This window comes from Tamandua tetradactyla, chromosome 10 (assembly GCF_023851605.1).
Source record: "Tamandua tetradactyla isolate mTamTet1 chromosome 10, mTamTet1.pri, whole genome shotgun sequence".
Lineage (NCBI taxonomy): Eukaryota > Metazoa > Chordata > Mammalia > Pilosa > Myrmecophagidae > Tamandua > Tamandua tetradactyla.
This window is the reverse complement of record NC_135336.1, coordinates 59,372,721-59,516,899: the sequence shown is the minus strand read 5'-3', so window position 1 is coordinate 59,516,899 and position 144,179 is coordinate 59,372,721. Positions and strand designations below refer to the sequence as shown.

The 144,179-nt window shown below is 36.3% G+C and overlaps 1 protein-coding gene and 1 long non-coding RNA gene across 3 annotated transcripts in view; one reads left to right on the top strand and one right to left on the bottom strand.

Annotated features, from left to right (window-relative positions):
• Nucleotides 1-42,395: 42,395 nt before the first annotated feature.
• On the bottom strand, nucleotides 42,396-109,271 carry LOC143647947 (uncharacterized). 2 transcript variants are annotated; one of them, XR_013158269.1, is made up of 4 exons: nucleotides 109,161-109,271; nucleotides 69,323-69,545; nucleotides 68,809-68,928; nucleotides 42,396-42,495 (listed from the first exon to the last, which is right to left on the bottom strand). It is a non-coding gene; the product is annotated as an uncharacterized LOC143647947 (long non-coding RNA). The 2 variants fall into 2 exon arrangements; XR_013158268.1 differs by lacking the exon at nucleotides 42,396-42,495 and having other exon boundaries at nucleotides 68,737-68,928.
• A 16,996-nt stretch (nucleotides 109,272-126,267) lies between these two features.
• CHMP2B (charged multivesicular body protein 2B) overlaps nucleotides 126,268-144,179 on the top strand; it is a 20,508-nt gene continuing 2,596 nt past the window's right edge. The window contains exons 1-4 of the mRNA XM_077118697.1: nucleotides 126,268-126,556; nucleotides 136,565-136,656; nucleotides 139,569-139,763; nucleotides 141,354-141,456. Of these exons, the coding sequence (XP_076974812.1) occupies nucleotides 126,523-126,556; nucleotides 136,565-136,656; nucleotides 139,569-139,763; nucleotides 141,354-141,456 (424 nt within the window). The 5' untranslated portion in view covers nucleotides 126,268-126,522. The remainder of the gene's footprint in view (nucleotides 126,557-136,564; nucleotides 136,657-139,568; nucleotides 139,764-141,353; nucleotides 141,457-144,179) is intronic.

The following is a 144,179-nucleotide window of genomic DNA, read 5'->3' as shown; positions in this document are numbered from 1 at the left end:
TGTTCAATGCAGCTTCTCGATCAAATTGCACAAAAGAAAGAGATGGTGTCATATGTAAGAAGCTAAGAGACAACAGAGAAGTATGTTCTGAGAAGGGTTCTGAAAAGCCCTGGGAAACGTGAACAGAACAGTCTTTTGGTTCTATTGCTGACTTGACTGAAATAGACTGTAATATAAGGCACTATTTTTTTTTACTATCCTGACAAGAACATTTACAAACCAATTTGACTCTTATTTCACTTTTATTTACCAACTTGAAACCGCATATCTTCTTCTCACCCCTTGATCTCCTATAGAATAATCTATTTAAAGATACTTCTCCTTAACCTCTCCTACCCCCCTTTTATGCTATGCTCCATTATTTTATGCAGAAATTTGCACCAAGGCAGAAATGCAACACCTGGAGAATTCACTTATTCCTCTATATGACAATCTCTTTTACTGAAAATGTGTCTCTGATTCTTTTTTCCAATATAATTTTGTCCTGATGAACCTTTGAATCTTTACTCCCAGACTTAGGAAATAAGATTGTCTGAGAGTGCAACATAGCTCTCTGAGTTGCTGAATTGAATCACTTTGCTCTTTAATGTCTCAGATTTAAAATCAGTAACTGGCAAAAGAAATGTTTGCCACTTATTTCCCTCACACAAAGAGCCATATGCGAAAGGACATAATGCTACACTTTCAACATTTTGGCAGCACAGCAAATATTGAGACATACAAACCATTAGAGAAAAAGGGAACTACATACTATAGAGGGAAAAAAGAAAGAGAAAATAAGAAAGGGAAGAAATCCCAATGTATGGGTTAACTAATTAGTTGAAGATACTGCAACAGCTCATTGGGCAATTTTGTAATCAGATGAGCCCAAGGGATGAATATGAACAAGTTTATACCAGTTCATTTTCTTTGAATGCAGCTGTATACAAAGCCCCAGGAGATTCTAAAGGCAATGAAACTACAGCGACCCTTTTGATTAATAACATATTCAATCCCTAAAATCTATGAACAGAAACACATACTCTTATGCCTTGAAGGGGTATCCATAGACACTATAGAGCCCCTTTCTGGAGAGAAAATGAAGCAGCTGAAATCCTCTTGTGAATGGCTATCTTAATTATGTTTCCCTTCTTAAAGATGGCCTTTTTAAAAGTTTTTTATTTCTTCTTTGTATCTAAGTTCATAGGGTTAAAATATGCTGTGATTGCCATAATTGTAATTTCTCCCCGAGTGATTTTATAGCTAACAAGGGAACATTAGCACCCAGTGATTCCTTGTGGAAATAGTCTATTTAAAGACACTTGCTTCTATAGAATCTTTTTCTTAATGCTCCATTCCATTATTTTATTAGGGACAAATTTGCACCAAGACAGAACTGAAGCTTCCAAAGAATGTACTTGCCCCTCTATTTCATTTTCCCTGGGAGTAATAAGCCTCTGCTGATAGCAGCCCAGATGGATGCAAGAGAAGCAAGTCTGATTAAAAACATGATGGGAATTTGGAGAGCTGCAGGACATACACAAACACCAAGGATTCTTGCTAAGGGTCTAATCCTACACTCATAATACGACTTCTTTCTTACGGCTGTCTATCTCTCAGTAATAACTGGGTTATTAGATACATATACTTAACCAGCCTTTGTGTAGCACGCAGGCATGGTTTGATTTAGCTGTTTAAACATTATTCTTTTATATTTTGGTTAGGCACAGAACATCTGACACCATCCAGCAATTCCTTTCCCTTCAGTTTAAGGAAATTTATTTTTTAAATGTCACAAGTAAATAAAGTAAGTAGCACTATTTTGCTTAGCAGTGTCTGACATACTCAATAGATGCAAATATCCTTCTCTTTCATCCTTTCTTTCTAAAGCCATTCCTTAGGAAGAGGGGAAAAACCTGTGGCAACTGAAATCACAAGTACTTTAAAAAAAATTAAACCAATTTTCCTTCCAATATTTTTGATAGATAAGGAATAAATGGAATCTAAATCAAAGTAAAATTCAGAGTTTAAAGCATATTATGCTCAGTGAATATAGTTCTTTGTGGCCTACATCGTCTTATTCTATAATGTTTCCATTGTATAAAAATAATAATTATAAATCATTATATATCAGGTGATACAGGCATTAAAACGGATTGTTTATTCACTTATCTTTGGGAGAATGAGTGCTAAAAGACAAAACAGGAACTTGAGATCAGTGGTGACTAAATAACTAATTAATAGATGGCTACAAAACAAATGTTTATGCAGAAGCAATCAAAGCAAACAAGCAAATGTAAAAGGACAAAGGAAGTAGCACGGTAATAGCTGAGAGGAAGAGTTTTGGCTTCCATAAATATTGTAGCTAGTAAAAAGCTTTGGACGGTTAGAAGCAGCTCAATGCCATATCTCTGATTCAAAGCATGGCTGGATTACTAGCTAAGTACTGAACACTTATAAGGAGTTTATTTATCATTGGTGGTACCAGCATACAATTTGATTATGTATAAAACCACATATATATCCTCTTGTAAGATAAGTTAGATGTGCAAACTAACAAGAATAAGTGTTATGCTTGGTGAATGTTTAAAAGTATCAAGGTGAGATAAAAAGTTCTATCAAGACTCAGAAGAAGAATAACCTATAAATGGCTGGAGGAACTGAAAGAATAATTGAGAAAGTAGCATATGAACAGTACATGAACTGCATCCTAAGAATAGACAGAGAAAGAAGCGAAACAGAAAAGAGCTTTCCAACAGAGGACAGATGTGTAAATCAGGTCAGTGATGTAGGAAAGCAACAGAATTGTTAAAGGATTGGGAACACTAAACTGAAAGGACACCTGTCAGACATAGCCTAGAAAGGAAAGTGGGAGCCAGAACATATACAAAGAGTTCTTTTTCTTTTTCTTTTCACTTTTTCCTTTTCTTCCCTCTCTTTTCCTTACCTTTTCTTTCTTTTCTCTTTCTTTATTTTCGTTTCCTTTCTTTCTTTTTTTTGGCAATTTAGAGTCATTCCAGTTACAATTACCATATAAAAAACTAACCCCAAATACGATGGTTTAAGATAATCATTTTATTAAGCTCATGGATGTTGTATATCAGGTATCTATACAGGACACAGAAGAAGTGGCTTATTTCTGTGCCACAATGTCTGGAGTTTCACATGAGAAGCCCTGAAGGCTGGGGCAACCCCACAACAGAGACTGTATCACCTGAACGCGTGTTCACTCACAGATCAGGCACCTGGACACAGATGACGCAGGAAAAGCCTGTGGCTTGGCTCCCTCACATGGTGACCACTGAGTTGGGCTTCTTACGTGTTCGTTCAAGACTCCAGACATGATTATTTCAGCAAATTGGAAGCTGCATCACCTTTTATGTCTCAGCATCATAAGGCACTTTATTGGTTAAAGCAGTTGCATACCTGCCCAGATAAGGAGATACAGGCAACATCTCTTGATACCAGGGTACCAAGAGTTTTGGGGGCACTATTCCTCACAGGAATGTATGCTCAAAAAGAAATCATTGAAAACATGTTACTCATAAGTATACGTTGATAACTGATATCAGGGTAAAGGACTTTTTGGAGTTGGAAGAGAATTGAAACTTAGCATAAGCTAGGGGTGTTATGAGACGCTCCCTAAACTAAGAAATGAGCACTGTACTAGATATTGTTAAAATAGAATTTCTAGTTGTTACGTCAACTCTGCAAAAGTTTTTTTTTCCCTCTTTTATAAATGAGAGAATAGAAATTAGTAGAAGGTAATATGACTTGCTCAAAGTCATAGAGCCATTAAATGGCTGAGACTTGGTTTCAAATGAAATCTGAGTTTTGCTGACGTGGTGCTTTTTTTTCCCTATTGAATAGGAGGAGGAAAAGAAGGATTCATTTTAGGATACTTCATGAGGTTAGAATTTATAGGTATATACAAACAATTAGATATGAGGGATCATGGAGAGAATAAATTGAATTTGAATCTTTGTTTTCAACATTCAATAATGAGGCAATACTGGTGATATTTTCTGCAAACTGAGAAGAGAGAAAGAACAGATTTGCATTGGTCAGCAGCCAGAGAATAAAGAAGCAGGAGTAGCGACAGGTTTGTAGAGATCAGTTCAAAATGAAAACGTGAGGTGTTGGTTTAAAACTTAATAAGGATTTGAAGACAGCAAGAGCAGTGGATTCAACCACATGCCTGGCCCTTCACGACAGCACAGAATGCCTGCCTGGGAAACCAGCTCTGAAAAGAAGAGTTCAGTTTGTGACATATTACCTTTAGCTGCTGGAGATATAGTGAAGGGGAATCTACAAAACACGATGGAAGATTGGTATGGCCCTTTATAGACCAGAAGGACAAGATAAGTACATTAGACAAATATAAATCATATTCAAGGACAAATGCATTTTAAGAATGGTGTGAAGACAACTGTGATAGTTTAAATATACTTAATGTATGATCATTTAGCATATTTCTTTGGATCCCAGAGTATAAATAGAAAGAAAAAGGCATCTATTTCAGAGAGCCAGTGATGACTCAGGGATGGAGAGGTCCTCTGGAACTGGCTTTACCGCTTGTGTGTGGCCGACAAAGCCATTACCTGGAACACAGAAAACTGAAATCCCATGCCTCTGCATCTGACAAGAAAAGTGGCCTTTAATAAAGTATTACACCCTTCTTGGTCTAATATATTAAATACATGGTAGTTTAGACCAGATATATTCATTTTACAAATATCTATTGAGTTCTTATTTTTTCTAGATATCAAACAAAGTCCCCTTTTTTATGGACCAGCCAGTCTGCTAGCATCTTATGACACTACTACATAATACTAAGATTTATTTTAATCACATAAAAGGAGTTAAGGGCATATCAGAACTAACACAGTTAGACCTAGATGAGACCTCCCCACCTCCCTCGTACTATCTGGGTTAACTTAGTCAAGACACTTAACCTTTCTGCTTTACATTTTTTATTTTTAAATTGAGGGGGGCAAGGGTAGTTCAGTGGCAGAATTCTCGCCTGCTGTGTGGGAGACCAGGGTTCTATTCCCGGTCCATGCACTTTTCCAAAAACAAACAAGCAAAACAAACAAACAAAAACCAATTAAACAAAAATTCAACAAACGGTGTTGCAATAACGGGATATTTACATGGAAAAATAATGAAATGTGACCGTGCCATACAGCATACAAAATAAATAAACAAACAAGCAAATAAACAAATAAATAAATTGAGAATAAAAGTGCTGACTGCCAAGGGATGTTTTGAGATCCTAGTACATTAACATATGTGATGCACCTAGCATACTGTCTGGCACAAATTACTTCTTACTAAATAAATCTCTGTGCTTTTTTTTACTCCCTAACTACCCCCAGCCCTGAATATGTATTTCAGATTCATATCCCTTTTCCCTAGTCTCTGGAGTGTTAGAGCATTCATCAAAATAAGATCATCAGGGCATTTTTTTAATACTGCTTAAAGAGTCTTCTATAAAAGAGTTTTTTATACATCCAAATTTAAATAGACTAAGTCTTCGACGTCTCTTTTAAACTTATAATGGATGTTTGGAATTTCTTTTCTTTCAGAGTCCATTCATCTTAGTTAACGTATTTTTGACTCGTGTCTCTTTGAGCAGGTAATACAAGTTAAAGAACTTCTCCATAGAAAAGCGTACAAACATAGAATAGAGAAAACAATTTCACTGTGGTCCAGAGGCCCTGGGTACCCAGAAGTCCACCCATGAACCCCAGAATACTTGCTAACTACAGAAGACTCACAGTTCAATTTGAAATTCATGAATTCTGAACGGTTGTGAAGCTTGATAAATCATCCTTTACCATTGCTAATACTGTGAGGGGAAAACCTTGAATCAATTTGGTTTCACAGGCCAAGTATGAATATTGATTTCAGTCCTGCCACGTAGCCTTTCTGTGTGCTGAGTGAAGAGACTATTCTGTCCACATCAAGGTGAGGCACATCTTCCCCAGTCATATATACAGAAAACAAGGCACAAGGGAGTGGCTGTATCAAACTGCATCATAGCCTCTTTCTGTATGTATACAAAAGATTAAGCAATATTGATGCTTCTGCATGTGGTGATGATTCTTTGTTTCCACAGACTTGAAGCTAGAAGTTATCTGAAGTTTCCAACTCTATCTCAAAGGGCAGATGACTTTGACTTTGACTCTTTAAATGTAAAAAGCACTAAACATTGAGATCTAAGACAATGATCATTTATTCTGAGTAAGTGCAAATATGTAAAAAGCCTTTACTCCTGTAAAGCATCTATGCAATGTTTATATTCTTTTTCCATTTGTGTTACGCATCTGTCCTATTCTTAGATTTTATTTCCTTTAATTTATGAAGTACATTTTGAAAGTTGGTTCATATTCAGATTGCCTAAAATAAACCATGACCAGTAAATACAATTCTCTGTCTATTTCAGTTACATCTTTAGCAGTAATTCCTGATGTATTTTCTTAAAATGTCTAAAAATAATCACAAAAATAAGGTGTTTTAAAGATGTGATTGTGTCATCATTTATTAATAATGATTAATCATCTGCAAAGATTTTGTATTTTAGATTTGTTATATTTGGAAACACTTGTTAAAAATAAGCGTCCTAGTTTTAGTTTTTGTGAGACTTTAAGGTCTTGATTCTTGGTATATAAAAATGAAATGTAAAAATTGTCTTCCACACCACCCTCCATGGGAATCACTTAAAAACTTTTTTAGAGATAGACCTTTACTTGAAAAGGAATCGATGTGTTGAAAGATCCACTTTTCTTAATGCTTATCTGCTACTTCATAAAGATTAACCTCAAATATTATATGACACTTGAAGTATTTTCGGTTTGCTTAAATGAAGATAATTGATTTGTCACATATATTCTATTTACGTATTAGAGCTTTGCATTGAAATAATAATAGCACACACTTATTGAAAGCATACTACATACCAGCTATTGGCTAAATATATGAAATGTATAAGCTTATTTAATCCTCAGAACAACACTATGAAGGAAATTATGTTGTCATTTTACAAATAAAGAGCATGAGGTTTACAGAAGCTAAAAGCATTTATTGCTAGAAGAAAGAAGATTTGAAGCAACATCCTCTTGACTCAAAATTTTGAGCTCTTCTCCATATCCACGGCAACCATCATGGCTTTAAATGACTTTCCTTGTTCTGCAACTTGTGAACTATTACATAGAGCTTAAAAACATTGATAGCTTATTGCATGAAGACAGGAGAGCATTGTAAAAACAAGTCAAGTGTGGGATATGGGACAAGACTGCTGGGATTTGATGTTTGATGCCACCCCTCTGAGTTCCAAGTTATTTAAATTCTCTGTCCTTCATACTCCACATCCGCAAAACCGTCATCCTCATAATGCTAATTTCATATGGGGAAGAAATGAAATTCATTCAACAACACATAGAAATCACTAAGAAAGGTTCTAACACACAATAAATATTCAATATGCATTAACTGTTAGTATGATAACTACTATAGGACAGGAATTTTTTATACATACCATCCTCCAAAATATCATTTTTCTGGGGATGAGCCTATAGCATTAAAAAATTTTCCATTCTATGAGAAACCCAGCTTAAGTCAACATAGTTGAAAGAAAGAAAGGAACAGAGGGAGAGGAAGGAAAGGATGGAGGGATGAAGGAAGGAAAGAGAAAAGAAAAGAAGAAGAATTAAAATCCTGGAAGCTGGACATTTACATCACCTCTATTCAAGAAATAATAATGCCTCCTTCACAGATTTACTGCCAACACCTTTTCCTTTATACTGGGCGGACCAAGCTGTTTACCATATGGGTGTTATTTTAGCCAATTCAATTGCCCAGGATTGGACTGAATGGCACCCACACACATGCAAATGTCCACACATTTTGCAACTTGAAAAATTGAATAATAGTTATTACTATTCCGGACGAAAGACAAATGCTCTACCTTTTCATTTAATATTTTAACATTAGCCAGCCAACTTCTTAAGACACTTGTCAAACATCCACAGTCTTTGACTTTCATTTTCCCAGATTTTTTTGTTCTGTTTTCAAGAAGCTTAAATATTTCATACACCCTGATGTGTTTTTCCCTCAAAATGAATGGTTTGATGATTTACATTAACATCGTTATTTGCATTATTGCAAAACTTTGTGGTTCAAATGTGCAGAGTGATCGAAAGTCAATTTCCTAAGGAATGAAATTCATGTTATTTAAATAGTATATGATGCATTGCTATCCTGTACCCTTCTGCAGAATAGGGACCCTGCTTTAATAATCTAGGTCTTCAGTACATGTTTATTAAGGAGAATTCTAAACTTACAGTAAATTAATAATAATTGAATGTAAAAAGACAATGGGAATAAGGTAATGGAAAAAGCATAGCTATTTCAAATGCATTAAATTTAATTTGAGAGGAGTACAAATGTCTTGAACTTATTTGCTAACATTTTATCTTGAATTTGTTAAAAGGGAAATTGTTTTTTCAAAAGACCATAGACACTTGGACTAGGAAAGGACTACACAAATCATATATTTGAAAGTCACTCTCTAAGCCAACAATTATCTTTTTTCATCTTCTCTATTTATTGTATACTCCGTATGGCAGAATGGAAAGAACTCTAGATGGAGCAATGGAGATCGTGTCTCTAATTGGGTTTCAGCTTTTCGGCCTTGTTTGTTCTTCTGTAAAATAAAATAATTGAACTTATGACCGCTGCATCTCTTCAAATCACTAGAATTTTGCCTTTCTATTTCTAGTAGTGAGAAACGCAGTATATTTTTTGATGGTCTTCTGGAAATCTCAAATTTCACGAATGTCCTTGGTACCCTGTGACACCTGTCCATTGGTTCAATTTCTGCCAGTGACCCAGAAACATTTGATTTACTCTTTCTCCAAAAGTTTTTTCCATAGCTGAAAGCTGCTATTATGTCTTTCTCTTTTCTTTTCTAAGGTATATAGGGGGAAAGAGATAACATCTATTTTAATGACAATATATGGGCTGCATTCAGTGAAATACTGAATTTTAGGTATCGAAGGTTTAAGCTCCAATATCTGTCAGGGCTATGTTTTGACCCAGGAAAACCATTTATTCATTTATTCAAGCATCTAATTTGCCACGCAATCCTCTGATTAATTACTCAGAAACTTACAACTGACCAATTGTCCTCTATGTATTCTCTTTATACCTCTTTATGACTTTAGATACATCTACAATGCTCCTAACATTCACAGGGGAACCAGACAACCTTAACTCAGCTCACCTTTCTTTTTGCTTCCTACCTTAGTTTTTGGCTAGGCATAGAATTGCCTATACCTTCTCAGTTAGAAGCTGCTGTATCTTGCTTTCATTTTCTGATTCAAGCTGCCACTTCTCTCTCAAAAGTCCTTTGCCCTCTTCATCAGACTAATTTAGATTCAAGCAATCACCAAACCATTGTCCTGCAGGAAACCTCGTTAGGCTTCCTCAATGCCCAGGGTGAATTCAGGGTCCCTTCTTATTATTCCCCCATAACATCCAATGTAAATATTGTTCCATTACATTTACCAAAGTGATTCACAACTACCACTTCCAGTAGATTCTTCTCCGTGAGAAATGCAAACTACTTGAAAGTAAGAACTGTTACACATCTCTATATCCTTCTTACCTAAAGTAATACTTGGTATATAGCAAGCAGCTAATAAGTATTTGATGAACACATGAATAAGTATTTATTAATTAGGGCAAATTGCAATATATAATAGATATTTGATTAATCTGTATAAGAAATACCATTGATCTGTGAAGATTCTGTAATAAGGGAGTCCAAACAATAAAAAAATAGGCACCTATTTGTATTGCCAGATAATTTGACACTTAACTTGAAGAAACATTGTGACACATGGCGGATGTTTATCACAATCATGTAGAATGTTCCATTTTCAAAGAGCATCACAAGTGATGCAACTTGAAAGTGGGAGGAAAGCTGCCTATCCTTGAAGCCCCCTCCTGAGTTCTGCTGTTGGCAGGGGGTGGAAAATGAGGAGAAACTGTATAGATGGCTGTGCACACTTGCCAGGGTAGCTGTGCTCTGACACTTTTTAATGCTGCCAAAGTGGAGGTGGTGCATGGAGCATGGTCTGCAAAACAGCAGATGAGGTTGGGTTGGTCCCCATGGAAACCAGATCTCCCATTGAGAAGTAAACATATTTGGTACTTTTGTAATCAGAAACCATCAAGGAATGAAAAACAATTTCTTTTTATTGTACTTGTATTGTCTTAAGCAGATAGATGCTCTAAACCAGACTCACTGCAGTAAACTTCTGATTCTACCACAGACTTGATCAAGCTGCTGGGATGATTTATGCCTCAGTTTAACCATTGATCTAATAGGGAAAAAAGTTGGTCACTTAGCCTAGACAGTTAGCATTCTAAAGAAGTCTGGGAAAATATCTATATTCTATCATTTCATTGAGCATGAAACTTGGTAAAATTACCAATGTAGCCAAAATGTGTATCTAGGTACATAATTGTTCACTCTCTAACTCCACCTCGAGCAGCCATATCAGCATCATAAGACTCATAATGAAAATAATGTTAAATGAAATTATATAAATAAGATCCTGGCCATTAGCCTATGTGACATCATTTCAATGACTCTTTCAAATGCTGTATTATACTTCCAAGTAAACAGGGATAGGTTGTCTTTAATCCTAATATCTTTATTAGGCAATCTTTAAGAATTGTTTGGGAAAATCTTCAATCTTGCAGTTTGTAATTCTCCCCCTGGACATTACATTTCCATCTGTACAAGTCAAATAATCCTGTAACTATTTTCGTTAGACTTGGGAATTTTGATTGGTGGAAAAAGGAGATCCATAGCAATAAATAGCTAATAGGTATAGAAGTCTACCCAGTATCCTGCCACAATAAGGAATTTCACTGTTTTAATGTGTAGAATAATCTGACTCCACCTATACATTTTGGTTTTTGGAGAACTAAAACTTTACATAAATGATTATGTATTTATGAGGCTAAAATACCAAATACCAAATGAAAGATAAGTTTATTAACTATATGTTCGGGTGTAAGTGATAAACATCTAGATATTTCTAAATAATGGAACATTTGGCATATCTTAAAGAATGGTGCTTGATCTCCCACTTTAATATATATCTTTTTACATTGTCTATTGTAAGCAAAAGAGTTACAACCCACATAAACATGTATTCTCCTTTTGTAATACATTTACATGTGAACAATCCAAAATTACTATGTCTAAAACTTAGTAGACTTTTCTTTTCTAATTCATTTTGGCACATTTACCAATCTTATGCAAAACTGTCATTTTTAATTCATTTATAGAATTTGTCATTTTTGTGTGACTAATAGTTCATAAACTTCAAGAATTCTTTAGGTTTGGTATTTTTTTAAAGGATTTATTCCACTAAGCTGTGCTGTTGTCATGACTGATGGTGAGAATACAGAAAAATTTCTAATATTTGTTGCCATTTTGTATTGTGTTCCAATATAACATAAAGTTTTATGTTTATTAGAAAAATATCTTAGAAAACTTAAAAAATAAAATAAGATATCTTGGAAAAGCACTTTTCATGTGTACATGTTGTTCTGGAATAGAGTACTTGAAATTTGACCTATGAAACCTGAGGCAAGGACAAAACTTCAGCTGCAGCAGCTTTTGACCTTGTCTCACTTCCAGGGATGAAGTTCATGGGTCAGGGATAGGAGGGATGTTTTCCAAGCCAGTTGCCCAAGTGTTTCACTATTACTTTCCTAGTCTATAACCCTGCTCTAGTACCTTACTGCCTGTGAAGGCACCAGACAATGCCCTTCTCTCTTACCTTACTTCCTAACCTTACTTTCTTTTGCATGCTCCATCCTTTTCTGGAAACTTGTCTCTTACTGGAAAGGGGTCTAATGAAATCGGAAGATAAATGTCAGTAACCTAGACTCCTAACATAGTAAGCTATAAAACCAGTCATCTAATTCAATGACTTTTCCAATTGAGGAATCTCCCCTACGGTAATTTTGAATAGCAGTTTCCCACCCTGTGCTTAAAGTGCTTCTTATCATGGGGAATTTGCTCCTTCCTTAACAGTCCATTTTATCTTTAGACAAATTTGGTTTTTAGAAAGGTCTTCTTTACCTGCTAAAGCAAAATTGTTCTTTTAACTTCAACCCATTAGTTCAAGCTTTGCTCTCAGAAGAAACACAATATAAGTCTGTATCTTCTCTTACTCTTCTTTTACATATTAGAATATCAAATATCTGTTTCTTTGTTTCAACGATGCAGGGATTAAATGGGTATTTTCTGCATTTGACTCCTTTCGTTAAAGAGAATAATATCCAAATTGAGGTCAGAACTGAAAGTGGTTTCCCAACCAAAAAGTTTTGTTGTCATGAGTCTCAAACTTTAACTCAATTAAGCACGGTCCTTGATTGAAACTGAGATCTGCCGCTTAATTACGCTGTGGTCACTGTCCACTCTCTGTTAGGGTATTCGCGAGGGTCCAATGAGGAGACAGAAACCACATCATTATTCTAAAAGAGATCAATTAGTAAAAAGAATTGTTAATAGGTATAAATTTGATGAAGATACAAAAGCAAAAATGGAGCACCTTGTCACGATGGAGGTAGCAACTGCAGGAAGCAGTTGCCACCCTCAGGCTATAAAAACAAATGAAAGTTTTGATCATTAACTCTTAGAAGTTTGGAGGAGGAGCCCTTGAGTTGGTAAAAATTCTTAATATAAGAGAAGGGCGAAGGGCCCTGGGGAGAATGAAACTCAGTCCTGGAAGTAGGGGCATTAGCCCACTGGTTTAGTTTTTTTAAGGAGACCTGAAGAGGCTGATTCTGTATTAGAAAAACTGTAAACTGGATTGGGCTATTGCTAGTGGAACAAACTATCACTGTAGGGTGAAATCGTGAAGCTAGAGTGGTAATTACAGCAGTAGGAAATAAGCAGGAAACAGCTAGTCCATTTCTTTTATTTCTCTAGCTTTGCAACCTTCCTTTAATATCTCACTCAAAGAGCCTGATAGAAAGCCAGTTGCCAAAACAGAAATGTGATTTGCAGGGTTTCAAGCCTAAGCCTCATGAAGAAGCTTTTGGATGTGGAATTAGAACCGCAAGACAATAGTTTAATAACACAATTATTTGCATATCTGTCTCTTTGGCTTACAGATTCCTTACTGAGGGCAAGAAATATGTCTGTATTCATCCTAATATCTGACATAAATGCTTGGTTACCATGCAATGATCATCTATGTTAAATATTATTCTGGTAGATGCAACAATTCTTCTAGTTTGCAGAGTTTTAATACTCCCCCATCCTCCTGCAAATAATGCAGAGTCTATTGTTTATGACTTCTAGCCTTTGGCTAACCCTTAAATTTGGTATATATTACCTAGTAAGTGTTGAACATGAAAAGTGTTTTACGATGGTATTTCTCTTACTGGGTAAAGGATGATAGAGCCCATATTTTCAAACTTCAACCTCTGTGTGAAATCAAAGAGGGAGTTGTTTATTTGGTTCAAAATTTATATATTTGGGTAGTACATTATCTAATTTAACTTCTATGATCAGTTTACTTGAACACCACAATTACATGGAATCTGAAGAGAGTGTGAGATCTTGTTGGTTTGTACAGGTTAGTGTGATGCCCCAATATTTCCCAGAGTAATTTAAGCAGAGAATAAAAAAGTATTTGCAAAGTATCCTGGGGGACTGAGGAGAAAGAAGGAAATATTAAACTTCCCCAGTTGGAGAAGTTGGGGAATTCCTGATATTCTTGCAAGCAGTGGGGACAACCAATTTACAGAGGCTGAGCCCTTATCTTGGGGCTTATCTCTATGAAGCTTATTCCTGCAAAGGGAAAGCTAAGGCTGCTGATAATTATGCCTAAAAGTCACCCCCAGAGAGCCTCTTTTGCTGCTCAGATGTGGCCTCTCTCTCTAAGCACTCCATGCTGCTTAGAGAGTGATCATACTGCCCTCTCTGCTACTTGAAACATGCCAGGCATAAATCTCCCTGACAACATGAGATCTGACTTTTAAGGTTGAGCCGGGACCTGGCAATATGGGATTGAGAAAGCATTCTTGACCAAAAGGCAGAAGAGAGAATTGAGATAAATTAAATTCTACTGGCTGAGAGATTTCAAAACAAAGTCAGGAAATTATCCTGGAGGTAATTCTTACGCATTATATACACAACTCTTTTTGGTTAATGGTGTATTGGAGTGGCTAGAGGGAGGTACCTGAAACTATTAAACTTTGTTTCAATAGTCTTGATTTTTTAAAACAACTATATAATTATATAGCTTTTGTGTAATTGTGAAAACCTTATGTATGATGCTCCTTCTATCCAGAGTATTGACATATGAGCAAAAAAAATAAATAAATAAGGTTAAAAATTCAAGATAATATGGAGCGATAAAGGGTAAAAATCGGGTAGATTAAATATTGTGGGTCAATGAAAAGGAGGGGTATGGGATGTATGAGTTCTTCTTTTTTTCCTTTTTATTTCTTTTTCTGGAATGATGCAAATGTTCCAAAAATGATCATGGTGATGAATACGTAACTATGTGATGACACTATGAGCCATTGATTGCATAGTATGGTGGACCATACAAGTGTGGCTATTTCTCAATAGAAATATTTTTTAAAATAGTGTTTCTCTAACTTTACTAGATGCAAGACTAGTTAAAATCCAGGTTCCTGGACCCTACTGCAGGGATTCTAACTCAGTAACCCTGAGGCAGGACCTCCTGCCATGTATTCTAACAAGCCTACAGGTGTGCTGATACTGCCTCTCCATGCCCTACTTTTATAAAAGGTCAGAATGTGGCAGTCTTTACAACTGTTTTACACTTTCATTCAATAAAAAGCTTATTGGGCACATAAAATACATATGAATCACCCTGTTAGGAATTGTAAATGATTAAGACATGGTCTTTCTTCTCAAGGAGTTTATGATTTAATAACTGAATATAATGCATACAAGCATGAAAAGGAATGAAAACAGTATAAATAAATTTCTTTGGGACACACAGAGGAACAAATGATGACTAGAAATAGTGACAGGTTTTTTTGTCTCAGATACTATAACTGACTTTAGGAAGCTGAATCATTTTTTCATCATTTTTATTTGTTCATAATGTGTAAATAACTATGAGGGTGTCCCATTATAGATCAGCATTATTTGGCTTCAAATATTCCCCTCAACTAAGTTATCTGAGAACCCACCATGCACCCTGATCTCTTCATTTATATTCTTCACAACAGAATAATAATAACCATTATATTAACAATAAACAATCTGAATGGGGCAATAAAATTTGGGATGAATTTGTGAAAGGAAATTGAAGGAGAGGCCTAAAAGCAAAGGAGATAAGTACTACTCTTTTATCAAGACCACAAAATGCCAGGATATTATCATCAGCGTGCTAGATATTTGCCACTGTTGTCTATAGATCACAGATAAGGTAGAAAAATAAATGTATCTTGGGGGATCCCAAGTCACAGAAAGGTTTAAACAAAAGCTCTTCTACCACAATAGGCTGATTAGACAAGAGTTATAACTCGTGGTCTCACGGGCGCAAACTGTTTTAAACATAACCAGGTTGTTGTTTCAGAAACAGGGTCCAGTGGAATGATGAGGGTCAAATAAGTCAAATAATTCCGTCTGTAGTTAAGGCTTGGGGAGAAATATCAGCTTAAATCCAATGCTATCAGCCAGAAATTTTGGAGCCTGTCTCCCTAGATTCAAATCTTGGATTCCTTCAATTTAACTGACCCATGGATGAGTAACTTAACTGCTCTCTGCTTCAGTTTCTTCACCTGTAAAATGGAAATTAATATGTTATCTATTTCACAGGATTGTCTCGAGGAGTAAATTAATTAATTCAGGGAAAATACTAAAAAAATATTTGGGGCATGGTAGACACTCAGTACATTTTAGTTGTTATGTTAATATTCTACAGATCTATTATTACCATCATGAAGATGTTATTTTGAAATTCAACTTTTTTTGGAATGCATTGATTTTATCTTTTTGGAAATTAGTTAAAAATTTTCAAAATATTAAAATATCATGACGTACTACTGAAAAATTACTTTTAGCCCTTGTTTTTTCTATATCTTGTGGAGAAAAGGAAAACAAATGGCTTTAAGAAGAGTTTGAGTATAGAAAATAATTTGCATAAGTAATTCCATAGGTTGAAGAAATTTATCAGAGTTTTAAATAGCATAGATAATATAGTATGAGCACTGTTTCTTATCTCAATTGGAGATATGTAATACATTAACAATTTGTAATTTGTAGGACAAATATTCAAGTGATTGTTTTATGCATTGCAAATGTATTGTACTTGTGATCTATAATACTTCAGTCTTATTATTTTTAAAATATCAAAGAACATTGAACAAAACTAATATATATGATAATATAGAATCTCTCCACCTGGTAACTTAATTGAAACATGCTTAAAATGGTGCCTGTTTTTCAGCACCACTAAATATTACAATTCTAAGTTAAGCTGACAAGTTATAATGATCTGGATTTGGTCTGTGTTATGATTGAATCATGTCCTCTATAAGGTCATGTTCAATTCCTAATGCCTGGTCCAGTGGATGTGAACTCATTTATAATAGCATCTCTGAATAGCTATTAGTTAAGGTGGGGCCAAGCTGAATCTGGGTGGGCCTTAATTCATTATGAATGGAGTCTTTAAAAGCAGAGGATATTTTCACATGCAGTAAGTAGTTGGAGACGTAAGGAAACAGATGGCCATGTGTCAGAGGTAGAGATTGAGTTATGGATAGCCAGCCAGCCACCAAGAGAACACTACAGACTGGAGAAAGTATGACTCTGTCAACAGCTTGATTTTAAATTTCTAGCCTCCAAAGCTGTAAGAGGATAAATTTATGTTGTTAAACCAACCATTCTGTGATACTTGTTATAGCAACCCCAGCAAACTAAGGCAGTCTGAAAGCAGAGAGAGTCAAAGTCGAACTCTCTCTTAAAAGGTGACTTTGCATATTTGATGGCTGTGTTGGTAAAACTATCTCCTTGACTTCTTCAAAAACAGTTAAATCACAAATACAGTGTCTCAGGACATCCTGGAATTATAGACTGATATTGTACTCCCTTTTTCAATACATAATTGGAAGGGGTCTTTGTTTGCCAGGACTGCTATTACAAATACCACACAATGGGTTAGTTTAAACAAAAGAAACGTATTGTCTCATGGTTTTATTGTCCCAGAGTCTGTAGAATTCTGGCAATCCTCCAACATAGGCTATCTATCTCTGTTTCTGCTCCTCTGATTTTCTGGCTTCTATTCCATGTCCAATGTCCTTTGCTTGATGAACTTCAGTCACTTTGATTAAGGCCCACCTTAATTCAATCTTGATTCATCTAAAGAGTATCCTTGAAGATCCTGCAACAAATGAGTTCACACCTTAACTAAAATAACAACCTTAAAGTTACTATGTACAAATGCATTTACATCCACAGAAACATGGATTACGACTTAAATATGTCCTTTATGAAGTACATGTTTCAATCAACTACAGAAGAGTAATTTAAACCACAAAAGCATGTATGTGCACATGTCTGCATGTGTGTGAACATTTTCCTGCCTGTACATCCTGCTTTTTCCAGATACACAGCCACTTTTACATACGGCAATGTTCTCCATTCTTTTTGCTCTCCTGGTACCTAACCATGAATGGCAGAATTTGACTTTCAGTTGTCACAGTTAAATGAGGGGGTCCTGGATCTGTTGTGGTCCAAGTCAGTGATACTCAACTTTGACTGCACATTGATACCTCTTGGGAAACAGAAGGGCTCAGATATTTTTTAAAAATATCTTCCCAGATAATTATAAAGTATAAACAAGTTTGAAGCCCATTGTTTTAAATTAACAGCTAGGTACCTTCTCTTCCATTCACTATATTTTTCCCATCCAACTCTTTTTACCTAGATCCCTCCAATCTCTTATTAAGACAACATATTGAGTTCAGTAGTGATGACACAGACATTTTCCCTTTTACCTTGTGACAATTAAAACATTTGAGGTATTTCAACCTCATTAAAGTGAATTAATATTAACATGTGCCGACTATATATAAGGTACTATACTAGGAACCATTGGAAATTCAAAGGTATGAATTGGATATAGCATTTTTTATCAAGGAGTATGAAAATTGTGGAAAGAGACACATACAAAGATTTTTGTATTCAGTAAGGCTCTAAAGCAATTGTCTTAATACTGACTGCACTGAAATGCTTTTTAAAAATACTGATGCCTGGCCTGAGTCCTCAGAAATTCCAATATTCAATCTGGACTAGATCAGAATTTAAGTGTTCCCCAGCTGAGTGATTCTAATGTGCCTCTGAGTCTAAGAACCACTACTTTTATATACACTCCAATGGCAATAAAGCAAAGTGCTGTGACAATGGGCAAGTGAAAGACTTTGAAGAAGAGGTAGCATTTAATATTAATGGAGAATATTGTCATGAATTTACTCTATGCCAGATCTTTTGCATTAATTAACTCATTTAATCATCACAATTGCCCTTGAAATAGGTGTTACTAGTCCCTTTTTACCCTGAGCAAACTGAGCCATAGAAAATTTAAGTACTTACTTAAGGCCAAACTGATGCTAGAGCTCAAATCTGAACCACAACAATCCGACTTTAAGGCCTAGTCTCTAAAATACTATACAATTTTTTCTAAAGAATGGGAAATTAGGAGGTAGGTGAGTGGAAATGCATTGTAGGAGAAAAGAATGGACTGGACAGTATGGAGAAGATTTTCCAGGAAACATTCCAGAGCCAGACTTGTGTCAGTTTGAATCCTGACTCTACCACTAACAAGCCATATCACCTGCCTCCTCAGTGCCTCAGTTTCTTGGTATGCATAATTGTAATAATAAGAGCAGTTGTTTCAAACACCTTTTGTTATGATGAGATAATACATTAATATTAACAATCATACTTGCTGTTCTGAGGAAATGAATGATTACCAGGGAAGTTGAAATACATGACCATGAAATAGTGAGGAATCCTGTGTGAATTATGGTATTCAGGGGAGCCTGTAGATAGCATGACCATAGCCCAGGTTCTTCTAAAGTCTTGTTGTAATAATCGATGGTTCTTTTTAAATGTTTCCTTGCTTTGACAATAAAGAAATAACCTACTGTTCTAGTTTGCTAGCTGCTGGAATGCAATATACCAGAAACAGAATGGCTTTTAAAAAGGGGAATTTAATAAGTTGCTAGCTTACAGTTCTAAGGCCAGGAAAATGTCCCAATTAATACAAGTCTATAGAAATGTCCAATCTAAGGCATCCATGGAAGACCACCTTTGTTCAAGAAGGCCGATGAAGCTCAGGGTCTCTCTCAAGTGAAAGGGCACATGTCAGAGCATGGCGTCATCTGCTAGCTTTCTCTCCTGGCTTCTTGTTTCATGAAGCTCCCCGGGAGGCATCTTCCTTCTTCATCTCCAAAGTGCGGGCTGATGGACTTTGCTTCATGGTGCTGCAGCATTCTCTGCTCTTTCCAAACCTCCAATTCTCCAAAACGTTTCCTCTTTTATAGGACTCCAATAAACCAATCAAGACTCACCCAAATGGGTGGAGACATGTTATCATCTAATTCAGTTTAACAATTACTCTTAACTAACTCACATCATCCAGGGAGATGATCTGATTACAGTTTCAAACATACAGTATTGAATAGGGATTATTCTACCTTTATGAAATGGGATTTTGATTAAAACATGGCTTTTCTCAGGGGCATACATCCTTTCAAACCAGTACACCTACCACAGTTATAATATGTCAGATAGTAATAGCCTGAGTGAGGGATTTACAGGGAGAATCACTGATGGACTTTGACTTAAAATCTGTGCTTTATAAGAATAATTCAGGCGGCAGCATGTTGGATGGACTGCAAATTGGTAAAATTTGACAATTCCAATTGCAAAGTAGGGCAAATACATCCTTTAAAAGATATAGTGGACATTTGGGAACATAAATCAAGGGCAGAAGGGTTGAAAATGTGATGTATCCTAGTGAGACTGGATTCTAATCTTTGAAAGCCAGGGATCAAGCCAGGAATCATTTCATTATTAAGGCCATGTGTGGCTTAAAACACTCAAAAGGAGACCTCCATAAATTCGGCCAAATTGCCAGTGGTGTGTGGGGTTGGATCTTTCTCATAACAGGAAATAACAGCAATTTCAGGCCAGAATAGGAAACACAATTTCATATCTCAGTTATGACCTGTGATCTATGTCCTCAGTCATCATGACTTGATGAACTAAGTGAACAAGTTCCACCATGTAATAAGAGAAATAAGGGAGAGAGGAGATGAGGAAGAGGTTGGGGGTGGCTACCATTTTTCTGAATGAACACAGGATGCAGCTCTTGTGAAATGCAGTGGTTTATCATGGTTTTCCTTACCTTGGTGATTTTCATGTTGATAAAATTTCTCAATCCAAGATCTTTTCAAAAGTATATATAACCTCTCATAAAACATTCCAAGACCATGACAATTAACAATGTGACTGGGAAGTGAACCAATGACTAGAGACTGAAACCAGGATTTCTGTATTCCTTGCAAGTACCCATGGTTCCTTTAATTATAGTTGGGGCTTGTAAACAAGAAAGTGTTTCACAGATGTAGAGAATTGAAGAGGTAAGCCAAAAAATAAAATAACTATATGATCTGGCATAACCAAACCAGATTAAAGCAAGATGAATTGCTAAGGGAGAGGACTATATTGGAGGGATATTGTGAACAATGCAATCATATGCAAAATGTTACTTATTTTGGAAGGCTTTGTGACAAAGGGAGAGATCATCAATTTCAATAAATATGACAAGGATATCAGAAATAAAATAATGGAAAATTTTATTTTAAAAACTAGACATTTAATGGCAGAAAATCTCCCTTTCCAATCTTCAATATCTATTTCCAAACTTTGCATTCAGAAACAGAGAGAGATTACCTTTCCTTGTTATCCTAGAATCCATTGCTTCTCTATTACTAAAAATAATATTTTTGCAATTCTCTCCAATATATTTCTCCTAATAAATATCTCCATTTTATTTGACTAATTCATGTTTATCTAAATTCTGAGGGTTGCAGTTTCTTTGATATTACAATTCTAACAAGATACCCATCTATGTAACATGAGGAAGTTTCTAATGTCAAAACGAATCACATATAATTTGGTAGTGAATCAGGCCCATAGTTTGAGAGGTAACTTTCAGAGAAAGTTCAATTGTGTTTAAAAACATCTGCAAAGTACTTTTCCCCCTTGGCATTTTGGAGGCACATATGAACTTGATTGAGGCCATGAGACATGAAGGATTTCAATCAACATTATCAATTCACAAGAAGAAATAAGAATTTGTTCCATTCATTAGCAATTAATATGTGGCTTATCACTTGATTCATTAGCACAGTTGTGTGAACACAACAAGCATGTTATCTAATTCACTGTCCCATAATTCCCCTCACCTCTCACTCTCCCTGGCAGGAAGTAACTGTGGTAACATCTGTTTCTTGTAGACATATCAACAATGATAAGCAGCTTCTTGGGTTGCTTATGTCATGGATTTTTTTCCCCCTTTTCTCCACCAGCCATATGGAAAAAATAAATACCAGAACTAAAATATAGGGGTAAAAGACAAAAAAATGAGAATTAAACTCTTTGAACACTGACCATGAAGGAATTACTTATGGAACATGCTCAAAGTTGTTGGGGGTTTTGTGTCATTGTTATTAAATTAGTGACCACATCAAAAATATGTTAGCTATGGAAAGTTTTCCTGTGTATCACCCTATTCAAAACTTCAAATGGACAAAAGCAGTCAAAAACATACCTCATTCCAAGTTATTTATCACTGTATAACAAAATATCACAAAACAGTGGCTTTAAATAACATTTTATTATTATCTCTTATGAATGTGTGGCTTCACTGGACTCAGCTGGGTGGTTCTCAGTTGCAGTCTCTCGTGCACTCACAGTAGGATACTGGCAAGAGCTGTACTCATTAAAACTTCAACTAGATTATTGCACCACAACTGCTCACTCATTTGTTGGCACTTGATGAAGATTGTTGGTTGGGAGCTTAGATGGGACTATCAACTCTATTGTTTAGAATGACCTCTCCTTATGGCTTGGACAATTCATGGCAGGGCAGCTGGATTTCAAGTGGGAGTGTTCCAAGAGCAAGTATTCAAGATACCTTGGTAGACATGACAAGATTTAGAAATCATGTGGCATCACTTCTATCATATTATATTTTTCAAAAAGCTGAGTCACCATGTCATTCAAATTCAAGAAGAAAGAACCACACAATGGCCTGAATACTAAGAGGTATGTATGTATCACTGGGGGAACATCTTTGAAGACTAGCTACCAGATCTAAAAAAATTCCTTATATGGGAGAACTGGATATCAGTAACCAAAAGAATGAAAGAGGACCCCTACCTTACCTCCTATATAGAAGTTAATTCAAAATGAATTACTGATCTAAATATAAGAGCCAGTACCATAAAACTCCTAGAAGAAAATATAGGGAAACATCTTCAAGACCTTGTGACAGGAAGTAGTTTCTTAAACTTTACACCCAAAGAACAACAATGAAGAAAAAAATAGATAAATGGGAGCTCCTTAAGATCAAAAGCTTCCATGCCTCAAAGAACTTTGCCAAAAAGTTGAAGAGACAGGCAACTCAATGAGAGAAAATATGTGAAACCACATATCAGATAATGGCTTGATATCCTATGTACATAAAGAAATTATACAACACAACAACAAAGTAACAAACAACTCACTTATAAAATAGGCAAAGTTTATGAATAGACACTTTCCTGAAGAGCAAATACAAATGGCCAAAAACTACATAAACAGCTGCTCATCCTCCCTAGTTGTAAGGGAGGATAACAATGAGATATCACCTCCTATCTATAAAAATCACTGGTATTAAACAAACAGAAAACTAAGATGTGAAGAAATTTGAATACTTATTCACTGTTGGAGGGAATGTTTGATGGTACGGGTGCTGTAGAAAACAGTTTGGTGATTCCACAGAAATCTAACTATTGAGTTGCCCCATGACCCGGCAATATTATTACTTGGTATATATTCAAAAGAGCTGAAAGCAGTGACATAAGTAGACATTTTCACACCGATGTTCATATTAGCACTATTGACAATTGCCAAAAGATGGGAATAATCCAAGTGTTCATCAACAGATGAGTGGATAAAAAAATGTGGTATATGTATATGATGGAACATTATACAGCAGTAAGGAAAAATGAGGTCCTGAAGCCTATGACAATATAGATGAAACTTGAGGACATAATGCTCAGTGAAATAAATCAGACCCAAAAAGATAGATACTGTATGAATTTGCTATCATGACTGTAGTAAAGGTAATTTCAGAGGTTATGTTGTAGACTACAGCAGACCTAGAGGTACACAGAAGCTCAAAAATGGAGAAAAGTTACCTGATGAGGCTGAACTTATATGCAAGGGAATGGATAGAAGTGACAGTAGCTAATTAGTGGTGTTGTTAGTAGCATTGCTTTATTGAAGGTCAATAATTGAAAGGGGATGTATACTGCCATGTATCCCACTGATTAAATCTACAACTATGAATAAGTTCGTGCACGAACTATTCTGAAGGTTTGATATTATACAATGAGTCAATAATAGAGGGGTATGGGGTGAGACTAATACTGCATACTATGGCCAACAGTTAACAGGAAAACATCAACAGTACCACCGCTCTGCAAGGGGTAAACAATTGACGGGGAGGAATAAGAGATAAGGGGAAGGTTTGATTTGATATTTGGTGAGGGTGTGTTTATCAGTTTTTTGTCTTATGGACCAATGAAAATTGGTGCTACTGATTGTACAACCAAGAGAGGACACTCTAAGACATGGTTTATTTATTTTGAACATTATTCATGATGTCCAATAGTTGGAGGAGGTCGAAGGGTACAATGACTGGGAAGCAGAATGGTGAACTGTGATACGTACATACATCTGTGTACATAAATATATCTGATGTTGTGCAGCTACAAATAGGAATGACATTGTGAGTTATGCAACAAATTGAATGAAACTTGGGGACAACGTGTTGTGCAAAACAAGCAAGAAACAAAAGAACAAATATGCTATGGTCTCTATCAGAAAATATTCGTAAGAAAATCGAAGCCTAGATTGTAAGCTCTTATAGCAGCCACATTTTGTCTGAGGTAAGCATGTTTCTAGATTCTGAGACCAAAGAATATCTACTGTATGAGACCAAAGGCAGAGAGGTTTATCAAGTCTAGAATCTAAATTTTCCATAACGCACAATCTAAACGAACCTGTCTGGATAGCTCAATTAAACAACCCAAACTCATGGAAGGGGAACAAGGCCTTGTAATACTCAGTAGCTTAATGTAATCCTGGATGTATCCCAGGTTAAGGTGGGCCAATAATTGAAAAGTATTGATGGAGTTCCTTGAAAGACTGAAGAAAAAAATGTGGCACTATTTTACTTTTCCATCCAGGAAACCCTGGGTACCCTCTCAAACATCAGGGAGTTCCAAGAAAACAGGCCAAGCCCTTGATTTTGAAGTTTTCCCTTACAAAATTTATTTCTGTAGTGGAGAAGATAAGACTACTTATAATGAGTCCTAAGAGTTGCTTCCAGGTAAGCCAGAAGTCAGTAGAAGCCAGAAATCAGCGGAAACAGGAGGAGGCACACAAGGAAACAGCACATCGTGTGATGGGGGATTGCAGAAAAGCCATCAGCAGAACACAACAGACCCTGGAGAAAGCATGGCCTTACTGACAACTTGAATTTGTATTTTTAGCCTCCAAAACTGTGAGACAATAAATTCCTGTTGTTTAAGCCAACCCATTGTGTCACAGCACCCCTGGCAAACTAAGACACATACAAACAACCATTTGGGCTGACTGTTTAAATGTCATTAAAACAGATGACAGCATTCTGAAAGTGAGATTGGATACCATTCAGTGGTTGCCAAAACCCAGTGTTCAGAATAAGGAGCAAACAAGTTACTTAAGTGAAAAAAAAAAGTTTAATTGTTCATTCTTCCTAGAATGTACGAGGTCTCACTTCTCTGATTATACATTCCAGTTTGGCCTTCAAAACTAAAATCATTCTTTACCTCTTCCCTTATAATAAATGCCCATCCTTCTTAACCTCTGAAATTCTGTTCATAACAGAAATGAATTATGTTCGATTTTTATTCATGTCTCCCACTAGAGAGAGTGGGCTCTTCAAGGATAAGAACATCCATCCTCCAACTTCAGCCCTAACACAATCCCTGACACCTAATGGTTGCTCAATAAAATGACTATTGAATGAAAGAATTTTATTCATTCTCATTTCATGGATAACTTGACTTAACAGGAATTTTCTTTCCCATAATTAACAAGGTTACTATAATATAGCATAGGATACCACAAGTAAATTCCATGAAAGGATATATTAAGCAATTGTTTCACTTCACCAAGTATGCTGGGCAGGTCAGGGACATGCACAGTGGCCATTTCTTGGTCTTGCCTACTGGCCTCTTTTTCCATGTGTGCAGAGGTTTCAATGCTTTCATACCCAACCTGGAGGGGACATAGGGACCTATCGGAATGACCTGAACATACCTTGAACTCAAATTGGAAACAAGAAGCCCCAGGTGCTTATTAGGGTGGGAATTCTGCACAAAGCTTGCTTGCTACTTGCTTTTTGTTCAGTGACAGGACTCCCTACCCACTGAGTTGTATAAATGCCCATTCTTGGGCAGAACAGATTTGTGCTGCTTCTCCAATGCAAAGTGGAGTGTGTGGAGCTGTCATCCACCAACACTGACCTGGGCAGTTGGCCTCCCTGGGGGAGTGGCCATGATGGGATCTCTTCCCCTGCTCTTCTAAAAGCTTGGCACTATGTAAGCTGTAAAATGGTCGTTTGCTGAAAGTCTTTGTTGTGCCTGTGTCTGTACTTCCTGGAGGACTATGTAGCAACTCACTCCACAGGCTGCTAAAATAAATACCACACAATGGGTTGACTTAACAACAGGAATACTGGCATGTGGCTCCAGAAGTCAGAAGGTTTGTTTCTACCTGGGGTTGGTATCTTTTGGATGACTGTCAGTCATTGGGGTTCCCTGGCTGTTCTTATACATGACAATGCACATGGCAGTGTTTTCTCCTTTTTTTCTGGGTTCTCCTGACTTCCAGCTTCTGGCTGTTCTTCCCATGTCCAATTTCTTTTGCATATAAGGACTTCGTCTATACTGGATTATGGCCTCATTCCAGTTAGGCACACCTTAAATATAATATCTTCAAAGTTCCTATTTACAAATGGGTTCACACCCACAGGGCAAGGTGTTGGGAAATGAACATGGTTTCGGGTGGTGAGAATGATTCAGTCTCAACAACAATCATTTTAGTTTGAAAATAAAGTGATTTTCTAACTTATATATGATCTAAATTAGTAAAACTTGATGTGAAATTGCTTTATTTTTTTGTTGTACCCAGAAAACAAGATGTTTTCTAAAGACTATTGTATTTCTTTTTGGAATTTGTTTTAGAAAATATAAAACAGGTGTAAATCATCTGCAATCATTTAAGGAATTTTTCAAATGAATTTTTGAGTATATATTTTATAAAACACATGCAAAGTTAGCTCATTTTCCCATGAAAATAAAACAAATATTGATATTTATAAATACCACATTAAAAGTCTTTTAAATTAGGGCAGGCCTCTGTGGCTCACTGGAAGAGTTCTCGCCTGCCTTGCCGGAGACCTGGGTTCATTTCCTGGTGCCTGCCCACGTTAAAAAAACAAAAAGAAGAAGAAGAGTCCTTTAAATTAATATCAGAACTTCAAACAAATGAGGGACCATTTCTAGAGAGCCAAGAGAAGAACAAATAAAGCAAAATTTGTTAACATATAGATATTTATAGCCATACATAACTCATTAAATAATGTTGCTCTTGACTATTTTTTAAGGCAAACATATTATATTTCTTTTGAAATTAGATCTTGCAAATTAATATTTTTGTTTCATAAATTTGTAGCTGAAAATTATGGAATTTCCTTTACTGTTGATTTTTCTTGTGGTTTAGTCTAACAAAAAACATTGTATCAATTGTATACTAACTAGACTCATTGTTGCATCATCACGAACTGCAAGAAGCCAATAAGACACAATTATAGGTAATGTATAAAGCAGATCTTGTTGGGTTCCCTTAATACACTGAGAGACATCTAACAAGAAGATATCCAAGGAAAGGTAGTTTTTCTTTATTAAAAGAGAATGTTAGAAACATTCTATTCATACTTCCTGATAGGTGTGTTGCAATGATTTCCATCACTATTTGTTTATTTGGTTCATTAATTGATTAATTAAATTGATCACTTAGATTAATGAACTACAGTTAAATGAGTTCAAAACAATTTAAAGGACAAGGAAATAGTTCAACAGTTTCTTATGGCATTTAAAATGAATTTAAATAATTAATAATTAAAATAATATATTAATTTCAATTAGCAATAGCTAGCAATACCAACATTAATAATCAATTATATAATTGCTAATAAGATAAAATGCCAAACTTCTTCTACATAAGGAGGTAAAGGAAATTTTAAAAACTTACATCTGCATATAACCATTTTTCTAAAGGATAAGAAACTCTTAAAATTAAGGCTATAAATATGTGTTCTTGGTTTTCTTGATATAACTACTTTGAGTTCCCATTAACAAAACAGGTGCTGTAGTAAATACATTCTTTTACTGTAAATACATGTGAGAAACATGCACAAGTTGTTTGGAAACACTTTATGCCATTATAAAAATGAAATATTTCACTGCTAATAAAGTTCTTATAGAATTGCCATTAAATGGTACTTATATCCTGACAATTGGAAGTAATTTTCCTACATTAAAGATCTTTCTTTTCTCAAAAATTTCCACTGCTAAACACATGGATATTTGAAGATTTTAATTTTTATCCTATGTGTATGAAATACTGTACGTTTTAACAAGATAGAAGATGACAGCTCACAGCCCAAATCCTAAGGATCATTTGCCAAATATTTATTAAATAAGCATTTTTGGTCTGAGTTATGTTGCTGGTGATTATTTTCAGGATTAGACTGAATATAACTGATCTCTAGGTCTGGGATATTAATAACTAACCTTTACTAATTGCTTCCTAGATGCCAGATGGGTAATTTATGATAACAACTTAAATTCAGAGAAGTTAAGTAACTTGTACAAGGTCACAAAAATAAGAAGTGGAAGAGTCAGTATTCAAATATAGGCAGACTGGATTTGTACCCATGAGCAGAACCTGTACATTGTGTTGTCTCCCAAAGGGTGTCTGGTGGTAATCTACAGATTAGTAGATTGTGGTTCATTGAGTTGAAGTATCTCATACAAAGTCATGCAGCAAGTCAGTGTTGACAGCAAGTGTGCTGATTTGAAAGGATGTATGTACTCTAGAAAAGCCATGTTTTAATCCTAATCCCATTGTATAAAGGCAACCATTTCCTCTAATCCTTATTCAGTATTGTATGTTTGAAACTGTAATTAGATCATCTCCCTGGAGATGTGATTAATCAAAAGTGGTTGATAAACTGGATTAGGTAGAGGCCTGTCTCCACCCATTAAGGTGGGTCTTGATTAGTTTACTGGAGTCCTATAATAGAGGAAACATTTTGGAGAAAGCGAGAGATTCTGAGAGAGCAGAACAACATAGCCACGAGACACAGAGAGTCCATAAGCCAGCAACCTTTGGAAATTAAGAAGGAAAACACCTCCCAGGGAGCTTCATGAAGGAAAGCCAGGAGAGAAAGCTAGCAGATGATGCTGTGTTCACCATGTGCCCTTCCAGTCAAGAGAGAAACCCTGACCCTGTTCACCATGCGTCTTTCCACTTGAGAGAAACCTTGAACTTCACTGGCCTTCTTGAACCAAGGTATCTTTTTTCTGGATGCCTTAGATTGGACATTTCTATAGACTTGTTTTAATTGGGACATTGTCTTGGCTAAGTTGTAAACTAGAAACTTATTAAATTCCCCTTTTTAAAAGCCATTCTAATTCTGGTATATTGCATTCTGGCAGCTAGCAAACTAGGACAGATTTTGGTACCAGGAGTGGGGTGTTGCTGCAGTTTGCAAATACCAAAAATGTTGGAACAGCTTTTTAAATGGATAGTGGGAAGAATCTGGAGGAGTGGTGAAAAGCCTGATAGAGAAGGCCTAGAATGCTTTGAAGAGACTCTCAATAGAAATGTGGACTTGAAAGACACTTCTGTTAAATCCTTAGGCAGAAATGAGGTGTGTATTATTATAGACTGGAAGGAAGATGAGCCTTACTTTAAAATGGCAGATAATCTGGCAAAATTGATGAGTGGCTTTGGCTGGGAGGCTGATTTTAGAAGCCATGAATTTGGGTATTTAGCAAGAAGAGATCTCCAAATTAAATGTGGAAAGTGCAGTCTGGTTTCTCCTCACAGTTTGCAGTGAAATGTGACAGGAGAGAGATAAGCTTAAAACTGAACTCTTGAGTACAAAGAAACCAGAAATTGATGTCCTGGAAAATTCTGGGCTTCCAGGAAGGGAGACACCTGAGAATAATGCTCCATGTGAGGATTTAACCAAATGTGGAAACAGCCAGCCATTTCAGAGAAAGCCAGGATTGGACACGGAGTTATCGAAGAAGGATTTGTGGAAACTCCTTATGTCTGATGGGCATGATCCAAGGCTACTGCATTGAAAGCCAATGAGAGTGCTATGGGACCTGTATAGACAGAGCCACTGCCAATCTGGACTGAGAAGGACAGAGAAGGGACACATTGGAGGAAAAATAATTTCAGAGGTAAAACCATGGAGGCTGAGGTCTTAAGTCAAGAAGCCTTGGGCCAGGAGAGTGGACCCACCCAAGCCCATGGAGAGGGTGAGTTTGCCCCAAAGGTAGAGGATGGGCTTTCCACCTGGTTGCAGTGGAAGAGTCATGCTACCTCAGGCCTTGGAGACGGTGAAGCACGTTCCTTGGGGTTTGGGGAGAGCCTGGCTGCCACCACATGAAGGAAATGAGTGTGTGCCCCAGAGATGGCAGAGAGCCCAGGTGCAGCCACGATCCTTAGAGAGGGTGGAGCTGAGAAAAAGGTGGTTTCCCCAATGTCCCCCAAGGCTGGGTTTGGAGAGAGGCAGGCCTCTGTGTAGGCCCTTGGAGGGGTTGGACTGCTGCTTTCTAAAGCCCCAAAGATAAATGACTCTCAGACTTTGAAATCTTATGGACTTTGCCCTGCAGGTTTTCGAAATTATATGGGTCCAGTGACTCCTGTGTTCCTTCCTCTTAATGGAAATGCATATATGTATCCCATGACTGTTCCTCCTTTGTATGTTGGCAGAAAATAATTTGTTATGAGTTTTCAAAGGTCCAGAGACAGAGGAGAATTTGCCTGAGCACAGAACATGCTTTGATGAGAGCCAGTACAAATACTGGTTTTAACCTGCATTGCATTTGATTATTACTGAAATACTTTAAAGTTTTCTGATATTGTGATGGAATTAATGCATTTTGTATATGGGAAAAACATGTCTATTTTAGGGTCCAGAGATGGAATGTGCTGGTTTGAAATGATGTATGGACCTTAGAAAAGCCATGTTTTAATCCTAATCCCATTTTGTAAAGACAGCCATTTCTCCTAATCCCTATTCAGCATTGTATGTTTGAAACTGTAATTAGATCATCTTCCTGGAGATGTGATTTAATCAAAAGTGGTTGATAGACTGGATTAGGTTGAGTTGTGTTGCCACCCATTTCGGTGGGTCTTGATTAGTTTACTGGAGTCCTATAATAGAGGAAACCTTTTGGAGAAAGTGAGAGATTCTGAGAGAGCAGAATGACATAGCCACAAGAAGCAGAGAGTCTATCAGTCAGCAACCTTTGGAAGAAGGAAAACACCTCCCAGGGAGCTTCGTGAAGGGAAGCCAGGAGAGAAAGCTAGCAGATGATGCTGTGTTCGCCATGTGCCCTTCCAGTCGAGAGAGAAACCCTGACCATGTTCACCATTTGCCTTTCCACTTGAGAGAGAAACTCTGGACTTCATCGGTCTTCTTGAACCAAGGTATCTTTTCCTGGATGCCTTACATTAGACATTTCTATAGACTTGTTTTAATTGGGACATTGTCTTGGCCTTAGAACTGTAAACTAGCAACTTATTAAATTCCCCTTTTTAAAAGCCATTCTGTTTCTGGCATATTGCTTTCCGGCAGCTAGCAAATTAGAACACCAAGGTCCAGATATTTTACACCATGCCCCAAACTGTTTCCACTGTGACGAACTACTCTCCACTTCCCTTATTCTGCTCTTCCTTTCTCAAGAACCCATCCATTTTCTCTACCCAGTCCAGCCTAACACAGCATTCCAGGACTTTGGACTAGGCCTGTTGGCCAAGGTGGAAAGAGCTTGAACTAGGCCAAATACCAAATACATAAAAGAGTTTCATTTGTAGACCAACAAAAAGATTTGACAAGGGACAGATAAATAATGAGAAACATGTGAAATCTTAAAAACATGCAACAAGAGAGAAGAGTGGAAGAAATTAATCTGCACAAAAAGAACCCTTGGAAGGAGAGGGATTTTTCTATTTTTGAATGTTTGGAAGTTGATTAGCTGACTATCTTTAGTAGCCTCTCCAAATCCATTTTTCACTCTTATCCACCCTGTTTTATGTCCTGGGTTGCTGATATAGATTTTATATAGATATATAGATTTTACCGGCAGGCTCTCTTTCCTCTGGCAGTGGAAGACCCAGCAGGATTTTGCTGAGAACTCCTTCCCTGCTGGGACCTTATGGCTTGGCTGAGAAATTCTTTCAAAGATCCCCTCCAAAGCTGGGAGGTTTCATAAACTTCTTCCTCTGTACTCCCCTACTTCAGACCTAGTAATGCTGATGACTCTCTGCTATTTCCCTAAGTCTCTTACTGATACAGGAGGCCTGAAAGATGGGGAGAATTACTCAGAGGGCAGGAAGTAGAGAACAGAGAGAGTCATATATAAACTGTATATTATTAAGGATTCATTGAACATATTAGTGCATGTGTAACCTGAGAAGACAGTAATCTCCATCATTTGAATATGAAAGCCAGGCAATTAAGAGTATTCCTTAGAGTAGAGATTTCTGAAAGGAGGCTCCAAACTTACAAGAGATCAAGTCAAAAGTTGATTTTTGTTTGTTGTTAAAAGTGTAATGTACTAAGCCCTTTAGTAAGCATTGCCATTTAATTGCCACTCATTTAATAATGTAATCTTACTCTAATTTAGGCCCAGTTTTTGTATATTATATATTTAAAAAGAAAAGCCAAGATAAAAGACAGATGCAAGTATGTCATATTTAGTGTACTAATTATATACCAGGAATTTCACCAACTATTCTTTTATAACATCAGGTTTACTGAGATTTAATTTATACGGAGTACAATTCTAGGTGTGCAGCTCTGAGTTTTGACAAACATATACAATCATGTAACCACAACCAAAATTGAGGCGTAGTCTATTTCTATCATACTGAGGTCGTTCATAAGTTTCACCTTAGTATTATTGATGCATAACTTTATGAATTTATGTGTACCACTTTATATATTTGTATGTATCACTCTATGAATTTGTGCACTCATAAATGTACGTAAATGCAAGCTTTTTAAGGAAGTAAACCCAAATGTCTACCGCATCTGCCTGTTCCTAGGCACATCCACAAAACCAGTTGTCTGTCACACATGACTCATTTCAGACAAAAGAAATGAGCTATGTGACTCTTGCCCTGCAAGTTTTGTGCTTTTTCACTGTTTACTGTACATTCCCACAGTAGCTCCTGCCTTGTTTACTAGAGCATATAACCTGGAAACAAAGGATATTTGGGGCTCAGACTTTGGACAGGAGTCCTCTGAGTCTGTTGTGGCAATAAAAGTTTGCCCACTTCTCGGAGGCTCCAGTGCTTTCTTGTGCAGTGTACAGAGTTTTCTCTGCTTCAATATCAAAAATTCCTTTGTAACTATTTGTGATCGGTTCTCTCTCCCAGTCACTCACCTCTAGTAAACATTGATCTGATTTCTGCCCCTATACATTTGTTTTTTACAGAATTTAGTATTAATGGAATCACACAGTATATTGTGTGATTCCATTAATATGGAACCTTTTGTGTCTGGTTTCTTTCCTTAATTCAACAATCCATGTAATTGCAAATATTAATAGTTTGTCCTTTTCATTGGTGAGAAGATTTCCACTGCATCAATGTACCACAGATTTTTTAGCTAATACTCATTGATGCATTTTGGGATTATTTCCAGTGCTGAGGAATTCACAGACAGGCTCTGCAGCCATCTCCCAGTCTTCACCTACACACCTCCACTTCTTTTGTATTATGTGGAGATGTTTTAGTTTATATCCATTCCACAGTCCATAGGAGATGTTAGGTCTAATGAAAAGCCCGACCTTACTTTGAACCTGGAAGCCAGGAACAAGCGTCCCCAGTGCTTATCCAGCGAAGGACCTCTCAGTGGCAGGGTCCCCTCTCCCTAGGATATAAATACCCTGCCCTCCCAACAGCACAGGTTTGTCCCTCCTCTCCAAAGTGAAGTAAGGGCATGCAGAGCTGTTCTTCACCAACTCTGACCCAAACCCTTGGCCTCCCTGGAAAACATACCAGGATGGGATCTCTTCCCCTGCTTTTCTGGACATTTTGCACTGCAAAAGTAATAAAGCAGTCATTTGCCCGAAATCTTTGCTTGTGCATGAGTCCTTGTTCCCATAACACACTATAGAAAATGAGCTCCACATCTAGTTTTTGGTGATTATGAATAAAAAACCTACAAATATTTAGGTAAAATCTTAGTGCTGACATATATTTTCATTTTTATCAGTTGACTACATGAAAATGGGACTGTTGGGCCACATTATAAGTGTGATGTTAGGAAATTATCAAACCAGTTTAATGGTTATGAGCATTATTTTATTTAATACTCAGAACAATCTTAGAAAGGAAGTCTTACTTTTTCTTCCATTTAATAGATGAGAAAAAATTATGCTTAGAGAGATGAATGACTTGCCAGAGCCACAGATCCAGTAATTTGTAAAGTGAGAATCTGACTAGACCCTGAAGATGTAGGAATTAAACAGAAAATGACAAAATATTTGCCCTCGGGGTTATTGCACATAGTTTTCAAACCCGATTTGGAGCTAAGTGCCAAACTGCTTGACTAAAAATAAAACCTCTGTATCAGTTTCCTTGGGCTGCAGTAATAAATTACTACAGACTTCAGGTTTAAAACAGCAAAAATGTATTCCCTCACAGTTCTCAAGGCTAAAAGACTAGAGACAAGGTATCAGCAGGGCCATGGTCTCTCCAAAGGCTCTGGGGCACAAATCCCTCTTTGCCTCTTCCTAACTACTGGCATGGCCAGCAGTCCTTGATATTCCATGGCTGTAGCTGTATAATGCCTGGCTCTGCCTTCATCATTGCATGACTTCTCCCCTGTGTGTCTGTCTCTGTGTGTCTTCTCCTCTTATAAGGACTTTGATCACATTGGATTAAGGGCCCAGCTTACTCCAGTATGACCTCACCTTTGCTAATTACATCTGTAACTGACTGTATTTCCAAATAAAGCCACATTGTAAGGTACTGGGGGTTAGAACCTTAACATATCTTTTTGGGAGACAAAAGTCAACCATAATACCCTCAAAAAAGTACACAGGTAAAGGTGATTTTATAATCTGGCAGTATATATTCACTGTTACTAACTGGGCATGATAATCAGTCTTCTTCTAAATACGGGGTCTGCTACTAGCCAGGCGAGCAAATTTAGTCAGGTTATATAAGCTCTGTAGGCCATAGTGATTTCATCTATAAAATAGTGATAATCATCTTACTGAGGATTAAATGAATTAATGCAACATGGCATTTAGAACAGTGCCCAGGACATAGTAAAAGCTCAGTGAATGTTAGCTGTTAACATTATCAGGAACACATTATCAAATTCCAGTCCAAATCCCAAGTTGGCTTCTTTTAGGTTCAGTAGGATTTGTATCTATGAACGTTCTTATTTTCTGCCTTAGTTCTGACAAAATTTAAGAGGGCATCTGAAGATAAAAAAATGAAACTAAATCATGATATTCGGATTTTGTTTCAACTTAGAGTATTAAGATTCAGTTGCATACTAAAAGTCACTCCCAAAGAACCTCTTTTGTTGCTCAGATATGGCCTCTCTCTTTAAGCCAATTCGGCAGGTGAACGTGGGACATGATTCCTGGGGGTGTAAATCTCCCTGGTAACCTGGTAATCTGGTAACCTGGACAGTACTCCTGGGATGAACTGGGACCTAGCATCAAGGGATTGGCCTTCTTGACCAAAAGGGAAGAAAGGAATGAGACAAAATAAAGTTTCAGTGGCTGAAATGTTTCAGAGTCAAGAGGTTATCTTGAAGGTTATGCCTATGTATTATATAGATAGAGCTTTTTATTTATGTTGTATTGGAGTGACTGGAAGGAAGTGCTTGAAACTGTTGAGCTGTGTTCCAGTAGCCTTGATTCTTGAAGACAATTGTATAAAGATATAACTTTTACAATGTGACTGTGTGATTGTGAAAGCCTTGTGTCTGGTGCTCCTTTTAGCCAGAGCATGGATAGATGAGTAAAAAAGCATGGATACAAATAAATAGATAATAGAGAGGATAAGGGATAAAATTAATTGAATAGATGAAATACTAATGGTCAATGAGAAGAAGGAGTAAGGGGTATAGCTGTATGAAATTTTCCTTTTTATTTCTTTTCTTGGAATGATGCAAATGTTATAGAAAATGACCATGGTGACAACTATGTGACAATATTGTGAGTCACTGATTGTACACTCTGTGTGGACTGCATGTGTGTGAACATTTGTCAATAAAAATACTTTAAAAAAAGATTCAGTTGGGTAATGGTACAAAGATCAGAAGACACTTCATACATAATATTATAACTTGTAAAATATCCCACCTATGTTTATTGCCCTCTATGTCTGTGTGGTATTACTGAGTTCATTACACTGAGACTCTTTTCCTTTCATTTGAATTTATAAAATAAAAAATACAGTGTGGGCTCTTTGACATGGCAATAGTCAGCTTAGTATCAAAAATAGGATCAGAATTAAATAGTATTAAGGTGTTTGCCTCTTTTTTTCTTACCAAACCAAATTTTCTTTAATCATTATATATATTATAATATTTATGTATATGTGTAATATATAATCTTATACATACACATATGTATGTGTGCATATATACACACATATAAATAATGACATACTTACATTAAGAAAAAGGACTGCACTTGAATTAATTTTATTTCCAAACTTAGAGTTTTGAATCCTTATAACTCCCAATGCATCACAAAAACAACTACATTGAATATTTAAATGCATTTCTTGGCCTTTATCTTGATTGGTAAGTATTAATACAGTATCAATAATGGGAGAAAAAAACAGTAAACCTTTAAATCTACTCTAGAAAGATAAAAATTAAAGAGCAAAAGCCACAGGTTATACGTTTTATATTCTCTTAAAACTTAACAATATTGTGTTTCAGAAATCAATTTTGTCAATTTGAAACCATTTTTAATAGCTTATCCAGAGCATTTGTATAGTATAAGATAAATTCATTGTGTCTTGGCACACACATATACACATACACATTCATACACACGTGAAACTTAATATAGTTGAAAGAATTCAATAAGCTACCTGAATGAAACCATTATAAATATGAATTATGCATGTGAAATAAGCTCAGATTCCTTTCAGTGAATTTCCCATCATTTGCATCACTTGATGTTTAAGCGTATATGATTTTGAAGAAAATCTAGCTTGGAGTGAAATTTTGGAGGGCAGAACGAACTGGGCAAGGCCAAGTGATGAGAGCTGTCACTAGATCTACCATGGGATGAAATTGGCAAGTTTTGCTTGGCTTTGGTCACAGATAGAACATAATTTTGATGACTCTATCTACAATTCTCCTGAGAATTTTTTTCCACATCATGGAAATCTGATTCAATTCAGTCTGACAGATGGGTATCAGATTTGTAGAAATGTGGGAGCCCCTGCAAGTCAGGATGGAAAGACTGAAAAAGACAGCCACCAGCCTCCTGGAAACAGACATACAAAGACAAGAAGGTGTGATGAACAGAAGCTCATTGCTGGGCTTTCTTTTCCTATACCAGGCATGCACTTTGCAAACTTATATGCATGGCTCCCTGCAGATAATTTCCTTATGTTAGTTAAGCTTAAATATTTTGAATGAAGAACCAGATGACATAACATTAATAAATGCTAACTTTACTCAATCATTTGTTTAATCATTCTACGTAATTTATTCATGTGACTTAGCTCTGCAGTTTCACTGTCAGAGATGTGATGCTGTCCCTGGTCTACAGAGTGAAATGAAAAGCTTAATGTGCATGGAAATGTTACTTGCAAGCTACTTTTGAGATATGTGCAGGTTTTTTCTCAGAATTTGAGAAAACTGGTGATGCTGGTAATGAATATGCTACCATTTTCTCCCTGCCTGTTTTTCTATCTCCCTGTAAATTGTGTCTTCCTCTTATGGTTTGAAATGCAAGACTCTAAAGGCTTATTAGAGAGATATGATGTCTTGGGTAATTAATTATCCTTCAAGAAAGTCCAATATTTAAATTAATTTGGATTTATTTTTAAGACTGACAATTTATGCAAATATGTGCTAAGCTTTCTCATTATTTTTTCTCTTACCACCTGTATGGCCATATGCAATCCCACAGAAAAAAACCAACTCTGGACAAGTTTCTATCAATGGACTAGAAGTGGGTGTCTTTGCCTTGGATATGTGCTCTCCTTGGAGTATTATTTCCCCACAAATTCCCAAGGCTTAGTCCTCTTTTTAGTCAAGTTTTCACTCAAAAGTCACCTTTTCAGAGACTACTTCCTTGATCACACTTGCTTCCACTGCCTCACTTTCTATTCCTTCCTTCTGCTTTATTTTTCTCATAACAATCCACTATTTTTTTTTTTTTTTTTTTGGTATGAGCAGGCACCAGGAATCGAACCCAGGTCTCTGGCATGGCAGGCGAGAACTCTGCCTGCCAAACCACCGCGGCCCACCCTTTTGATATCATTTTGTTTTGCATGAAACCTATATTTACAGCAAGCTTTCTGAAACCCTGGCTCCCCTGGCTATTTCTCTGGTATTTGTCTATGGACATATTAAAAATGGAACTGCTTCCACTTATCAAACTGCATGTGTCAGGTTAGACTGTTAGTTCTTGTTTTGGATTGAATTATGTCCCCCAGAAAGACATGTTCAAGTCCTAGCTCCTGGTTCTGCAGTTGTGAATCCATTTATTAATAGGATCCTTGAAGATATTAGTTAATGTGATACCAAACTGAATCAAGGAGGGTCTTAATCCAATATAAATGGAGTCCCTACAGGCAGAGGAAATTTGGATGCAGAGTCAGAAGGAGACAGCTGGAGAGACAAAGATGCCCATATAACAGAAGCAGAGATTGAGTTATAAGCAGCAAGCCATCACCGGAACTCTACAGAATTGAGAGAAAGCATGATCCTACCAAAACCTTTATTTTGGACTTCTAAGCAGCAAAATTATGAGACAACAAGTTCCTGTTGTTGAAGCCAACGTGTCTGTGCTATTTTGTTAGAGCAGCCCAGGAAAGGTAGGACAGACCTCCTAACAAAACTACCTCTCTAGCAGCTGAATTGCTGCCTTTTAATGGCCGGATCAGAAAAGTCCTTCAGTCTCGGAAAGCTAGTGAAAACATGGGAGAGAAATATGGAGAAATACCCATCCAATTCTAACAGTAAGGCCACTGGGAATCTTTTCTAACTGTGGGTTTGTATGTGACTCAATCTTTTCAACAAAAGGTATCCTAAGAGGAAAGAATTATATGGATGGATTTGAGTATCAGGCACTTTGTAATAGGGAGGATGCTGTGAGTTAGTTGGAAATATGAGGTTTGTGTTTCAGGTTAAGCCAGAATTGGGAACACAAACGACCATGTTTTCTTAGTATTCAAAAGGTATTTTGTAAGGCAAAATTGAGCTTATTTGGAATTCTGGCTTTCTTTTTTTTTTTTTTTAACAAATATGTTAACAACTTAGTTTTGTTTAGTCCTCAAAACAACTCCACCATTAGATCCATTACCATTAAGTAAAAATTTTGTTGATTATGTATACCTAAATGCCATGCTATTCATTTCTTTTGCTGTGGGAAAATAATAGATTTTACAGCATTACATTTCTTTTTTATTTAAAACCACCTGTTTTATAAGGTGCAAATCTTTTCCCTTTCTTGACTTACACGTTAAATTTACCTCTATTTAGCCAAATTTAAATTAAGAAATTTGATCAATCAAATGTAAATTGTTTCACAATAGTAGCATTTAAATACAATGTGAGGAGGAAGAAGAGAAACATATTTTCATTACTATTTCATAAGCACATGGAAATCAGTGGGGTCTCTAATCAAAATACACAAATCGTTTGCTTTAGAAAGAGGCATAATCATCTCCTAGTAATCAGAAGACAGCAAAATATACTTCAAAAATGCAAGTGAAGAGTGCATGGGTGGTTCAGTGGTAGAATGCTCACCTTCCATGTGGGAGATCTAGGTTCGAATACTGGACCATGCACCCCCCAAAAAAGCAAGTATGATAGTAAGCTATTAATCAAAAAGCCACAGCAGTAATGGGGAAAAGTTCATCAACAGAAAAAAATTGCTATCAGAGAAGACCGGAATGTTTGTGGAACTCCCCTTTTCTAAATTGCCAACAATACCTCTTTTTCTCAACAAGGTAGGATATTTGGATCTACCCACACTTTAATAACAGGAAGAAAAATATCTACCCATTTCTCCATTCCATCTACTACCTATATCCTTTCCAAAGAAGAGATAGACATCCCAACAATAAAAAACAGAGGAGACTAGAAGAAAGGAAAAAGGAGGGTAGAAATGAATTGAGGACTGAAATTAGTACAGAAGGAGCATGCAAAAAGATGTGTAGATTTGCTGGAGATAGACCACACTTTGTCTCTAAAAGCTCTCTAGAAGGCAAGACAAAGTGGGAAGCATAATAAATTATTTGAATTAATTGTCCACATGATAAAATCGAACTAGTTGCTCAGTAATTTTCCAGGTACTGAATGCTGAGAAAAAACTATTTCCCATAAATAGGAATATGTGTAGCATAATAAATAATGTTTTCTCAAAAACAGACCTATATTGATTGTAAATGTTTGGTGATGAATCGAGGTGATGACAGCACAATACTGGAAATGTAATTGACAGTGCTGAATTATGGATGTGATTATGTTTGAAAGGGGAATTTTAGGGTTGCGTTTGTCATTAGAAGAAAGCTAGGATAAAACATGGGGCTGCATAACATTGTAAACCCTATTGTGGATGATGCCTGTGGTTAATTGTACAGCTATATGAATGTTCTTATGTGAATTAGAATAAATCACTATTATGAGGTGTTAAGTATAGGGTGGTATATGAGGAAAAACACAACTAATGCAAACTATGGGCTATAGTTAACAGCAATATTGTAATTTTTTTCATCAAGCGTATCAAAGGTAACATATCAATGTCAAGTGTCAATAATAGGGGGATACAAGAGGCGTGGGATATTTCTTTTCGGAGTACTATGAATGGTCTCATATTTATTGTGGTGATGAATGCACAATTCTGCAACTATGCTGAAAGCCACTGATTATACGCTTTGGATGGATTGTATACTGTGTGAATGGAGCTGTTAAAAAAAAACAGAATTTATAGCAAATATATGACATTTTGCAGGGTTATTTCTTATAATATGCTAATGACATGATGGATTATTATAAAGAAATCTACAAACAGTCAAAACAAGGGTCTTGCCTGGACAATTTAATACTATGGGCTGAATGTGTGAACTAGGTAATACATTTTTTCCACAGAGTGGCTGGTAATTTGGGGGAGTACTACTTCAAAGCACACCCCATGAGAAGTTTCAGAAGTATAGAATTCCACACGGCTTGTTCCATGCACATCTCTATACTTTAGTGTTCAGTCACACTGTGGGCAAGTTCAACAGCCACATTTTAATGTTAAAATGGGGAATAGTGGGGAAGCATGTCTTTTTCACTAACATACATTTTCGTAGAATATTTCATTTGAACTTGTAAACAAATGGGATTTTCTTTAAAATGGCATACTTTTACACTAAGGATAAAATTAAGGGACTTTACTGAACAGTTAAATCAAACCTTCTACATAACTAGATATTTATCAGGCAAGTGTGAAGTTTAGCTTCAAATTCTAAGCCTACATCATAAAGAAAGTTAGTAAATGTTATCTAACTGTGGACAACTAGATCAGCCTGTCATTCCTGATCTCAAAAACCTGCCCTCTACTCTCCTTTTCTGTTAAATTTGTGCTTGTATATCTAGAGGTTTTGTGACCCACCGGATTTACTCAATGTTTAGTTATTATATTATCAGAGTTCTGTGGTTTACTTGGGGAATTGAGATAAGCTCTCTTTCCTTTTATGGTACTTTTTCTTATTCTTTCGTGTGTTTTTAGTTTCCCTCTCCTGCAGTTGCACATTCTGGACAGGTTGGTATGCTTTGGATGAGGCTGCTTCTCTCTTTCGATATTCTCTTTCCATGTAGTTGGTCTCCGTCATGCTGTTATTTTTTTCCCTTGCCCTAGTACCACTTGCCCTCTCACTCATGCCTAACTCTCTGTGGCCAGGTACCTCAGAAGGGCAAGACTCTGGCTGCTGTCCCTCTCAGTGACGTGACCTTTCCCACATAGTTCTACAACTTCACCATAAATATTTTTTTCATGATTTGCATTGCAGGAAGTCCTCAACCTCAAGAGACACAGGGCTGTCCATGGAAAAAGTCTACGAATTCTTGGTGAAAACCATCAAGAAGACAACTGTCCTCTCCCTGAGAATCCAAGCAGCTCTTAGCTCTTACACATAATACTTTCCTTTTTCATTCAAGTGCTCATGTCACAGCTATGGGATAAAATCAAAGTGGTTGCCTGTCTCTAGGGCTGTGCAGACATTAGACAAACTTTAATACTTAACATCAACTTGACATGTGTTATATATGCCTCTTTTCAGTTTCAAAAAGTGAATGCTCAAAAATCACATGGAGGAAAAAATTCTTTATATGGAATTCTTTCAAGGCAGCACAGATTCATCACCCACAAACCTACCAGCAATAGTATCCACAGGAAAAAATTCTTCTGAAGTTACCTGAAGATCTATTTTCAAATGGCATACCAATGAATTTTATGATATCAGAAGCTTCTCTCACCATCAATGCTCGTATAATAATTTTTGTCTTCAGAAGGAGGGAGTCTTTGAAGTAACTACCTCTGAAAAACAACCAGAAAAAAAGAAATGAGATAATGTGGTACCACCTCAAATCTATAGGAAAGAATTTTTCCATTGTTACTGTTATCATTAATCACATAATGGGGTGGTTTGAAACTGTATATACCGCAGGAAATTATGTTCTTAAAGCTAATCCTGTCCTGTGTGGGGTGTGGACCCGTTGCGAATAGTTTCTTTTGATGAAGCTACTTCAGTTAAGTGAGTAGCTCTTTCAATTTAGGTATTAATTCTGCTGCTGGAGTGCCTTATAAACAGAATGAATGCAAAGAGCTAGAGAGAGAATGAGTGTGAGAGCAAGAACAAGAGCGAGAGGAAGTCGGGGAAGCAAGAAGCTGGAAACCATGAAACCTGGAAGAGAAGTGAGAGGCCAGCAGATGCCACCATATGCCTTGCCATGTGGTGAGGAGTAGAGAGTTGCCAGCAGCCAGTTGTCAGGAAAAAAGCATCACCTTGATGATATCTTAATTTAGATCTTTTTCACAGACTCAAAATTTAAGCTGATAAATAAATGCCATTGCTTAAAGCCAACCTATTCATGGTATCTGATTTGAGCAGTCTTGGAAACTAAAGTACATATATTGGCCATCCACTACATAGAACATTCTAGTGCATGCTGCCAGAAAAAAATATACTGAATTGCTCTCTCCATTATTTCAATGCTGAGCAAAATTCTCCTAAGGAATGTTACTAGAGAGCCAATCAGCTATGTTTGGATAGCGTCTTCACATGCTCAGATCACATGGGTACTAATAGTTTACTGAAAGCAGAACAATTCTATGGAAGGAACTCTCTTGACTTAGATAATTAATTCCAGCTTCCAATGTATCTGGCACCCAGGGAGTAGCTCACACGCTGGGAAAAACTGGATCATATACTCCTGGTGAGGTCTATAAAATAATTCAGAGAGGTAAAGTGCCATCACCCCATCAAAAGCTGAATCCTGGAAAAAAAAGTAATTCTGTCCATGATTGCTTTTATAAACTATATCAGAAATTGGTGGAAATGGTAAAAAGCAGAGGTAAAGGATGGATTTTTAAAAAGAAATTATGATTAATAACTCACATATATGGCACGTTTTGTTTTAAGTATTTACAAATACTAATTAAATCCTCACAAATACCCATGAGGTTGGTACATGTTATTATTTTCTTTTTGCAAAGGGGGAAAGTAAGACAGAGAGAGGCTAAATATATTGTCTAGTGGATTGTTGAAGAATACACTGCCTAGCGAGTGGCAAAGCCAGATTTTAATTTGGTAGGCAAGATCTGGATTTTGTGCTTTTAACTACTAAGCTATAATTTTTATTAAAAACAGAAAATCAGAAATGCAGATTAAGAGGTATAAGTGGCACATGATTCTGAATAAGTTGTGGCTCTAATGTATTTTGAAATTTATGAAATTAAAGGGTATCTGTTATTAACAATAATGTTAGTTCAGTTTATTGAGCACCCACTGTGGTTTGAACATCTTGCTTATCTCACTTCTAAAATTAGCAATAATCTTTCAAAGCAGTGAGGCGAGTGGCCTATGTATACACAAAGAACTTCAGAGAAACAGATTCACTTGCTTAAGCCTTTGTGGCCAGTAAGTCATATCAAAGTTATACTTTGATTTAAAGCCATGTCCCTTTGGGTTCAAAGATATTATACATTCTATGTTAGGATTCCTCTTATCTAAGACTACTTAATAGAAAGATTAATCAGTGTCCAAGAATTCATTTAAGTACTAGAATATTATCAATATATATTTTTAAAAATAGATTTGGAAATAAAACATGATATGACCACCAAAAAAAAAAAAAAAAACCAGGATGAAGATTTTTAGATTATGTTGCATTAACCTTTAGTTAGAATGGACCAGTGAAATGGGTAAATAGAAATTGACCCACCAGTCCAATTTTAGCTTATGCCATATTTCTTTAGGAATAACTTCCAGATGCTGGTCTGGGTGTCCATTTTATTATTTCTGGCAAAGAAAACTCTTTTGCGTATTGCCAGCCTGAGCAAACAAAATCTTTTAATCAATGCCAGTCATGATTTCTTCCTTCAGCATAAAAGCCCAGGCCCTTTCCCTGCAATGCTTTTAGCTGTAACCATCTTTTGCTTCATTTCTTTTGGTAAGGGCGCACATTTATATTTCTACCATGAACTGTCAGAATTTAGCGCTGGACTTCTAATTCAGTGGATTAATTGTCATGAATCAGCAAATGTCACACTCCTCGGGGAGTACAAACAGGCACTGCTCCTAAGGTCGTGGTTTGCCAACTTCGGTTTGTCTGAGAATCACCTGGAAGGTTGACGGAGCACACAGAGGCCAGGCCTGGGGATGTGAGGTGGGGTCTGGGCCTTTGTATTCCTACCCGATTACTAAGGGACTCTGATACCAAGCCAAGTTTGAGAGCCACTGTTCCGTGACTCATTTCATCACTGACTTGTCTGGTTCTCTAAGCCGAGACGGTGAAGCTTTCCAGATTCAGGTCTCGCCCTTGCACCCAGATCCTGAACGAAAACAATGGAATTAAGCAGAAATTGCCGTCTCAGATCCAAAGAGCCCTGATGCTAACTTCTGAATCACAGCTTCTCCTGTCTCCAGGCCTCAGCATACGTTCTTGTTTCCTTAGTACTCTGGCAGTCACCTGGGCATTGTTGTCCTTCTTTATAATGCCACCTGTGTGACGAGAGTTACACCCTTCCTAGGTCCTGATATCTAGTCACTGAAGTTCATGTCTACATAAAAACTCTTACACAATCCAAACAACCCACTTGGGTTTTGAATGCCCCCTAACACAGTGTTTCTAAAATTTTGAATATGTTAGGCAACCTTGAAAACGACCCCAGTGGTCCCTGCCTCCTCATATTCATGCCCCTCCTTCTTGTTGAGTGTGGACTGGACTTACTGATTCTCCACTAATGAGTAGAAAATGGCAGAAGTGATGGGATGTCACTTCTGAGAAAAAAATTATAAAAAGAATATGGCTCCCATCTTGGCCATGCTTCGCTCATATTCTCTCTTGATGGTCACCCTGGAACCACACAGCTGCCATGTCATGAGGTAGCCCCATGCCATAAAACTAGTCATTAGATATAATGAGATAAGCCTCAAGTGAGCATAAAAATACCATTGAGCAAGTTAAGCCCTGATTCATTGTTAACAGGCTCAATGAGAAGTACACACCTCCAGTTCTCAGTTTATGAAAGGAGATGTTCAAAGGAACAAACCCTATTAAATGTAAAGCAACTGCCCACAAAAAAAGTTGTGGGAAGAAATAAGATAAACCTTATGTAAGCTTAAAGATCTGTTTTATGCATCTGCTGAGACTTCTTCTGGCTTGTTCTAAAATATATGTTGCCAACTTCCTGATTTTATACAAAGGACTTCATTAGGAGCAAAGGGGCAGAGAGTGAGAATAGTGAAACATTGTCTTCTGAGGAGTTATTGAAGTTCATTTGGCACCCGTATGTCTTGGAACAAGAGAGCAATGTTAAACCGTGACCACACAGAAAGGGCTGCAGAATTAAAGGAAATATAGCATATTGAGAGTCGTAATAATTAAGCCACAGATTTGCCAGAGCAGGCAAAGAAGTTCCAACACTGTGATGATATTGTACAGAACCCAGCTTGTGGTTATTTCTAAGAAAAATATCCTAATGCTTTTCATGTGTAACCAAGTTTATAATCAAGCAATCTCTACACCCATAAAACGTTGTAATTTTTAGTCTAACATTTAAAATATATACACATTTTTATTTTTTTAATTTGTTGCAGAGTTAATGAATTTCTAAAAATGTGTTTCTGTAGTTTTCAGATATTAACAATTGAGCACTACTTTTTATACAATAACAGAAAGAATTGTATTATATGTTTATTTGTTTCCAAGTACAAAAACTAAATTTTATAGACATAAAAACTTCTTATTTCCTATCTGAAACTCGGTTTGTTTTTTTTTACATGGGCAGACACCAGAAATCGAACCTGAGTCTCTGGCATGACAGGCAAGAATTCTGCCACTGAGCCACCCTGTCGTATCACCCTCAGGTGTCTTCTTGAGAACATAAAGTCTCCTTCTGGGTACTCCCCACTTCTGAATAGGAAGAGCCTCCAAGTTTTCATCTACTCCAATATTGCAAATATATCTGAAATGACAATTGTGACAAAATCCTTTTTGAGTCAGTGAACAACATCAAGAAAGCAAATGAGATGCTTTTGAAGGCTGGTTTAACTTAACACACAAAGGCACCGTGTAAAACCCACAATCCCACTACTCTTAAAATGTGGTTTCTAAGCTCCCAGAGCTTAGAAAATTTTAAATTTATACAAATGAGATGATATTGTAAATACTGTTCTATAACTTGCTTTTTTCTCTTTAAAATATACATCTCACATATTTCCATCCATTAAATACATGATACTTCATTAACCGGACATATTTACTTAATCTGTTTCCTGCTGTTAAACAGATACTTTAGGTTGTTTCTAATTTTTTAAAATGATAAATCCAAGTAATCATGCTTATGGATAAATTTTTGTGCACATTCATTATTATTTCTTTGAAATGAGTTTCCAGATGAGGAATTAGTAAACCACAGGCAGGAACATTCCTAAATTATTGATATGAGAAGTGCCAAATGACTTTCCAGGAAGTTTTTAACAATTGACATTCCCATCAGCAGTATAGAGGGCCCGTTTTTACATATGGTATCCAATGGTACTTTGTTATTCACCCTGTATGTTCATTTGTTTTCTTTGATTTTGGCAAACTCAATAGAAGAAAATATCATCTAAGTGCTATTTGTTATTTCTTGGATTGACAATGATTCTGAGCATTTAAAAAATGGTAACCAACTTTTTAGTAGTTATACCAAAAAATTAATCGACTATTCTACCCTTCTCCTTTTCTATTTTACTTCAGATTCCTCCTATATTGTCCCTATACTAATGCTGTAGGTAACCTCTTTGCACATTACTGTAATTTACACATATGTTTATCTTCAGGATAGATTCCCAGATGAGAAATTAATAGAACAAAGGGTATTTCTAAATTGTTTTTCAGAAAAACTTTATTAATTTGTCAGCATGGAATACTTATTTTTAAAATATCTGCTAATTTCAAAGATGAGTGGTATTTATCTGTTCTGATTTTCAAAAATATCTGCTAATTTAAAATGTGGAGGTGGTATTCAACTGTTCTGATTATCATTGATGCTACTTTTTACATGTGCTAGTAGTGAAAATATGCTTCTTCTTCTGTGAATTATCTTTCAGTATTTTTATATATTTCCCTTCTGCTCATTATAACTTTATAACTAAAAAAGTGTTTTTTTAACAATATATTACAAATATTCCTTATTATCTATTATTATATAATAAATCTTCCTTATTTATTATATATGTTTTCTTCTAGTTCTTGATTTGCTATAACTTACTGTCTAAATATATAAAATTATCAGACTCATTTTATAAGGTTTATAAAACACTTTTTACTTCTTTAAATGAGAATATCAAGTTAGAAATAAAAATATATATAATTTACTGGTTTCCATTATTTGAATATCCTGGTGTAAGATTCTCTAGAAAATTATATCTAAATTGTTTCACCAATCTAAACAAAAATTTAGAGGGAGAAAAAAAGGATGTGAAAGGACTATATATGTAGTTTCATTCTTGGGAAGGTCCTGTTAGGGATAGAAGAAAATATCCTTTGTCATAAACCATCTTATTTATAAGAAGACTATATATTCTTCGCACATAAGTATATGGAAACAAACTTCAAATAAACACAGCAGAATGGAAAGTTGTGTCATTAAAAACAAGATCAAGAAAAACTGAGCATTTATTTTTCTGGAGAAGAGACTAAAAAGAGAAAGAGAGAGGAAGAGGAGAGCAGCTCTGGAAAACTTTGAAGAAACAAAAACAATCTGAATATTTTTAGATAACTAAATAATGGTGTGGTGATGAAAAGTTGACACTGAAGGTAAGGCATACAACATCTGTAGGAGTTATGGTTCTGTCAGAATCCCCTCTCCGTGATAAAAGCAGGAGGCCATGATGATAATCACTGTAAGAACCTCTGAGATAAGGATTTATCTCCAAGAATAGCAATAAAAAGCTGACAAGTACAATTTAATTATGATGGAGTAGGTCTTGAATGACTGTAAATCTACCACTGGGGACTGTATAAAAATTAAGATGCAGGAGTATATGTTTTAATTTATAGGATCCTTCTTTGGACTGCTTATAAATCAAGAGAATAGCAGAAATTTCAAGGACAAAGCACATGCTCTGCTCATTTTCTGAGTACTTTTTAGGTGAGTCAGTTTTTTTTTTTCCTTTGATTCCATAAAGCCAGTGAGTCAGATTTCTAGGGCTTACCTATTTCTCCTCCTTGTATGTCCTTATTCACTAAGGTTAATGAATAGACATCACAGGGCAATGCTATGGTATAGGCTAGTAAGACCGTTATTTGTAAAATAAGTGAACAAGGAATCAAGTAGGATCTTACAAACCTACTTAATAAACAGTCTTGAATATGGAAAATTAAACGGATGGTGAGTCTGTGATACTTTATTAAATTATTTTGTTAACCTTAACAGTTAAAAGAAGTAGGCCTTCTTATGCTCCCCTCATTTTAACCAATGAAGAAATTTATTTTTCTCGATATAAAGAAAATTGACAACAATGAATAATTGACTTTTCTTCTCATCAAAGCAAATGTTAATACATAAATCCAATAATAGCTATTTATTTGTCTTGTGTTAAATTTGAGATAATTACCTGAATATGCATGCTATCATATTACAATTTGGGTAAATATTAAAAATGGGAGCTCAGTCCCAATTCTTATTCCTTGTCTGATCCAAATCTTTTAAATATCCTTCCATGTTAATAAGATAACAATGTGACAACAAAGACAAGGGAATGTGCTAGTGCAGAAGTCTGGAAAGAACCTACATAATAAAAGGGGGCTGAAGGTTTGAAGTATGCAGAAGACTGAAATTGAGAAGTCTACCTAGTTCAGAATAAAGTGGGGGGTTGATCTTCCCTCTCATCCCATATCACCACTCTGCTCTGATATATAATGTCACAGTAACTGATTTAATTCTTAATCAGGGAACAGTTTGACCTACTAGGGGACATTTGGCAATGTGGAGACATTTTTGGTTGCCCATTGGGAGTAGGGATGGGGGGTTAGTGTGTGCTTCTGACATCTACAGGGTAGAGGCCAGGGATGTTGCTAAATATACTACAATGCACAGGAAAGCCACACGCCACACACAATTATCCCACCCAGTATATCTATAATGTGAAGTGAGAAACTCTGGTCTAGGGACAAATCAAACAATACCAATCAGAGCTTTTCTCTACCAGCTTTTTTTTTCTTTTTCTTTTTTCATCTTAAAGATGGGAAAATGAGCTTCATTTTCCCTGTGCAACAAAGCTTGGAAAATAAGAGTCTGGAAACTGCCTGATGAAGTTAGCAGTAGGTGAAAGTGAAACTACCACACCGAAGAAGCAGAGCTGGAAGGAAAAAAAAAAGGCCAGAGCCCTGGAAGCTTTCATTCAATCTTTGGTGGCATTTTCCCCAATTACAATCCAGTTCTTCCCTGTTATGCTAAGAAATAGATATGCCTTGCCTAAATCGGGTATTTGAAGTAGCACACTCATCTTTGTAACTGGTTTCCAGTGTATGGAGATGTTGGGTCAACATCCTGCCCCCAAAGCAGCACCATCTGAAGTCTACTTGTAAACTCCTTCTCCATCAGGAGAGCCTTCAGACTGATTATCCAGGGCCCTCCAAGTTAAAGTTCTTTTATTTCATTGCCTAAACCTTCCAGCATGGTATAAGGCTGCTTAGTGGGGCAAGGAGAGGCCACTCTCAACCTGGAACAGTTGTTAAAGAAACAAATGTGTGCAAGTTAGGCTCCATCAGTCTGGTTACAGAGCCCCATAGTCATGAGTCATGTTTTCTAACTCCCAACAGCAAACACTTTTTGTTCAGCTCCTGAACTTCTAGCAAGCAGCATGACTCGAAAAAGTTTAAGGGTCTGGACTCTTCCTTCACCTTCCTCTCTTCCTTTCTCTTCTTCTGATTTGGTACCAGTGCCAGGCCACAAGTCACATTTACCTCAACCTTCTTGAGGTTTTCCATTTTAGTGGACTGAGGGGAATGGGGGAGGTATTTTCCCTTCTATCCAAGAGGATCTATCCCTGAGTTCCTCGTTCAAATTGAATAGCCTCACCCCATGACTCAAAGTAACTTGATTTCAGACTGTTTAGTTTAGGAAAACGAAGGATTCTTTACACACTCACTATAGGGCAAGTTTGCCTGGTCAACATGGGTATAATTAATAAGGACCAAGCTATCTGCTCAAAGGTGAATGATCTGGGCTTAACTTGAGAGCAGCTTCCTTCCCTGGAGAAGAGTAAATTCATTACTTTCTAATAGGACATCCCTTTGATAAGCGGTCTCACAATAAAAGGTTCTATCACAATACAATTTCACATTGTATATGAAAGTTGTCATTAAACATCCTTCTTAACTGCCCTTTGCTATAGATTGGCTTTGTCAATTTTGTGATGCAGGAAGTATATTTCTAATAATATGTTTAAAATAATGTAAAACCACTGCCAGTTCTGGAGATTTATGCTTGAGAGAAAACAATACTGAGGGATGGCTGGCATACTCCTCAGAGATCTGTCCCCTTCCTCTCTCCCAACCTCCCTCCCTTTCTACCTTCCTTCCTTCCTTTCCATAAAAAATGCATGAACCCAGATGTATTGCTTTAGAACCATCTACATATATGCACACAGTTTTTTTTTTTTTTTTCTGATATTGCCATATTGTACTCAGTCCTGGATGTTTTCTGCAACCATCCTCTTTCTCCATCAAAATTCACTTTAACTTTCCTGATCTGGACTGTAAATCTCTCTTTCCTATATCCATAAACTATCTCACGTTCTAATGGACAAGCATTAGATTATATCTACAAAGAGTAGATTATAACAAAATATGGAAGGTTAGAATGGGGTGGGTAGGACACAGCCTTTGCACATCTGAAGGTCATTTATGTCTGTCTTAGATAGCCCTTCCACTGCACTGTGTTCACCCTTGTCTGTTTGCAGGCCTCCTCTTCCTCTGAGTCTTTGTGAATTTGTAACTTCATGCTGCCTCCTGACTTCCTGCAGGAAGCCAGGTAAGTTTCAAAAGTTATAACCACCACCATTCTTTGAAGGATGTGCTTGTTTGAAAGGCTGTATGTCCCCTAGAAAAGCTGTATTTCAATCTAAATCCCATTTCGTAAAGTCAGAATAATCCCTATTCAATACTGTATGTTTGAATCTGTAATTAGATCATCTTCTGGAGATGTTACCCAATCAAGAGTGGTTGTTAAACTGGATTAGGGGAGATGTGTCTCCACCCATTTGGGTGGGTCTTGATTAGTTTCTGAAGTCCTATTAAAGAGGAAACATTTTGGAGAATGGGAGATTCAGAAAGAGCAGCGCAGAACAACGTAGCCATGAGAAGCAGAGTCCGCCAGCCAGCGACCTTTGGAGATGAAGAAAGAAAATGCCTCCTGGGGAGTTTCATGCGACAGGAAGCCAGGAGAGAAAGCTAGCAGATAACGCCGTGTTCACCAAGTGCCTTCCAGCTGAGAGAAAAACCCTGACTGTGTTCGCCATGTGCCTTCTCACTTGAGAGAGAAACCCTGACCGTCATTGGCCTTCCTGAACCAAGCTATCTTTTCCTGAGTATCTTTGATGGGACATTTCTGTAGACTTACTTTAATTGGGACATTTTCTTAGCCCTAGAACTGTAAATTAGCAACTTAGCAAATTTCCCTTTTTAAAAGCCATTCCGTTTCTGGTATATTGCATTCTGGCAGCTAGCAAACTAGAAAAAGGACCCAGAGATCTGCCTACTCAAAGTGTTCCAATTTTCCATTAGAAAGAAGAGGGATAAAATAAAGATGTTGCAATAAACTTGTAGCTAACAACTTATTTCAAAAACTTTTTAACTTAATAATTATTTCATTTATGAGGGAAGAATACAGGCTTACCTGTTTTTATTTTGAAAAACAATGTCCTATACATTTTAAATAAAAAGTCAATAATTTTATTTTAATCTTTAGCTATTTTATGTTTTATTTTAAGTGGTTTAAGTGGGACAGATTCATAGGGATAGGTAGGGATTGAAGATGATGCATACATTTGTGTTAACAACAGATATATGATGATTCATATTTTAACCACAATGTATACAATTCTTAAATTCTAATTATTATAATATCAATATATGCATCTTTCACCCTCTATGATTAATCAAACAAAACACAATAGAGTAAACTGACAATGAAGAACTTAAGCTCATTGTTACTGAGCACACATACATACACATAAATGTATATAAGAATATAAATTAAGGACCCTAACCAACTGAAGATCAAAATAATTCATGAAACAGCATGTATTTCCAGAAAACTGGGAATTCCAGTGGTCTGTGAATGTCTGTAGTAGTTGTGCAAAGTAGGTTTAGCACCATACCTAAGAGATTAGTAATTGCCCTCAGCTGACCATATCTCACTAAATTCCCATAACTGTAAATATCTTGCCCTTAGTAGTACAAACCAATGAAATTCTTGGAAATTTCACTTTATTGGCCTAAAAGACATTTAGATTTTTGGAGTCAGGAGCTCTATTTTAAGAATCAAAGAGCTAAAGTCCTAGCATTGGGACTGTCTTTGTAAACTATATTTTATGGGCATGTTTTGGCTCCTTTTTTGAATCAAACATATCTGTCCTATTATTAATTTCTTTAAAGTCCTACTCTTTTAATGTAAACATATAATTTTTAGTAAACTAAATAATTTTTCTGATTTATTGTACCACTCTTCCCAGGTGGTAGATATGTGAAGAGACTAGTCACACTTTGGGAACTTTATTTTCTTGGAGGGGTGTTCAGCACTATAATCGAAAGTAGTAAATTGAGGGTGGTGCAATGGTGGCTCAGTGGCCAAATTCTCGCCTGCCATACTAGAGGCCTGGGTTTGATATCCGGAGCCTGCCCATGTAAAAATAAATAAATAAATAAATAAATAAACAAACAAATAAAAGTAGTATATTGAATGGTGGAAATTTAGACATAAGGACAGACCTTCTGTTGAGGAAATTTTTTTCTCCTTACATTAGCTCATATAGACTGCAAGTTACTCTAAATTTTGGTTAAGTCACAATATCAATACGATAACATACAATGAATTCCCTGCTACCTTTGTAAAAAAAACTTACTATTAAAATTCTTTCTGAAAAATCCTCATACCTAAATTTCTTTAGCAGTTATTTCAGAGATTGCCATTTATCAATAGTATCTTTCCTTTGTTTATTAAGTGAGTTGATTTGAAATAGAAATATCTTTATTTTATCCTAGGCATAATATTTGACCCAAAATTCCTGGAATTAAATCTTAGTTCTTTCACTTACTGGCATTTGGACAAGATTCCTGAACTTTCCAATGTATAGTTTTTTTGTTTGTTTGTTTTTCACATGGGCAGGCACCGGGAATTGAACCCGGGTCCTCAGGCATGGCAGGCAAGCATTCTTACCTGCTGAGCCACCGTGGCCCGCCCCCAATGTATAGTTTAATGAAAAACTCCATGCAACTTTTAGAATTATTGTTGAAGCTAAAACGAAGTCTCGTATAGGATATGTTTATAATCTATGAAGGCTATCTATACAAGTAACATTTTACTGTTACAATAAGTGCTTCAACATTACTCAAGAGTATCATTGAACAGGTTTTTTCATTTGTTTTTGTGATTATTTTTCCTTTATGAAGAAAAAAATGTGTTCGTCTGATCAACTTTCTCCTTTTTTTGTTTTCACATAAAAAAATACTTAATTTTGTGGTAATTACAGAGTCATATGGAGTTGTAGGAGATAATTGAGAAAGACCCTGTGTACTCGTTATTCAGTTTCTTACAGTGGTAACATCATGTAACACTGTAGTACATTATAAACAGGATATAGACATTGAAAAAATCTGCTGATATTATTCAGATTTCCCCAGTTTGACTTGTACTAGGGATATATATTAATGTGCGTATTCAACACAATTTACTGCATGTGCGGGCTCACATACCCAGTACCATCCTCAAAATTCAGAATAGTTCCATTGCTGCAAGGATCCCTTACGTTGCTATTTTATAACCACATCCACCTTCTACCCATCTTGCTTCCTTGTGTCCTAATCTTTGGCAACCTTTAATTTGTCCTCCATTTCTAAAATTTTGCCTTTTTAAAAACCATTATATAAATGGAATCATATGATTTGTAACCTTTTGAGAATTGTCTTTTACACTAAGCATTACTCCCTAGAAATTGGTCCAAGTTACAGCATTCCTTTTTATTGCTGAGTGAATTTCCATGGGATGGTTATACCATGGTTTGTTAAACCATACACTCATTGAAGGAAATCTGGGCTGTTTCCAGATGGAAACTACTACAAATAAAGCACCTATGAACATTCGTGTACACATTTTGACATGAAAAAAAGTTTTCATTTCTCAGGGATGAATGTCTAAAGGTGCAATTGTTAGGTTGTTTGATAATTGCATGTTTAGTTTTAGAAGAAATTACGAAACTGATTTCACAGCGGCTGCACCATTGTATATTCTCAAGAATGAGTGGAAATATACAAGTGGCATCCATGGATTGAGACTTTCTGAGCTGTTGTTTGCAACTCTGAATTAATTTGCAAAAGTGAAAGTGCCCCCCAAAAAAGATGAGTGTATGAAACCGTGGCAAATTTTGGAAACAGAAGTTCTCTACTCCTGAGCTCTAAGCAGGAGTTAGGGAAAGCATAAAGGTACTTTATAAGTATTCACTTGGTAACTGATAGGAGAGAATAAAAATGTATAAAAACATATCGTGATATTAAATTGAAGGCTATTGGGTACATGTTTTGCTCACAGATGAAGGTTCACAGTTAAATTGTAGCTAAGTAGAAAACAGTTTGATATATATAAATGCTTATAATTATAGAATGCTCAAACAAATATATATATATATATATATACATACAAAAATGATGTAGATATTGATAATCAAGAGATTTTCTCTGTATTTTTATCTGAAAGTCCACAAAATGATATTTAAATGTTGTTCTATCAAATAAAATATAGAAGATAAGTTATGAAGAAGGAGTATGGGTCGGCTTCAGTAGATATATATCATGCAAAAATTTATTAATAAAAGTAACATTTACTCTTGGAATTGTATAGATGGAAACATGCTGAATATACTTTACATGTACAACCATATGGCTCTAAAAATTGAATCTTGATAGAGATTGGTGAATGATATTCTGTGATTCATTTGCAAATGCAAGTAACTTTCAAAAATGTGAGTTCTACTTTTTGCTTTAATAAATGTATTTTTAGTGTAGCCAAAATATACATATGCATAAAATAAACATTATGCATGTTAGAAAATTGTGAGTCATGATCTCCTAGTTTTCCATTTGAATCAGGCAAATATAGGCTTGGTAGGTAACATATCTACTGAAAATAAAGTTACATTTAATAAGAGTGATGAAGTGGTCCTGTGCTCAAAAAGTGAGATAACATTTTAAATTCAGCCAAGAACTCAAGGGAACTAGAGAAAGTTGATGAGTGCTCTTAAAAGAATTTTGGAGCAGGTTAGTTTCAATTTTCAGATTACTCTAACAGGGAATAAAAGAGACCACTACTGCCATCTGTTGGTCAAGTTAAATACCATAGGTTTTAGCCAACTGATGATCATGCTGCTAAACCAAACCTTTCAAAAGAGTGCAGGACTTTTGTTAACCCCAACTATGCTAGTTCTGAAAAAGCTTGTATTCTATTAGATTATCAAACGAATGGCATTGTTCAAATTAACTTCTCCTCTATGAACAGTTCATTGTTCCTTCTGTTCCAAGAGAGAAGGATTGTTTGCATCCTGAAACAAATTAAGATAGGTGAAAAAAGTCTAGCTCACATGTAAACAATGCAGTTCACTGTGCGTGTGTGTGCACGCATGCACGTGTGTGTGCATGGCATGTATTACTGCGAGAGATGTGTGAGAGAGAGAGAGAGAAGAGAGGTGGAAAAAGAGGAAGACAAAGAAAGAAGGTATGATTCAGCAGATATTCCAGGTATAGGCACAAGTAGTTTGAAAATAACTTCATCATTGTGATGAGAGTTTGTCATCGGAAATTTTCCATTAGCTAGGTATGCCAGTTTGAGTCTGTGGTGGACCCCAGAAAAGTCATGTCCTTTAATTCTCATTCAATATTGCTGGCTGGGAGCTTTTTAGTTGATCCCATGAAGATGTGACCTACCCAATTGTGGGTAGTAACTTTCGATTAGATGATTTTCATAGAGGTGTGTTTCTACCCATTCAAGGCGGGGTTGCTTACTGGAGCTCTTTAAAATGGAACCATTTTGGAAAGAGCTACAGAACCTGCACAGCCAGAGACCTTTGCAGATTGTGCTTGTTTGAAAGGATATATGTACTCTAGAAAAGTCATGTTTTAATCAAAATCTCATTTCATAAAGATAGCATAATCCCTATTCAATACTGTATGTTTGAAACTGTAATTAGATAATTTCCCCGGAGATGTGATTTAATCAAGAGTGGGTGTTAAACTGGATTAGGTGATGACAGGTCTCCACCCATTTGGGTGGGTCTTGAGAAGTTTCTGGAGTCCTATAAAAGAGGAAACATTTTGGAGAATGAAGGAGATTTGGAGAGAGCAGAGAATGCTGCAGCACCACGAAGCAGAGTCCACAGCCAGTGGCCTTTGGAGATGAAGAAGGAAAACACCTCCCAGGGAACTTCATAAAATAGGAAGCCAGGAAAGAAAGCTAGCAGATGACACTGTGCTCAGCTGAGAGAGAAACTGTGACTGTGTTCACCACGTGCCCCTGGGGGAGCTTCATGAAGCAAGAAGCCTAGAGAAAAAGCTAGCATATGTTGCCGTGTTCACCATGCTTCTTTCCAGTTGAGAGAGAAACCCTGAACTTCATCGACCTTTCTTGAGTGAAGGTAACCTCTTGTTTGTGCCTTAATATGGACATTTCTATAGACTTGCTTTAGTTTGGACGTTTTTCCCTACTTTAGAACTGTGAACTTGCAAGTTAATAAATTCCCCTTTTTAAAAGCTGTTCTGTTCCTAGTATATCGCATTCCAGTAGCTAGCAAACTAGGACACTAGGAGACTAGGATTCTAGTTCCTTGCTACTCAAGGCGTGAAACAATAAAACAGCGATATCTTCATCACCTGTTCACTTGTTTGCTTATTAAAAATGCAGAATCTCAGGCTCAATCCAGAACCAGAATCAAATTCAGAAGATGATTTCTCTGAATCATAATCTGTAAACTTAGCAAGATCCACAGATGATTCTCATGTATATCAAAGTTTAAGAAAAATATTCTAGTTTGCTTCCATTAATTAAATAGATGGTTTCACAAAAAAAAGAAAAATAAATAAATAAATAGATGGTTTCACCTGAATAAGCATTCCACTTGTTGATCCCAAGTAAATACTTTTCATATATATACACATATATTATATATATATAATTGTGAAAAATGACATATATACAAAAAAGCAATAAATTTCAAAGCACACCACAACAATTATTTATAGAACAGATTTCAAAGTTTGGTATGAGTGATAGTTCCACAATTTTACATTTTTGCTTCTAGTTATTGCAAGACACTGGAGACTATAAGAATATCAATATAATGATTCAGCAGTCATACTCATTTGTTAAATCCTGTCTTCTTTGCTATAACTCCACCTTCTACTTTGACCTTTCTCCCAATCTTTAAGGGTATTTGGGCTGTGCCGCTTCTAACTTTTACATGTTGGAAAGGGCTGCAATAACATGGAGTAGGGGGAAGGAAGTAGTTGATATTCTGGAGAGGCTTACCCCTCAGCATTTCAGGACTTCTCTGCTCTAGGGACCCATCTAGAGGTTGCAGGTTTCTGGAAAGTTACCCTAGTGTAAGGAATCTTTGCAGAATCTCAAATACAGCCCTAGATGTTCTTTAGGATTGGCAGAAATGATTTTGGTTGAGGTTGGGCAAACCATGATAAATAGCAATATTTAGCTGAAGCTTGCGCAAGAGTAGCCTCTAGAGTAGCTTCTCCATTCTATTTGGACTCTCAGCTACAAATGCCTTATTTGTTACAATTCTTCCCCTCTTTTGGTCAGGAAGGCATGTTGATATCATGGTCCTAGGGCCAGGCTCATCCCTGGGAGTCATATCCTATGTTTCCAGGGAGACTTTCACACCTGGATGTCATGTCCCACATAGTAGGCAGGGAAATAATTCTACTTACATATTTGAACTAAGCAAGAGAGACTACACCTGAGCAACAAAAGAGGTCATCTGGAAGTAACTCTTAGGTATAACTATAAGTAGGCTTAGCTTCTTCACTACATAAATAAGCTTCACAAGAGTAATCCCCAAGATCAAGGGCTTGGCCTATTGACTTGATAGTCCCTAATGTTTGAGACAGTATCAGGGATTTCCCCGATGGTAAAGTTTAATAGTTACATATTTTTCCCCCATCACTCAAGGGACTTTGCCAATACTTTTTAATTATCTGTTCAACATACTCTGGGATGTATCTGAGTATTACATTAAACTATACAAAATTACAAGCCCTCATTCCTATTCTGGGCTCCATGTGTTTGGGTTGTTTAAATGATCTATTCAGACAGGTTGAGTTAGATTATGTGCTACAGAAAATTTAGGTTTTGAACAAAATAATCCTCTCTTCCTTTGGTCTCATCTAGTAGGTGAAGTTCCAAAATACAGACAATGTCCTCCTTACCCCTTTTTCTGATTTACCTTAGTCCTGGCCCAGTTAGCTTTGTTCTTATCTCTAATTGAAGACTGATCTTTTTCAATCTCTTTAACGGTTGTTGTATTGGCAATGCTGACTTTCATACTTGCAGAACTCCTACTCTGAGTCTTAGGTGTCACACAGGTACCCAAATTTCCAAGGAAATACCAGGTTATATATATATATATATATATATATACATATACATATAGCACAGCCTCTCAAAATCTAGAAATAACACTGAAAGTTTACAATCTAGGCCCCAATTTTCTTATAAGTATTTTTTAAATGAGGCCATACAATATTTGTTCTTTTGTTTCTGGCTTATTTTGCATCATATAATGTCTCCAAGGTTCATTCACATCGTTGCATGCCTCATGATCTTCGTTCTTTTCTGTAGCAGCACAATATTCAATCATATGTATACACCACAGTTTGCCATTTTACTTCTCAGTCAGTGTATCCTTCAGCCACCCCCACCCATTGGACATCATGTATACTGTCCAAAGTCAACAGACCATGTCTCACATTATCCTCCTTTAGTGGCATAACCATCAACACTCTCAATATTAGACAATTTTCATTGCTCTCAAGTGAAAAAAAAAACCAGTAAACACACATTCACCAAATAGAAAATCCAAACCTCTACTTAACTCTTGCTCTTCCCGCCCCCCAATTATTTACTTCTTTTATTGCTTTGGTACTGTTGATGTCTTCCTGTTAAACATAGCCCATAGCATGCATAGTAGTTTCCCCCTATACTCAGATGTTACAAGCTCTTTGTACAAGATTCATACTCTTGAAGTAGTTCATGTCAGAACTTATTATATTTGTAATGTTAATCAATGGGATACATAGCTCTATATAACCCTTTTCAATCATGATCCCCATCAATATGGCAATATTATTTATAGAACCATTAAAGAACTGCTTTCACTTCTGTATTAGTTAAAGTTCTCTAAAGAAACAGAATCAACAGGAAATATTCTTAATATAAAATTCATAAAAGTGTCTCAAGTAACCTTGGGAATATAGAGTCCAAAATCTGTAGGGCAGGCTGTGAAACTGACGATTCCAACGAACAGTCTGGACGAACTCCACAGGAGAGGCTCGCCGGCCGAAGCAGGAAGAGAGCCTGTCTCTTCTGAATCCTCCTTAAAAGGGTCCCAGTAGGGCGGGCCGCGGTGGCTCAGCGGGCAAAGTGCTTGCCTGCTATGCCGGAGGACCTCGGTTCGATTCCCGGCCCCAGCCCATGTAACAAAAACGGAGAAACAGAATACAATAAAAACAAGAAAATGTTTAAAAATGTTTCCCTTTCTTCCTTCCTTCTATCCTTCCTTCCTTCTCTCTCTAAAAAAAAAAAAAAAAAAGGGTCCCAGTGATTAGATTAAGTTGAATATTGCCTTCTCTTTTTTTGAGGATATTTGACTTTTTTTTTTAATGTATTTCGAGACCAAGTAATTGTCAACTCTTAGGCTGTGAAGTATACTGCTCAAAGCTTCTACTTCATTCTTTCCCTTTTCTTTCCTTTCCTGCTCTTTCTCTTGCACTAAGATAATCTATCAGGAGCAGTGTAGCCAAATGGTTAAGAGCATGACCTCTGAGCTTGATTCTGGATCTAACATTTACAATCCAAAATGTGATCGAAATTTATTTATTTATAAGTATCGCTCATTAAAGAAGACACACCTCTTGACTGATTACGAACAGAATCAGCTGTGGATGTAGTCCACATGATCATGATTTAATGCTATGAAATGTCCTCATAGCAATAGACAGGCCAGCACTTGCCCAACCAGACAAACAGGTACCACCACCTGGCCAAGTTGACACATGAACCTGACCATGACAACTTCTATCCATTCAATCTCATTAAATAACCATTCACCCATCTCTAACTTCTATGTATCTGTAGATCCCCTTTATTTTGTATTATAAGTCTCTGAGTTTACTGTTACCAAGGTCACAAAAGCATACAGTATCTATCCTTTTGTGTCTGGCTTACTTCACTTGGCATTCTGTCCTCAAGGTTCATCCCTGTTGCCATACGCTTCAGGACATCATTTCACCTTACTGCTGTATCACTTATATTTCAAAAACTTTGGGCGGGCCGCGGTGGCTCAGCGGGCAAAGTGCTTGCCTGCTATGCCGGAGGACCTCGGTTCGATTCCCGGCCCCAGCCCATGTAACAAAAACGGAGAAACAGAATACAATAAAAAAAACAAGAAAATGTTTAAAGATGTTTCCCTTTCTTCCTTCCTTCCTTCCTTCTCTCTGTCTTTCCTTTAAAAAAAAAAAAAAAAAAAAAAAAAAAAAAAAAAAAAAAAACTTTGCAATTGGAATATGTATGAAAATCTATAGTATCTGATATTACTATTATTAGCAGTACTGTTTTTCCTTTTAGTATTGTATAATGTAATGATCCATCATAAAATTGATAGAATATTTGAACTATAGTTGGCATCATTTTATTAAACAGAAAAGTGATCTAATGGGATGAGACATAAAACAACTATAAATGTAGCAATTTTTCCTGAGCACTTGCTACATGCTAGACATACTACTCAGTGCATGCATTGTCATGTACTTAAGAAGCATAAGAGATGGTATAATCAACCCAATTTTATATATGAAAACTGAAATTTTAGTTAAATAAATTTCGATCACATTTTGGATTGTAAATGTTAGATCCAGAATCAAGCTCAGAGGTCATGCTCTTAACCATTTGGCTACACTGCTCCTGATAGATTGTCTTAGTGCAAGAGAAAGAGCAGGAAAGGAAAGATAAGGGAAAGAATGAAGTAGAAGCTTTGAGCAGTAGACTTCACAGCCTAAGAGTTGACAATTACTTGGTCTCGAAATACATTAAAAAAAAAAAGTCAAATATCCTCAAAAAAAAGAGAAGGCAATATTCAAAAAGGCCAATATAGAAACAGTTTCCAAAACTTTGTGTGTGAGGAAAAGTGTCAGCCAGAGTTGGGGCTGTGATCTGAGTATGGACTGACATGTGGAAATATATGCTAGAATTAGCCATGAATTGTGATATGCTTACCTTAGCTGTTTTTTTGGTTTTTTGTTTGTTTGTTTGTTTTTACCCAGGGTCAACCCTTTCAGGTTTTGGAACTCTCACATGTCCTGAGAATATGAAGAAAAGCAATAGAATTTCCCTAATGTTTTATCTGCTTTTTGGTAGGGTTTCTTTCTACTTATCTTTTCTTTTGTTTCTTTGTTTTTGCCTTTTAATACTGTATAAAGATGCAAATATTCTCTAAAATAATCCAATCCAGAGTTTATCTCCTCCTTATTATCCTAGTGTCACGGACTGCAGTCTTCATACACTTGGTTGCTCTGTGAAAGGACCACTAGCTCCAATTAGGAGATACTCAAGGAAATGGTGATAATAATAATTGCTATCAGCAATTTTAGCACTTAGTATTTCCTAGGTACCATAACAAGCTCTTTATATATAATTAAAATTTGGAAGATGAAGAAACTGATGCTTAGAGGATTTAAAATTTTAATGTTGCACAATCAGTAAAAGGTGGTCCTGAAAGTTCCTATATTAGACTCAACATGATTGATTATTAGGGGAGGTGAGTAAGCAAGTGTTTATGATATTGTTTAACAGAAGACAAAGATAACCACAAAAATGTCGGGTTAACATAAGACAGTCTAATTGAAAGTCATTCTTCCAGGTTGATTATTTACAGGGTTCCCTTGTTCTTTCCAAATTGTCCTGTTGTGAACTATAAATTATGGTCTATCTCCAGGTGCTGAACTCAACCATGACAATTTATGAACAACCAGAATTAGTCTTCATCCTTACCAAGATCAGGCAATTCAGAAATAGTGTGTTCCATTCAGGCTACATTAAATGCACCTAGTCAAGGAACTGGCTACTGGCTACTTCCATCAGAAAGACAAATAGAGAAGATTTGCATGACTTGGCCCAAATGATACTAAATGTGATTTCTAACAAACAATTCTTACAGCTAGATCCTCAGGGCAGGGATCTCTTTGCTAACCACAGTTTAGAAATAAGCACATTAATTACACTATATAAATATTACTAATAACAATGTTGATAATATCTTCCCATTAAAGTTAGCACTCACTGTTATGTAAGCCTCCTCCTGCTGATAAATTGCCCAGAGGTTAAGTCAAGTTGAGTATAAATACTACAGTGTACCAACTGGGAAGAATAAAATAAGCATAGCTTCAAAATCATTAAGGCAAAAAGCCATGTCCTATTGTCACTAAGTGTTTCAAAGGTTTTTATAATATCATAAAGGCATGCCTTAGAGACTTGTTGTTTTGTGATATATATTTTCTTTCACAAGTGGAAAATTTATTAAATACACAGTCCATCATCTTAATTGGTATGAAAGCATGACTGAGTTCTGAGCAGAATGAATTCCCTCAGCAACACTTAGTAGAATATCTGTTCAGCTTAAAGAAGGGCTTTCTTTGAGGCTAACTGCAGAAGTCTTCCTGTTTCAATCAGTTCATCTCTGCAAGTCTAGAAACACTTACATATTTTCATATTATTCCTCTCTGTGTAATTTGAATACATAGTGAAGGAATACAGTCACCAAATGACAATTTTTATGTGTGTGCATCAGTGAAATAATATTTCCAAAGCATAAAAGTGGAGAAATGCCAACAAGATTAAAAGTGAAGAAAACTGGGGGTGAAGGTAGGGTGGGTGAAGGTAGGGTGTAAATAAGATAAACAATCTTATTTATCTCAAGAGAAAAATCCATTCTGCATATTTCTAACATTTTGTTTAGGGAATTTTAATTCTGAAGGTGCAAGTTAAGGATCTTAGATTTTTTTATAGTCCATATCTATTTTGGTGAGGCATATTGGAGAACCAAATCTCTTCAGATAATGCAGATGATTTTTTACATGTTTCCTCATTTCAACTCAATGGGACAAATTTTACTTCACTTCTTAAAGAAGGTTCCCAGACATTGTTTATGTAACCATGATCTTAATCTCTACTCTTTTTGCTTGAAAAATTAGGAAATATTTTAATCCAGAAGAAAAGTCAAGGACGATTAAAAAGCATGAATGACTTTCTAGAATTTTTAGTTTGTATAATACAAAATTTGGATTTTTCTATTTAAAAAGAAAAAGAATGAGCTCTCAGCCTTGTACTTCAGGTTGACTTCCTGCTCTCCCCACTTTCATGGCATGACTTCTTTCTTTCCCTTTTTTTGATTGTGCTAATAGGACTGTTTTTCAATTGATTTGTCCATATATTTATAAAGTTACTAAACCTATCTCTGTAATTCAAGCGTTATTGATACATTTTTATTGTAAAAACTGAAATTAGGAATGATGAGTTAATTTCTCAAAATTACACATAAAGCAATTAATTTCAGCAGGGATTTAAGCATAGGTTTCTCTGATTAAAAATCCATCATAAGCCACTGATTACATACTTTGGATGGACTGTATGGTGTGTGAAGATAATTCAATAAAAATATTTTTTTAAGAAAAGATTAATAGACTTGAATATAAGACTCCTATACCACATGCATGTTTTGTGACCCACATGCCTTCCTTTGGAGAACCCACTCCAACCCCCACTCTATGGGGCCTACCCAACACAGAAGGGAGAAACGTAATGCAGGCTGACCAATCAGTGATTGAGCCAGAGCTGGACACATGACCCAGGCAGGGCCAATCAGTGTCTTGCCTGAGACTTGATATATGGAAAATGGGAGGGAGAGGGACTTTCCTCCTTTTAGACGCTAAACTCTAAGCTTGTCCTCCTGTGATAGCAGTAGCCATCTTTCCCACCACATGGAAAATGAAACCAACATGAGGAAGAAAACAAAGTAAGCAAGGGAAAACTCCACAGAGCTCATAATCGTTATTTGACCCCTGGATCCCATGGGGTAAACCAACAGTACCTCTGAATGTGCCATTTAATGGGCACTAATAAATCTCTTTTCATGAAAAAAAAAAAAAAAATCCATCATAAGGTGATGTGACAGTGGCTCAGTGGCAGAGTTCTCACCTGCCTCGCCAGAGACCCAGGTTCGATTCCTGGTGTCTGCCCATGCAAAAAAATAATAATAATAAATTAAAATCCATCATAAAAACTACCAGTTATCTAGGCCTGTGCCAGGCAGTTTATAAATTATCTCAATAAAGCTGCAAATTATTATCACCACTGTACAGCTGAAACAATTAAGACTCAGAGAAATAATGTGATATGCTGAATACTATTATGAAGAGTTTGCAACACTTCCATCTGTCTGGTGCAAAGCTTGCACTTTTCCCACTATACCAGTTTTGTGGTAATTAATTAACTAATCTGTTGCACAGAAATATCAACATTGACTGTGCTATTATAGGCCTTAGAAAAGATAAGGTGTGCACATTACTTGCCACCAAAAAAACAGTGTTATCTTTTTAGGTATTTTTAGATCCAAAGGTATCTCTTTATATCTTTTTTGGTATGTCTTTAGATTCAAAAAATGAGTACCAATTTAGCCAGATAATATGGGTCAATGAGATATTATACATTATCCAACTACTTATAAATTTGTAGGAAAAATTTTAATTTTGCTCTAGAAAATCACATATATAATTTGAACTTATTCCTAATGAAAAAGTATTTATTCACTCTCTCAGAGCAAAACTAAATACCAATTGAATACTCTTATTTTTAATCTATTAACTTAACTGATGTTTATGGTTCATCTCTGAATTTTTTTTTCATTTAATGCTTAGTTTCTCTTTTGGAAAAAAAATCCTCACAATAACTTAAACAATGATAAGCTTAAAAAATCAAAACTTGTTTATATATGAAGATGTTTGTTCTTTTATTATTTTTTCTCTACATATAACCATACAAAATATTACAGAATAAAAAATAAGAGACCATTGAAGTAATTATCCTTCATATACAAATTCCCTTTGCCATAAGCAGGAGGAAGGGGAGAGAAACTGGTTTTCTACAGCGAGTTAACTAGATTGGCTTCTTTTATCAATTATAAGCATTGTATAATTGCTCATCTTTCCTCTCTTTGCCCATAGCTATAACAAGGAGAGAGAACAAAAGTTAATTTTAGTAGTAAATACTCATGCTTTGCCTAATTTTCAGTTGGGCAAAATTCAAGAGTTTTAGCACATGGCAGAAATTGTGTTTATTTTAGTCCTGAGACCCTGAGATACTATTCTAGCACATGGTGGACAGAGACACCTATTTATGCATTTAGGTCATGGTTTTATTTATGCCTTAGTAGTTTAAAAAATACCAGATCAAATTGTAAGGCAAACCATAATGCCTTCTGCATAACTGTGTGGGAGTTAAACCACAAATATTATCTATATTTATGTTGGGTTGTCCCACCCTTTGGCTGTCTCCATAGCCTTGGTTTACTAGGACCAAGGCTCCTGGGTAGCAGTGGCGCCACATCCATTTGGCATAGCTGTCTACACAGGATTTTTCCTTCTGTTGTCTTTCTTTGGCACAAACCACTGAGTGAAGTCATGCAAAAAAATGTGTGTTTAGTCACTGGGAAAGCCTGGAACTACTGCGATGGAGCCTGCTAATCTGGCAATGTGTCCTCCAGTCTTTGAATTATGTTCTCTCTATATATAGGTTCTGTGGATTGCCTGATAGATGTGTGCCAAGCTTCACATATCCAGGGGCAATGTGTAAGGAGCAGAGTCCAGAAGGGGCACACTGTAGTGGGGAGAAGTTATCTTAATCTTTCTACTTGTTGGCACATCTTCAGTTCAGGTTGTAGGCAGACATACTTTCTTGGAGTTATGGAGCATATTTTATGGGTTCATATACACTCTGGTTAATTTCCAGATATGCCATTGAATCGCTTATATCACAACATAACACTTTCATTTGTCTACGCATCTGAGGACTGGCAAAAGATACATATGTTTACAGAGAAGTTACCAGTCAATCATAAATACTTATTACTAGTACTTACTTTATGCCCAGAATTGTGAATTTTTGAAAGAAGTCTTGAGAGAGTGAAAGAGAGATTATAATCTAATTGTGATGGCAAGAGCTACACATAAAAACATTATAGGATAATGAAAGACAAGTTGAAACATGCTAAAAAATATGAAAGTACTTTCCAAGAAAGTAGAATTTACTTTGGCTTCCTAGTCAGGCAAAGGGTTTGGGTGCAGTGGGCAGATTTGAGCTGGGCGACGAAGACAGATCAGGAGTCACATAGGTGGCAAAGTTAAAGGATCATCAATATCACCAACAAACATCAACAAACATCCAGTGGGTGTTTTTTATATGCGAAGTGCTATGTGCTATGTGATTGTACAAAATATTGGGAGACAGAGTAAAAGAAGACATAAACCTTTTACGCAAAGATTTTACAATCTAATTTTTCACATGTCAATGGAAAAATTAAAAAGCAACTCAAGCCAACAAATTTTAATGCTAAATAAGTGGTTCTGACCATAACTGCTACATAGAGTCAAATGAGTGGGATTGGTTAGCTAGGAAAGAATGTGGTCAAATTGAAAATGAGCTTTGATAGTCAGGCTTGTCTTGGATTTATAGAAAATATGTCCCAAACATCTTTTTGCATATGATATGCATATCAATTAAACAAACAAGTTTGTGTCAGTAATAATGTGAATTAAGGACCAAGAGTCATGAATTACAGAATCATGGATTTGAAGACGTCTTGTACAACTCAAATATAGCAATCACTTCTACAACCATGAAGCTTCTTTGTGAATACACACAGTGAAAGGAGCTCACTATGAGGTAAATTATATCTGGATTGTGTAGAATTTTTAATGCCAGACTTAAACATCTATGCATCCCTCTAAGCAGCAAAGAATCATTGAAGATGTTTGAGCAGACAAATTGGTGTTTTTTGAATAAATATATACATGTGGTGGGCATAAAATGTTTTCAATCAGTATGCCAGTTTTCTGATCCAATTAGAAGGGATTGGAGCAAATAGATCAATAGAAGACCATGGCATTTAAATTAAGGGAAGTTTAAGAAAATGCTGGTTTAGTAGGAAACATGTCGAGTTTGGCTTTCGGCATACTGATTTTGAGTTAATGGTGGGAACATTTTCCCATGAAGATAGAAACATAGTGCAAGCATCCTCTAGGTGCCTTCAGTTTGATCATTGAGCACGGGGTGAGGGCTTCATCTTGGATCATAGTCTAAGTTAAGACTGAATGTGTTAAAAGAAGTCATATTTAAGATAAAATTGACTAAAAAATTCAATTTCTTTCTTCATATAAAACCAAGAAATTGTGCTTTAAACCCATCTTTCTTCCCACTTACTCAAAAAGATTTCAGATCCATTTCATATCCATTTGAGTGGCAAAAATTTAATCTTAAAATGGAACAGGGTCATTATGCTGGGCTATCATTTACTGGTGAGCCTCAGATACTTACAACAATGTTGTTTCTTTGTTAAGCAGAGAGCAGCAGAAGCACTTACATATGTTTCTTCCTTGCAAAAATGAAGCAGCCTTAAATTCTGTCTCTTACTTCCAAATTATGGCCTTCTAAACACTAAACAAAAAAGGGAAAAGGACATAAATGTCAGGGATTTTCTTCAACCTCTAATTTCTGTGTCCAGAAGAACATTAAAAAAAAAAACAAAACTTGATGTGATCGCTGGCTAAAGATGAACATAAAGTCAATAAGTTGAGAAATCAATAAACAATATGTTCAAATCCATTTCATGGAATGCTTTTATGTACCATATTGAATTAATAGAAATGCCTTTGGTACAAATGCAAAATTATTTATGAAACAATAGAAAAGCTGCTCTAAAGTAGAAAAAAGCATTGCAGATGATTTCAGTGAAAAAAAGAACCAGATGTTACACATACTTAGAAAAAAACACAATCCCATATGCAATTACCCATGAAATATTCAACACATACACCAGTTGAGGACTTACTGGCCTGATTCCTTTCTCTCTCCCACCTTCATGCTAATCTTCCACATGTCAGCATTTCTTTGGAATCAGGGTGTGATACCCCACAGCAGAATATAGTGCCAGTTGCAGATTTCCACTCGACATCTTTATAGAGTGACCAGAGATGTTCTCAGCCATCAAAGGAAGGAGGATGCAGCAGCCGTATTCTATTTTGCTCTCTGTAGAACCCGAGTAGGGTTGACCTCTGCAAAAAATAAGATAATTAAGCAGTGAGTGAGCAATAAAAGGGGTTGTTTAAATAGCCCAGAGTTCTATATGGAAGATGATAAGTCAAGCATAATTCCCACCACTAAGAGTGACCTATGTTGTCTCAATTACAAAATCAAACCCTTCAGTTTCATTATAGTATTCTAATTGAAATTATACTCGTATATTAATGCTTAAAAAATAAAGCATGGCATAAACTGCAGTTGACTACACCAAACATGTATTTACCTACTTTCTTGTCTTTTCAACTGATCCAAAAGCTCCAAGAATTTCCTATGTTTAGCGTTTTGTTAGCTATACTTTTCTAATATTGTTTTTAGCCTTTTAACATTGATTTGACTTTTTTCACACAATTAGATCTGATATATTCTGAAGCAGTTATTAAGAAATACATGGCAGATAAAAATGCTAATCTTTTGTTTTATAAATTAGCTTATTTCTTTATAGATTTAACAATATTAAGGCTCTCTACCCTCTGGGTGAAAGCTTATTTTGATTGTTTAATTGTGATTTAACAGAAATCATTTCTGCAATTTAAATGAAAGATCAGTTAAAGGGTTTTAGTCTCCTTTATTTCTTATTAAATACAGTGGCAGTAAACCCAACACCACTCCCAGACTTCTGCCGGGAAGTAAGGGTCAATTACTTTAAAGAATCTCAGGACTCAGACCTTGTAGGGTTGAAAGACACCTGGAAGCCTAGAAGTGAAGCCTGTGGGAATGACTGGGTCACTGGGGAAGGGAGGAGATATTCAAAACACTACTCTTTATTACACTAAGTGCCTGAACATATCAGTCACAATCTCTCTTTCTTCATTAGAATACTGATAGACAAACTTTATGAAATATTTTATAAAATATACGTAGATAAAGTTGGACCAATTAAAAAAAACATACATAGACAACAGTCCTTCATTCATTCAAGTAATATGTCACTTATCTGAGTGTTTGGTATTCATCAGTTAAGGAAAGAGCACCAGACAGCACTACTATGATTATAAATATTTAAAACTACAGGCTCCAATAAATTTTTCCCTTTCCTCCCTCCCTCTCTTTCTCTCTCTCTCTCTCTCGTTTTCCCTTCCTACATTCATTTCCTGCATACCTCTTCTTCCATATTTCCTGTTAGGAATAAACAACAGGAAGGAAGTCCTGTAACATAGCTCTTTAAATCCATGCACATTTGAAGGGTCACTGGGTACAAAGCTGGGGGCAAGACATGACTATGAATGCTAGAAAAACAGGCCAAGTGGAATAGAGCCAAAGCTTGGTGTTTGAAATATCCCAGAGGACACTAATCTAATGACCATTGTCCTTTTAAGAAGAAGAGAGGGCACAGAGGCCTGTGATGTGAAGATGGAGGCAGAGACAGAGAGATGTGTCTACAAGACAAGGAACACCAAGGATTACTGGGAGCTACCAGAAATTCAGCCAAGAAGAGGCAAGGGAGAATTCTCTGGGAACTTCAGAGGAAGCACAGATTTGACAACACTGTGATTACAGGTTCCAAAACCTCCAGAATTGTGAGAGCATAATTTGTCATGGAAGTCTTCAGAAATTAATATAGAGCAATCAATGGGTGTGGAGATTTGGAACTGTATGCACTACAGAAATTCATGTTCTTAAAGTTAATCCATTCTGTGGTTATACACCAGTCATAAGTAAGACCTTCTGATGAGGTTACTTCAGTTGAGATATAGCTCAGGGTGGGTCTTAGTACTCCTGCTGGAGTTCTTTATTAGATAATGTAATTCAGACAAAGAGAGAGAATGCCATGGAGGCAGGAAGCAGAAGTCAATTAAACCTGGAAGAGTAAGCAGAGACCAGCAGATGCCGCCAAATGCCTTGTCATGTGGCAGAGGAGCCAGGATAATGGCAGCTGGTCTTTGGGAAGAAAGCATTGTCTTGATGATGCCTTAATTTGGACATTTTCTTCAGCCTCAAAACTGTAAGCTTGTACACTAATAAATTCCCATTGTTAAAGCCGATGCATTACATGGTATCTGCTTTGAGCAGCCTAGAAAACTAGAAAGAAAATGTATTGGCTCTTATTAGACAATTTATGGAATATGTAAGTTATAGAGTTCCCAAGTATAGTAGTTTTAAGTCAATGCCTAGGCTTGAGGCATGAAGCTTCAGAAGTGGCATGTTCTACCAAGGTAGATAAGAAGAAGGATGAGAAGTCTAGTTAGATGACACTTGGAGATCCAATAAGGCAGTAAGACACTGGCCTTTAGGAAAGCAGTCCTAGATAAGGGATTGAGTTCGGAGGCAGTGCCCAGTTCTCCAGATAAAGGAACAGATAAAAATAAAGCAAGGCCCAGTCATTCTGGAGGGACTAAGAAACTAGATAGACAATGAGAACAAAAATTGAAATGGAAAATAAACCAGCAGCTAAGGCCAGTGACAAGTACAGGTAGTGCCTTGGGTAACTTGGGAAATTCTGGTGCCAAGAACCTCTACTTCAGAACAAGGACATCATACTCAAAACCATTGAGGCTCAAGGATCAGTCCTGTGACACGGAGCCTCAGGTCAAGGTTACCACAGACATGACTATCAGCACAGCCTAGAGCCCTAGGATATGTGATCTTGGTCAGTTCAAAACTAAATAGTTCAGGGATGAATGCTAACATTGATCATGTTCTTCTATACGCCTGGCACTGTGCCACGTGCTTGGAGTTACATGTTTTCTAATACTCTTTAAGGTAGGCACCATCAACTCCATTATGCTAATGAAGGAGTTATAGACAAAACAGGCTCCAAATTAACCTTTTCAATCCAGATTGGTCTAGGAACCAAGGCAAGGTTGAGTGCATGGATAGGAATCTGAAGGAGCTGAGGAAAGCACAGGGAGATAATTGACAGGCTTTCTGTTGTTTACCGGGAGCATTATCATCAGTGAATCTTGTAGTTATCTACCATATGCAGTAATCATAGTAGTTTGAATATATATTCAAGATTATACAATGAAATCCTATAATATGCAAAGAGTTATCTAGGCTTTGGGACTATACTCATAAACTCGTCAGAAGGTGTCTGTTTTCACAGAGTTCATATGATAGTGGTTTAAGTCCAAACAGGTTATCTAAACTAATCATGGCAGTCCCATGCTCAGTGTTCAGGGTAGAACTGTGAGACATAGAAGTCTGCTGGGAACATCATAGAAAGGTTTTGCTTTTCAAAAAAAGTGACGATTCTTCTCTTTTTGCGGTGTAAGTACAAATGAAACCACCCTCAGCGTGAAGTTGACACTGAGATGACAGAGCAATGGAGGAAACATGGATACCTGATGACATTATTGAGCTTCTGATCACGTTGTGTCTATGGCCTGCTCTACTTATGGACTTTGGTTATGTGAAATAATTTCCTGATTCCTTTAAGAGGTAGCCAGTATAATTTGGTGTTTTCTGTGAGTCATAGCTGAAAGTTTCCAAACTGATACACCATCCAGGAAAAGAATCAGCGTATCTGTCCCGTAGTCTAATTTTAGCAAATAAAGTAAGCCTTTGAAGGGACAGCCAAAAAGCATTTTATGGGTTGTGATGGATCACGTAAAGAGAGAGATCAAATCCAAATTGCAGTAGAGTAATTTTAAAGGATGGAAAAAAGATGACCAATGAAGAGGCAGAGCATGAAATGACAAAATCTTCCTCACCCCTCTTGAAAAAAAAAAATGTAAAGGAGAACTATGGGAGAGAACCAGAGTAACCAGTAAGTTGCCTTCCCAAATAATTTCCTGGGTTAAAATGCACTCATTCCAGAATTTTAGGACAAGGTTTCATGCCTGCCATTTCAATCTGTCTTCATCAGTTTTAAAGATTAGGTTGTAGAGTATCCTGCCAGAGTCAAATAACATTCTTTGGCTTGATTACTCTCATTACAGTGAACTCATTCTCTCTTTTGAACAGCTCTTTCAACTGTTCTGATATTTCTATACTTGGCCCCATTTTTATGCTCTGGAGATGGAAATACTAAGGTAGAGGCAGTGTTGGGCAGGAGAAAATGAATTTGGTATAGAAAAGATTTGGATTTAAATCCCAATATTTTAAACTGTATACTTTAGGGCAGTCAGTTATGATTACTTTCTGCTCTTGATTGGCAATTAAAAATATATATATTTCATGGAATTCTCAAACGTAAGGACCAGTGGCTCTCTTTAAATGATAAAAAGAAAACTATTAATATTATAATAATGCATGTACTTAAATAAGCAAAATTATTATTTAAAAATTTAAACTTCAATCTAGAGACCTCAAAAATGTTGCTAAGCACTAACATCAACCGTCTTGGCAATTAAATCTTTTTTTAATTTAGAAAATTTTAAATATTGCTATTTTACCAAGAGCATACTTTTATATAGAGAAATGATATAAAATTAAAACAATAGCTCATTGTTAAAGTTCCTTTCTAAGGATACCACACACAAAAGAGTTGCATTAACTCACATGAAATAGGACCCAGTGGTGACATCCTGATTACCATTCTCAATTAACACTGCTACATTTTTTAATGCCTGTGTTTAATGTCAAAGCATTAAGAGGCTTCCAGGATAAGAAATCTATTAGCGTTACAAAAATATATTCTAAGCCAGAGACTAGAACAGAATGAAACCATATGTCATTTGCACTAAGGTGATAATTTCAGCAATATGAATTAATCAAGTTTCTCAAGGGAAGGCTATAATTTAAAAAATAGTGAAGGAACTCAGTGTTGAACTTAGGCTGAATCAGCTTGTATAAGATGCAAAACAACAAATCTGTAAAGGCTTGAGAAGTATTACATGCGAGAAGAGAACATTTCCATATTCCTGCCAAACCTGTCTATTCAAATCAAATGATTCCCTTTCCATTTGCTTTTGTTTAACGCTGGTGAGCGTCACGGGGCTTGGCAAAAAATGTGCACTCAATATATAGCTGTTTAATGAATGAACAGTGGAAAGCAAAAATATCAGCAGGAAAAAACTCAGACATTTGAGATTATAATGGGCAGAAGACTGGAGCATTGCAAGCTAAGATCTGGATTTCAGTGCTGGCTTTGCCTTCAGTTATTTGTATAACTGTGGAGCAAACAGTCACTATGACGTCTATACATTTGGAATACCAAATCTCTAAAATCGCCTCCAACTTCTCATTCCTTTACCAAATACGCAGCATAACTTAAATGTTCGACTAATAAATATCCCAAAAGTTGAGACAAAGAAAAGGAAATATGGAAAATGGTCAAAAATTAGTAACGGTAGATGACTTGAAAGATTATGTTTGTTTTTAAGGTTGAAACCATCTGAATAAAATTAGATGGAAATAATCCCTTAGGGTTGGAATACATTTTAATAGAAACAATCAATCTAAAATTCAAGAATGCATCTTTGAATAAATCAAGAAGCAAAATTTCCAAATGGAGGAGATTAATATTTAGAAGTTGTTCATTCATACGTTCAACCAATAAATAGGTATTAAATGTTTTCTCCCTGCCAGCTACCCTGCCAGGCACAGACGGTTTAAAGATAAATGAGTGAAACCCTGTTCTCTAGGAAGTGATAGCCTGGCAATGAGTTCATAATTTAGTATAAAAATGTAATTCTAGGGTTTTAAAAATGTCGCAAAAAAAAAAAAGAATTTCAATAGGACTGTAGTCCCCAGACTAAAATTCATATGTTTTAAAATACACAAAATAAAAATATAATTGCTATTTTCATCAGGGATTTAGTAGGAAAGTCAAATTAATTGACCTGAATATTAATTTCAAATAATGATTAGTTAAATGAGTAAAATAGGGTAAAACAGCATGTTTTCTTGTCATTTGACGAAGACAAAACGCTTGAGTTATTTAAAATGAGAATATTTAGAGCATTGTTCTAGTTTACTAGCTGCTGGAATGCAATATACCAGAAACAGAATGGCTTTTAAAAAAGGGGAATTTAATAAGTTGCTAGTTTACAGTTCTGAGGCCGAGAAAATGCCCCAATTAAAACAAGTCTATAGAGATGTCAGTCAAAGGCATCCATCTAGGGAAAGATACCTTGCTTCAAGAAGGCCGATGAAGTTCAGGGTTTCTCTCTCAAGTGAGAAGGCACATGATGAACATGGTCAGGGCTTCTCTCTCAGCTTGACGAGAGACAAGCATGCTGTCATCTGCTAGCTTACTCTCCTGGCTTCCTGTTTCGTGAAACTCCCCGGGAGGCATTTTCCTTCTTCATCTCCAAAGGTCCTGGCTTGTGGGCTCTCTGCTTTGTGGTGCTGCAGCATTCTCTGCTTTCTCCAAATCTCCTTCATTCTCCAAAATGGTTCCTCTTTTATAGGACTCCAGAAACTAATCAAGACCCACCCAAATGGGTGAAGACATGTCATCACCTAATCCATCTTCACAATCACTCTTGATTAAATCACATCTCCAGGGAGATGATCTGATTTCAGTTACAAACATACAGTATTGAACAGGGATTATTCTGCCTTTATGAAATGGAATTTAGATTAAAACACGGCTTTTCTAGGGGACGTACATCCTTTCAAACCAGCACAAGTATTTAATAAGTGTATATTGCAACTCATCCTTTTTCTTCTTGAGGAAGAAATCTATGAAGACTGCAGTGGTTGATAAAGAGTAAACTTATTTTTTGTCTAATTTTTAAACATAAAATTAAATTGCTTTGCCAAGGGGTTTTTATCAATTTGAAATATATTACTTAAAAATTTCAACCCATTCTCATGAGCAAAGAGCTTTTCAATTATTTAAAAATTTGTTATCTTACTAATAACTATGTTTTAAAGTTTTGTATTTCTCTTCTCACTAGGAAAGTTCAACATATTTCTTTATTTTTTCTAATTCAATTTCTTTTATTCAAAATGTTCATGGTTACATTGCACCACCTATTAGGATATTGATGTTCCATTTTCTCCTAAGTATTATGTATTTTTAAAATTTAACATATTACAAAAGAAAATCTAATATATTACATCTTCTTCATATTTCCATAAATATCATTCCCTTGTTTAGAAGTTACTTTTTTTGCGTAAGCTTGTCTTTGACTTGACATTTAAATAAAGTTTAATTCATAAACTATAGCTTTAAAACTACACAATTTATCTTGCCTTATGCCATTTATAAGATATGAGATATTTAATTGTATGTCTATAATTTAAAAAATATTATATTGCATTGCTGAAACATCACATTTTTGCATTGCAATGTAAGTAATATGCAGTTCACAGATTAATTGACCAATGTTATACTAAAAAAATGTTGGTGACAGGACAAGTGAGTGACCATTAGTTGTATGTTTGTTTTTGTTAGGGTTATGAAATAAACCCAGATCCTTTTGAAAGAAAACAAACACTCAATCAGTCCCAGTTACCATGAAAAAGCTCTCACCTCAATCCCACCTTCAATCTAGCCATCCATAGCCAGCTTGTTGCCAAGTCCTGTCATAACCTTATTAACATCCCCCAACTTTGTCCTCTTCCTGCCCTATCTTCTCCTGCTTAGCTGCTGCTGCTGCTGCTTCTCCTCCTCCACCACCCCTCCCCTCTTCCCTCCACCCCCTTCTCCTCCTTGCCTTCCTCCACTTTGTCCTTCTCATGCTAAGGCCATGCAACATGATGTAAGAAATGCCTTTAAGCTGCTGGGACAATCAACAGAGTTTATGGTAAAATATAATAATAGAAGTGACAATAACTAATATCTATTGAGTACTTTCTATGCATCAGGCACTGTGCCAAATACATTACAAAAAATATTTAATGCTTACAACAACTTGCTGAGTGTACTCTGATTCTCTCTAGGATAAGGCCTGGGTATTTGGGGGATGGACATTTTACAAGGGTGTCATGTAAAAATTTTAGAAATCTGTAAGGTGGTGTCAATGTTTGGGGCCTAAGGCATCATTTGCTATACCTCAGAAAGGTCCTTTCCTTCAATGTCCGTAGGTATTGCATTTATTTAACTAATTCATTTTTTAATTAGAAAGGGGGATCTATGGAAAACAATTTTGAAAAATCCTGAATTAAGTTAAATTAAATATTCATTACTGAAGAACTTAAAATTTTTAATTGATCTCAATAGTATGCACATTCTTGTAAAGACAGTAAGCAGGGTAAAGGTAAGGAAGGGTGAGAAGATATAATTTGGGGAATCAAGTGATTTGGGAGAAGTCAGACATAAGGTTGGAAAATTAGGCAGGGATCAGATTATGAAGAGCTTTGCTTGTTATATGAACAACATCCTGGAAGTAATTATGATCTCTTTAAGGATTTCAGTTAGGGGGAATGATATGACCAGACGGGTCTTTTGCAAAGATCACTTTAGGAACTCTGTGGAAGATGAGTTTGGGATGGGAATAGAAGAAGATGGGAATGTGGCAAAATAGTTAGCAAGCAATAGGGCAGGTAAAAGAAGCTGATGAGCAAGATTTCAGCTATGCAGAAGTAAATAGAGGGAGGAGATGACAAAGTTGGGAAATACCTAGGCATTATTTAGAAAGTATGACAGGACCTGGTAACATGACTAACATGAAGGAGGGATTGAAGATTACAATTTGTACAGGGAAACAGGATCCCAAATAGTGTGTTCATTTTATTTTCAAAAGGATCTGGGATTATTGTATAACCCTTAAAAATCAGAAAGCTGCATTCTCTTTAGGGTAACTGACATATTCATGATATTTTCATTCTTATGTCTATTTCTTCACATTATAAAAATAATACATGCTTACAAGAATAAATTTGAAAATATAATTACTGTTGTATTTGAAAGAATTTCCTTCCAGACTCTGTTCTGTGAGTGGTAGGGCTATAATTATGTAGCCTGAGCTTTTATTTAAAATTTACATATTTCGTTTTGTTTTGTTTTATGGCTGTCTGTCTTTTATAATTTTTAAAGATTTTCTAATAAATAAGTTGTAGAGTTACAAAAATATCATGTAAAAAATAGAGTCCTCATGCATTCCCCTCACACCCAGACAGTTTTACCTATTATTGACACTGCAATACCGTGGTACCTTTTTTACAATGGATGAAACAATATTATTATACTAGTAAGTCTAGTCCATCGTTTACATTGCTTTTGTATAATAATTTTCATTAATGTTGTGTTGTACAGTCCAATTAAAAAATTATTCTAGCAACGTATATGCAACTTAAAATATATGTTTTTAGCCACATTCAAATATATAATTCAGTGGTGTTAATCACATTCTGAGTGTTGTGCTATCATCACCACCATCCATTAAAAAAACTTTTCCATCACTACAAACAGAAGCACTATACCAATTAAGCTTTAACTTGCCACTCTCGACCTTCACCCCAGTCCCTATTAGCCTGATTCCCTTTCTGACTGTATGAATTTGTCTATTCTAATTATTTTATTTCAGTGAAATCATACAATATTTATCCTTTTGTATCTCAGTAAAAACTCAGCTTGATGTCTTCAAGGATTATCCATGTTGTCAAATGTATTAAAATTTCATTCTTTCTATGACTGAATAATATTCCACTGTAAGTATATACCACATTTTGTTTATCATTTCATCTATTGATTGACATTTGGGTTGCTTTCACCTTTTTGTGATTATGAACAATGCCACTATGAGCATCAGGGTGCAAATATCTGTTCACGTCCCTGCTTTCAATTCTTTGGGGTATATGCCTAGAAAAGAGATTGGCTGTTCATATGGTAATTCTATAATTAACTTTCTGAAGAAATACCAAACTGTTTTCCACAGTGGCTACACAATTTTACGTTCCCACCAACACTGAGGAACTCTTTCTTTCCTCCACATCCTCTCCAACATATATTATTTTCCATTTTTTAAATAGTATGTATTCTAGTGGTGTCAAATGGCATCTCATTGTGGTTTTCATTTGTATTTCACTAGAGACAGATAATGTTGAACACTTTTCATGTGTTTATTGGCTACTTACATATCTTCTTTGGAGAAATGTCTATTCAAATCTTTTATCCATTTTTAAATTGGATGATTTGTCTTTCTTGTTGTTGAGTTATAAGATTGCTTTATATATTCTGAATATTAAACCCTTATCACATATGGTTTCCAAATATTTTCTTCCATTCTATAAGTTGTCTTACTTTCATGATGAAGTTCTCTGATAAATAAAAGTTTTTAATTTTGATGATTTCCCATTCACCTATACTTATATTGTTGTTTCCCATGCTTTTGGTATAAAGTCTAAAGACAGTGTTTAACACAAGATCCTAAAGATTTTTCTCCATGTTTACTTCTAGTAGTTTTATCGTCCCAGTTGTTATATCTAGGTCTTTGATACATTTTGAGTTCATTTTTGTATATATCATTCTCCTGCTTATTGATATCCAGTTTTCCTAGCACCATTTGTTGAAGAAACTATTCTTTCCCAATTGAGTGGACTTGGCAGCCTTGTCAAAAATCAATTGACCATGGATGTGAGGGCTATCTCTGAACACTCAATTCAGTTCCTTTGGTTGAGATTTATGTTCTTCTGCAAGTACCAAGCTGTTTTTATCATTGTAACTTATAATAAATTGTATATTTTGGAAATGTGAGTCCCTCAGTGTTGTTTTACTTTTGCCTGATGGTCTTAGCTATTCAGGACTCCTTATAAACATATGTTGATGATTGGCTTTTCCATTTTGGCAAAGAAGGCTATTGGAAATTTGATTGGGATTGTACTGAATCTGTAAATTTCTTTGAGTAGAAATGACATCTTAATATTCAGTCTTCCAATCCATGAACATAGACTGCCCCTCCATTTATTTAGGTCTTCTTTGATTTCTTTTACCAATAATTTGTACTTTTCTAAGAAAAAGTCATTTATATCCTTGGTTAAATTTATTCTTAGATATTTGATTCCTTTAGTTTCTATTGTCAATGGGATATTTTTCTTGATTTTTTCTTCAGATTTTTCATTATTAATACATAGAAACATTGCTGATTTTTGCATGCTGATCTTGTACCTTACCACTTTGCTGAATTTATTTAGTAGCTATAGTAGCTTTGTTGTTGATTTTCAAGATATTTTTATATAAAGGATCATCTCATCTGCAAATAAGGAAAGTTTTACTTCTAGCTTTCTATTTTAGTTTCCTAGCTGCTAAAACAAATATGCAGCTTATGCAATGCATTGGCTTAAATAATAGGAACTTTTGGCTCATAGTTTTGAGAGTAAGAGAAGTCCAAACTACAGACACCACCAAGATAATGCTTTCTCCCAGAAGACTGGCATTCTGGGGCTGGTTGATGGTAATCCTTGGTCCCTGACTTTTCTGACACATGGCAATGCACATAGTGGCCTTTCTTTGCTTCTCTTTTCTCTTCCTGTTTCTGTTCTGAAAAAAATTTCAGCTTTTGTCTTCCCCTTCATGCTCTCTCTCTCTCTGTGGCCATCCCTATAAGGCCTTCAGTAATAGGATTAAGACCCATTCTGAGACAGTTTGGCCACACCCTAAGTGAAGTAACCCCATTAAAAGGTCCTATTTTACAAGGGGTAACACCCACAAGAATGGATTAAGTTTAAGAACATGTTTTTCTGGGGTACACAGATTCAAACCACCACAGTCTGCCCTCCCAACCCCCAAAATTCATTTACTTTCCACATGCAAAATACATTCATTCTATCACAACATCTCAAAGCCTTAAGTTATTTAAGTGACAATGCTAGATGCAAAGACCAATCAAAATTAGCTGTGGGTGTGGTCTGTCCTGGGGCACAACTCCTCTCTATCTGCAGACCTGTGAAACTTGGACAAGTGTTCTGCTTCCAATATACAATGGAAGGACAGGCATAGAATAAATACTTCTATTCAAGATGGGAGAAATTAAAAGGATAACATGACAATAGGTGCCAAACAATTCTTAAAATCAGCAGGGTAAACGCCATTCAATTTCAATATTTGAGAGTCATCTATGGATCAAGATTTTGTCCTCCAGGCCTGATAGAGCAGCAGTACCTTCCCTTTCAAGTGCTTTGTGCAGGGGTCACACCTTCCCTGAAGGGATGAAGCTTCCCCCTCTCCAAGATTGGAATAGCACAGTCTCTCCATGCTGGTACAGTCCCCACCCTCTCTGAATATCAGGGTGCTAACTAGGCCCTCTGTGATGGCTGGGGCTCAGGTCTTGTGGCAGCAGCACTATCTGAACAATGGGGTACAAGACCTGCCCCATCCATGTGCTGGGGCAGATGACCTGCTGCCTGCAAATTCAGGGGTGCCCCTGCCCTTTGAACACAACAGCTAGGCAGTCCTGCTCTCTTGGCTGGAAGAATGTTTTGATTCAGACCTCAGCTCCCATGTTCTGCCCCTGAAGTCATTCTTCCTTCAATTTGTTCTTTCTGTATCCCTATTAGTCCAGGCTGGCAGAGGTTCTACTAATACAATTTTTACAGACGACTCATTGGTTTTGTGCGCAGAGGTCCAAGCTATCAGACAATCAAACATTCCACCGACACTTCCTCTGTAACTACATTTCCAATACTGACTTTCACTGAAATGGCTGCCTGGATCCGTGTTCAGTTAAACTCTCCAATGGAGCCCTATTCTCTGGGGACTCCCTTCCAGAAGATCAGGGAGGTCCATGATAGAGATGCTTCTAGCCCTAGTCTCAGAGCACACTATCTAGATAGGCTCAGAATTTTCCCAACGATCAATTTCTGATTTCTTTGTGCTTAGGAATTCAGTTCTTAGCTTATCCTTTTCCTCTCTCATTTCACCATAAACTGCAAGGGAAAACAGGCTGCACCTTTCACATTTAACTTGGAAGTCTCCTCAGCTAAATATCCAAGTTCATTGCTTTCAGGTTTTGACTTCCATCCAACAACAAAATTTGATTTTGCCACTTTGGATTAAGGGTCCTTTCTCCAGTTTCCAATAATACATTCATCACTTCCTTCTAAGGCCTCATAAGAAGTACCTTTAGCAGCCATATTTCTACCAACAATCTCTTTAAAACAATCTAGACATTTTCTGTCAAGCACCTCATAATTCTTCAAGTCCCTATCCATTACCCAATTAAAAAGCCATTTCCATATATTTTGATATTTGTAATAGCAGCACCCCAGTTTTCAGTACCAAAAACAGCTTTAATTTCTTGGTTGCTAAATCAAATACCATGCAATGGATTGGTTTAAACAGTGGAAATTTATTGGCTTATGGTTTTGAGGTTAGGAGAAATCCAAAATCAGGTGTTGCAGTTTGGAGGCTGCATGTACCCCAGAAAAGATCATGTTCTTTTAATCCATTCGTGTGGATACAGACCTATTACAGGTGAAACATTTTGATTAGGTTCTTTCAGTTGAGACCTGCCCCAGGTTGCATCTTAATCCTTTTATGGGGTCCTTTATAAGAGGATAAAGACTACACAGAGAAGGTATGGAATTAAGAAAAGCTCACAGAAAAAGTTCCAAAGCCACTGAAACTAGAAGCTGGAAGTGAAACCCAGGAGAGAATAACTGTCAGATGTGGCCATGTGCCTTGCTCACCAGTAATGGGTCTTCAGAAAAGGTCTTGTCCTGCTGATGTCTTAAATAGAACATTTTCATGGCCTTAGCACTGTAAATTTCTAAGCTGATACATCCTCATTCTTATAAAACAGTCCATTTCTGGTATATTACATTTTGACAGCTTTAGCAAACCAAGGTGTCATCACTGATGCTTTCTCCCAGAACAATGCGCATTCTGGGGCTTATTGCTGGTGGGCCTTGGCCCTTGGCTTTTCTATCACATAGTAATGCAGTTGACAGTGTCTTCTGGCTTCTCCTTCCTCTTCTGGATTCCAGTTATTTTCAGCTTCTGGCTTCTCCCTTGTGTTTTCTTTTTCTCAGTGACCTTCTCTAAAGGCCTTCAGTAATAGGATTAAGACATTCTTGTATCAGTTGGGCTACACCTTAACTGAAGTAACCTCATCAAAGATCTTATTTGTAATGGGATCACAACGAATGAAATGTATTAAATTTAAGAACATGTTTTTGTCCCCCCTGCTCTCTGGGGTACATAGCTCTAAGTCACCACATTTTCTATTTTGGATTCCTTTAATTTATTTTACTTGCTTAATTGCTTGGGCCAGAACATCCAGTACAATGTTTAATCTGTGTAGTTTCTGTTAAACTTAGCCCTGTTCATTGTAGTAAAATTGGAAGCATATATGAATTTGTCAAGGAAAAAAGTTACTTACAACCCTACCATCTGAAAAGTATCATTTTTTTTAAAAGTATCATTTTTAACTTGTGTTCTATAATGTAGTGAGATAGATTGAATTCTGCAGCCCATTTTAGACATGTTCGTAATCTTAACCTGCATTCCTGTAACTATGAATCCATTTGTAAACAGGACCTTTGGAGATGCTATTATTAAAGTGTGGTCTCATTTTTGAAAATGATCTTCAAAGATTCTATTTGGATGAGACCAAACTGTATTAGCGTGGGTCTTAATCAATATGACTGGAGACCTTATAAAGTGAGGAAATTCAGACATAGTAAGGAGATGCCAGAGTCAGAAGAAGACGAGAAGGGAGAAATCACCATGAAAAGCATGACATTAACAGTATTTCGATTTTAGACTTCTAGCCTTCAAAACTAAACTTAAATTGTTGTTTAAGCCAACCCATTGAGTGGTATCTGTCATAACAGCTCTAGCAAACTAAAACAATAACCAAGTCCCTAGAACAGTGTCTAGTCCATGGCTGGTATTTAATAAATTTGTCAATAAATGAATTTTTTGTTTAATTTCCAATATTTTAAATAGGTATTGCTTTAGCTAGGGTTCTCTAAAGAAACAGAATCAGCAGAAATATCCATAGACATAAAATTTATAAAAGTGTCTCACTTAACTGTGGGAACATAGAGTCCAAAATCCATAGGGCAGGCTGTGAAGCTGATAACTCTGATGAAGGGTCTGGACAAACTCCACAAGAGACGCTTGCCAGCTAAAGCAGGAAGAAAAACAGTCTCTTCTGAATCCTCCTTAAAAGCCTTCCAGTGATTAGATTAAGCATCATTGCAGAAGACACTCCTCTTGAGCTGATTACAAATGCAATCAGCTGTGGATGCAGCCAATGGGATCATGATTTAATTCTATGGAATATCCTCATAGCAACAGACAGGCCGGCACTTGCCCAACCAGACAAACGGGCACCACCGCCTGGCCAAGTTGACACATGAAACTGACTACGACAGATATTAATTAAAGTTATTTATTGATCAGTATGAGAAGTTTCACTAATTACTTCAGAAATTGCACCTCATTAAATACAACACTGTTGGTAAGTAGCATTGGCAGATATAGAGTCAGACTCTAAAAACATTAAGTTGTTAAAATGCCACATAACAGTCAACAATTTGAGCTGGTGACAGATGCCCAGACACCCAACCTACAGAGGGCACGCTCCTCACCATTGTAGTGCTGCCTCTTGATAGGTAGATATACCACATTTTACTAGGGCATAATTGTGTAAAAGACAGTATTCTTTATAAACCATTTATTCAGTATCTGAATGCATTGATTCCTGGATTTATTAGCATTTATTAAAACACTTCTCTTTTTGAATACTTCCATGATTTTGTTATTTTAATGCTGTGATTTTATCAGTATAAATAACATTTAATCTAGTTTACTAGCTGCCAGAATACAACACACCAGAGACAAATTGACTTTTAATAAAAGGGGATTTATCTCATTAGTTCTTCAGAGGAAAGGCAGCTAATTTTCAACTGAGATTCTTTCTTATTGGGAAGGCACAGGGTGATCTCTGCTGGCCTTCTCTACAGACCTCTGGGTTCCAACAACTTTCCCCAGGGTGTTTTCTTTCTGCATCTCCAAAGGCCTGGGCTGAGCTGCGAGTGCTGAGATGAGGTATGCTGAGCTGCTTGGGCTGTGCTACTTTGCGCTCTCTCATTTAAGTACCAGCCATTTAAGTCAAACACCACTCATTGCAGCAGGCACGCCTCCTAGCTGACTGCAGATGTAATGAGCAACAGATGAGCTTCATGTTCCATTGGCTTATGTCCACAGCAACAGAACTAGGTGCCTTCACCTGGCCAACTTGACAAATGAATCTATCTACCACAATTGCCTTAAATTTGATTGCTATAAGTGAAAGTATTATGTCAAGGAGATGATCATTTTAAGACTCATGATTCAAATTTAGAAATTTACATTTCTCAAGATTTTTCAGGTGCCAGTAGTCCTCAATTGTCTTAGGCTCAGAATCCCCTAACACTCTTAAAATTGAGGGCCCCAGAGAGCTTTTATTGATGCTAGTCATAGCTATATATATTTTCCATATTACAAGTTAGAACTAAATAAATGGTAATTAACAGCACTGAATTTTATATTTGAATAGGGATAAAAAGGGGAATTTTAGGTTATATGTACATTATTAGAATAATTATATTTTTAAAAACCCATAGGACTGTACAAGACAGACAGTGAACCCTAAGGTAAACCATCAACTATAGTTAATAGTACAATTATAAAAATATTCTTTCATCTATTATAACAGATGTATCACACTAATGTCTGGTGGTAACTATGTATTTTATGCTTTACTTTTCTGTATATTTAATTATATATATATCACATAAGCATGCATCCCAATAGTTAAGAGACTGCTGACTCATCACATGTCAAGTAACCTCTGAGAAACTCTCCTGCACACTTAAGAGAATGAGAGTGAAAGAAGCAAATAATGTCTCCGTGTTATGGAAGGACGTTGAGCTTGAGGCTGAAATCAAGCTCTTGATCTCAAAAATCTCTTAGGATGCCTAGAAGTCCCTGCATCAGTCTTTGAGAATCCCTGCACTATACCATACTTAGTGTTTTAATTTACCATTTAAATATTTCTTCAATTTTGAATATTTCATCCTTGCCTTAATTTGTATGTTTTTGGATCATTTTATTTGCATCACCTTTTTTTTTTGAGATCTTCCCACTTTATGTTGATCTTTTTTGTCTTTTGCTTTTCTTAATCGTTTATTCAAAATTCATCGTCGGGTTTTCAATCAAAATGTAGATGGTAACATAACTTTGTTCTTCATTTTTCTCCAGCAAAATAATAGTAACTGGTAATGGCTGTTCTTATAAACCATAAGCTCATAAACATTCAGAACAAGTCCCCCTGACTTCCCACAGGCCACAGGTGATTTATGTATGCCCTCCAGATCCTTCTAGAAAAAGAGATCTCTGTCCTGATACTCTGTTTATCTTCTCGCTGAGCATTCTTGATACATAATCTCCCTAAAAGAATACAAACTTATTCTTTCTTTCTCCTTCATTCTTTTCTCAGTTAAAGATACAAGTCAAGAGGGAAAGACAGAGTGATTATAAGTTGCCCGTTCATGCAAAGCAGCCCAGATATGCATACCTCCACTGACTTTTATTGTGCTACCCAACTTTCTCTTTATTACTCTAACTTTTACCCATGTGCATCTTCAAACACTTGTTTCCAGACTACCCAGCATTCTACAACATGCTATTTTGTTACTTATGTACATTCTCTTTTGCTTCAAAAATGATTAGTTTCTAAATGATTCCTACATTTATACTTCCAAGCCATAATCTGGATATATTTCCCATTTTAACATACAAAATTTGGATGTATTCATAATAAGATACTTCAGGAATCATGCTGCCTCAACCGAAATTGTGTTTTGTTGTGTAGATAGTAGCTATATTTCCTTTTATCGACTAAAACTACCTATGTTAAAAAAAAAACTAATTGGATTTTTTCCATAATAAAGTGGAGTTTTTCTTTTAAAAAATCCCTCACAGCATTTAGGTTTATAGAAATTATGTCCTGTCAAAATATTTTATAATGGCAGCATTAAATATTGCCCTTAGGAAAACTACAGCTAAAAGTTGACTGGGAAATAATATCTTGCTGCAGTGCAACATTAGAATAATTTTTTATTTCCTGGAGATAATATTTTATGGTCATATTTTTGAAAGAGAATCTATATTTGCCCACAAAGTAGAATATTTAAGTGGGAAAGGTAAGGATTCATGATGCATTACCAAATTATGAATTTGACTGCCACTTCCATACATTTCTGCTCATAAAAGCCCTCTTTCCACTTTGGACTAAATGAAGTGGTTAATAGTTTGGGCAGAGTACTTAGCTTCTGAAAATAGCCTGCAGATAAAGGATGACATTGGTGATAAATATAATATACAACTGACAATTAACATACAGTGCTAGTGCCTACAGTAGTACATGATAATTAGCAAGCCCCCCTGGTGGTTTTCTGTATCCTCCCCTCCATCTGTTGATTCACTTAGCATTCCAGGCACTAGAATATTGAACATTTGGAAAGTTTTTTGTGTGTGTTTTGTGTGTGTGTGTGTGCTATGAAACTTAGTTTATATGTAGATACACACATCCATATAAGTAATAGAAAACGATAATGAATATTATTGACTCAAATACTCAAGAACTCTTCTGTATCTAACACTGATCAGGTTATACGTGTGTGTGTATGTATTTTTTCAGGCCATTCAGGTATCTAGCAATTTAGCATCCCTTCAGATATTTGAAGACGATGAAGTCAACTCTGAGCATTGCGAGTGCAATATTTTTTAAAAGACTGCATGTAATAGCTGCAAATAGTACATGACAGGGATATTATCCCCTCATTTGAATAAAGAAAAATTGTCTCTTGGAATATAAGAGCAAATATTTAGTGATTTTTGCAGTGTGATGAAGTCAGGAAGCAAATATATTTTATACAATAGTTGTTAAAATCTATATGATGGAGTCAGACTTTATGGGTTCAAACCCAGGCTCTGCTACCATTGTGATCACGTCCAAGTTTCTTCACCTTTTTGTCTTAATTTTACTCTCTCGTTTCTTGATTTTTGCATTTTAAAATAAACATAATAATGGCCTTACAGGGTTGTTATGAGGATTAAATGAGCTAATGTTCATAAACACTTGTAACTGCCAAAGAGTAAATTATATGCTTGTTAAAAAAATAAAATAAATTAAAAAATAAAATAAATTAGGATGTACTATGCTAATCTTATCATTACTCATTTTAGCCTTAAAACTGTGAAAGATGCCCAAATATGTACCTATACTAATTTATCATAAAATCCTTATTGATCTTATACTATTCCTTTAAAATAATGTTATTATATAATAATAGTGTCATGATACAGTGAATTTAGTTGGTTTATATCCACAATTTTATCATTAAAAAAGAGTGCTTTCATTCTTTAACACTGACCATGCTGTTTTGTAGTGTTCTTAATGACTCATATTAAAATAACTAACTCTGCTTATTAATCAATGTACCAAAAATTGTCTTAAAAAGCTAAAGAAAATCTTCCCAGTGGCATGTGAATATTTTTAACTGAAGAAGAGACCATGACTAAAACCCTGGAGATACAGATTAGATAATTAGTCACAGTGTGCTCTTTGCTGATCCCAACACAAATTATCTGAATCCAAACCACTAATGATGGACAGTATAGCATGAGAGTAAATAGCGGCACTATAGCTCTCTATTTGCTGATCTAGTCTTTCTTTAAATTCAGATAGATAGATAGATAGATAGATAGATAGATAGATAGATAGATAGATAGATAGATAGATAAATTTCCCTGAAATGTGGACTGAACTTATATAATTTTAAGATGAAAGAGTTTATCACGTAGCTATAATTGGCAGTAAAATAGTAATGCAACATAGACTAAAAATTGCTTAACTCTCCATTAATTTTGAAATAGGTTCCAAAATATAAGGCAAGAAATGAAAAAAAAGCTATCTTTTGCTTCTTGTTTTAAAAATATTAATACCGCTAATTTCTTTAGTAGTCGAAAGTCTTTTTAAAAAAACCTTGCCAAGATTCTGAAGTTTCAAATTAGCACTTCAATCAATTTTTGTTATATCTGCCTAAAGTTTAATACATATAAGTAAAACACAGAAATTTTATAACTGCACTCCAAACTTGGATATTTTGTTTACACATTTTAAGTCAAATAATCGGTTGATACTGCAGCCACTTAGATATCTGCAATCAGGCCCAGTTTAAATGTCTCAGAAAGTAGGAATTCTGAGCAAATTAAGCTTGGCAATATTTTATTAAGAATACTCCTCTATCGGTTAGCTTTTGCTTTGTTGTAAACCACCCCAAAATTTAGTCACTTAAAACAACAAGCATTTATCATTGCTTGTGAGTCTACAGGTGGGCTTGCCTGTTTCTGCCATTCTGGGCCAAGCTTAGATGATTTTGGGTGAGTTCACACATGAATTGTGGGTCAGCTGGTGGGATGGCTGGGGCCCTACCTTCTGGGACAAGACTCACCCACATGTCTGGATGTTGGCCAGCTGGCATCTGGGGCAACAAGAATAACTGGACCATACTCTCATCATCCAGTGGGTTAGCCTAAGCTGGTCCACATGGCCATCAGAAGTGAGGTTGCCAACACAAGTGGGCCTTTTGATGCCTGGGCTCAGATCCGGACAATCGTGTCTGCCATGTTCTATTGACCAAAGCAAGTTACAAGGCAAGCTCAAATTCAAGGAATGGGGAAATAAACTTCTCCTCTGGATGGGAAGAACTACAAAGAATTGCAGCCAATTTTGCCATCTACACAGCACAACTACTTCAGGCAATTTAGGAATTCACATTTTTTAACCGAGGTGATTCCTAATTTAAGTAAGATGTACATAGGAATGCTATAATTGATAAACAGTCTTTCCTTTGTTTGCATCTGAAACCCTATCTCTATTAAATTCACTAGGAAATTTAAGCATGAAGAAAGCACCCAAGACACTTGACTTCAGAAAGCCCTGAAATATTTTAGCTGCAGTGCAACTGAACTTTTTGATCGTTGATTCTCAAGAACAGATTTCCAGCCTAAAGTCTTTCGATTCCACAGTAGCAATTCCTACCCTTTCTTTTCTTTAAACTAGCTCAGTGGGAGTAGCTATTGCAAAAGTGAACAAAGGAGTTTTCATTTAATGATGTTGACTCTATAGAGCCCCAGCTGAGATGGCCTTCCAAATTCCAGCATTTAGTGTATTATAAAGTTAGTGTTTCAGCTACAAGCATATAATTCTTAACTGAAAGCATATATAGTAACAATCTAGTGACCCCTAGTCACTCCTTTTATGGACATGCATGATCAATGCTTACTATTTGTTTTCTTGTTCTTGGAACCAGAATCTGGCCTGCAGTTTGCCATGGAGGTCATCTGATTCATGTACTTCTTTGTGAAAGAGTCTTTCAACTTGGATTTTTATAGAGGCAGCAGAAAGAGTTAGATGAGAAGAATTTTTACTCTATCTAGTTAATGTGAGCATGCACATTACACACGCACACACATAAGTAACCATCTGTCTTCACTACTTAACTGATGGCATCCTTGACTACTGTATTAGTGAGAGTTCTCCAGAGAAACAGAACCAACAGGAGTTACCTGTAAATATAAGATTTATGAAATGTCTCACGCAACCATGGAGATGCCAGTATCAAAAATCCTTACGGCAAGCTACACACAAGGCTGGCAACTCCAATCGATAAAGTTTCTCAACAAAATCTACAGGTGAGACTGGCTGGCCAGAGAAGAAATGAAAATTCTCCCTTCTCAGTTAAAAGTCTACAACTGATGGGATTAAACCCAACTGATAAGATTCTTTTGTTGCGGAAGACAAATCCTTAGTTGATCAAAGATGTAATCAGCTATATATGCAATCAATTGACTGATGATTTAATAAACCAGCCTTCTGGTTTATTAACCAGCTACAAAATATCCTTGCAGTAACAGGCCCGTGCTTGCCTGACCAGACAACTGGGCAACATCACTTGGCCAAGCCCACCCCTCAGCCTCACCATCCTTGCCCCCAGCCCTGCTCCTCCTCCTACATCCTCTTTTTCAGCTATGGCACCAGGTTCTGTTTTGTTCCTTAAACAAGAAGCCTGAAAAATTTCTTGATATCTCTTTTGTTCCCCATATATAATGAGTTGTCAAGCCTTTTTTATTCTGCTTACTTGTCATTTCTGCAGTGTGACCTCTTTAGTTACCATCTTATGTCAAGTCTGACTAATCTTACCTAGGTTTACTGAAAATCTGTTGTGCTGGTTTGAAAGGATGTGTGTCCCCTAGAAAAGCCATGTTTTAATCTAAATCCCATTTTGTAAAGGCAGAATAATCCCTGTTCAACACTGTATGTTTGAAACTGTAATCAGATCATCTCCTTGGAGATGTGATTTAATCATAAGTGGTTGTGAAGATGGATTAGGTGATGACATGCCTTCACCCATTTGGGTGGGTCTTGATAAGTTTCTGGAGTCCTGCAAAAGAGGAAACATTTTGGAGAATGAAGGGGATTCGGAGAAAGCAGAGAATACTGCAGCACCATGAAGCAGAGAGTCCACGAGCCAGCGACCTTTGGAGATGAAGAAGGAAAACGCCTCCCAGGAGCTTCATGAAACAGGAAGCCAGGAGAGAAAGCTAGTAGCTGACGCCATGTTCACCATGTGCCCTTCCAGCTGAGAAAGAAGCCCTGATTGTGTTCACCATGTGCCTTTTCAGCTGAGAGAGAAACCCTGAACTTCATTGACTTTCTTAAACTGAGGTATCTTTCCCTGGATAGATGCCTTTGATTGGACATTTCTATAGACTTGTTTTAATTGGGACATTTTCTCGACCTTAGAACTGTAAACCAACAACTTATTAAATTCCCCTTGTTAAAAGCCATTCTGTTTCTGGTATATTGCATTCCAGCAGCTAGAAAACTAAAACATCTGTCCTGACACATATCCATGAAATCAGTTTCATTTCCTCTAATCCATTGCCTATAATGCTACAGAAAGCAACCATCCATATATGGAAGTATGTTTCTTTATACTTCATTATATTTCATTTACTTCCTATAATAACACAGTGATTCTGAATGGCCTTGAAGATGTAAAACAGTTTAAAATTCCAACTCTTTCTGTATTTACAGAGGCCTAGAACAAACAATAGATGCTCTTAATCCCCACATTCCAAAATGAGGATGACTCACTGTCTAGGGTTGCGATGAGAGTAGCAAAACCAGATTTGCAAACCTAACCTATTACGCACTTCCTGGCTGAGGTTGGAGAGATTTTCTTTTCTCCCGGAATGCTTTGGTATCCTCCCTCCCTCCACACCCAGAGACACACACATACAGAGACACTGGCATGCCTTGTGAATGGGAAAGGTGATGCTCTCCTCTTATCTCTTGCCCTAAACTGACAGGTATTGTCTTTAAAAGAAACACTTGAGTCCCATGAAATTTCTGAAGTACAGAAACTGGTACCATACCTACACCTTAAAAATTCTTGGGGAGAGGTTAGATGTCATAGTAAAGAGGTTACAATGGGAACAAAGCTCAACGAAGGCAAAGCAAAGGGATGTGTTGCTTTCTGTATACCATGTGCATCCTGAAGCCCTTTTACATCACCTCCTAGATGATGGCTTGGAAAGGTGATAAAATCCTAAAGGGCAGTAGACCTCTCAATGCCCAAGGGCCTGAGAGGGCAACGGGCTGCAGGAAGACAGAACTGCCCACTTCAAAGACATTGCAATTGGAGGGTCCCAGTCATGTCCTTGAGGAACTCAGGAAAGCATCCAGCAGGGATGTCAGTGGCACATGCCATTCAGAACACCGCATCACTAGAGCACACCTATGTCTGCCAATCATTTCCTTTTGTTTGTTGTATCTCCCTAATTCCAGTCATGGAGTCTGAAGGAGGCCAGAGACAGCCCAGGGATGAAAGGGGATAAGGAAGAGAGGTAGTATAAAAAAGGGTGGAGGTGTCAAACAATAAGGTGACCCTTTCTTTGCATAAATTTGCTTTATTATTTACAAAGAAACTGGAATTAATATTGTGACTAGTGAGAAGGCAGGTTTGGGGATCATGAAAAGATGCTACAACTTTTCTTTATGCTAATGTTCTTTCCCAGCAATTAACTAGAAAAGTTTGTAAAGGATGAATTATACACAATATCCTGAGATTAGATAATTTTCAACTAAAATATATAACACATTTGAAACTTTTGGATTTCCCTTGAACTATAGAACTAATTTCTTCTTAGTCACAGTTACTCTGTATGTTTGAACAGATAATATAAAATGTCCTAGTGCCACTCTATGAAAGGAAAAATAAAACATCAAAACCTTTCAAAAGTTTCTTCAATGGGAATAAATGTTTATAAAACACAATCCACATTCTGGTTAAAGGATCTTAAGAACCTGGGGAAATAATCTCTGGTAACTCCTCTGGCAACATTTTAATTATAACACAGTCCTTCTTTCCCAAGCAGTGAATCAAATCTATTACAATATGAGCAATGATCTATTTACTATAATGCATTAAGAAATCCAAATATCTGGAACAGGTCATATCTCATTTGCTATTGCTGATTAAAACAAATAATTGAGTAAAATAGCTTTCTGTCTTTTTTTTTAAGTCACCACTGCACATGTGTCCAAGATTGTTTTGGAATAGAGCTAATAATTGAATAGATATGATTCTGTTCTATTAATCATGTGAAACTTAGTTTGAGGAATGCCCCTTTCAATGTTTTGTGAGTGTGTGTGTGTGTGGTGATATAGGTAGTCTCTACTTGTCCATACTTTGTATATTTTACTGAAGGAGGTCATTCCCACAATATCACCAGAGCATGAAAACGCATGCATTCTTGAGTTACAGAAAGGTAATATCTGTCAATTCACCATCTTGGATTATGTTGCAACCATTGGCATGAATTACCTCTTGTTCCTATTCTTTCTTTGTGAATTTTTTTTTAAGGCAAAAAGGATGCCATTAGGTGTTCCATAAGTGAGAGACAATGGGTATAACAACCCATCCTGGACTTATCTCTCCAGGCTCAATGCTACCCCATGTGTATCATCAGATGGTTAAATGGCAGATTATCTTTCCTTCACTTTCATTCATATCACTATCATCGATTTTTTTGTGTAAATATAAAGAAAATTATCGGGCTCCTTTTGGTATATCATTAGTTTCACTTTTCATGCAAAACAAATCTTGAGAAGATAGACTAACTATGCATTTAGAGCATTATTGTCCCTGATGGGCATTTTCCTTTTCTTTATCCAGTATATTTTTATATGTCTCAAGTGAGGAGCCTAGCTGTTCAAACAAGTTCAGAAGCACATTTTTTTCCTACCCATTATCTATCACTGTGAACAAAACCCTGCTGTTTCTCTCGGATGATAATCTATCATCTAGCATGAAAGAGGATGACTTCAAACCACAAGAGCAAAGAGCAGTCATGGACTTAGCCTACAAGAAGATTTATGCATTGAACACCTTACGAAAAATATATTCAATTCAACAGTCTTTGCTCAAGTTATATATATGTTCATTTCCCACTCCCCCTACCCTTTTTAGAAACTTAGATAGCTATTGCAAAGTAGTAATCAGACATTCAAAAAAAAAAACAATAATAATAAGAATGAATAAATGGATCTAAAATGTATATCTAGTCTCTCAAAATTAATTCCTAGTATATTGTTTTTTATGGGAAATAAATAATTTTCTGTACATAAATAGAAATGAGAAGGGATGTCCTCCTCAAGGACTCTCTCTCCTAAATGTCCTTATTCTTCCTACATTATGCTATCTATGTTCCCAGGATAGCAACATTAATTTGACATGGCTGAATTATGCTACCTACTGTTAGCTGTGCAGCACTTCAGTGCCTCGGGCTGGGTTTCCCGCTTTGGGGATAAGGGCCAGAAAAACATTTCTAACTCTACTGTAGTATGAGAAGCAATTAAGCTACAAGTTGCTTAGCTGTAAGCAGTTAACCTCACAAACCTAATAAATTATTTGATTATATGGAATGCTTAGAACTTTGACCCCTTTTGGTAACTATGCACGAAATTGCAGATGTTGTGCTATTCTGTCACTTAATTATTTTCACATTGCCCCTCTTAGTCCATGCTTTGGGATATATAAATTTCAAACAGGATAGATGCATATGTTCTTCCATTGCCAAATTATTTGATTATATTGTCTTTGCAGCTACTATTATCACTGTTCCAGGTAAAGATTACACCACTGTATTTCTGTATATGAGAGAAAACAGCACTTTTAATTTTTATCCCCTCTGTTCAATTAAAAAACAAACAGGTATAAAATCCTTCATGGACACTAATGAATCCAAAATAGTCTGTAATTAATTTTGAATTCACTACTAGTTTCAGAAATTAGCTAGCACTGCAAATTGCACTGACCATGATCAGGCTGCTTAATAAGGCCTATTGTGTGAAATGTGCAAGTCAGCAGAAACACAAATGAAAATCTTTCAGCTTTCAACACTCTACTAGCATGGAAATGAAACAAAGCAAGATTAAATCTGAATTAAAAAAAACTTTAAGCAACTATGTCTCACATCAGTTCAATTAATAAATCACTTCAAAGTACAGTACTTTTTTTGTACATTCATTTTTGTGAGGTCGACTCATTAGAGATTCTGCCTTTTTTCTTGATCCCTATGACAATATGCAAGCAATCTTAATAAATCATCTAAAGTAGTCATAACACATTTGTATTTAAATAATCTTTATTGTGAAAATTAATTTGAAAATAGGAAAATTTAACAAAGTTAGTTTGTACTTTGAGATTAACACAAAGAAGGAGGAAATGACATGTTAATATTTCATATCTGAACAATTCCTTAATCCCATTTTTGTCTAAGGATTCCTGAGATATCTCTGCTTCTTAAAGAATAGCTCTGATAACTCTGATAACTAAATCACAAATTTATTTTCATTCTAACTCTCCCTGTGCTATTATTTTAGATAGTGAATGATAATATAGACTTGCAGTGATGATAGTATTACAATAGGACTAAAGCAATGCAATTTTGAGCTATGAGTTTGAAAGCATACAAATGGGACAAATAGCCTGTTAGATCACCGTGTCTCCTCAAGCATCATACTCTCAGGGTTTGAATTCCAAGCTCATCCTTTGTCAACTAGGGAAGTTGTTAACTCTTTTTAATATTTGCATTTGCTGGCCAGATAATAGGGATAACTACCTATCTCGTAGAGAAAAAAAAAATGTAGGAATAATCTAAATGGTTGAGTCACAAGAATCTAAAAAATATAATTTTCTTCTTGCATAACTGTTCTATTGATGCCCAGTTTCCCAACTGAATTCTTGTCCTTGCCTTCTCTAGGCTTCTAGGCATGGCTAATCCTTTTGTTTTCCATCACATGCTCATCACTGGCTGTTTCTGGTCTGCTCACTTTTGAGAGTGCAAATTCCCCTTGCTGAAGTTCTCTTTCTGGAGTATCTTTTCATTGAAAAATGTATCCCATGCTTCCTTTTATTCTTTGAAAAATCTTATTCCAATTTCTTAATGACTACCTCAACAAAGGAAAAGCAGATGCTCCCCCAAACACCAGATGCTATACAATGCCTGATACCACACACACCGCTAATCTTATATAAACTGAAGAGTCGTTTTTTCCTCTCCTTTAATTTTTTTCTATTGTACGTTGTTCTGCCTATGAATGTTATACATACAGTCAATTATCTAAACTAATGAAGGTGAGCTGTGGGAGAGATAATTAAGAACAGTAGATAATCTACCCTGCTATTAGTGCAGGTGTCAGCAAAGAGTCTGGCCTAAGACATCATTGCAGGGGGGGTTGTGGTGGGGAGAGGGGAGGTTCGTAGTTCCAAGATAGTTAGAGTTGCAGGAAGAAACCACTGAGAAGGACGTAGGAATTAAGCCCTTGGGGGAGAGAACGTTTAGACAGATGATCGCTCATTAATATGAATGCTATGGATAATCTGGAATTTAATGTTATCGAAATGCCTGCTTGGAATGTGATACTAATTAGCCTAAAGTCATATGTTTGATTGATATCTGATGAAGTTTTCCTTATCCCAATGGTTATATTTGAAGGTAACAGACCCAACCATTCAAGCCCCAAATCAGTCTCACAAATGTGACCTAGTGATCTAGTAAAGAAACTGGCATAATGTATCATCAGCACTGGAAAATCATTCAGCACATGTATTCTGTTGATCATTGGTCATCATTAATTTGGCATATAAAAGTCAGCAAGCATTTCTTAAAATTATGATCAATTAGTATTTAATCAATTTGTTTTACAGCACTCTTTCAATCAAATGGCCTTACATGTGTTTGAATATGTGAACATATACTTATTAATTCAGTAACTATTCAATAAAGGCCGATTATATGGTTTCTTGCCCTATTAAAGCTTATATAGAAGAAAGATTGCACTTATGCAAGATAGCAGTGGACTCTTTCTCTGTTAGAAAGGCATATTTGGCATTTTAATACTCCACATACGGAATAGAATTCAAATCACCAATCAATGAAAATAAGAAACAAATGCTAAAATCTGTATATGGGGAAAGGCAAGAGTAGCTCAGAAGTGCTTTAGTGGCTAAAAAATCACAGACAATAATGGAAATTCCTTGGTAATCCAAGAGAGTCTATCACTTTTACCAGCAATGGCTTCTAAGGAGGAAAAAGGAACAGATGCAATCCTTTCAATTTATAACCTTCTATCCCACAGCTTTGCACAATGCTCTCTCCTTTGGGCAGCAGACTCAAGGGTCTCAACTAGTGTGTTTTTCAATTACTGATACTATCTGCCCTGATAGATAGGAAGTGATAAAACAAGTAAGAAATCATTTTTCATAATTCTTCAGAGTCCAATCTAGCCTCAAACCTGTTTCACTTGCAGTCCATTCATGGTGTGGAAGCTGAGCTTTAGTGGATTCTACAGCCTCAGACTGGAATCACTTCTCATATTTTTCAGTAGATTAGCCTCTAGAGTATTTCTTTTTTATCTCAAAGTCTCGACAAACAGAGTATAGCTATAAGCATGCTGACTGAGAAAACATAAATATCAAACAAAATAATATTAAAACCCTGCTTTCCAATATTTCAAACATTATTGGTTTCTTTTAACAAGCAATCCACTACATTTCCCAACTGGCTGGAGAAGAAGTCTGAAATGTTTAAAATAGAAATTCAGTACATAAAATCTGAATTGATTTGTATAACCAAGAAATACGAAAATTGTGACTTTTTTTGTATAAAAGAGAGTTGAAGTCCAAGGAAATTAAATTGCACGTTGCCATAACATAATTTTCTCTTTCATAATTAAGAGGGTCAATATTATACTCAATTATTAAAATTAGACAAACTGCATATTTTAATTGGCTGTACTTTTGAAGTTAATAGGTATAAACTTCATTTTTATTAAGTATTTCCTTGTTAATGACTCTAAGATCTATTGTTTCAAGGATTTTCCTGAGGCACACGAAGCTAAGGTTGAAAGCAGTTAAGGGTGCTTGAATTTCTTTACAGGCCTATTATAAGCCAATATTCAATCAAAACGATTATTGCTAGTCATTAAAAAATCCACTAAGTATCAAGGGTAATAACTCTTCCATGTTATTACTGGGAATTCCTACAAAGCAAAAGGCTTTTGTGTGTTGCTGTTTGCAAAGACTGCTTAATTTATTTGACGTCCTTGGAAAAAAAAAATCTGCTATTCAACCAGGAAAAAAAAGTTGTCCCCATTATCTCTGAACAAGAAGTGTCATGAAGCTTCGGGCTAGAATTAACATGAGATAGGCTATTACGGTTGTAAGAGCATTTAGCAGCTTTCCCTACTGACTTCAGAGTGATAATATATACAGCTACGCTTAATCTGTCTCCTTCTCTGCTGCTCTTTCTTTGCCTCTCTCTTTCTCTACTTTATACATGGTTTATTTCAAATCTTGATAAAAAAAGCAAACAGCATTTTTCTACTAAGGTGACAACATTAATTAGAGTTTTACCTTTGGCAAAATCATATATAGTGTCACTTTATATAGAACCATTTTTAAAAAAAACCAAATACAACATAAATAATTTCAACTCATTTTCTAGAAACTAAGCTATACCTAGCATCATTTCTCTAGAAGAGTTGTTTTGACATATTATGCACTTGCACAAAAGGAAATGCATATATAGTCCCTCTGAAGTTTAATAAGTAATTAAAAAAATAATTTGTGGGTGCAAAAAATGCAGTAGTGTTAATAAAAGGTGAAAAATGTATCTTGACAATTCAGAATATACCTTACTATTGTAAATAATAATATATACCTGGTACTGAATATATTACAAAGAACATTTACGCCAAGGCAGTCCCTTCCTTGAAATTTACAAGACAGAATGTTCCAGAAGTGGCTTGAACATTCTTACTTTCCAAATTTCTCAAGGTGTTTCTAGTCTAATTTCCCTTACATAGATATTAATTCCCTTGAAATTTAAAATGCAAAGCAAAAGAAAAAACAACACATGCTCGGCATTCAGCATTTTATAAAGCTTAAACATCACGAGAGTCAAAAAATAACAGAGTATACCAAGTTAACATGATAGGTTGATTTTCTGGAGAAATTCCTCTGAGTCAGGACTTTTCAACCTTAGAGCTGTTGACATTTAGGGTTGGATAACTCTGCTGTGAGTAACTAACTGCTCTGTGTGTTGTAGGATGTTGAACATCATCCCTGACATCTACCCACTAGATTCTATTAGTGTCTTCTCCCCATCCTGCAAACAACACATGTAAACTCCATGAGATGTGACAAATAATAATGTCTCCAGACATTGCCAAATGATCCGTGTATGTGTGTGTGTGTGTGTGCAAAATCCACCCTCGTTGAGAACCACTGTTCTAAGAGAAAGACCTAATTTTAATTTGATAATGCCATAATTATATTATTAACCCTGAGAAAGGCAATAAAACCAAACACTCAGTTGTAAAACTCAGTTTCATTTAAAAAAATAATATACTTACTAACTATGGCAAGACAGAGCTGGAAGCGTCACATGAATTTTCTGTACACATTCTAGGAAATTGAAATATTATTACAAATGCACAATAAACTTATGGTCCACCTGTCAAAAAATTCATCTGATTTTGTTAAATTTCTAGCTTATACATTGCATGTTGAGAGAGATTAAAGTAAAAGTTTCTCTTTCCATGTTTCTGAAAGAATAAGATATAAATGGTTGTCAGTTACATTTTGTATGGCATATCTATTTTTGTATACCATTCCTTCAATGTTCAAAATAGGAAAACATTAGCATTACTTCACAATCTTGCTGGTATAGTTAAGTTTAAATTATTCTGAGTCTTGAACTTTTCATCAGTTTGTGTTTTATTCATGTTTATACAGAGTAAAAAAAAATAAGGGAGGAATAAAATCATTTACTCAAATTACATAGGATCACAATAACAGGCAAAACTCATATATGGTGTAAGAAGTCTGCATAGCCATTCCTTTGAAGAAGGAGGAAAAGAAGTGATGCTGAGGGTTCATAACAGTGGCTCTGATGTTAAGGCTATATTTCTTGACCAAAGTGGATAGACTCTCTGATTCATCCATGCTATATGTTTAGGATTTGTGTACTTTTCTTTATGCATTATTAAAAAACATTTAAAAACTTGTTTTCATTACATAGAATTTGAGTTACATATTTACTGTTTTTATGGATTCAATGATGAACAAGACAGACAGCCTCAACCCTCAAGGCAGATCAAAGCCTAAAGAATGGTTCAGACAGGTCAGTGATAAGTGACAAATGACATATATGAACAGAGTTACTGGAGAACACAAAGAAGAAAGTAATTAACTGTGCCTGGGAAAAATTAGGAAAGGTACTTGGATAAGGTTACATTTGAATTGGGTCAGGAAACATGGCAAGGGTCTATATTGCTATATTAATATATAGCTATATTAATATATAGCAATATTAATCATCATAAGGCAAGTTGTTTTTTGAAAAAATTATAAGTACAGGCTACCAGATTGTATATAGAGTCCAGTTTACAAGCAGTCTCTGTATTTCTTGATTAAGACAAAAAGAATGAACCAGCTGCAACTAAGTAAGAATTCTTTCTTTGTTACTCAGATCTTTATCCAAAACAGTCATGGCAGGCATGAATACTTATTAAATGTTCTGTTTTGGGGTACCTTGTCAAGGAAATAAGCACATGCATCTATCTATCTATCTATCTATCTATCTATCTATCTATCTATCTATCTATCTATCCATCTATCTTACCATTTGACAATTAAAGGCAAAGGGAAAAAAGACAACAGAAGAAAGAAAACAGTGAAATGTCACATAAATGCTGATGAAGTATATTATGCAAATTGATACTATGCAAATACTTAAGCATGCTCTTAGGAGTAAAGAGATATGAAAGCATGAACAAATTTCCCAAAAAATGATTGCCAATTATCAGTGACTGCTCATGAATAAAAAAACTAACCCTTGAAGTAAAGAGTAATGGTTGACATTCTGAAAGATCCAAGCTTTAACCTTGAAAGAAGTGCAGGCTTCCTAGAAAGAGAATAGCAGCAGTTGGCATGTTAACCGGAATTTGGGGTCAAAAGAAAACTTCTCTCAGATATGGTATACTAGCAGAGGCCATGTTATAGTGTGGAAAGAGAAAGGATTAATTTTAATGAAAATTAACTTTAATTTAAAAATTAATCCTAGGAACTTCTATTTTTTTTGGTGGAATCACTCTTGAAAATAATTTCTTCTTGCAGAGCCACTACTGTACCATAGGCTGGAGAAAGTACTTAACCAAGAGTAAAATTTCAAATAAACTGCTATTTATTTTACCATCCATGATTTTATTCTGGGGATTTCTCATCCCTTCTAGCTTAGGTGGAGCACTCAAACTCCCAGAAGTGCCTCTGAATCCCAAACCCCTGCGATTCTGGTATTTTCTTCACATCCACCTATCACTTCATATGTTTCAGTCCCTGTATTTATTGCTTCTTTGACTATAATTAGCAATTCAAAGATTAATCCCATCCTATTCAGTAGCTCTGTGCTGATTTCACCACAATGGCATTTTCAACACCTGCCTGAATTCTTTCACTTTCTCATCTTTGTATTTTGCTCTCACAACCAGCCCTGTTCATGGTCACAAGTACCATTTTCAATAGCTTTTTATTATCAATATCTCAAGCACCAGTAATAATAAATCACGTAACAGCAATTGGCACTAATCCAAAGTTACGGCTTGCATTTTAAACTGTACACTTGAGGCAGCTTGCTAATACAATTATCTTCTTTTCCAGTTCCTTGAGTCACTTGTTCCAATTTTTTACAATACTCTTCAATCCCTAATCATATCTCACACTCTTAGAGAAAATGTACATAAGGTGAAAACTCCATAGCTTCTATACCATGCGCAGGTATCTATCTATAATGGCACACATCCTTCTTTCCTTTTCTTCTATCTCTGAGATCAAATTTCTCTTATTCTAAGAGAGCAATCCTTTGATGCAAGATCTGTTTTTTTTCTCTTTCCTTTTCTGTGACCTCATGCCACTAATTTACTTCTTTTTTTCATTATTGAAACTCCCTTTTACTTAACTAATAAAAATAAAGTATCCCTCAACCTAAAAACAGCCCCCCTCCCCTCTATTCCCAAAATAAACTTTACCTCAACATTATTACATACTCCAGTTTCTGTCTTATCTCCCTTTATGGATAGACTTCCTGAAATAATACTTTATATACTTACTTTCCTTATTTTACTTTTGTTCATATCCTGAATTTCTATTTATTCACTATTCAAGGTTAGTAGGGGAATTAAGTGACTTAATATCAGAAAACACCGAGCATAACGTCTGGCACTGCGTAAGCTCTCCATAAATATAATCTGTCATTATTCTTATTCTTTTTCATTCTTACCATTACTATTTCTACTACTGTTCTTCAACCCCTTATAATCCACTTCTGTCCATAACTCCATCTTCCAGAACCCTATGAAATCACCCATGTGAAAGTCATCAATGACTTAAGTGTCAAATCCAGTGGACTAGTTGAAGTCTTCATCCAGTTTGAATATTCATATTTGATGCTGCTAGAAGCTTCCACCTCTTGAAACACTTCCCTTATTTGACTTTTGTGATGTCTGTCTTTCTTAGATGTTCCTTCTGTTATTCTTTCATGGTCTTTGTCAACTCTTCCTTGTCAGTAAGCTCTTACATGCTGTCCCAGCTTGAATCTTTTGTGGACCCCAGAAAAGCCATGTCCTTTAATCCTCATTCAGTATTGCTGAGTGGGAGCTTTTTTAATTGTTGCCATGGAGATGTGACCCACACAATTGTGGTAACTTTTGATTAGGTGGTTTCCATGGAGTTGTGACTTCACCCATCCCAGGTGGGTCTTGATTAGTTTATTGGACTCTTTTTAAAAAGGAAGCATTTTGAAGAGAGTCCCTCTTTTAGAGCCACGAGAGAAACCATGAAAGACCATGCAGCCAGAGGCCTTTGGAGATCACCCCTGGGGAAACTTCATGAAACAAGAAGCCTGGCGAGAAAGCTAGCAGATGTTGCCACGTTTGCCATGTGCCTTTCCAGTTGAGAGAGAAACCCTGAACTTCATCAGCCTTCTGGAACCAAGGTCTCTTTTCCTGGATGCCTTAGATTGGGACATTTCTATATCCTTGCTTTAGTTTGGACACTTTTTGTGGTCTTAGAACTGTAAATGTGCAACTTAATAAACTCCCCCTTTTAAAAAGTTATTTCATTTCTGGTATATCACATTCCAGCAACTAGCTAAGTAGTACAGATGGTAAGTCTTACCAATGTCCTTTCTTAATTATATTTACTTCACTTGCATTTTCCTTAGTAGAATTAACTCAAACAATGCTAATGACTCTAGCTCCATGTCTTCCCTGAGCTCTGAATTATTTCCATTTGGGTACCGGATGGTTTCGCAAAGCTATCTTGTATATACATATATACATATAATATATATATATATATATATCAAACATTATGTGCCTACAATGGAACTCAATTGTATTCCCCCCAAAATAATCCTTGTCCTGCAAACTATTTCAATTCTATTTTTGGCCCTCTCTGGTCTCGAATTCTAATTTTGGCCCCATCATTTCTCACTTGAAATATTCACCTCATCTTCTAGCTACACACCTATTTATCCTCCACAAAATTATCTTCTCAAAAATCAAATGCTGGGAAAAACTTTTTAGTGGTTCCCAATGCTAAAAACTCATCTTCATTGCAAGCAAGACAGTTTAAAATCTGGTTCCAACTTTCTCGTCGAAGTTCCTTCACTACCCATGTTTCTGTCATACTGATCTTCACATAAATTCCTTAAATAGTTTAGGAACTCCTTACCACCCCTGTACCTTTTTATATATTGCACCCTCTGTCCAAAATACATTATTTTTCCATGCTAATGAACTCTTACTCATGTTTTAATTCTTAATATCTCCAATGTTAAGTTTTCTGAAAATCATCCTGGCAGAGTCAGTGACTTTCTCATAGATTTCCAATCATAGCTTTTTATTTTATTATTTATTTATTTATTTGTATGGGCAGGCATCAGGAATCGAACCCGGGTCTCTAGCATGGCAGAACTCTACCTGCTGAGCCACCGTGGCCCACCCCAATCATAGCTTTTTGTACATACCTTTTCTACAGTGCTTATCACTTTACAGTACAACTACTTATTTCTGTTTTTCTTTCCCACAAGACAATGAACATATTAAGCACCAAGACTGTGCCTCATTAACTTTTTTATCCCTAATTTTTATTAGAATTTCTGGAGCAAATTTGGTATTTTTTTTATGGGTTTTACAAATGGATGAATGCATTAGAGTGAAAGAAAAGTAAACATGGAAAATGATCCCATAAAATTCCTATTACAGTATTTTATTAAATCTAACATGCCATCAATTCTCAGAAGCATTATTTTGCATGCTATTGAGGAGAACATGCTGTCAATTAAGCTGTGACATAATACTGTCTAAAACTTACATTTTTGTGTGTTATGCTTATTGAAAGAGATAGTTCAGATTTATTAAGAGGTACCAAAGCTTTTTATATCATTTTATGCATATATAAAATACATAAGCAGATTATGTCACTTTGGGAAGGCTATGCTACTTTTCTCTCAATTTCAATTGGTTATGGAATTCTTAAAATATATTGTATGTTGTTGATGCATAGTTATTTCTTGTGACTATTTTTTTCAATATTTTCTTCTAGATTCTGACCCCCATTATGCACATTTTGACATTTGGCACTTTCTGTGCATACACTAACTAAAATTAATAAATAAAACATTACACTTGTTAAGAATGATTCCTAGGTGTCTATTTCAGGTAACATATAGCAAATCCATCAGCTCAGCTCAGCCATCACTCATCCATCTGTGTATGTGCATGCATGCACACATATGCAAATATACAGTAACATTTATAGGAGTTACTCTTTAGAACTATTTACAGGTCAAATATAACACGGAGGAATTACTTTGCTATTGGCAATTATGAATAGCTTCACAGTGATACATTGCCTTTTTCATCCATGCTCATAATCTTCATTTTTTCAGTGCCCTTGGCATTGACAGTATAATTTTGAAGTAAGTTAAAGAGCTCCAAAATTAATCGGCAATGTCTATTTGACTAAAGCTTATTTTTGTTAGTTTTCCTCCAGTGAATAACATGTTGCTGGAAATGAAAGTGCCACTATTCAATTAGCTGGGAGTTTCTGACAAATGGATATCAAACACTTCAAAGATAATGCTGTGTACTTGAATTGGTCACACCAGCTTCTTTGTGCTTTGAAATTCCCTTCACCTATTTTTGAGGTGTATGGCAACTTCTTTTGCTTTCCGTTGCACTGCTTGTTGTAGGATAGCCAATCCATTACAGACGTATCAGTAATAAATATGTGGACATATTATATTTTTGAATCCCACTTAAGCTTTTGGTTGTTTTTTGCAAGAAATCATGGAGTTGTGTTCATTCCTCTTCTGATGAATTTTTACTTCATTAGTATCAAATTCATGCCCTATTGCTCTGTTTCATGCATTTCTGATATAAAATAGCTTATTGTTTTAACACTGAATGACAGAGTGATCTTTTTGATGATATTTTTAGCAATGCACATAACTCAATTTAAATTACAGCAGGAATAGCTGTGACCAAGTTCCCACATGTTCAGGAAATAGCCAGTGGTGACTGTAAGTTGCCATCAGCTGTTAAAATGTGTACAAAAATTGTGCCTTATAACAACAAAATATTGCTGATTCCTAGGGAATTCAGCACAGTAACCATTTTAGAATTTATTTGTTTTTCTCAAGTCACAATTTCACTCATTTATTTAGTCTTAATAGAAGACTTTGCTTCTTACATTACTTAGAGAGTTGAAGTATTATTAGAATTAAGCTATTTAATGTCCAGCCCTTTCCACTTTTCCATAAAGTGCATCCAGCCCCTTTTCTTTTGCTTAAATCTCAAAGGAAATTCCTTTTCATTTCCAAGAATAAACTCTCCCTTTTGCTCTTTGCTGGATAAATTCTGGTATCTAGATAAGCACCCCATATGATTGTGATGTAGGTACTCTTCAGTTTGAAAAAATGTGGCACTACCGTCTTTAGTGTCTACTTCTCCATTGATTCCTTCCATGTTGCTATAAATATACCCATGAAGGCAATGTAAGATTCTTGGTCATTTTATGTACTTCTTTCCTTTAAGCTAACAAATACTAACAGAGAAATCTTTTTGTTTTATTCAAAAGAATCCAAACTTTCCAAACCATTCCAAATGGAGAAGAAGCTAGAGTTCCCAAATACCAGTATTAGCTGCCTTCATTACAAGGTACTCTACTGACCTTGGTCCTTTGAGGGTGAGAAGGGGAGAAAGGGAAGAAAATAGAAAGGGATTAAGGAGGAGCATTAGAGGTAGTTCTGGGCACTGATTCATGGCTGACAATGCATGGACTGAAGGGAGTCCTAGACAAAACCAAAAGATGTTTCTCACTTTTCTTCATAAAATGTGTTTGGTTGGCTCCACTAACTGAAAGAGTGTTTTTGGACCTACACACACACACCCCAGATGCTTTGAGGCATGATGGTGAGGTAATATTTCAAGTATCTTGAAAACAATCTCCTACTTTCAATTCTACTCTTAGAACCTTGAAGTACTCTTTATACTTGCTGATGCTACTTCCTTTCTCACCATCATTTGCTTTTTAGCTAAATATATTGTGACGTTCTGCCCCTATTTAATGAAACTTCATTTCTGAAGGTCACTAATATTAACAAAAATCAAAGGGCCTTTGCTCTGTGTCATATTTTTCATCTACTCTATGATTTTAACAATTTTAATAACCCATTCTTGAAATACTTTTTCCTTCTCACTTTACTAACACAAAATCAGAGGTCTTCAACTTATTTGTGGCTTTAACTTTATTTTTCTTGTAAGATGCTCAAACTTCACAAAAGGAAGATGCTGAGAGGGGTTAGTAAAAGAAAGTAGCATGTTGACAGCAAAATCTCCCCCAGAAAGTCATACAAAGGAAGGAATTTGTAAAAATACAAATTTCCAACACCACAGCTTAACTTTTATTTTCTGCCATGGAGGGTGAAGGGGCTAAGAAGAAAAGGTTGTTATCAGTCGGTGGAGCATAGGAAACATTCTTTCAAATATGAAGAGAAGAAAATGATGGTGTTATCATTCTCCTATACGCTGAGTGGTTACTAACATTTAGTAGTATACTTTTAGAAGTCACCACTTGGCATGATTTTCTTGGTTTACAATGATTTTTCCCATATCTTGGAATAGTCCATTAATAAGCAAAAGTGAGTACCCAGTGATTGTATCTTTACTGTAATCTTTCTATTATGAATGTACTTGAATGTCCAGGCAGAGATAGCTGATCCTAATTGGGCATATAGATATCCTTGAACTTTGAAATTTGGAATGGAGAGAGAGAGACAAAACTTTGCTGGGCATTTTACCTATGTCATGTTAATAAAGATCAATATCCTGGAATTAAAGAAGAGCCCCACAGCACTGTAAAGAAGGTCTTAGTAGTTGATGGAACTAACAAACTGACCTAACCTGTTGCGGCTAATTGAACGTCACCCACCCGGCCTGGGGGACGCCCTGCCTGGTGTTCAAGGCCCCGGCCTTTTGGCCTCTCAGAGTCAGCCTGCCTCCCCGCTATCGCTCCCTCAAAACGGGGACTGGGACCTCCATCCCAGCAGCCTCAGCTCTAGCCTGTCTCATAAAAAATCTAAAAACATTAAACTTAACACCTGACTTGAAGGCCACTGAACTCTTCCGACTCTCAACCCAGACCTGGTCGCAATACCATTTAGACAATCAACATCGAGGACCAGAATTTGGAACTTTTGACCCTGTCATTCAAAACGAACTAAACTCCTTCCTCCATCAAAATGGCAAGTGGTCTGAGGTACCGCATCTCCAGGCTTTTTTCTATCTCCGTTCCAGACCTTCCCTTTGTAAATCACGCTCTCCACTCCAACTGCGCCTGGCCGATACCACCACCGCGGCGCCAGGAAAACACTTCCCCCCCCCCCCCCCCACCAACCCAGGCCCTGCTGATGACCCCTTCCATACCAACCAACTCCCCAAAACCCTAACCCGCCCCCTCCTATCCCCCTGCTGGATGCCCCCATCGAACCCCCAGCTTCAACACCGCAGGCAGCCCCGCCCTCCCCTCTTACACATGCACCAAGTCTACTGCAGGCCAAAACCGACCTCACCACACGTTTCCCCTCCGCGAGGTGGCGGGAATGGAGGGACCAGTTCGGATCCATGTCCCCTTCTCAATGGCAGATATGTCCCAAACTGAGGAAGAATTAGGCTCCTTCTCTGAAAATTCTACCAAACATCACAAAGAATTCGTCCACCTCACTCAGGTTTACCTCCTTACATGGTCAGATCTTTATTACATCTTCACGTCCACCTTAACCCCAGATGAAGGGAGCGGCATTTGGCAACCCTCCTGAGAATATGCAAACCGCTTCCGTGGTGAAAACAGAAACCTTCACCCAGTTGCAGATCAGGCCTCCCCACCAGTGAGCCGACTGAACCTAGCAGCCCTGGGACCCCGGAATTCGGAACAGGGACCACATGATAAGCCTGTTTACTCGAAGGGATGCTCACAAGACACCCACACCCAGGTAAACTACGAAAAAATCCGGGAAATTACCCAAAAGCCTGAAGAAAACCCCTCCCCCTTTATAGCCAGACTAACCGAGGCTGTAACCAAATACAACAATCTGGACCTCAGCACACCAGACGGCGCCTCTTCTTACATGTACAGTTTATCAGCCAATCTGCCCCTGACGTCTGAAGAAAGCTGCAGAAGCTTGAACAAGGCCCACAGACTCCACAGCAGGAGCTCCTCCATGTAGCCTTCTGGGTGTTTAACAACAGGGACGAGGAGGCAAGGGGGGAAAGAGAGAAAACTCTCAAGGCCAAATACCAGCTCTTAGCCATGGCCTTCCAGGGTCCTCGACATGGCCCCACACCCCGGCCTCCCATCTCCCCGGGATAAACAACCACAGACCCACCTGGGGCCTGCTTCTGCTGTGGCAACCAGGGGCACTGGGCAAAAGCCTGCCCAAACCCTAAACCTCCTTCCAAGCCATGCCCCAGTCGCGGACAATGGGGACATTGGAAAGTGGAGTGCCCTCAGGGGTGGACATACCGGCCTGCGCGGGGGGCTCCCACTTACAGAACCAAAAAACCACTTTCTACAGTTATTGGAATGAGGGAGCCCAGACTCCACTGCCCTTGCCACTGAGTGTGACAATCCCGGGGAGCCCAGGGTAGTAAGGACAGTGGCCGGCCATATCATTTCCTTCATGGTCGACACTGGGGCAACTCTCTCTCTCCTGAATACATGAAAGGGGCCCACAATAAAAGGAGCCCAGCCCATAGTAGGAGGATCAGGAACTATTAGCTATCCCCACAAAACCCCTTCCCTCCTCTGCTCCTTCGGGGACCTCACATTCACTCACTCACTCATTATCATCCCCACCTGTCCAGTGCCCCTTTTAGGAAGAGATATCCTCCATAAGCTTCAAGCTTCCCTCCACATCCCACCCCTATGTGAAATTGTCATCCTTTTACTCCAAACAGCAGAACTGGGACGTCAATCCCAGACTGACTCCATGCTCCCCAAGCTTCTAGGCCCCATGAACGCCCTCAACCCATCTGACCCCCACACCAAGCCCGCCATGTGGGACACAGACCATCCTCAAATTGCTCCTCATCATTCCCCCATCCTTATTAAGCTGCAGAACATCAATTTGCAACAAGAAATGCTCCCTCCAAACGTTACGGCCCTAACAAAGTTTCAGCCCCTTACAGCCATGGCCCTTAGACACCCCATCTCCTTCTGGCACACCAGGGCAAACACAAAATGCCAAGGAGCAGGTAAAGTCTTCCCAGTTTCCAGCATTAATTTGCTCCCCTGCCTAGCCTACACGTCTGGACTCTTCTGGGTATGCAGTTCAAACGCCTTCTTGTGTCTCCCCACCAACTGGATGGAAACATGCACACCAGCCTTTCTATCACCCCAAATAAGCCTAATTCCCTCCGACACCCCTATTCCCACAAACCTGGTCCAAAACACCCTCCCCCAAAAAACTCAAAAGAACCATCCAGTTAATCCCCCTACTAGCCACGCTTGGGGCCCTCTCTGGGGTAAATATGGGCACAGCAGGACTAGATGTGTCCTTACGCAGCTGTACCATCCTGTCACAACAACTGGCTTCAAGCCTCCAGGAAATTTCAAAACAGCTTATAGCTCTACAGGACCAAGTAGACTCCTCAGCTGCAGTAGTCTTGCAAAACAGGCGTGGGCTCCACCTCTTAACAGCTGCACACGGAGACATCTGTGCATTACTCCAAGAACAGTGCTGTTTTTCTACTAACCAATCCCACTTAGTCCGAGATGGACCCCAACGCCTTAAAGACGTAGCTACTAGAATCAGGGATCAAGCCTCACCTAGTTCCTTAGCCCTAGGTAATCTTCCCTCTTGACTCATACCCCTTATAGCTCCCCTCATATGTCTTATATTGGTTTTTATCTTTCCTTCCCTGCTTTGTTAATCTCCTACAAAAGTTTTTTTGCCGGACGAATCACCACTATCTCCCGAGCGTCAACTCAAGATCCTCTGATCCTCTGAAAGCAATATTCCTCCTCCAGGCTCGCCAGAGACCTCCCCCCATGTCGCCCCCCCGACCAGCAGGAAGCAGCCAGTCACCTTGCTCCCTTCTTACACTCCTCCAGAGTCTGGAATGGTGGCGCTAACAAACTGACCTAACCTGTCGCAGCTGACTGCACTTCACCCACCCTGGCGAACTGGAGAGCCTCACCTACTATTCCTAACAATCTCTGAAACATACCAAATGTTTAACCACAGAAGTGTAACCACAAGAATACATTGTTCTTGTTTTTCTTGTTTTTCTTGAGTTTAATAAACCCGCTCTGTAAATATGCCACTCTCCCTCCCCTTAGCGCAGCTCTTGGTTCAGTCAGCTTGACTGCTCCACGGGCCATCCCCCTCAAACTCTCTAATAAAGCTTACCTTGATCCGTTGAGGTCTCTCGGTTTCTTCTTTTTATGCATTCTCCTCTTCTACTCTCCTTCACTTTCCTTTCAGTAGTGGCCCAAAGTTCCTGTCTTCCAATAAGTATACTGTGCAATCTTTCAATTATGCAGGTAATTTAATACAAAATATTGCAAAAGCATAGAGCAAGAATCAACCTTAGCTCATCCCTTAGGTAAAAGATACTAAAACACTCTGTAAGGTCAGGATGTAATTGTGTCCTTTGTTGTCGTTCTTAGACCTGGAATGGGGGAAAAATTGTCATGTGGAAATTTTGGCAGGTAAATTTTCTTTAAAAATGTTTCTTTTTAATCAGGTTAAATGTGATTCTCACAGATTATCATTACAAGAGTTAAACCTTTTGCTTTATATCTCTTAACCATTTGTTTTCCTTATCACTGGGCTCTGAGAATGGCTATAATGTTCAGAGTTAGTTTTTATTGTCTGGTCTTTACAACACACGTGTGAATTAACTAAATATGATTATTCATACTGTACAGATGGTGAGACCAAGGTATAATGTCTTCTAAAAGCTGAATAGCAGAGTCAGAACCAGAATTTATGATCTCCCAAACCACATGTAGAGAAGGATTTCCTGTGATATGCCTGCCTTCTCTTTAATGCTCAGGAACAAAGGCTGCATATAATTTCAATCTCTTATCAAAATGCCAACTACTTTTCTAGAATGGATTTGGGTCTATGACTTTAATGGTAATATATAGTGTATTGAAATATAGACAATCTTGTTAATAGTATTCAGAGATCCTAACTTGTATAGATGTTTCAGTTTTTAAAACATGGTAACACACAATGCCAATTAATCTTTGTGTCAATTTTTTAATCTAGTATTTACATCCTCAAAAGAGTATACCGAAAACATTATTTTTAGCTGTTTTTAGAAAGCATTATCTTTTGTGTTATGCATAAACCAAATCACTCTTCATATGATTTCTTGTTTAATGATTATTAAACCAAGTAGTGATCTCTGGTGGAAAAATGTGTTGTTGCAAATAGCATGGAGCTAAGCACTTAATCCTTTGTACTAGGTTTGGAAATCTGTCTGCTTAGCCACCCAGGGTAAATCACATGTTGTGCCATGAAACACATGAAAATTTAGATTGAATTTATGTTACAAATGTTTAAGTAGGCAGGACAGAGGGAGAAAAATAACTTGGACAGATACATTTTTGTTCTTATTTATGAAGCAGCTATAAGTTAATACAGTAAAAGTGTTTTCCCCCTAAAAACTAAATACAGGAAGAAAAGAGATTGTTACAACCTAGTATGTATTTTTTCTTTCATTTTCTTGTAGGACCAATTCTGGAGTAACTAAAGGTTAATTGAATACCTGATAATATCCACAATTTTTCATAATGCAGAAATCAAAATAAATCTTGGTTATATTTACCATCTATATTATATTTGAAATTATGATTTTTTAAGGGGTTTTCAAAGTTGAGTTTGCCATCCATGATATTCAGACTTTTTTTCTGTCAGCTAATGAAGCACAGAGGCTAACCTAATTCATATGATTCCCATCTGTCATCGCTGCAACAGTGATGAAGCCCAAAATGAAATTCCATTCTTCATTTAATTCCTGTAGCTTGATATTAGTCAGGTAATCAAGCACAACTCATGGGCTTTTACGTTTTCAGTTGAGGAAACTAAGGTCAAGTGACTGACTCTGGGTCACACAGCAAGACATCATAAGAAGAGGGAACAGGACCAGTAGCCTTGGACTTTCTCAGACGTTACCAAGACCGCTGGACCTTACTACCTTCCCAGATAATTGCCTCTCTGATATCAAGTGGGTCAAATTTTATTACCTACTTTTTTTTTAATAGAATATTTTCTTTCTTTCTTCTTTTACTTCTTTTAAACAGGCATTTAGAAGTGCTGTTCTCATCTTTGTGTTTCTGCTAATTATCTTCAAGGAAATCAGAATACAAATTTAAAGTACTCATTAACATGCTGATTAGAAATTTCTTTCAAAGGCTCAAAAGGCAGGAAGAGACCCCTAGAGATCTTCTGATCCAGCCCCTGACTTCAGGCATGTTTCACCTAACAGTTTCAGGCAGATGGAAAACTATATTTACTAGCCCCAGAGAGTCCCCAAACTCCCTTGGTAGCACAACTCTGTGCTACGATCTGCTTTACTGTACAATAGGTTATGTAGTGCAAAATCTAGGAGGGGGAAAAAAAAATAAGAATCTGCCCTCCCTTGTAATGTCACATATTGTTAAAACAAGTAAGAGTAATCGTAATATATATTGGTATTCATATAATTTCTTACTATCTGGTCAACATTTTAGATTCTATGTTGGAAAAGTCTCTCTTGTCATTGGGCATTATTTTGAGATAAAACCTGTTGTAATAACTTTCAATTTAAATTCTTATCTTAAAAGATACTCATCTATAATTAAGTGAATTAATATATCTGTCCTTTTTATTGTCATGCTTTTTGCTTCTGCAATGCAAAGTTGGTCCCTCAGAAAAGCTAATACTTTCTCCCAATCCCTACTCTACAACCACAACCAGGATAACCTCAAACTAGATCTGAGGGACCTGTGAGAATTAAGGCCAATTTCTCAGGGCTTAAATATTGGATTATTTTCTGTGTATACGTATACATCATGACTTGTTCATGGGCGTTGCCTATATCACTTTTTTATTTCCTTAGTACATTGTGGATAGAGGGTCAGAGATCCTCATCTCCATTATCCCCTTCATTTCTGCTTCATTGCTTTTAGGGACTGATTCCATTTCTATTGCTTTATGCTCTCACCTAAAGTAATTTTCTGTCTTCATTAGAATTAGACTATCTTTATGAAACTATTAATGCATGCTCAATTGAAGTTCTATATTGAATGTCAAAAACCAATTGCTGAATAAAAAATCCTAGCTCCCATATACCTAATAGTATGAGAAGCAGGGAGCCCAAAAGGCTGGCCTCTGATATTTATACAGCAAATGACCACGAGCACGTGAATAATACACTGAACTCTGAAGATGATTTCCTCATAGGCCTAATTGCCTGAATTTATCAATGACACCTGCAGATGTTACCAGATCTTTACTTCTTTTTTTTATTAGGTCAAATCTATAGAGCTGGCCAAGCATTGGCTTGAGAACTGGGTAATCTGGTTTCCTAGTTGTAGAACTACTGCTGACTAATAGGGGATTCAGCCAATCTTTTCTATGGGTCTTGATATGTCTATTTATAAAATGAAGGGCTTGGAATAAATTATTTTTAAGATCTCTTTCATCTCTAAAGTTCTTATGCAAGTGAATGAAGAAATGAATAAGTAAACAATGTAAAATCAACAATTTTTGAGCATTTTGGTCCAGTATTGCCCAGTTTGTCTTTCATACAATAAAATTTGGTGATATTACTCAAATATGCACCTAAAATATATTTTAATTAAGTGGATTGAGTTGATTTAATATGACAAATATCTATTGAAACATTATCTGCCAGACACATATGTTGGTATTAAATGCCACTTGAGCCCAAAATTAAATATCAGGTAAATACAATTCCAACTAAATACTTATGCACCAGGCCCATGAAGCAGAAATTGAAGCAAAGTATTAAACCAAGTCTGTTCCAGTGAAAAATTCCATGTCAGAATTTTCAAACTATCTTTTGCTCACTTTTCTGGAACTCTGTTAGGGCTAATCTGAGGGAGCCTCAATAGTCCCCCTGCCAAATGAAGGCCAGATAAGATAACATTTTGGACACATCTAATGATGCTGCACAGCAGGAACAAAGAATAGCATGTTGATGTGAGGTATCATCGGAAAAATGGTAATGGTCTGTGTTCTAGTTTGCTAGCTGCCAGAATGCAATATACCAGAAAGAGAATGGCTTTTAAAAAGGGGAATTTAATAAGTTGCTAGTTTACATTCTAAGGCCAAGAAAATGTCCCAGTTAAAACAAGTCTATAGAAATGTCCAATCAAAGGCACCGAGGGAAAGATATCTTGGTTCAAGAAGGCCAATGAAGTCCAGGGTTTCTCTCTCTCAGCTGGAAAGGCTCATGGCGAACACAGTCACAGTTTCTCTCTCAGCTGGAAGGGTACCTGGTGAGCAAGGCATCATCTGCGAGCTTTCTCTCCTGGCTTCTTGTTTCATGAAGCTCCCCCGGAGGCAGTTTCCTTCTTCATCTTCAAAGGTTGCTGGCTTATAGGCTCTCTGCTTCTCGTGGCTATGTCATTCTTCTCTGGTTTCTCTGAATCTCCTTTATTCTCCAAAACGTTTCTACTTTTATAGGACTCCAGAAACTTATCAAGACCCACCTAAACGGGTGGAGACATGTCGTCACCTAATCCAGTTTAACAAGCACTCTTGATTAAATCACATCTCCAGGGAGATGATCTGATTATAGTTTCAAACATACAGTATTGGATAGGAATTATTCTGCCTTTATGAAATGAGATCTAGATTAAAACATGACTTTTCTAGGGGACATACATCCTTCCAAACCAGCACATTCCACCCTCTGATTCCTAAAAAAGACCTGTTCTCCCCATATACAAAATACATTCATTCCGTAACAATATTAGAGAAACTTAAACCATTTCAGTAGCAATATACATGAAATACAAAGTTAGAAACTTACAAACTCCTATCAAAGTTAGTTACAGGCATGGTTTCTAAGTCAAAATTATCTTCTGGCTTTGGAAATTTGAAAACTCATAACAAGTTATTTGCTGCCAACATACAAAGGAGGAACAGTGATAGGATACAAATACACATTTCCATAGGGAGGAAGGAACACAGGGGCCATCAGACCCACACAGTTTCGAAAACCTGCAGGGCAAAGTCCATTAGATTTCAAAGTCTGAGAGTCATTTATCTTTGGGGCTTTAGAAAGTGGCAGTCCCACCCTTTCCAAATACCTACGCAGAGGCCCTCTCCAAATACAACCTTGGGGGACATTGGGGAAACCATATTTTTCTCGGCTCCACCCTCTCCAAGAATTGGGGCCGCACTTGGACTCTCTGTCATCTCTGGGGCACACAATCAACCCCTCCATGTGGTGGCAACCAGGCTCTCCCCAAACCCCAAGGAATGTGCTTCCCCCTCTCCAAGGCCTGAGGCGGCATGACTCTTCCACTGGCTTACTGTTTCATGAAGTTCCCCGGGAGGCATTTTCCTTCTTCATCTTCAAAGGTCCCTGGTTTATAGGCTCTCTGCTTCTTGTGGCTAGGTTGTTCTTCTCTGCTTTCTCTGAATCTCCTTCATTCTCCAAAATGTTTCTACTTTTATAGGACTCCAGAAACTTATCAAGACCCACCCAAATGGGTGGAGACATGTCAGTTATACAACCTAATCCGGTTTTACAACCTAATCCAGTTTAACAGCCACTCTGGATTAAATCACATCTCCAGGGAAATGATCTGATTACAGTTTCAAACATACAGTATTGAATAGGGATTATTCTGCCTTATGAAATGAGATTTAGATTAAAACATGGCTTTTCTAGGGAATATACATCCTTCCAAACCAGCACAGTCTGAAATAGGAATAGCTCAAGGAATGTCATGCAGAGCCAGTGGTTTATACTGCATTATGTATACTTTGTGATTATACTTTATTATTTATACTTAATGATTAAAACTTGCCTCCATAATAGGTAGAATAATGGTTCCTCAAAAATGTTCATGTCTGGGGGTGCGAGGGTAGTTCAGTGGTAGAATTCTCGCCTGCCATGTGGGAGACCCAGGTTCGATTCCCAGCCCCTGCACTTCCCAAAACAAACAAACAAACAAACAAACAAAAAAACAAGCAAAGAAAGAAAGAAAAAACAAACAAACAAAAATTCAACAAATGGTGCTGCAACAATAGGATGCTCACATGGAAAAAAGAATGAAATGTGACCCTGCCATACAGCATACCCAACAAAATATATGTCCTAATCTCCAGAACCTGTGTAATGCTACATTACATGGCAAGGGGGAAAGAAGGTTTCAGATGCAATTAAAGTTACTAGTCAGATCATCTTAAAGAGATTATCCTAGATTATCTTTAAGGGCCCAATATGATCAGAAGAATTCTTAAAAGTGGAAGAGTCAGACAAAGTTTGGAAGATACTTTGAAGTTGGAGGAAAGAGGTTTCTAACTGGGAAAAGCAAGGAAATGAAATCTTCCCTAGAGCTTTCAGAAAGAATGCAGCCCATTAAGACCCATTTTGGCCTTCTGACCTCTAGAACTGTAAGATAATAAATTTATGTGGTTTTAAGCCACTATATTTGTGGTAATGATTACAGGGGTAACAGGAAACTAATATAGCATTTCTCTGATAGCATTTTAACCAATAGAATACATGCCAACATAGATGCTGAGAGAAAACAACTTCTGAACAACTTCTCTTATAAATCAATATCTTGTTCCAACCAATCTCAAAATTGTCCTTGTTCTGACCAGATGAATCAACTTGCTCTTCTGAACTACAAATTTAGCCCTCTCAATTCAAACTACTCAGTCTGTGTAGTTAGTTGTTTTATCATTCAAAACAGATTGTTCTTTATTTGGCAGAGGCCCTGTGTTAATACTTCTCCATACATCTTTATGCCATACATGGGTTAGGCCCTCATTAAACATCGTTATTGACTTTGTTGTCATAAGGACTTTGTAAAAGTTAGTCTCACAAATAAAGCAGTTCCACAACTGGGTCTAGATACATATTAATGGTGAGAGTCCAACTAACTGAATATTTGGATCTTTGCTTATGAATGGTCTCTTAATTGAAAAATTAATAATCAAAATTTATTTTTTTACTACATTGCTTTTATAATTTTGGCTTGTAGCCTAAATTGTAATTCTCACAAGGCAAGAGTAGGGGCAGTGACGAAAAGCAATTCTCAAATTAAACTACCAAAATGCAATCCAGTGTTCTTCCAAAGTCTAAACATTATATACGTTCAGACATTACTAATCACTATTATTATGTCTTTCAGTATTTTTAATTTTAAATAAAATTTACAAATTTTAGACATTTTTTCACAAGAGTATCTAAAATTATTTTTAAAACTGCTTTAATTTGTAATCTGATGTCTGCCATCTTAAGATTTCAAGCTTCCGAATCACTTCTTTGCACATAAGAGAAACAAATTTAAGAGGAAACTTTTTAAAAATGAGTTTATATTTCTAAATACGATACATTAATTACAGCCCAAAACTATCTGACCAGTTTCTAAACATAAAATTTGCTCTGATGAGGCGGGCCGCGGTGGCTCAGCGGGCAAGAGTGCTTGCCTGCCATGCCGGAGGACCCCGGTTCGATTCCCGGCCCCAGCCCATGTAAAACAAACAAACAAACAAAATATAATAAAACAAGAAAATGTTTAAAGATGTTTCCCTTTCTTCCTCCCTTCCTTCCTTCTCTCTGTCTTTCCTTCCCTTCCTTCCTTCTCTCTGTCTTTCCTTCCCTTCCTCCCTCTTTCTTAAAAAAAAAAAAAAAATTTGCTCTGATGAATTCAATTAATTATGTAGTTTTATTAGAGACTCCAAGTTGTATGGCCACATATTATGACTTGCAATTTACTTCTTGATATTAATCTAATGTCTTTACTGGACTTTAAACTTCTTTAGAATAGAATTCATGTCTGGTTTATTTCTGGATTCCTTAGGATGGCTAACTAGCAATACATGCTCCATATGGGAAACATTTATAAGGATTTCTTACATGATTGAATAAAACAATGACGAGAAGGCCACTTAAATGTAGCTTGAAATGGGAATCATTATAAAAAGGCCGCTTTATTTGTGCAGAAAATGCAGTGCAATTGTTTTAGTAAATTATTCATCCTTACTAATTCACCAAGATCTAACATCCTGTACCCCTGTTAATTTCTATTCATTTAAAATAGACAGTCAGATAGCTATTAAGGTTTTATTTTATTGAAGAATAAAATCCATTACTCCCATATTTAAGTTCATTTCTATTTTGTATGTTAGCAGTTCTGCGCTCTGGAGTCTTTACTGAATCGAAGAGCAAATATATACATATGCTCTGTTGTGCCAGGGGGCACAAATTCTGTCTTGATTTACTCATGTGCAACTACTATTAACACTGTGAAGAATTCAGGGCAAAGTTTATTTTATTTTTCAAAAAGGATCATGTTGTTACATATTCCAAATAACACATGAAGTATTTTAGACTATAAAACCAATGATGTGGAGCCACACACATTCAGAGTTCCCATTTAGCTTTTTCATTGAATAAATGTCTGAGTAGTCTGACTTTCATTTTTTTTTTCTGTTTTAAAGGAAGAGCTGACAAAGAAAGAAAATGGGATGCCTTTCTCTAACTATTAAAGCATGGATGCAGAAATTATGGAAAAAAATTCAGAATTTAAGCTTAGATGCTGAAACAAGGGAAAGTGTTAAGTACATTATTTGGTCTGAAATGTTCAAAAACTATACATACATTCAAGATAACATTATTTGAGTGTTGACCTTTTGTCAAGTAGAGTGAGTGCTATCTGCTCTGAATTTGGAGAAGATGAGGGAGAGGCATCTGTCTTAGTTTTCCAAAGTTTACATGGCAAATAGCATACATTGGTTGGCCAAACAACAGGAATTTACTGTCTCATGGTTTTAGAGGCGAGAAGTCCAAATCAAGGTATGGTTGTGCTTGCTTTCTCCTCATGTCTGTAGACTTCCAGCAATCCTCCATTATAAGCAACCTCTCTCCTCTTCCATCTATTTTTTCAGTGTCCACTGACTTCCAAATTCTTCTTTCGATTTTCTCATTTTTCTTTATAAAGCCTCAACTGATATGGTAAGGTGCAACCTGATGCAGATTGGCCACACCTATATAGGATCTTAGAAGATCTTTTTCACAAATGAGTCCACACCTTAACTGATGATACATCTTCAAACAGTCCAATTTACAAATGGGTTCATGCACACAAGTACATGGAAGAACACAGCCTTAGTTGGGGCACATGATTCCATCTACTATTGAGCTACTGAGAGGGGAGGGAGGGTAAAACAGGGGCTCCTTCACTAGCTCAACACTTCCTGAAACCAAATCGTATGTTCCTCTGTGAGTGAATGTTGGAAGTAGAAACCTCAGAAAGGTTCACTCATATTTTTCACTGTCCTGACTGCTCACCCAGCAACCACCAGCCTAAACACAGTCAGAGGGTAATCAGAAGCTAGCATCAGTGACTATGCTGTGTGAACACACTAAAAGAGTTTGTCCTCACATTTACTCAATACTTTACTAGCTCTATAGCTAAATAATGTGGAGGAGCCATTTCATTTCTCTGGTGATTGTTTACCTCATAAAAAATGAGAGGTTTTTATATGACTCTTTCTGTTCTAAGCTTTTGTAACTCAAAGAAATATCTTAAATGCTGTTTAAGTGGATATGCTATTCATAATTTTGTTTATAGATGGTCATGTTCCATGCTATAGGATTATTAAATATAAAACAGAATCTAGTATGAGGAAGCTGGTGAAATAAAACACCATTTCTTATTCACAAATTTGAACTTAACTGAAAGGAAACATAAAAGGGGGGAGGGTCCAACTAAATCCTTACTTGGGGCTAAGACAGGATTATTTATTGACTTCAAACCCAGATCTCTAGACCCATATTTATGAAGCTGGACAATGTTGGCTGCCATTCCAATGTATGGGCACTTGAAATTGAGTGTGTCATGTCAATATATATGCTCCAAATATAAAGTATATTAATTAAAAATATTAAAACATAGGTAATATAAAATCCTATTACATTAAGTTTCTACTAAATATATTTATATTTCAATAGGAAAATGGTTGAAGGATAGATGCTCTCTGTTTCCAAGGAGTTTGGAATTTGGAGCTGGGGAGAAAGGAACAACACAAATGAACCTGCAACAAATTCTTTTGACATAATAAACAATCCAGTGTTAGACACACATTCCTATACCAAATCAAGTACAAAATTAGTAGATTCAAGGTCAAGAATCTAATATAATCTAAGCCAAAAAACTGTTTAGTTTGTTTCTGTCTAATAGCAGATACAGAGACGGTTACAGACCCAGGCAGTATGTCACCAGAATCAGCACTCCCAACCTCTACACTCTATGCCTTTAAGAGCCAAAAGAATGGAAGAGGGTATCTGGTTGCTTTAGTTCTATACATCATTCAATTATATCCCAAGATATCAAAGATTAAAAATAGCGAACATTCTGTTTTTAAAGAGGAAGAAACTATGTTTTGAAAAACAAACCCAGATTATCAAGTTACAATTTATCAAAACTTGGAAAAGAAAATGTTGGTGACATGGAGTGAACATTGTCTCTCCAAGAAAATGGACTATGCCTGTCCCAGTTTGAAAGGATGTATGTACCCTAGAAAAGCCATGTTTTAATTCTAATCCCATTTTGTAAAGGCAGCCATTTCTTCAGTACTGTATGTTGGAAACTGTAATTAGATCATCTCCCTGGAGATGGGACTCAATCAAGAGTGGTTGTTAAATAGGATTAGGTGGAGACATATCTCCACCCATTTTAGGTGGGTCGTGATAACTTTACTGGTATCTTATTAAAGAGGAAATTTTGGAGAGAGTGAGAGATTCAGAAAGAGCAGAGAAAGACGACAGAATGCCACAGAACCATGCAGAGAGTCCATCGGCCAGTGACTTTTGGAGATGAAGAAGGAAAACACCTCCTAGGGAGCTGGAGAGGAAACTAAGCAGATGACACGATGTTCGCCATGTGCCCTTCCAGCCGAGAGGAAAAACCCTGAACTTCATTGGCCTTCTTGAACCAAGGTATCTTTCCCTGGATGCCTTACATTGCACATTTCTATAGACTTTCTTTAATTGGGACATTTCCACGGCTTAAAAATGTTAACTTGCAATTTATTAAATTCCTCTTTTTAAAAGCTGTTCCATTTCTGGTATACTGCATTCCGGCAGCTAGCAAACTAGAACAATGCCAAACTAAACTCACTTATTTTACTACCATGGTTATTATAACTGAGAAATTTGACTATGACAAATTTGGTTATAATGCCTCTAAAATGTTTATAAATGGATCAAGACAAAAATGGATAATGTCTCTATATTATGCACGAAAAGTTTTGTATTTAAATTACAATTATCCATTATCCACGTGCAGAGTGTGGAGGACTGGGTAGGACTTTATGAAAAACAGTGGTGAATATTTTCCTTGACTAAAAGTTTGATGTGATTAAAAAAACATGATCGTCAAAAAAGCTAATTTAATCTTAGAGTGGGTTATCAGAAATACAGTGTACTGATCAAGGGAGTTAATAGATTGTATAATTCTCAGATCACATTTAAAGAATTATGTTTCATCTTGGTGACACATAATAAAGAGAAATACTTAGGACAACCTGCACGGTAAAAATTTGGATGATTTAATGAATCCAGAACAGAAGTTTAATAAGCAGATGTGGTGTATATATGTATGGTCCAGACATAATCATTGAGAATATGTTGATCCCTTTTTTAGAGAAAAAGGTAACATGCTGTCATTCACATTTCAACAGGATCACTCTGTCTGCAAAGCTAAGACAACAGGACAAGTTAGGAATAGGAGCAGAGAGACATATAATGGGTATTGTAATAATCCAGAAGAGCAACGAAGATTGTTTCAATCAGGATGATTCAAATGGTGAGATGCTTTATCTTGTTGGCTTTATACCCTTTAAAGATAAGGCCAAAGAGATTTGATGATATTACCTATAGGGTGTGAAACACCAAGGTGTTTGGCCTGAATGGTTTATTTATAAGAAAATTTTAGGTTTGTAAGGAACTTTAGAAATCATCTAATCAGAATCAAGGATTCCTTTGATTCTGTGAAGAAATCCTTCCTACAACTGCTCCTGTTTGAGCATTTCAGTGAGTAGGACCTTGCTATCTCACACAGTTCCCATTCCATTTTAGAATAGCCCATTTTTCCTTAAGCCAAAGCCTCTCTGTGTTGTACAGGTGATTAAGAGAAAAATGGGGAGAGACTGTGTTTGTTTGCTTCACTAGTAAATCCCTAACACATAATATATTGTTTTCATTAGGTTTCTAATAAACATTTTTCATTGTCTGAAAAATTTGGAGAAAGAATTTTGGGTTATAATGATGGGATCATAGGGAATTTGTTTGTCATTTCTTAGCGAGGTTAATACAAGGAATAGAATTCAAATGTTTTCTATATCCTTTATGCTTATATGTGTGTCTTGTTGATGCAGTAAGTTTGTTGGTTATGATGTGGTCTTAAAGAAGGCTACTGTATCTAGTTTTAGGGCTTCTTGATGTCCAAATAGCAGTTATATTTAAGTCTACATGCTTATAAAATGAAGAGGGATATACAATATATATTCTAGAACACAGCCACTAAGTAACCACTGAATACAGCCTGCTTCAAACTATGAGATAAACAAGCTATTAGAGTGTTGAGTTTAAATAGTGCATATTTCTATTTTGTCTTTATTGTAATGAACAAACCCTGTCTTTAGCTCCCGCTGTGCACTTTTGGAGGGTCTTCCATATGGTTGCTGCTAAGTATTTTGGCATTTTCCCAACTGTTACAATTGGGTCAGTGGGGGGGATTGCATAGGAGTAATAAAACAAGGGTGACTGCAGGGAGGAGTACGATTACTGCACAGATAACAGCTTATTGCCTCTCATGCGCTCAAGCACAGCTCTATGCCATGCATTACAACAGCTTACTCCAGGAAAGGCCAGGCCTTGACTGCAGCTACTAAGTCTCCTGATTAACATTTTTTCCTTACATATTTTTTTACCTTCTTATAACATCTAGAATAACTGTGAGTAAGCAATTATACCTTGCTTATAAGTCATTCTGAGAAAGTTTCTCATGAATAGACTCTTAGTTTAATTTCAGCAGCAGCAGCAGAATATAATCCATGGCCCTGAAGGCACTGCTATCAAGCTTCCATATCTTATAAGGGGGGGGAAACCTGGGCAGGGAAGTCTGATTACCAGAAATACCAAAAATCTTTGAGATATGATTTACAAATCCAGAGGTGACTGATAGTATTGACACTGTTATTACAATGTCTTCTATGCCAGGGACTATGTCTATAAAAGAAATGCTACTATTATTTTTATCCTGTAGAAGGCAGTATTTCTTAAAGCAACAATAAATTGGAAGGGGAAAGTTCAAAGCAGAAATAAGATTCTAAATATGGAAATAATATATTAAATACACAGCTCTGTATGTGTGTGTGTGTGTGTATACACAAACATGTAGACATATATAACAAAATAAAAGAATAAACCTAGGTCTTGATCCAAAGAGTGTATTTTTCCATATTTATGCTTATGAACACATGGTTTCTTTAAACAATTCATTATGCTTTTCCTGTGATATGGAGCTCTTTTCACATTAAGCACCAGTATACAGCTATACAGAGTTATAATAATTTCATAGTATACCCATGAAACTTTCTTAGTGAGTAAATAAAAGAAATCGAGATTTTAAGAAAATGTAATGGAGACTTTTTGTTTGGCTTTTGTTTTTGCATGGGCAGGCACCGGCAATCGAACCCGGGTCTCCGGTAGGGTAGGAAAGAATTCTGCCACCGAGCCACTGCCGCATCGCCCTGTAAAGACTTTAAAAACGACACAGGACTGTGAATTTTTTCTCCCACGTTTCCATCCACGTATACTAAACACGAAGTGTCGCGTTATGAAACTTGCTCCTTATACTCTTCCTTCCTTCCTCATCATCCCCAGAAAATGGATCCCTGGAGGCCCCCATCAAGTTGTCCGTGCTCCCGGGGTCCAGGACAGCAGGTGAAAAGCCCGCATCCCGCAGGGTAGACGCTGAGCAAACAGCGTGAACTCTAGGGACAAATGACAAAGGGGCACGGAACTCAACATTACCATCAGCTCGTTCACAAATTCCCGTAAGGAGAAGATATTAATACTGACACAACAGGACAGTAATAAATAAAATCAGAGTAGATCCAGGCTGTCCAGGGGCGACGCACACTTGTCCTTGGGATTTTGGGACCCCTAATTCCAGCTTTCTTCGGAGCGAGGAAGAAAGCGCTAAGGTTCATCACCGTCAGCAATTAGAACAGAGCTCTTGCACCGAAATCCTCAGCCACATGCTGTCGTCTCCCACGCCCTCTGCCACCGCCAGCCACCGACTCGCTCCGCGGAGACCCCAGGAACCGCGGGAGCTGGCACCAGCTGAAGTGAGGGCAGCGGCGGCAACTTCAGGATTCCCAGTGCGCAGGCGCGGAAACCCAGCGCGCAGGCGCCGACGAGAAGTGACTTCTCCAAAAAGTGTCTTAGTTCCCGGTCACCTGAGCTCCGGGCGACGCGGCTGCGGTAGCTTCGTGGATACGTGTCTTCTGCGGGTCCTTTCTTGGCTACCCCATCCTCTTTGCCTGCTCATCCGGTTTGCCACTCTAAACCTCCAAGGGTCTGTCTTTCCCTCTTATCTGTTCCCAGCGCGGGCCGGACCGGGCCAAGCCGGGTAGCTCAGGCGCGGTCCCTAACCATGGCGTCCCTCTTCAAGAAGAAAACCGTAGATGGTGAGTTCCAGGATGGGCCCAAGGGTCCCATACCTGCCTCTTCCAGCCGTCTTCGGGGGTTCCGGGTCCGCGATTCTTGCTGCTCTCCCTGGGGGCGGGGCCAAATCGAGTGGCCCCACAGGTGACCGCCCTCCCTGCGTCACTCGCTGCTTCCCGATGTCTTCTGACCCTTCCCACCTCTGTCTCACCTGAGCTATCTATCTGGGCTTGTGCCTCTGAAAACTTCTCCCCATTCCCCTCCGTTGTTTCTTTAGTGAAATTCTGAGTATTTCGAGAAGGCCGATTGCTGCTGGCCCTCGAGTGTAATTGACTTAATGATTTCATGAATTTCTTGTTGTTCTGCTTAGTTTGTTGTTTTCAGTTTGAAGGTGTGTTACTTCTAGGTATCTAAACAGGAAACGTGTGTGTTGGGGGGATTGGGAGGGTGGACAGAGGTAAAAAGCCCTGGTTACTAAATAAACTTGATCTGGGTGGCTCTTGCTTTGAGAATACCCCATCTAAAGGGATGTAAAACAAATGCTTCTTGACTGACTCAGGCAGCAAAAGAAAAGAAACATAAGGGACATGGCTGGATTTAGTTTTTATATGGATTTTCTCCCTGTAATTAAGGTATAAGGGATGTGGCATATATTATCTACATAGTAGTTTAAGTTTTAAGGATTATTTGCATTGTTTCAGACATTTAGCTCAATGCCTTTTTCTTCAAATTTTGCCTTTGCTTACATATGTACAACCTCAAATTTTCTCTTTTAAATACATTCAAATATATAATTCAGTTATATATTATGTTCACAGTGCACCACCATCCTTTACTGACTCTTTTCCACCATGCAAATAGAAACTCTATAATTAAGAGAGAAAATTTCATGTATGGGAATGTAGAAGTTGTGTGATATTCATGAATAACACTTATAATGTGTATTTATATGGTACTGATTGGTCTCAATAGTTTCATTAACAACTACCAGGAACTAAATTCATTCAAGTAATTTAAAAATGTGTTTCCCATTACATATTGAGATTGTTGCTATTCAACCAAAGAATCACTTCTTTGTAAGGTCTAACTCTGCCACAAAAGGAACAGTGGTAGCTAGATGGTGATTGGTACAAGCAGGGTCTCAGTACAGACCTGGGGATAGCCTCTTCATTCCTTTGTATTGACTCTCCCAATGTCTGCAAAATTTGAAGGGGGGAAGAGAAAAAAGACATTATCTTTACCCTGCCATCCCACCCTTCAGTTCAACATATAGTATAATTTTACCACTACTTTATCACACAGTATAATGCATTTTTGCTTATCCCGGACTCTTTAAGTTTTGTTTTTTGTTTATTGACTTTTAAATAAATGAGAAGTACCTTTCATGATACCTGGAATAACTATCAACTTGATATATGATATTATGCAGTTATGTGAGATAGGTTTTATGTATGTGAGTTTTCCTGAGAATGCTGCTTCATCTTTAACATGGCACTTTTTTTTTTCAATATTTTGAGACTGATGTTCTGATCTTCAGTTATTATATAATATTCTAGGAAAAAAAGTTTAATTTTCTTTCTGCTTGAGGTCTATTTAAAGTGAAAATTTGCTAAGTGAAAGAAGGAAATATGGTTGCACCTTTCTTATTGTGATGTTACAACTTGAATTTTAAAACTTTTTTTCACATTAAAAGCCAAAATATCTTAAATAGTTTCAGTTGCTTCATATATGTCGAACATTTTCAAAGACTATATCTCAGTTTTATACCAATCTCATTATCATACTTTGTGGTCCTCTTGGCAATTTAGTGACTATTATTCTTCAACTGTATAGGGGGAAAAATAAAAGACAATGAGGATGTGCTGTGAAGATGCTTACCTGTGTATTAACTCACTTGCAGTGACTTAATTCTTCAAAGAAATAGTGTTTCTGTTGAATAGGCATATTTGTGAAAGAAGTCTTAAGGACTTTTGCTAGGAACTATGCTATTAAATTAAAGATCTATGGAGCCTGCGCATGCCAAAAAAAACCTAAATTAAAGATCTGTGTATGAAATTTCTGAATGTACACTTACTATAAATACCAAGTTGCATATTTAATTGAAGAATCTTGTCAATTCAAATCACTTACTGACATTTTCATTATGAATCTATTTTTATTATTTTGATATTGAGGTTTACTGATGTTTTTACTCCTTGTTTTTTATCACCAGGAAGGTTTTTTGTTTTGTTTTGTTTAAAAGGTGACAGTATTCTTCTTAGCAGTAATGAGGCTATATATTAGGAAATTCAATGCATTTTTATGCATTCTCTCAGATCCTTGGACTCACTGGTTATTGATCATAGGATCTTTTACTGTATGCTGTCTTTTGGTTTCAGCAGTAATGAAATTCTGATATATAAGGGGAAAATGTAACAGCTTTTAGATCTGTGGAATAATTGCTTCTTTTTGTCTCTTTGAATTGGCTGGAAGAATTATATACTCTATCATTAAAGACTACTGTACATGTAAATTAAAAAGGGAGACATTACAGCACTTATTGCTATTCAAAATTACATTTAATTCATTTTTGACACAAAGATAAAAACAAGTTTCTGCTTGTATGCTTTGTTCAGAAATTAATGAGAAGTATATCTCAATGCCGTAGGAGTCTTAAATTTGAAATTGTAATTGAGTGCTTGGTTTTCTTTTTACTGACTAGCAATACACACACTGACACACACATGCACATGTATGTGTATATGTACACACACAACACACATACACAGACATATAGTGTAATATATTGATTTACAGTGGTGTTTTTTCCATTAGTATACTATTGATGACCTACTTATTTAAGCTAATTATGAATTAGCTGTAAATTGGGATGCCATGAGGACTTGTCATGAATGCATCCATTCCTCCTAAAATATGAAGTTCTTTAAGCAGTATCTATTTGTTGGCTGTTACCCCAGTACAGACAAATTTGAGATCCTCCTCTAAGTCAGTACTGTGCTAAGCACTTTTGCATGCAGTATCTTATTTAATTTCCACAAAACATGTGAGTTAGGTATTATTATTATCTCCATCTGTAGATGAGGAAATTGAGAAGTAGACTAAGTAACATGCCCAAGATTACACAATTATTATCATGGCAGATCCAGGACCTCATCCCTTTGAATATTATCATTGTGTGTGTATATGTTTTGTTCTTTCTTGAGATCATGGCATGATTTAAGTTTGCTGTTCTTCTCCAGTAGTTAGGTACATGGAATTCTCAGTTTTGTGTAGGTACCATGTAATGTTTACCTTTTGTCTTTGAACCAAATTCTTTTTGAGATTAGTGGTAGAACTCGAATCTCTAATGGCAGTAGAACTGGTAAAAAAAAAAACAAAACTCTCCTTTTCCTGACTCATCCTTAACCCAGCATTTCTTAGAAGTGGAATCCTATCTCTTTTTGCTCTTTATCTGTAACTCTTGAAAAAACAGTCACGTCTCCTATCTCTACTTCTTTACTTCTCCGACACTCCCCTTCTCTCCCCAATTTCATAGCAGTTTGCTTTATACCTCATGAAACTGGTTCCATGACGGATTTAACAACTGATTGTCAAATCCAATGGTCATTTTTAGTTCCATTCTCTTGGGCCTATGTTTGGCCTTTGATCATGACAATTTCTCCCTTGAAATTCCCTCTCTTTTCTTCTATGACGTGACACTCTGTTAGTTCTCCTCAAATTCCTCTGACCATTCCTATTCTTTCTCTTTTCAGGTTTTTAATTTTTTCTTTTTCTTTTTTTTCAAACTTCTCTCTTGTTGTCTTTTTAAAAAACTACCCTTTAAATGTTAGTATTTGTTCTAGTTTGCAAGCTGCTTGAATGTGATATATCAGAAATAAAATGGTGTTTAAAAGGGGGAATTTATGAAGTTGCAAATTTACAGTTCTTAAGGGCATGAAAATGTCTAAATTGAAGCACGTGTATGAAAATGTTCAAATTAAGGCACCAGCAAGAGGTTACCTTCACTCAAGAAAGGCCGATGAAGTTCATGGTTTCTCTCTCAACTGGAAAGGCACATGGCGAACATGATGACTTCTGCTAGCTTTCTCTCCAGGCTTCTTGTTTCATGAATCTCCTCTGGGGGCATTTTCCTTCTGCATCAAAGATTCAATCAAAGATTCAAAGATCTTTGGCTGCCTGGGCTCTCGTGATTCTCGTGGCTCTGATGCTTTTTCCAAAATGTTTTCCTCTTTTAAAGGATTCCAGTAAACTAATCAAGACCCAGCTGGAATGGGTGGAGTCACATCTCTCTCTAACCAAAGGTTAATACCCACAATTGGATGCATCACATTTCTCTGGAGATAATCTAATCAAGTTTCTAACCTACAGTGCTTAGTAGGGGTTAAAAGAAATGGCTGCCTCCACAATATGGGTCAGGATTAAAACATGGCTTTTCTAGAACATATAATCCTTTCAAGCTGGTACAGTTTTCATCTTGATTCCACCTTGGACTACCACTAGTCTAACTGTACATTCTTTCCCTGTAAAATCTTACCCTCTCTTATTATTTTAGTTATAATCTAAGTACTGGTGAATCCCAAATTTGTACCTCTAGGTATTTTTTTCTAAATTCTAAAGCAATATATCCAACAATTTACTGAATATCTGCAGCTAGATGTCCTAAAATTCCTCAGATTAAATAGATCTCAAACAGATTTCATCACTATTTCCTTTAAATCAATTTCCTTTCTGTGTTCTTTTTTTCTAGTGTTGACAATTCTTAATTTTACCCTCCATCTTCCATTAATTATCATGTGTGCCCCTGTTGCCTCTTAAATATTTGGCATATTTGACCTTTCTCTGTGCCTACAACTCCTTGCTCTACTGAAGATCCCACTTATCTTGCACTTTATTTTATTGCCTTTCTGCTTTTCTTTCCTATAGCCTCATAGCTCTCAAATCCTTCATCTGCGAAGTTGTCTGTATGATTGATATACCTGAAAATCAAATATGTTTATATTGCTTCTTAGTGTAAAACCCTTTGTTGAATCACTGTTACCTCCATGATCAAGTGTGAGCTCATTAATGAAACATATATGGCCTTCTTTGATCTGGTTCCTGCCTTTCTTTTCTGGGCATTTTACTATCCAACCACACTACCTGCTCTCAACCTTTACATATTTTTTATTATGATTCTCTTATGACTAGAAGCATCTGCTACCCAAAAGTAGTGTTTCCAGTATCCAGAGATTATTAGTCTGCATCCACATCATTGCCAACCACTGTGAACCTTAATCGACTTGAGAGATAATTTGGAAGAGGTGCAAAACTGCTTGATTGTTGCCTCACTGGAGTGATGCCATATATGATAGTTGCCCAGAGTTCAAAATCTGTGAATTTTTTTACTAATTTGGGATAAACCTCTCATTTGGTCAGTTGTAGTGCCAAATTTCCCATATCTTAAGTGGATGTAATAAATAAAAATAAAAGTTACCATCTATAAAAACTGAATCATCTCTGGAAACATTTCTGCTTTCTTCCAAAATAAAACATAGCCTACTAATGGTGACACTCAGAGTACCTGGATCTTTCCTCGTATGCTGTATTGTCCCCTTAGTGTGTGTTGAATATTTAAAAACTCAAATTTTACCTTCCATTTGACTCCTACATTCTTGCACATTGAAGAAAAATAATTGAATGTGGGATTCAGGAGCACAGAACTCCCTTGTGTGTAGAGTTTTTTTTTTTTGTATATATTTTTATAGGAGATTTCTTCTCTCTGTGTATCTCCATCCCCAGCATGACACCAAAGTCTGATGTTCAACCTCTTTGAGATACCATTTCCTACCTCTAAATCCATAGGCCTCTAAGGCTTTTCTTTCAGGGAAACTTTCCTCCTTATTACCTCATCTGGGAGTTTTCTGAACTGAAGCTGTTCATTGCTAAAGCCTAGTCTTTGAGAACAAAATGAGACCCGAGTATCTTCTACACATCACCCACAAAACCCAGTTTTCTAACTAAAACCAGCTGCAGCAGAACTTGCAGGTAAAATCTAATGTAGAAAACAAACTCCCTCGGCTCTAGGACCTTCCTACCCAATTGTCAGTTAATAGAGACTGTAAAGCAAGGTATGGAACATTTTATGTTCCTAACTCAATTCATTTGATGGTTGGATTCAGAAATACAATAAAACTGCATAGATCAAAGTGATTTTTTTAATAAGATATGTATTTAAAAGCAGAAGATATTGTTTATTAGATTAAAAAGTCAGTTTTGACCCATGATACAACACAAAGCGTAATACATGGTAGCGTGGATGCTGATTAGGACACTCCTGTGAACCCTGCTGAGTGGTACCCCCGTGCGTGCGTGTCCTAACTCTGCGCTCCGGAGACAGTGGTCCTGAACTGCCCTGCTTGCTTGAGAAAGGACTTCTTCCTCCACTCTTCTCCCCATACACAAAAAAGACACTTTAAACAATATTACAAATTAATGAATGTCTATATTTATAGGTTATAATTACTTTTTGCTTTCTTCTTCACATGTGCAAATTATGTAAATGGAGAGGGGGAAGGGCAATCATAATTCAAGTTAGAACTCCAAGTGAGCTAAACTGGACCATACCATATGAGATCCTTTTTGTTTTGTTTTCATTTATTTATTCATTTTATTTTTTTGGCTTTTCTGTAAACAGCTAGACCTTACTGACTCAGAACCAAAGAAAGCAGAAAGAACTTCACTCTCTAGTTCTTCCATAAATCCAAAACTTAAGTCAGTGATCTTACCACTTTAGTGCAAGGATGTTTCCTTCAGTGAATGCGCAGAACCTGACAGGCTTGAGACCAGGTTTTTATGTCCAGAGTGGAGCTGTTCTTATTGAACTTCTCTTAGTATTGGCGCTGAGCCTGTAGGTAAGGAGGGAGCAGTGGAAGGGGGGCCTCCATACCCATTTTTCCTCACTGAATGCTTCCAGAGAAAGCACAGTCACACCCATATATTTTAGCATTTTAACAGTTTGAAATTTGAAAGCTCCACTCTAGCCACCTAGCTTGAAGTGCTAGAGTGTGAAAATTTCAGGACACCTCCTCTTCCTAAAGAAGGAAGCAGGAAATGGGCAGGAACCAAGTACTCCATCCCTCCTAATACTCTGCTGTTGTTTTGACACACATGAAAAAAAGCAGAAAACTATAATGGAAATACCTGATTATTTCAATGCTTCATCTTGCCATTGTAGAATGGTATCTGTCATAGTTCAGATTTTACTGTTCTTAGACTATGACCATCTTTCTCAAAAACCAATAGATGTCAATCAAAAAGAAATGTGTTAAATATGCCTGGAAAGCAAATCCTTTTAGCTTTCAATGTATATGTTTATACTGTTTTAGATCACTATTTGCCTAATGTATTTGGTTAGTATTTGTCATGCAGTGCAGAAGGAATAAAAATAAATAAATAGATAAAATACATGTATTTCCTGCTCTTAAGGAGCTTGTGACTTTGGGAAGGGATCATACCTCCTAAGAAATAAATGGAAAATAAACTTGATGTTAAAAACATTAAAAGTGGGCCGGTAATGGTGGTTCAGTGGCAGTGTTCTCGCCAGCCATGCTGGAGACCTGGGTTCAATTCCCAGTGCCTGCTCATGTAAAAAATTTAAAAAATAAAAAAACATTAAAAGTGTTTGTGAAACTTTTTCTTATTATTCCCTCTGAATTATCTAGCAATCAAATCATTATATATGGATTTAGCATAGGGATTGTTTAAAAAAACCTGAAGAATAAATCTTCTTGTTTTATGGGATATACTTATTGTCTCATATGAAAGGATATTTTACTATTTTTTCTACTTATGCTAATGTGTTTTAAAGTGTTATGATTATGTTTTAGTATGTAACATTAGATGCTCTCAGTTTATAGCTTAGACTTGTTTAAATATTAATAGGTCTATTAACAACCATGAGGCTGTGGAATATGCAGTTGTTAATTTTCTTTATTTTCTTCTCTAAAGTACAGTTACAGTTATGGTATACATAGTTACCTAAAAAAAAGTGAAATCAAACCATTTTGACTAAATTATGTGTTTTCTTTAAACCACATGTCATAATGCTTGTTTTTCAACAAAGATGGCTATATCCAGAAATGAAAAAGTATATATTATATATATAGAATTCTAGAGCTCAGCCATTAAGGTTTTCAGCAGTTGCTTTATATCTTGTGTCAATTTTCTGGCTACAATTTAACTTAAGATCAATAGGATGATTTCTCTGGCAGTTCAGTACTGCTGTGGCTTTAGAAGACTGTCATCTCTATCTCAGTTCTGCACTAGTTGACTTGAGGGAGTCTATTCTATACGAGGGGGGATATAGTCAGATGTTCATTTGTAATTTCTTGGTTTTAAATTTACAACATATTTTCTATTGAAACAGTGTTGTAAGAGGGAAATTCACTGGCTTTGGCAAGATAAAGAACCAAGTCCAAAAGAAGAAAAGTGGGAGAGTTTCAGTGTTGAGGAAGATATTCAACCAGTGCTCCATGGGACATGGTATCCATAAAAACTTACTTGTAGCAGTCAGAATGCATTCCCAGTAGATACTGAGAATTGGATATCCTACCAATATGATTTAATTGAGAAACAGAGTAAACAAAAGAAAAAAAGCTGTTTTATCTATAGGGTGTAGGAGCTTTTGTATCTTATTTTAATAACTTTTTTGAGACAATCATTGTGATTTATTAGTTAAATAAGCATCCCTTGGGCAAATCACCCACCTTACCAAACCTTCAGTTCTCTCTGCTGAAAAAAAAGGGGGGCCAGGCAGGGGATAATTATACTACTTGTGGGTTTATTGTGAAGCATTCTGTATAGTGCAGTACTCAGTAAATGTCAGTTATTTTAGTCTGAGTAAAGTTATGTTCTACACAAATGCATAAGCATAAATTGTGATGCTTTATCACTAAAGAGGATATTGGGTGCTGATTTTGTTATTGTTTTAATCTACTTTTTTATTGAAGAGGTTTTATTAAATTAAGTTTTGTTAAGGCGGTTTTATTAAAGTAGTTAAGATCACTAGTTTAGGAGACAGACCACTTGGAGTCAAATCTGGCCTCATCATTTATTACCTCTGTGACCATGGGCAAGTTATTTAATCTTCTTAACACTCAATTTTCTTAGATATGAATTAATAGAAAAAAAGGACCCCTTAGAATTATTAGGAACATTAAATTATTTATGTAAAGCACTTAGCAAGATTCCTGAAAATAAGAGTTCAGTGTTGGCAAGAATGATCCTTGATATTCGGGATATTTTGGGGGAAAAAAATCTCTATGTAGTAACAGCTAACCCAAATTAAACTCTGTTAGCCCAGAATAATACTTTGTTTCTTAAATAGGTAGGGCTAATGAATGCAGATGTACTGAGATAAATTAGAAAAACATTTTGATTTAATGGACAGTTACCCTTTATCGGAGCATTACATATGTTACCCAGTCCTCAGAACAACCCTGTTTATGAGTAAGAAACCTGAGGTTTGGAAGAGTAACTTAATTTTTCCCAGATATCATATAGTGATCCAGTGACGAGGGTGGGATACAAATCTGATTCTAGTCGTCTGCTGCTTCACTCGGTTATGATGATTTACTGTAGTAAAATGATTTAATAAACAGAAAACTTGTCTTCCTTCCTGAAATTTCATATAATAATTAAGAAGAGAAGTATGTATGTGCATTTGTTTCTATGCACAGTATATATGTGCCATATAAAACATTTCATGCTATGCAATTTTCTAAGGAAATATGTTGTAATTTATGTATATGTTTGGTTAGACCTCAGCCAGCATATTTGAATACGTGTTCTGTCAATTTATTATATAATCCATATTTGTAATCCAGGTTTTAATATTTAAATAGTTTTTTCTTATATTAAATTGAAAGAAAAATTTTTAACCGCTAATAAATAACAGTTTCTTTTTTAATTGAATTCTCTGAGGCCAATATTTGGAATGCTGTCAAAGAAATTTTATAATCCATAAATTAAGGTTTCTTTTGTGGTTCTCTTAGACGTAATAAAGGAACAGAATCGAGAATTACGAGGTACACAGAGGGCTATAATCAGAGATCGAGCAGCTTTAGAGAAACAAGAAAAACAGCTGGTAAGTAGAACATTAAATTTCAGTTTAACTTTTCAGACAAATTTGGAAATTAGTGCTGGAATAATTAGCTAACTAGGAGAAAAGCGCATGGCAGGTGGTAAGTGATTTACTTGACTAAGAAGTGGTATTTAATGCCTTCCTCCATATTTCTGCTTACCTTTATTTACTGTCATTCTGCTGACTTAATACATGATTCTGTGTATTCTGCTGACTGTAGAATCAAATTATTCTTTAGTTTGTAAAAGCTATGAATGCCTAGGAAGAAATATATTTGCTCAAATCATGAAATAGCCCTTTTCATTTAACAGTAAAGCTAAAATAGTCTTGGAAAACAAAGGAATTCAAGAAAATAACTATGTTAATTTGCAGATGTCTTACTTGATCTTTAAATTGTATTTGTGACAATAAATGTACTTATTTTTTTAATACTGTTTTGGTTCATCTTTAAATACTTATTATGCTATGTCTTTAAATATATGTGCCTCAAAATTTTTTTAAAGCTTTTTTGAGGTAAAATTGACATGCGATAAACTGCACATTTTAAAGCTTATAATTTAATATGTTTTGAATATGTTTACACTCTCAAAACCATTATCACAATCAAGACAATGAATATACCTATCAGAGTTCTCATGCTCTTATAATCCCTTCCATACGTCCTTTCCTGTTTCCCCCTCCCAAGTGTGGCAAACCGCTGATTTGTAACCATGATTAGCTTGCATTTTCTAGAATTTTATATAATAAAATCATTTAGGATGAATTCTCTTTTTTACATAGTCTTTTATTCAACCTAATTAGAAATCAGTCAATATTCTTGCATGTATCGATATTCATTTCTTTTTATTGATGAGTATTAGTCCACTGTGTGGATGTACCACAGTGTGTTAATCCATTCACTGGACTGTCTCCAGGTTTTGGCTATTTTGAATAAAATTCAAAATATTTAAGTGAAGTCTTTTTTGAGAACATGTTTTCATTTCCCTTGGGTATTTTGCTAGTAGTGGGATTGCCGGGTCATAGAGTTAGTATATGTTTAAATGTGTAAGAAATTGCCAAACAGTTTTGAAAAGTAGCTGTGATATTCTCTATTCCCACTAGCAATGTATGAGAGTTACAGTTGTTCTATGTCCTGACCAACATTCAGAATTGACAGTATTTTTAATTTTAGCTTTTCTAGTGGGATGTAGCTGAAGTTTTAAATTGCATCTCCCTAACAACTACTTATGTTGAGCATCTTTTCATGTACCTATTTACTATTTACCTTCTTTGCCAAAGTGATTATTTAAATATTTTAACCATTTAAAAAGTAATTTATCTTATTATTTAGTTGTAATAGTTCTCTGTATGTTTTGGATACAAGTTCTTTATTTGATGTATGTTTTGCAAATATTTTTTCCTGATTTTGGGCCTTATCTTTTAATTTTCTTAGCAGTTTCATTTGAAGAGCAAAAGTTTTTTCTTTTGATCAATTGTAATTTATCATTCATTTCTTCCATGGCTAGTATTTTAAGTGTCCTATCTAGGAGAACTTTTCCTAACCCAAAACCACTAATGTTTTCTCTTACGCTTCTTCTGGAAGTTTTGTAGTTTTAATTCTTACATTTAGGACTTGATACATACTAAATTAAGCTTCAGTATTATGTCAGGTCAGGATTGAAGTTTACTTTTTGTATAGAAAAATTCAGTTGCTCCACCATCATTTCTTTCTGCTTTTGTGGTGATTTTCTATCTGTAGATCCCATATTAAACTGATTTCCAGTTTAATTTCATTGTCTTCAGAAAACAAACTTTGTATGACTTTATTCCTCTTAAAGATATTGAACTTTGCTTGTTGACATAGAATATAGTATGTCCTGGTCATTGTTTAGTATCACTTGTGAGGAATGTGTATTCTGCTGTTGGTGAATTGTTTTATAAATGTCAGTTAAGTTAGGTTAGTTGTTTCTTTTAAGTTTTCTGTGTTGTTACAGATTGGTCATCTACTTGTTCTGGTAATGATAAATGGTATAGTTAAAGAGAGGCTTTTTGGGGGGGAGTGAAGGAGGAGGTGCATGGTCCGGGAATCGGACCTGGGTCTCCCACATGGTAGGCGAGAATTCTACCACTGAACCACCCTTTCACTGCCTGAAAGGCATTTTTGATATCTCTCCCAGTAAGGGCGTATTTGTCTATTTTCTCCTTTCAGTTCTATCAGTTTGTGCTACATATATTTTGAAGCCTAGTTGTTAGGTACATACACTTCTAGGATTACGATTGTTCTGATATCTTAATGAACTGATTCCTTTTTTATTATGAAATGCCCCTTTTTATTTCTGGCATTATTCCTTGTTCTGAAGTTTTTTTGATCCAATATTAATATAGCCCTTCCAGATTTTTTTTTGGTAAGTCTTCATACAGTATATATACTTTTCCATCCTTTTGCATATAACCTAGCTTTGTTTTTATATTTGAAGTTGGTTTCGTGAGATAGCATCTAGTTGGGTTTGCTTTCTTATCTAATCTGACAATCTGCTTTGTAATTGAGGTTTTAGATGGGCCTTTTCATTTAATGTTATTGTATATATGATTGGTTTACTCTTTATTAGTTATTTGTCCCTTCTGTATTTTGTTTTTCTCTTTACCTACTTTTGGATTGAGTGTTTTTATTTTCTTCTGGGATTTAATGCATTGTAGAATTGTTCTTTCTTTGTGGATGAGATACAAACATGTAAACATGTGAAACAAATTGCTCCCTCAAACTGTTCTTTCCTTGCATGACTTTATGACAGCCTCTTCCTTGACAGCCTCTCCCTCTCTTCATAATCAAGGAGAAATGAGTATGTTATATGTGTTAGTTCTATATTTCTGAAATAAATTAGGGGCCAACTCTATAGAAATTATTTTATTCCCTTATCTTTTATTTCCTCTCTCAGGAATTAGAAATTAAGAAAATGGCCAAGATTGGTAATAAAGAAGCTTGCAGGGTTTTAGCAAAACAACTTGTACATCTTCGGAAACAGAAAACAAGAACTTTTGCTGTAAGTTCGAAAGTCACTTCTATGTCAACACAAACAAAAGTGATGAATTCCCAGATGAAGATGGCTGGAGCGATGTCTACTACAGCAAAAGTAAGTATGAGTCTGTATAGATTATGGTTTTTATCTAAGATATTTAAATAGCAATATTCAAATCAAATTTTAAAGCACCTCCTGGTTTATATACATGCCTGGGCTGGATAAATTTTCAATAGTGATGAGGAGGAAGACGTATTCATTTCTGTAGTTGGTATAGACTATAAAAAGATACCTGGGGTGTTTGTCCCATATGGAAATGTCTGAACTGGAATTTTTACTTAAATTTCATAGAAATGTATTAATTCAGCAAATATTTGTTTATATCCTCTAAGTAGGAGCTATAAGAAGTGATGAGGGCATGAAATGGAAAGTAAACCTATGCAAGGGCTTAATCTTCATGGAGTTCATAGTCTATTTAAAGAGGCAGCACATTTGAAAGGTAGTTTAGTAAAGTGCTTACGAGTATAAGCTCTGGAACCAGACTGCTTGGGTTCACGTCTCACTTCCCCCTAGAAAGTTGTGTGACCTTGACCAAGTTACTTAGTCTTTCTGTATCTCCATTCTCTGTTTGTAATATAGGGTGAATAGTAGTACCTACCACATAAAGTTTCTGCCAGGTTTAAACGTCATTTAACTTTAATGTTATATGTAAAATGCTTAGAATAGTGCCTGGTACCAGTAAAATTATATGAATATTAGCTGCTCTGTTAATGTCATCATCATCATCATCATCATTGTTATTAGTATTATTTACATAATGATGTAAGTTGCAATTATAGTAGTATAATTTACACCAATAAATATAAAAGTTCAACTTTGGTGAGTAGGATTTAACAGGGAACCTATTCTAATCTAGAGTTAGGGACTACTTCCCTAAGAAAGTGGATTGTAAACTGCAATGTGAAGCCCTGATAATGAAAGCAGATGGAGAAGAGCATTCCAGGTGAGAGACTAGCATGTGTAAAGGTCTTGTGGCAGGCGAGAGCACGACACATTCAAGGAAATAAAAGATCAAGTGTGGCTAGAGGGCACTGGTGCAAAGTGAAACTGGAATGTTAAACAGAATTAAGTCTGTGTGAGGTCTGTTAGGTCAAATTATGGAATTTGGCTTTAATTTATGTGGCCAAACTAGATAACATTAATCTCTTTTAATAAAATAAGTTGTGACTATATAATGTAATAGATTTTTCATGTTTTTGCAAAACTCAAGTTTTTTTTTTTCATTTCTTTAAACCATGGTTTAAAATATATTCATAGATTAATACTATATGTCACTATATCCTTTAGTACTTTTAAATTTAGACATTAACAACAACAAAAACTTGTTTGCCATGTAACAGGTAAATTAAATGTTTCCATTTGAATATCAGTGGATTTTATGTTAGTAATGTTTTTATTACATAAATTTTTGCCTACTATTCAGATCAGGTTTTTTATATTAGTCTTTATCAACTACATGTTAAACAGATGTTTCCAAATGATTATTTCACTTTTTCTAAAATGTTTAAAATTCTTATATTTGATTATGGCAAGAAGTATATCTTTTTAAAGCCTGTCTCCATGTGATGTGTTCCCTTTGGGCTTATTCCATAGTAAAATTTTTATAATTCTGCAGTTAACACGAGTCTTTTCATATATTTAAAGACAATGCAGGCAGTTAACAAGAAGATGGATCCACAAAAGACATTACAAACAATGCAGAATTTCCAGAAGGAAAATATGAAAATGGAAATGACTGAAGAAATGAGTAAGTTTAATAAGTTGTGATTAAATATACAATTTTCTCATCTTTGAATTAGCCAAGTTTATTTCCTAGAGAGCTCATATTCTCATACTTGAAAGCAAAAATAATGGGAAAAGAAAGGATACAAAAGGATTATAAGTTGACACTTTATTGTAGCATCAATGCATTTTAAACTTGACAATGTATGAGGCTCAAAATTCTATGAATGTTTAACTGAGGAAAACTGAAAGGTGTTATGCTGTATTTATATACATATTGGCCCCAGTTCTTTTACATAAGAGGTGAATAGACCAAAACCAATTTGTGAATAACAACGTTTCCTGTATAAATTAAGTAGTTTCAGAGTTATATTGATTCTTTCATACCATAGATTTATTCATATTAGAAGTAAGAGATAAAAGAACTCTTCATTCTTTTATTGCCCCTATTCCAGAGTCATCGAATATTTTTACATTTTTAGGCTTCTTTTTGAATATAAACTAATTACATGTTAATGGTCGAAATACAGAGAATACAAAGGAACACAGTATATAAAAATCACCTATTACCACACAACCAGGTGTTGTCACTGTTGTACATGTCTTTCTGTATTTTCCTATGTTTTATAAAAGTGAGATCATATAATTTTGAATCTTATTCTGCTTTGTAAAAACATACTAGTATAACATAAGCATGTAGTCTTGGCAAAATCTTCTCTGCCATCTTTTCTTTTATTCATATGGCTGTTTAATATTTGCCACATCAAATTCCCCAAATTTATTGAACCATTCTTATAATAATTGATAAGGGAGTTTCAAAATTTTCAGTGTATTTGGTAATCTTTTAATAATAGGTTTATATATTATCTTTGAATTTTTGACATCTTTTTGTAGAGAATTAACTTTTATAAGGATTTTGATTCATACTACCAAATTCTTTCCAGAAAGGCTACACCAATTTTTATTTTACCAACTCTGAATGAATGACCTGGTCATAGTACCCTGGTCAGGTTGAATCATAACTTGCATGTCATCATTATTTTACAAAGATATTTTCTAATTATTTTTAAACTAAGTATGGACATGCTGGTTAACTCATCTTATGTTTTATCATTTTAGTTTTGCAGCATTTAGAGTATAAAATAATATCTAATTAAATTATCAGGATTACTAAACTCACCATTGTTCTAGCATCTTACTTCAGAGTAACTAATTTTCCTTCTAGTATTTGATGATACTGAATTTGTATATCCTTGATAATTCCAAAAGTCCTTTACTTTGAGCCCACTGGGTGTTATGTTTTCACATGTCTTGAAACATCATTAGTGAATTTTAATGTCTTAGAGAATTGTGATTTGTATAATGAGCATAGTACCTAACATGTTTATTTGGATTTCAATGATGGCACAGGTGTGAGCAAGTCTTATCCGAGAAATTAACTTTTTCATTAAACTATAATGAAGACAAAAACCTGTACTAACAAATCATATCTAACATATTTATTCTTATTTTATTTATTCTTATTTGTATATTAGTGCCTTGCAAATAATTCTGAAATATTAGTAGTCATTGGTGATTATTTATTTTTTCAGTAACCTAGTTAAACATGTTAACAGTGTTTTTGTCCAAAGATAGACAAAAGGTTTAAATGGACATATCTTTTTCTAGCTAGAGTTTGTATTGTATCATGCTGCTCCAAACTGAATTCATGTTCAGGCTTAGAAGAAGATCTTTGGGATATCTTTATTGTGTTTTTCATTAATTTTATTGTACTTTTTCAGAAAGCATTCTTCTTTGTTAATCATACATTATAGCTCTCTGGCTTTTCTTACCAGTCCCCTTCCTTTATTTGTTTCTACCATCACTTCTTCAGTCAGGCCCTTGAAACCTCTAGCAGGAGCCTCCATTATATTTCATTACCATCCAAGTTTCACAACTACTAAGTTATTTTTCCAGAAGTTTACCTCTGAGCATGCTGATCAGATTCCTTTCTGCTGACTAGAAAATAAAATCCCTTTATCAGAAATCAATAACAATTTTGGGGCCAATATCTTTATTTTACTAATGTGAACACTGAAGCCCAGAGCTGTAAAGTGATTTTCACCAAAGTTGCATAGGTGCTAAGTGGAGCAATTAAGATTCTAATTCTGGCCTTAACACTCATTTTATTTCTTCATTGGTGATATTCCATTTTCTTTCTTTATTGCTTTCTTTTTTTTTTTTTTTTGCATGGGCAGATACAAGGAAATTGAACCTGGGTCTTGGTCATGGCAGGTGAGAACTTTCCCTGCTGAGCCACTGTGGCCCGCCCGATATGCCTTTTTTTTTTTTTTTTTATCCTTAACTCTTTGACCTGTTCTAAATTCACTTTATATTGTCAAGCTAACCCAAAAAATCAGATTGTAAAATCATGCTTCCACAGTTCAGAAATCTTAACTGGTATCAGGCCTTATTAATAATTTTAAGGATGTAATTAAGTAAGAGGTGCAGGCAAAGTAGGGAAATGGCTGGGAGAAATGACTCCCTAGATCTTTTCTCCCCGTATTAGACTCAGGCTGCCTGACCCAGAATAGTAGATGTTATTTCTAATGATGTTTGTTGATCATCTCATGTTGGAGGGAGGTTATGAAACATCACCAATGTATATTCCAGATGAACACCTTCCTTAACATGGTTCATAAACCCATAGATAGTAGGCTTGTTCACTGTAGCAGTCCTAAACAGGGTGCGTCATGCAAAGATAAGGAA